Source organism: Apium graveolens, chromosome 5 (assembly GCF_009905375.1).
Source record: "Apium graveolens cultivar Ventura chromosome 5, ASM990537v1, whole genome shotgun sequence".
NCBI classification, from domain to species: domain Eukaryota; kingdom Viridiplantae; phylum Streptophyta; class Magnoliopsida; order Apiales; family Apiaceae; genus Apium; species Apium graveolens.
In genome coordinates, this window is record NC_133651.1 from 40698930 (window position 1) to 40816004 (window position 117075).

General features: G+C 36.3%; 1 protein-coding gene and 1 non-coding gene across 4 annotated transcripts; both read left to right on the plus strand.

Moving 5' to 3' along the window:
• The first annotated feature begins 50820 nt into the window (after nt 1-50820).
• LOC141662967 (small nucleolar RNA R71) lies at nt 50821-50927 on the plus strand. The gene has a single exon (XR_012551064.1). It is a non-coding gene; the product is annotated as a small nucleolar RNA R71 (small nucleolar RNA).
• Nucleotides 50928-73305: 22378 nt separating this feature from the next.
• LOC141723881 (putative CoA ligase CCL8) lies at nt 73306-81826 on the plus strand. Of its 3 annotated transcripts, none has more exons than XM_074525819.1 (17): nt 73306-73540; nt 74685-74860; nt 75363-75527; nt 75955-76147; nt 76246-76334; nt 76434-76503; nt 76604-76656; nt 76739-76846; nt 77187-77285; nt 77928-78020; nt 78136-78213; nt 79807-79911; nt 80353-80443; nt 80635-80708; nt 80893-81072; nt 81315-81368; nt 81469-81826. In XM_074525819.1, the coding sequence occupies exons 1-17, from the start codon at nt 73381-73383 to the stop codon at nt 81514-81516; spliced, it is 1836 nt and encodes a 611-aa protein (XP_074381920.1). In that variant the 5' UTR covers nt 73306-73380; the 3' UTR covers nt 81517-81826. The 3 variants fall into 3 exon arrangements, with proteins under 3 accessions (XP_074381920.1, XP_074381921.1, XP_074381922.1); XM_074525820.1 differs by having other exon boundaries at nt 73449-73578; XM_074525821.1 differs by lacking the exon at nt 73306-73540 and adding an exon at nt 73578-73695.
• The last annotated feature ends 35249 nt before the right edge of the window (nt 81827-117075 follow it).

The following is a 117075-nucleotide window of genomic DNA, read 5'->3' on the forward strand; positions in this document are numbered from 1 at the left end:
CGAAAAGTAGCAAAGCTTAAGACTGTTAGATTTTATATTTGTTCAGTCTTTTTGACTTTGTAATCTTGGTATTATATAAACCAAGAGAGTAGCAAATAGAAAAATAACTGAGATAGCTGAGAAACACAAAAACAGAGAAATCTTTGTAAGCAGAATCATTAGCATTTCCTGTATTCTCAGTAGTTCAATTTGTAAGCAGCTGTGAGCATTCCTGCACACAGAGTCCTCTCGATATATTATATATATATATATCTGGTGGAATTGTTTAAATCCACCAGAAAGTTTTTAAAGACTCTTGTTTTTAATTACTTATGTTTTGATTCAATTAAGTTTACATTCCGCATTGTGCTAATCAAAACAAATATATCTATAATCGAGTTGAACATTTTTATTTCAAGAAAAAGGTTCAAGAATTCCATTCAACCCCCCTTCTGTAATTCTTGCTATATTGTTAAGGGACTAACAATTGGTATCAAAGCAAGCTCTTAATCTACAAAGAGTTTAAAGATCAAAACAATTCAGCAAGATGAACAAGAAAGATGTTGGAGTCAAGATTCCTTTTCTTGTTAAAGATAATTACCATCATTGGAAGGTAAAGATGCATCTTCATATGCTTTCTCAAGATGAGGCCTATGTGGACTGCATAGAAAGAGGCCCTCATGTTCCAATGAAAGCTGCAACAGGAAACGAGCCATCTGTTCTAAAGCCAAGGCATGAATGGTCTGATCCTGACATTGAACAAGTCAGGAAAGATAAAAAGGCCATGAACATTCTGTTCAATGGTGTTGATGCAGACATGTTTGATAACATCATCAACTGCAAAACTGCCAAGGAAGTTTGTGACACAATACAGATAATTTGTGATGGCACTGAGCAAGTAAGAGAAAATAAAATGCAGCTCCTGATTCAGCAATATGAGCATTTTCACAATGAAGAAAGTGAGTCACTCACTGACATTTTTAGTAGATTCCAAAAACTACTAAATGCTCTTAAGTTGCATGGAAGAGTCTATCAGACTAAAGACTCCAATATGAAATTTCTCAGATCTCTTCCAAAAGAATGGAAACCAATGATAGTCTCATTGAGAAACTCACAAGATTATAAGGAGTTTACTTTGGAGAGATTGTATGGCATTCTGAAGACCTATGAGCTTGAGATAGAGCAGGATGAAAGAATGGAGAGAGGAAAGAAGAAAGGAGGATCCATTGCACTAGTTGCTGATCTGGAAAAGGAGAAGGAAGTGAAGATGGAAGCTGTAAAATCAACTTCAAAGGTTTGTGAGAATAAGGGTAAGGGGCTAGCTGCAGAAAGTGAAGATTCATTGAGCAAAGATGACATGGAGGACATTGATGAGCACCTAGCATTTCTTTCAAGAAGATTTGCCAAGCTCAAGTTCAAGAAGAACTTTGGAGCAGCCAAGCCAAATAGAAACATGGTGGATAAGTCAAAATTCAAATGTTTCAAATGTGGCTTGGCAGGGCATTTTACAAATGAGTGTAGAAAGTCAGATTCCAGTAAGAAAAGATTTGAGTCTGTGGATTATAAGAAAAAATACTTTGATCTACTCAAACAAAAGGAAAGGGCTTTTATTACACAAGAAAATGACTGGGCAACTGATAGTTTGGATGAAGATGAAGATGTCAGCTATGTCAATCTAGCCCTAATGGCCAAGTCTGATGAAACAGAGACAAGTTCCTCAAGCAATCAGGTAATCACTACAAACCTTGCATATTTATCTAAAGCTGAGTGTAATGATACAATAAATGACATGTCTACAGAATTGTATCATTTGCGTGTTACACTTAAGTCTCTCACTAAAGAAAATGCTAAAATCAAAGAAAACAACTTGTTTTTAAGTGAGAGGAATAATGTGCTTGAGTCTCAGTTTGTCAAGTTTGAGAAACTAAAAATTGAGTGTAAGATTGCCAAGGAGGAATTAACTGAGTCCTTAAAAAGGAAGAAATTTTGAAGAAGCAGCTCGAGCGTGAACAAGAGGTGATTAAAGCATGGAAAACATCCAGGGATGGTCATGCTCAAATCACCAAAGTTCAAGGAATTGAGTCTTTTTATGATGAAGCCTGGAAAAAGAATAAAGAGAAACTAGAACCTATTTTGGTATATGGGTTGCTGACATATGTAGACTCGACGGATGATGAGGACTATCCGTCGGATAACAAAAAGTGTTATCCGTCGAATGATAAAAATCCTCATCCGTCGGCTGTAAGCAAACCCATTAGCAAAACCAAATTAATCAAGCTAAATGATAAGTATGGGTCTGTTTCCAAGAACTTTGTTTCAGGAGAGTCAAGTCAAGCTAAGAAAGGGAAAAAGGCTAATGTTGGTCACATGACTGTCAAACAGTTAAGTGACAGACTTGAGAAAATAGAGGTAAAAACAGAGACTAAAAAGAAAAATAATAGGAATGGTAAAGTAGGGATTAATAAACACAATAACTACACACCTGATAAATATGCTCCTAGAAAAATCTGTGTCAAGTGTGGTAGTGTAAATCATTTGTCTGTTAATTGCAAATATGCCATGCCTACTCCCATGTCTGTTCAGCCTCAATTTCCTAACATGAATGTCGTGCCTCCCATGCCTGTTAATGCTATGCCTACACAGAATATAAATGCACAGTTTGCTAATATGCCATTTGCACCTAATCGATATTATGCTGCATACAATATGCCTCAAATGCCATTTAGCATGCCTTACTAGAATAACATGTTTGCACCAAACATGCCATTTCCTGTTAACCATAACATGCATGACAATTCTGCTGCATTTAGTAGTTTCAAAGGTACAACCCAATTGACTAAGGAAGAATATGAAATTCCTAAGTCAAATGAGACAAAACCTAAGAAACAGAAGAAGAAAGCTAACAAGGCAGGACCCAAGGAAACTTGGGTACCAAAATCAACTTGATTTGATTTTGATGTGTGCAGGGAAACAGAAAGAATCTTTGGTACTTGGATAGTGGCTGTTCAAGACACATGACTGGTGATTCTACCCTGCTCACAGAGTTTAAGGAGAGAGCTGGCCCAAGTATTACTTTTAGAGATGACAGCAAAGGTTATACTGTGGGATATGGCTTGATTTTAAAGGACAATGTCATCATTGAAGAGGTTGCCTTAGTGGATGGTCTCAAACACAATCTGTTGAGTATCAGCCAGCTTTGTAACAAAGGCAACTCAGTAACCTTCAATAAAGAAGCCTGTGTTGTGACTAACAATCAAAACAACAAAGTGGTTCTCACTGGTGTGAGAAGAGGAAATGTGTACCTAGCTGACTTCAACTCAACTAAAGCAGAATCTGTAACTTGTCTTCTCAGTAAAGCAAGTCAAGATGAAAGTTGGCTATGGCACAAGAAGCTATCCCATTTAAACTTCAAGACCATGGAGTAGTGGAAAGAAAGAACAGATCTCTTATTGAAGCTGCAAGGACAATGCTTGAAGAATCAAAATTACCAACATATTTCTGGGCTGAAGCTGTAAACACTGCATGCTACACTCAGAACATCTCTCTGATTAATCAAGCAAGATGCATGACTCCTTATCAATTGTTCAAGAACAAGAAGCCAACTCTAAACTTTCTTCATGTCTTTGGCTGTAAATGCTATATTCTGAGAAATCAAACTGATCAAAATGGGAAATTTGATGCTAAAGCAGATGAAGGAATTTTTGTTGGATATGCTATTGATAAAGCATATAGAGTTTACAATCTAAGAACCAACATTGTTGTGGAATCTATACATGTTGTGTTTGATGATAAAAAGATTGAAGGACTGAAAGATGTAGATTACCATGAGAGCCTCAAATTCGACAATGTTGAGATGGTCAGTGATGGAAGTGATGATGAGAGTGATCAAGAAACAGTGTCTAAGGATAATGCAGACAAATCTACCACCAATGAAGCACAAAACTCAACATCCGTCGAGTTGCAAAATGCTTCATCCGTCAGAAGGCAATCTGTGTTATCCGTCGGTAGACAACCTGCCTCATCTGTCGGTACTCAAAATTCACCATCCGTCGGGTTATCAAAAGGAGCAGGAAGTCAAGGAAGATCACCCATAGAAAGTACCCCTTTCTCAAATCAAAGATCCACAAACTCAGGGGGAGTTTCTAGCAATCAAAACTCAATCACACATCAAGACAACATTGAGGTCTCTTCATCTAGAGCTAATCTACCTCAACCAAGGAAATGGACAAAAGATCACCCCCTTTGAACTGATTATTGGTGATGTTTCTTCTAGAGTTCAAACAAGAAGAGCAACTCAGGAAGAATGTCTATACAGCAGCTTTCTGTCAAAGGAAGAACCAAAGAAGGTAGAAGAAGCTTTGTTAGATCCTGATTGGATTTTAGCTATGCAGGAGGAGCTAAACCAATTTGAAAGGAATAAAGTATGGAAGCTGGTACCCAAGCCTAAAGGAAAGAATCCAATAGACACCAAATGGGTATTCAGAAACAAGATGGATGAAAATGCCATAGTAGTAAGGAACAAAGCCAGATTGGTTGCTAAAGGCTATTGCCAGCAAGAAGGAATAGATTTTGATGAAACATTTGCTCCTGTTGTAAGACTTGAAGCCATCAGAATCTTCTTAGCCTATGCAGCCCATGCCAATTTCAAGGTCTATCAAATGGATGTCAAAAGTGTCTTTCTGAATGGAGATTTGGAGGAAGAAGTGTATGTTAGTCAACCTCCTGGCTTTGAAGATCCAAATTTTCCAGAGTATGTCTATTATCTACTAAAAGCACTTTATGGACTGAAGCAAGCACCTAAAGCCTGGTATGACACTTTATCAAAGTTCCTTTTGGAAAATCACTTCACAAGAGGTACTGTAGATAAAACTTTATTTTTCAGAAATGTTAATGGCTCTAGCATACTTGTTCAAATTTATGTAGATGATATTATTTTTGGCTCTACAGATGAGAAACTTTGTAAAAAGTTTGCCAAACTGATGCAAAGTAAGTATGATGGGAGAACTAACTTACTTTCTTGGTTTACAAGTTAAGCAAGTTAGTGATGGAATACTCATTAGTCAAACTAAATATATTTTTGATCTTTTAAAGAAGTTTGATCTAATGAATTGCACATCTGCAAAAACTCCCATGGCCACTGCAACTAAGCTTGAACTAAACACTACTGAAAAGTCTGTGGATATTTCAAGCTATAGAGGCATGGTTGGCTCACTTTTGTACTTAACAGCTAGTAGGCCAGATATAATGTTTGCTACATGTTTATGTGCTAGATTTCAGGCTGATCCTAGAGAGTCTCACTTGATAGCCATTAAGAGAATTTTCAGATATCTCAAGGGAACACCAAAACTTGGCATTTGGTATCCTAGAGATTCTGGTTTTGATCTAACTGGTTATTCAGATACAGATTATGCAGGTTGCAGAATTGACAGAAAAAGCACAACAGGAACTTGTCAATTTCTAGGAAACAAGCTTGTGTCCTAGTTCAGTAAAAAGCAAAATTCAGTTTCTACTTCTACAGCTGAAGCTGAATATATTGCTGCTGGCAGTTGCTGTGCACAGATTTTATGGATGAAAAATCAATTGTTAGACTATGGTTTGCAAGTTGAGAGGATTCCTATTTTCTGTGATAACACAAGTGCAATTGCCATCACTGAAAATCCAGTACAATATTCAAGGACAAAGCACATAGACATCAAGTACCATTTCATAAGGGAACATGTAATGAATGGTACTGTAGAGTTACATTTTGTTCCAAGTGAGAAGCAACTTGTAGATATCTTTACCAAGCCACTGGATGAATCCACCTTTTCTAGGTTGGTAAGTGAGTTAGGTATGCTTAATTACTCTTGAATATATCTGAGTTATTTTGCAAGCTGAAATGTAGCCAGAAATTTAGCTGATTTTTAGTCATGGATGAAATTTTGGCTAAGTCAAAATTTGCATCTCGACGGATGACCATTATCCATCGAGTTGAGTCATCCGTCGATATACTATTTGCAAATAAAAATCAATTACTTTTCTGGAATCTTTTAAAACTCGACGGATAACAGTTTATTCTCATTCGTCGAAGTGTCTAAATCTTAACTGTTAATTCCCTGAACATTATCCATCGAGTATACTTACAGTTTGTAAGCATTACACGACGGATAATGGGTGGAATTTTTACAGTTTATTTTTAAAAAATGGCTATTTTAGGCAATTTCTATTGGTTAATTTACTCTTCTTTATTATTTTTATCCGTTGTTTTTGAGAGAGTATAAAAGCTTATTTCATTTCAATTATTTTCTTTTATCATTCTCAAATTCAACTGCTTTTATTTCATTCTCTCTCAAGCAAATATTCTCTTTCTCTTCAAGCTTTCATTCTCTAACAATGGCACCTGTAGTAAAGATTATGTCTCAGACTGGGTTCATTTATGAGAAGAACAACTTCACTGCTTTGGTTAATAAGGGTATTCAGCAATCAGAAGACTATCACAAGATGATGGACTTCGTGAAGAACTGCAAGTTAAGTTATGCCATTCTTGAATCACCCACAATTTTCTGTGAAGTTGTTGAAGAAATGTGGACCACTGCAATCTACAACTCTACTGACAAAACCATCACTCTAACTATCAAAGGTAATGAGTTCTGTATCAATAGTGATGTGATAAAAGCATGTTTCAAAATTCCTGATGATAATGTAACTTCACCACACAATGATACTGATATTATCAATATGCTTAACTCCATGCATTATGCACTTCCTACTACCAAGCTAAGTGATATTAGAAGATTAGGTCTTAGGAAGGAATGGAGTTTCATGTGTGATGTTGTGACTAAATTTTTCTCTGGAAAAATCAGTAATTTTGATTCTGTGAACATTTCCATGCTTAACATGCTATACCTGCTAGTTACAGATAAATTTTACAATTTCAGTGACCTTGTCTTGTATGAGTTAGGTTTTAAACTAGGTGAGTTAGCCAAAAGGGGAAAGAATGTATATTATGCTAGATTTTTTATGCTATTGGATAACCATCTTTGTCAAGAGATTGTACTTGAGAACCCAAACAACAAATTAGCTTGTTGGGTTCAAGAGAGAAGAATCATTGCAGATTTGAACAGAGCCAACCATCATAGGGATGTGCCAATGTTCTACTTTCCTGTAATGCAGACACCTCAGGTAAGTGAGGTAAGTTCATCCATACCCTCAACTATTCCAATCTCCTCAATTTCTTTGAGTTCAGGAGTAGCTATGGCAACTATGACAATGACCAAATAGTTGCCTACCAAAGCTGCCAAAATAACTGTAATTTCCAAATCCAAGTCAAAGAAAACCCCCTCTGGTATCTCTCAAAAGGTACCAGTTGAAAAATCTACCAAAGCCAAAGAGGGGAGTGTGAAGGAGGGTCAGTTAGGTGAGGGAAGGGGTGAACATCAAAGAAACCCCAAGGATAAGGTTGGAGAGTTGAGTGAATCCCAGCCTAGCCACACTGCAGTTTCCCAACAAACTGCAGTGCTTAAAAAGGACAAAAGCTCACTTCTAGTTGCATCCTCCCAAAAGGATGTGGCTATGGAACAAAGCTCTCAGCCAAGAGCACAGGCCAAAAGGGTTAGGGACACAAGCTCACCCCAAACTTACACAAGAAAGAAGAAATTCAAAACAACTGGGGATGAACAGGGCACACACACAGTGCAAACTGGTGCTAAAGACACAGTCCCTGCACTTTCTCAAATTCAGATTGATGTGGCTCCAATAAATGTGGAGTCACAGCCAAAATCTCTTATAATAGAAGCCTCTGAAACACCATACTCACCAACAAACTCTCTGGAAGTGGATATGATAAACACTTCAATTCCTGATTCCCCTTCTTTAACCTTGTTGGGAAAGCCAAAATCTAGTGCAAGTGAGCATCATCTTTTAGATGATTTGTTGGCTCACTTGCCAATTCTTTCAGATACTATTGTGACATATGTGCCTCAAATAACTTCAATCAACACAGAGTCAACAATAGTTTCTCTTCCCACCTCATTCATTTCTACTCTCTCGATGGATATTGCTCATCCATCGAGTAGTGATTGTATCCCGACGGATAAGCTTAACAGCAGTTATCCGTCGGATAGCTTTACCACTCACCCGATGGATATCACTTATCCGTCGAGTGTCTCTGCACAACTTCAAACTTCAATTATTTCTAGTGCAGAAGATTTAGTGGTAATACAGTCACTCTTATGACTGAGAGAGGAGAGTGCATTGAGTGAGAGGCTGGGTTGCTCCCAGGCAAAAGGAGAGGAAAAGAGTGAATCTCAGCAATCCATTTATTCAGGATTGGCAAAAGTGAGTAAGAGGAGTCCCACCTTAGTAGGTGAAGGTGAGGGTGTGAGGGTGGGGAGCCAGGGTGAGACCCTGATGCAACAAAAGAGAGATTATGAGAGAAAGGCAGGTACAGGAGAAATAAGGGTGGATCCAGCCATTGCTGGTGAGTCAATGATTGTGGATGATGCGGAAAAGGGAAGACAATTTCAGTAACATTACAAAGCTGAAATTGATAACATTTCCTTGGATGCTGACACTTTTACTCATCCTGTATCAGCCTATCAATTATTGGCTGCTCAGGGCAATGTGGAGGCAGAACAGACTTTGAATTTAGTACACACCTCAGAATCTCTTCAAAGAGATAAAGCTGCTGTCAATAGGATGCCTTCTCAAGCTGGTGAGCCATCTGAAGAATTTGGAGTAAATTCTAATGATGATGACTCTGTTTCTTTGGATGGAGGCATGAACTTAGGGGGAGATGAAGGCCCAAGTTCTGTTTTAAATTTACCTGGATGGGCATGGACAAAGGAATTTACACCAAGACAATTTGATGTGTCTTTGGTCAAGCAAGTGATGGCTATTCAAAAGGCCCTTCAGGAAACTTCAGATGCTGGTACCAAGGCTATTCTTCAAGCTCACCTAGACTCTCTACATTTCATAAAGATCTAGCACTTAAGACAGAATATGAGTGTTGATGAACTAAAAAGAGATATAGCTGACTTGAAGACATACAATTCTAAGAAGCTGGATTCAGTAATGCCATATGGTACCATGCAAGATCTATTACTAAGATTGAAGAGAGAATCAGATTCTGAAAAGAAGCTAGCCAAGCTGGAAAACAGAGTTCAAGTTATTGAGAATTCAGTGGCTATCCTTCTTCAAAATCAACAGACTCAGACAAATCTTCTCATGCAACTAGCTAAAGCACAAGGCCTAACTCCTCAACTTGATGATAACAAAAAGGGAGAGAGAGAATCAAGTAAGGGGGAGAAAGGACCAACTGAAGGGGAGAAACTTCAAGTACAAATCAGCAAAGTAATTGTACCTTCAATTACAGTCTCCAAGCCAACAGTTGCAGATGGTATAGATCTAATTAAAGCAGCAGCAGCAAATTTGAAAGTTGCTGAAAAAGGAAGGTTGAGTTTGATCAATTGGAATAAGATTGATGAGGAGATACAGAAAAAATTTGAACTAGTTAAGGAGCCAGTTCAGTCAGCCATCCATCACTCTCATGTCAAGCCAATCAGTGTGAATGAGATGAGCATGAACTGTCTGGAAAAAGGACAATCTTCCTGTATCAAGTCTACAAAGGCTGAAACAATTCTTAAACCAAGGGCAAATTATCCAAAATCATCTTGGAAGAACCATATGGACACTATGTATGAGACACCCAAGCCTGATGAAAAGAAGCTTCTGTCAAGATCTATTGTCTTCTATAAAGATCCAGCTGATTCAGCTTCAAAAAGGAGAATTGCTAAGATATTCAGAAATGGAAAGGAAATTTGTGTGGTAGCTGGACATCCACAATTTGCTCAAGCAAAGAAAGAAGAAAAATCCAGATTAAAGCAGGAAAAGAGGCAAGCTGCTCTAGATGCAAAGAAGTCTAAACAAAAGAAAGAACAGATTGCTATATTGGCCAAGCTACAGGCTATAAACTCTTCTCAACAAATTCCCTCTCAACCATCTGAAGCTGCTGAATCAAAGAAGAAAATTGAAGAACGGAAGAAATCCCCAAGGAAGAAAGAATTGGCTAGAAGAACAAAAAAGAAACTGGATGTTGTTGACAAGGAATTGGAAGATCAATTTCCTAAGGAATCCACTCCAGCTACAACTCAAGCATCAAAGCCCTCTGTGGTATTTGAAGACATAAGGGTGGTGGATCCCTATAGGAACATACATGGTGAACCTATTGTGCCAAAGGATGAGCTAATAGAGTGGGATAAAATACCAATTCCTGACTTCAACTTACCAATCCTTAGCAAGCCAAAAAGGACAAAGTCAAGGGCAGTGAAGAAAGTGAAGTTATCACCTCTCAAATCCAAGTCAGTAGTTAAAGCTCAACCCAAGGTTAACAGGGGAGACTACTTGTACTTGTGTGACATCAAAGAATTTTCAGATCTAAATCTTTATCTGGATGAAGTAAGGGCAATTGATGCATACAGAAACCTACCTGAAAGGTTGGTGTTCAAGTACAAAGGAGGAAGGGAGATTCAGTGGCCACTTCACAGGATTCTTCAAGAAAGCCAAGCTGTGTTGATTAAAGTCTATTCATCCTTCAAGAAAAACTTTGGGTTCAATGTAACTGCAAGAAGACTAGTATTGAAGAAGATTGAAGAGCTGAGGAGTGTTAGAGCTAAAGATGCACTCCCAAAGACTCTAATCATCCCATACACAGGGATAAGAGTGCATCTAAGGCCCTACTGGCTGATGGAATTCATGGATGACAAGGGTGTAAGAAGATTCTTCAGATTAGAAGACCAATTGAGTATCTCTAGCAATGAGACTCTCTTGGAAATGCAAGAAAAGCTAGATCTCTCAGAATCTGATGAACTAGAATTCCACAGGCAGCTCCAGAATCAAATTAAAGAAAATAACAGAAAGCTTGGAAGAAGGTCCAGACCTTCAAGGAACTAGAAAAATCTGATCAGGCTAGAGGAGCATCTTGAATTGACTGTGAGCCAAATCTTGCTCATTTTAATTATTTGAAGCACTTTCAGTTTTATCTACTTATCTTTAAAGATATATGTTCAGGATGTTTTGTTATCATCAAGTATCTCTTAATTTATGGTTACAATTCCAGTAGACATAAATTCGGGGAGATTGTTGTGCATATGTTGTGTACTTGATGATTTCATAAACAAAATATCTAAGTAGATTTTACTTAGTGAAATTATGTAGCACTCGACGGATAAGAATTATAGTCCCGACGGATAACTCATTATAGTCCCGACGGATGATTAACCTATTATCCATCGAGTGAGTAGCTTATGTAATAATAAGTTTGTAGCACAGTTATGTATGCACCTTTGTATAGAATCTGTAGTAGCATATAAGTCATGTTGACTTTAACTAGATATGCAGAATAGGTTGATTAATTGTACATAAATTGTAATAACTCCAATTTTTTGAATTTTTGAAACCCTTATGAATAGTGTTTTGCTGATTATGCTGAATAAGAAAACTTTTCATGCCACACTATGTAGGGGTTCTTTTATTGATCTTCTGGGATATTATTAGTACTCTATGTGATATATAAGTGTATGTAAAGATCGTCAGAATCCAAATCCGAACACTTTGATTTTTCCCGAAAATCTACCAGATACATAAAGAATTGAGTATAAGGTAACAGAATAAAAAGGATTTAAATTCAAGGATTATAAGAGAGGATCATAAAAGGAATATAATGTATTGAGAAAGGTTAAGGAAACCTAAGTAATAAGATCCCGGGTATGATCCCTCAAACGATAAACGAAAACGAAAGTTAAGCGAACCGTATAACAGATCAGCGGTCATTAGCCAAGTAATTAGAAGCTAATCAAAGAGGTTAGTGAGGATGATGTCATCAAACCAATAAGAGGAGGACAAGTGGGGAAGGATGACATAATCAAGATGACCTAAGCATGACCTAGTAGATATTTTGAATTGGTGGAATATTAGCCAAGTGTTTTTAACCATGGTAAATTCTAAATATGGTTAATTAAAATAAAAAAAAAGAAGCAACCAAGTAATTCACCACACAAATACCTAGGCAACCAAGCAAGAAGCATTTTCTCCCCATTTTCATCTTTGCTCTCGGCTTTCAAGGAAAAAGCAAGGAAGAAAAATCCAAAGTCCAAGCTCCACTCAAGCATAAATTCCATGGTTTGTTTTTATGGATTCTACATTTCATAACTTAGCTTGGGTATGATTTTAATCTCTTGATTCAAATGGATTAATAGCTAATTAATTCACCAAAGATTAGGGTGAATAGTGTTTTCAAATTTTAACTTTGTGTTTCTTGATTTCATTTGCAAGATCAAGGTTATATAAGGATAGATCAAGGTTCTTTGAGGCTCCCTAGTAACTTTCCACCCTCCAAGAAAGGTATAAATCTTCACACCCTTTAGTAATAAGTTTGAATGTTGAAGTTTGGAGATGGTTTGGATGGATGAGTAGTAATTTGAATGATAAGCATGATTCGAGCTTAATTGTTAAGTAGTTTAGTTGAATTTGGAGGTGTTATAATATATGATTGGATTGAGATCCTTGAGCTTATTATGACTGAAATCAGTAGCATTGATGTGTATCTTGAGTTGTTGTTGATTGGTAGTTGGATTGATATGATTTGGAATGGTAAAAATTTGGGAAATCGCGTAAACATAGTCGTCGTAATGTCCGATTTACTTTAGACTGTTTTTGCTCTTAACATCAGGACCCGAGAACTCACTGCTAGGTTTTGACCATTGCCATTATTAGATAGTTCATGTTACAAGCTTCGTTTTGATATGTTGTTCGTTTGATTCCGATGTACGGTTTAGGAGAAACGACCATTTTAAGTAACGTCATTTCGCGAACGAACCATTACCCCTTGCCTTACTTTGAAACATAGGTTAAAGACCTAAAAGGACTAATTGGAGTATGAAACATTTATGTAAAGTGTATTAGGCAGTTGGTAAGACACTCGCGAAAGAATCGCCTTAAAACTCTTAATGATTAATTTATTAAAAATGGTGGAGCCGAGGGTACTCGAGCGACTTAAGAGAATCAGTAAGCGCAAAGCGAGCGTTAGAGTCTAAATTGGTTAAAGTATAGATTTATAAGTGACTTTGGTTTAATTACAACTTATATGTTGTTTATAGGTTACCAGACTCGTCCCAAGCCATTTATAACCCCCAGTCGCTCAGGCAAGTTTTCTACCCGTTATATTGTTGTTGTGATGTATACATATGTATATGCATTATCTTGAGATAGATGCATGATGGTTAAATTAGCAAATTCTTGCGATATATTGTAGCATGTGATATATATATTATATGCATGCCTGTTTCGTATTCTTGATACATATATCTGTTTATTCAGTTGATAATACCTATGCTAGAGATAAGCGGTAATTTGCATATACCCTTAGTATAGGGGACCCAAAGCTGAACATTTTCTAAAACCGGGAGTCGATGCTCTCAAGTATAATATATATATATATGAATAGTTTTTAAAATTATGAATCGAATAAGGTTTATTCGATAACTTAATTTTTATTAATGAATATTCATTCCAGGACTTATGACTCCGATTATTTACTAATTATTATTCTTAATTTTATTAAAGAATAATGTGTCGATAATCAAACTCACTTTTGATTATTCAAATAAAGATAGTACTTTCGTATAAGTATATCATTGGTTATTTAATATTCATTGCAAGTATAAGTTTTAAAACTTCTACTTCAATTATTTTTATAAAGATTATTCTTTATGGGAATATTATTTAAATAATAATATTCAGATATTTTCTAATATATTGGGACTGATTTATTTTATTAAATCAGCATCACTCCAAACATTCTTAAAAAAAATGTTTTCGAGTCTTCAAAATGATTTTAAAGGTTAGGGCGGATCCCAAAACTTATTTTTATATTTAAGATCCTCCTTTCGAAGGGGATTTAAATACTCGCTCAAAACCTGAGGGATCCGGCTTTGTGGTGTGTTTTATATTCGCAACAAGGTTGCTATTTTGATAAAAGAGTTTTTGATTACTTACCCAACACTCGGGAAGTAAAATTCTTGGAACAAGTTAATCCATTAACAGGCATCGCCTGGGAAATATCGGTGAGTTTTCCTTTCCAACTAGATACGACTTCTTGGTGGAGCCGTATCAACAAGTTTCTACTTGGGGAAAGGGGGACGAGCTTTACGTTTCAGAGTCATGGATTTCATCTGAACTAGGAGTGGCGTAAGTGGTCGAGTAGCGCCGGCCCAGCCTTATTATATTGGCCCAAATGGCCCGAAAGTTCTGCTAAGACGGTCCATTCCTTAGGAGTCCAGTGTTTGGTTGACAAGTAAATCCGACAGGTTCTCCTCTACATGTAGAAAATGGTGGGGTTGTACTACTACGACTGATCATCGTAAGTGGTCTTCCTGGCGCGGCAAACTCCCGTAATGAGTTCATCATCCAATTGGATATTTCTGCAACACTACCCAGAGCACTTCGATAGAAAGGCTACGGTTGGGCGATTGTTGAGTGTTGGCAGGGTCAAGTTTTCAAAATGATGTTTGCATCAAATGAAGTATCTCGTAACTTCATTTTATTTTGATGATATTTTAAAGATTGATTCTATACAAGTTTTGTCTTGTAGCTTAATCTATGGGATGAACTATTTATACATTGAACGGTGGTAGTTCAAGTAGTATTCGGAAAAGATATAAGTATATTGGAGTATCTTGTAACTTCATCTTTTAAACTTATATCTAGTTAATGATTGTCTTATGAATGGCAAAGGTTTCAGAAAAATGTTGAGACAAGGTTAGATATATGAGATCACCTTGCAACAATATTTTTATAAAGTTATAAACTGGAACTCTGTGGATGTTATACATGTCAGAGGATTTCAAATATTGTGAAAAGTGTATATATATATATATATACTGAATATTTTGCGACTTGGTCGCGTTAACATATCAAACTTGGTTCATTTCTTCTTGACCAAGACTTTCTTGAGTACTATGAGAATGCTCATATATTGTTAATCATTATACACATTATTTTGGTGGGCTTGTTGCTCACCCTTGCTTTCTTCTTTCATCACACAACAACAGATAGAAAAGATGTACAAGACCAAGCTTCCAATTCGCAAGCGGTTAGAAAACGTTCCGCAGTTTTCTGGAAGCATTGATGCCGCCGTAGCTGAGGTAGGAGCTACCAATAGGCTAGGTTTTCAACTATTGATGAACCAGACTTATGTATAGTATGAATTGTAATAATGGCAAAGAAATGTAAATTTAGCCAGAAACCCTTTTGAGGTGTAATGGCTTATAATTGTGGAATAAAATGACTTGTGTTATTTTTGGTAGTCATCTCTGAGACTATAACTTGTGGTGTGTGTGTATATATTGTGGGGTCACAATACTCAGTAGTTGGTTGACTATTAAGATTAAGTATTGATAAGGGAAATGGAACTCGTGACAACCCGAATCCCCGACCCCGGATTTGGGGGTGTTACAGAAATGGTATCAGAGCTAAGCGTTATATACCTCAGAGATGATGTGGCGTTATGATAATAAGTTCACTCAGATAATAAGAACTCTTGCCAAGTTCATAGTCGGGCTACCTAACGTAGTACTGACAGTTAAAACCCTTACGGGAACCCTTATAAATATTATGATAGTAATATAGTTCATTCTCGTATAGGGCAGCGGGGCACCAAACCCTGAGGTTCAGGAGCATCAGCATGAGGATGTTTTATTACGTGTTGGAGATTAAATTGTGAATCCGATAGAGTACCCTAACGAGGGACCGGATGAGATTCATATTGAGAATGTTACGGTTGAGGATGTTATCCCAGAAGGGATTGTTGCTGAGGAGGATCTCGTGGAGGATCCTGGCGAGAATGAAGAGAGGACCGCTGAGGAATTGATGACCGTAGTCAGGGCGACTACCAGAGCAAGAATGGCCGCGGGGGTGGCACTAGAGGATGAAGAGTTACCAAGGGCACAAAGGTTAATGAGGGCAGGAGGAGTGGGGCCTTCCACGGCACCAATTACACCAGTATCAGACCCTCTTCCAGAGGTTTCTGAAGACATCAATGAGGTTCCACCAATTCCTGTTCCCTTCCCTGTACAGAGCCCAGCACCTACTGAGGAAATGCCACCTTTATCTCCTGCACCATTGTCACCTGATACCGTGCTTGGTTATCCATTTGGATCCTCTGGGCCTGCACCACCTGCACCCCATGGACTGCTAGATGCTACCACTCAGGCTTCTCTTATCACCAATTATTATATGACTTTGGGTGGCCTGTCTGAGGCCCGTAATGTTAGGAGTGATCTGTTGGATCGACTTACTGCACCGAGGATTGAGGGTGGGGTACTTCCGGCAGGATTAGCTTATAGCATGGAAAGGATTGAGGCTACCACCCGTGTTACAGCTAGAGGCCATCTTGAGGGTCAGATTGATCCAGCTCTACTTGCAACTATCCTAGACCTCATCACCGCTTTAATGGAGCAGGTTAGGGATATCGTGTGTGCCCGCATTTCTTGATCCATAATAGTGTACAGAGTCTGAGCAATCTGACAAGAATTTCATGTAGCACCGCTTTTGGAGGATTAGCCTAAGTTATGAATGATTAGTTTTAATGACTAGGTGATTATCTATGGTAGTACTTTTGGGGATAGATGCGATCAGATCAAATGATGTAATTCTTTTTAATGTGTTCAGTTGTTGTACCCTCGAACAAATGGTTATGTATATATTCGTTAATTTCAGTTCAGATCAGTTTGTTTGTGATAAGTTCATATTGTTAATTGCACTATAAACACTTAAGAGAGTGTCATGAAGTTTATAGAACTTGAGAATTCATAAATTGCAATCATGCAAGGACAGAACGAGGGAAAGACTTAAGCAAAGTAAGTAAGACAAATATCCAGAGATTCTCAAAAATTTTCCAAGCATATGCCCCAATGAGGAATAAGATTAGGGGCAAACCTTGAATGTGATGATCAGGGAGGTCGTAATTAAGATATAAGGAACCCAGAATATAATGAAGTGGAAAATGAGGATTTTAAATTAAAAGATGACCCCAATTATGGGGAGTAGGAAGAAATATTTAGACTGAGAAAACGGAAGTCGAGCAAGGTAGGAAGAACCAGGATGGTACTCCTATTGGGCAATCCATGGACCTGCCTAAAACAAAACTTATACTTTTACCCCTAACCACCACCTTGAGGAAATAATGTGGTGTGAAATTCTTTCAGGACCTTTAAGTCGCTAAGCTCTCAGAATTCCCAGGAACAAGCGAACCCAGTAGAGGCGAGAGCCTGGCTAAAGGAAATATAGGAATCATTTGAGATTCTAAATGAATGATGAAGCACAAAAGACTGTTTTTGTCACTTACCCTCCTAAGAGAGAGACCACCCGCTGGTGAAAGGCCAAGGAGGGCACGGAGTAAGAGATTATAATAAACTAATTTAAGTTCAGTCAATTGTTTTGAGGAAAGTACTTCCCAAGGTTATGGAGATAGTGTAAAAGCTTTAGAACCAGAACAAAGGCAGACGAGTATGATGAATTATGAATCTAAGTTGTAAAAGTTGTCAAGATTCGTTCTGAGGACACGAATCCAGAATGATGGGATGTTTAAAATCAATGCTTATGTTGTGTTGGTTCATGAAATAATGATAAGAGAAAGGAAAATAAAAAGAAACTGAAGTGGAAAGGAATATAAAGGCAATAGAGTTTGAGGAATGATAAGGGAGTTGGGTATGAGGAAACCCTAAAGACTCGTAGCAATAGAAATAGAAAAGTATGTAATCATCAGGATGAAGGTGATTCACCACGAGTTAAAGATGATGATTGAAGGAATAAGAGATACATATATTTTATCCCCTGTAAGTTGGGAGGATTCAAGGAAACCTTGAGATAGTTCGAAGGATAAATTATGAGACGCGGATAGACTGAGGAGGCAAGAAAGTAAGAAATTAGGAAAATTGGATGAAGGAAGTGACCTTCAAGAATGTGAAGTGTAAGACCGGTGGCATGATACCCAGAAAGGGAGACGCCAGATATGAAAGATATCCCAACATTGAGATGACTGTTGAGATAAACAACAAAAGAAAATGAGGATTTATTTAGAAGATGTTCACGTTGAACACGACCAATATCTTCCAGAACATCCATGTTATCATTACCAAATCAGGAACGAAAAGCGGATGACCATTGTTATCTTTTGGAGGCCATATGGATTGACCTCAATTTGAATAAGGATGCTATTATCAAATTAGGTATAGACTATCGAGGTGGGAATGATGAATAAGATAATCTATCAAGGATATATGACTTGATTTATCCATGGAAGGATGCAAGTACCTTTTTAAAGGTGGGATTACGGATATAACTTCGGTAACTTGAGATGAATCCTAGGGGAATGCATAAAGGTTGGCATTTCACCCTTAATAGGGACGGCATGAGTTTTGACAGTATGAATTGGAAAGGATCAAGGTAGCAACAACCTTTAAAGATCAGTAAAGAAATTTTTCAGAAGTATATAGACAATGATTCTGGTATTAATAAATGGTATCTTGATATGCCCTGTATCTAGGGAATACAGGAGGAACGATTCAAGGATAACCTTAGAGGTTTTACAAGGAGAAAGGTAATATTCAAAATTCTCAAGAGTAAAAATGTTGATAAAGGAAATATGACGTAATTATAATGATGCCAAGTGGGGCACGTGTTAAACCACGAGAAAGTATGGATCGAACCAGTAAAGGTCGAAATTGTTCAGGGCAATTAGGGCCTAAGATAAAAGATGTTCTAAGTATGATTGAGAGTCAGTCGTGATAGTGATTAACCTCTAAAGACTGAGGCAATAACTTATGGAAAAATGGTGATATTTTTTTTTTCTCATCAGATTTTAAGGAAAACATCTTCACACAAGTAGTGATTGAAGTGAGGTAGAAAATTTAGTTGGAGGTGGTTAAAAGGACATTGATTGTAAGGAAATTTTACTATCAGGAAAGGCCAAAGAGGTGGCCAACACTTTAAGTGTAAGAGGACAATTATCGGCGCTCGTGCTAGAGGAATACAGTAATAATGGTTAAAGCCGTGAAGGTTGTATTATGGTTTTGAAGATTGACATTCCTTCTGATGACTGTGCAATACCCAACCGTAATAGTAGTTTGGTAAAGGTTTAATTCGTAAAATCGCCATGAGCGGGCTATCTATCTTAGAAGGAACTATCCTGAGAATAATCCAGGACCATGTTTCAAAAAGGACTAGACGAACCTTTGAGTTAAGTCTTCTATTATTTAAGGCATATGATTAAGAATGGTATTAACCTGCTATCGTTGCTTTGATTGAAACTCTTCTGCAATTTTATCTGCTTCATGTCATGAAAGTATGTCAGAATTTGGAGTGTTCTTCATGAATTATGATTGGTGATTATGTTAACTCCTTAGAAGAATTCTATACGACATGTATGGACTCCGTATGGTTAGATATTAAGATTTTATGGAAAGTGAATAACGACAGTAGGTCAGTGGTAGACCATAGTAATGCAGCAATGATTCTGCGAGTAATGAGCTGATTACAACCATGAGAGTTGTATTGGAATGGATATTGAGATTGAGTATCACTAATCGGGTCGTGTTGACGTATAAGTTATCTTTGATAGAAAAAAAACTAGGTCGATTATTTACCTATTGAATATTTATTCCTTCTTATCAATAGAGAGTCGTATTACTATACGAGGAAGGTTGCGATGCAAGCATAGAATTCTAGTAACGATGATGTCTAGAATGAGACCCCAGATTCGATTTTCGATGATGAGGGAGTTTCAAAGGTGATTGAGTATAAGCTCGAGGAAGAGCATGGGTCCATAGAATGATGGACGGAATAGCAAAATATTTAGGCATGTGAAATACGATGCTATAATACTTGATGTTGATATAAATACATATATGTTTTGTTCTCCTATAACAAACCTCTATAGTTCAGAGGTAGATTCCAAGCCAGATATTTTATGGCAATAAATTTTTTTTTACGTATATACAATTCTCTTCAGTTCATTCTTTTCTCTTCTTTTCATTTCATATAAGCTGAAAAGAACAACCCTTCCAGAAGGGGAGGTATTGCCGAATGACTATCTATCTGTGTGATAGAAGCCTAGTAGGATACCACATGTTGTTTAATTGTTTGTCAAGTACTAAAGGCTGGCCACCTTCTGTACTAACTATGCAATAGAACAAGTGTTCATGATCATAGTAATCTCTTAACACATTCCTTTACTTCTATATGATTGATCAAATTTTGGAAAATAGAAACAGCTGAAAAAGGAATAGTAAAGTTATGGTGGTATTCGGAATGGAAACACATTCGTGATACTAAGGTTGACGTGGTTATTAAAAGGTTATAGAACGCTATCGAGCAAAAGTATAACCAGTATAATATTAGGAACGGAAGGTAGTAGCGATTACGAACTGGAAAAGAATGGGTATTGAGAAGCAAAAGCTCTAATGCTAAAAGCTATAATGAGAGTCTGTGCAATAGACTTGAAAGAATTTGGAATGATCACTTAACGCGGATTGAGTTTTCTCACGACAATAGATCATATGTCATTATCGAGATGTCGCCTTATGAGATCCTTGAGGGAAGACAATGTCGATCTCCCTTATGTTAGGATGAAGTTGTAGAGCGCAAGATGCTCGGACCCGCAGTAGTCCAAGGGGCCTGGGATGTATTTGATCTAATCAGAGGATGGCTGGTAGTAACCCAAGATGGACATAAGAGGTATGTTGATTTGACTCGAAAGGACAAAGAGTATGAAATAGGGGACCTAGTAATGTTTTAGTTATCCCTTGAAAAGGATTGATGAGGTTCGGAAAGAAAGGAAAGCTAAGTCCACAAATTGTTGGACCCTTGGATATATTAAGACGTATTGGGAAGTTAGCATATAAGCTAGCCCTACCCACGAACATGTAGTAAAATCATAACGTGTTCCACGTATCAATGTTAAGGAAGTGTAATTCGGATGCCAGATAAATAGGGGCATATGAGCGCATAGACATGCAACCAGAAGTAACCTATATAGAGCAACCAGGAAGGGTTATAGTTTAAAAAAGGAACAAGTGCTTAGGAGAAGGGTTATCAAGCTATTCACAGTTTGATGGAAGAACCACAATGTGGGAAAATTTACTTGAGAGTTAGAAAGTGCAATGCTAAGAAAGTATCCCTATTCATTTTCTATCTGATTCCGGGACGGAATCCTTTTAAGGAGGGGAGACTGTAATAACCCCAATTTTTGGAATTTTTGAAACCCTTATGAATAGTGTTTTGCTGATTATGCTGAATAAGAAAACTTTTCATGCCACACTATGTAGGGGTTCTTTTATTGATCTTCTGGGATATTATTAGTACTCTATGTGATATATAAGTGTATGTAAAGATCGTCAGAATCCAAATCCGAACACTTTGATTTTTCCCGGAAATCTACCAGATACAGAAAGAATTGAGTATAAGGTAACAGAATAAAAAGGATTTAAATTCAAGGATTATAAGAGAGGATCATAAAAGGAATATAATGTATTGAGAAAGGTTAAGGAAACCTAAGTAATAAGATCCCGGGTATGATCCCTCAAACGATAAACGAAAACGAAAGTTAAGCGAACCGTATAACAGATCAGCGGTCATTAGCCTAGTAATTAGAAGCTAATCAAAGAGGTTAGTGTGGATGATGTCATCAAACCAATAAGAGGAGGACAAGTGGGGAAGGATGACACAATCAAGATGACCTAAGCATGACCTAGTAGATATTTTGAATTGGTGGAATATTAGCCAAGTGTTTTTAACCATGGTAAATTCTAAATATGGTTAATTAAAATAAAAAAAAAAAAGAAGAAACCAAGTAATTCACCACACAAATACCTAGGCAACCAAGCAAGAAACATTTTCTCCCCATTTTCATCTTTGCTCTCGGCTTTCAAGGAAAAAGCAAGGAAGAAAAATCCAAAGTCCAAGCTCCACTCAAGCATAAATTCCATGGTTTGTTTTTATGGATTCTACATTTCATAACTTAGCTTGGGTATGATTTTAACCTCTTGATTCAAATGGATTCATAGCTAATTAATTCACCAAAGATTAGGGTGAATAGTGTTTTCAAATTTTAACTTTGTGTTTCTTGATTTCATTTGCAAGATCAAGGTTATATAAGGATAGATCAAGGTTCTTTTAGGCTCCCTAGTAACTTTCCACCCTCCAAGAAAGGTATAAATCTTCACACCCTTTAGTAATAAGTTTGAATGTTGAAGTTTGGAGATGGTTTGGATGGATGAGTAGTAATTTGAATGATAAGCATGATTCGAGCTTAATTGTTAAGTAGTTTAGTTGAATTTGGAGGTGTTATAATATATGATTGGATTGAGATCCTTGAGCTTATTATGACTGAAATCAGTAGCATTGATGTGTATCTTGAGTTGTTGTTGATTGGTAGTTGGATTGATATGATTTGGAATGGTAAAAATTTGGGAAATCGCGTAAACATAGCCGTCGTAATGTCCGATTTACTTTAGACTGTTTTTGCTCTTAACATCAGGACCCGAGAACTCACTGCTAGATTTTGACCATTGCCATGATTAGATAGTTCATGTTACGAGCTTCGTTTTGATATGTGGTTTGTTTGATTCCGATGTACGGTTTAGGAGAAACGACCGTTTTAAGTAACGTCATTTCGCGAACGAACCATTACCTCTCGCCTTACTTTGAAACATAGGTTAAAGACCTAAAAGGACTAATTGGAGTATGAAACATTTATGTAAAGTGTATTAGGCAGTTGGTAAGACACTCGCGAAAGAATCGACTTAAAACTCTTAATGATTAATTTATTAAAACTGGTGGAGCCGAGGGTACTCGAGCGACTTAAGAGAATCAGTAAGCGCAAAGCGAGCGTTAGAGTCTAAATTGGTTAAAGTATAGATTTATAAGTGACTTTGGTTTAATTACAACTTATATGTTGTTTATAGGTTACCAGACTCGTCCCAAGCCATTTATAACCCCCAGTCGCTCAGGCAAGTTTTCTACCCGTTATACTGTTATTGTGATGTATACATATGTATATGCATTATCTTGAGATAGATGCATGATGGTTAAATTAGCAAATTCTTGCGATATATTGTAGCATGTGATATATATATTATATGCATGCCTGTTTCGTATTCTTGATACATATATCTGTTGATTCAGTTGATAATACCTATGCTAGAGATAAGCGGTAATTTGCATATACCCTTAGTATAGGGGACCCAAAGCTGAACATTTTCTAAAACCGGGAGTCGATGCTCCCAAGTATAATATATATATATATATATATATATATATATATATATATTTATATATATATATGAATAGTTTTTAAAACTATGAATCGAATAAGGTTTATTCGATAACTTTATTTTTATTAATGAATATTATTTTGAATATTCATTCGAGGACTTCTGACTCCGATTATTTACTAATTATTATTCTTAATTTTATTAAAGAATAATGTGTCGATAATCAAACTCACTTTTGATTATTCAAATAAAGATAGTACTTTCGTATAAGTATATCTTTGGTTATTTAATATTCATTGCAAGTATAAGTTTTAAAACTTCTACTTCAATTATTTTTATAAAGATTATTCTTTATGGGAATATTATTTAAATAATAATATTCAGATATTTTCTAATATATTGGGACTGATTTATTTTATTAAATCAGCATCACTCCAAACATTCTTAAAAAAAATGTTTTCGAGTCTTTAAAATGATTTTAAAGGTTAGGGTGGATCCCAAAACTCATTTTTATATTTAAGATCCTCCTTTCGAAGGGGATTTAAATACTCGCTCAAAACCTGAGGGATCCGGCTCTGTGGTGTGTTTCATATTCGCAACAAGGTTGCTATTTTGATAAAAGAGTTTTTGATTACTTGCCCAACACTCGGGAAGTAAAATTCTTAGAACAAGTTAATCCATTAACAGGCATCGCCTGGGAAATATCGGTGAGTTTTCCTTTCCAACTAGATACGACTTCTTGGTGGAGCCGTATCAACAAGTTTCTACTTGGGGAAAGGGGGGACGAGCTTTACGTTTCAGAGTCATGGATTTCATCTGAACTAGGAGTAGCGTAAGTGGTCGAGTAGCGCCGGCCCAACCTTATTATATTGGCCCAAATGGCCCGGAAGTTCCGCTAAGACGGTCCATTCCTTAGGAGTCCAGTGTTCGGTTGACAAGTAAATCCGACAGGTTCTCCTCTACATGTAGAAAATGGTGGGGTTGTACTACTACGACTGATCATCGTAAGTGGTCTTCCTGGCGCGGCAAACTCCCGTAATGAGTTCATCATCCAATTGGATATTTCTGCAACACTACCCAGAGCACTTCGATAGAAAGGCTATGGTTGGGCGATAGTTGAGTGTTGGCAGGGTCAAGTTTTCAAAATGATGTTCGCATCAAATGAAGTATCTCGTAACTTCATTTTATTTTGATGATATTTTAAAGATTGATTCCATACAAGTTTTGTCTTGTAGCTTAATCTATGGGATGAACTATTTATACATTGAACGGTGGTAGTTCAAGTAGTATTCGGAAAAGATATAAGTATATTGGAGTATCTTGTAACTTCATCTTTTAAACTTATATCTAGTTAATGACTGTCTTATGAATGTCAAAGGTTTCAGAAAAATGTTGAGACAAGGTTAGATATGTGAGATCACCTTGCAACAATATTTTTATAAAGTTATAAACTGGAACTCTGTGGATGTTATACATGTCAGAGGATTTCAAATATTGTGAAAAGTATATATATATATACTGAATATTTTGCGACTTGGTCGCGTTAAGATAGCAAACTTGGTTCATTTCTTCTTGACCAAGACTTTCTTGAGTACTATGAGAATGCTCATATATTGTTAATCATTATACACATTATTTTGGTGGGCTTGTTGCTCACCCTTGCTTTCTTCTTTCATCACACAACAATAGATAGAAAAGATGAACAAGACCAATTTTCCAATTCGCAAGCGGTTAGAAAACGTTCCGCAGTTTTCTGGAAGCATTGATGCCGCCGTAGGTGAGGTAGGAGCTACCAATAGGCTAGGTTTTCAACTATTGATGAACCAGACTATGTATAGTATGAATTGTAATAATGGCAAAGAAATGTAAATTTATTCAGAAACCCTTTTGAGGTGTAATGGCTTATAATTGTGGACTAAAATGACTTGTGTTATTTTTGGTAGTCATCTCTGAGACTATAACTTGTGGTGTGTGTGTGTATATTGTGGGGTCACAGTACTCAGTAGTTGGTTGACTGTTAAGATTAAGTATTGATAAGGGAAATGGAACTCGTGACAACCCGAATCCCCGACCCCGGATTTCGGGGTGTTACATAAATGATGTCTTGTAATTCTGCATAAGTGATATAGGGTCAAGTGCCAAAATAGCTACCGACGGATGATTAACAAAGCCATCGACGGGTGATCAAATGACTATCAACGGATGTTTAGTATAGCAGTCGACGGATGATAAATTAAATCATCAACGGATGTTCTAAAAGTCGACGGATGATCATATGAAGAATTCAAACATCAGTTGAACAGTGAAAGCTGACACACAGCCGTCGAGATGTATACAAACACACTGTGGAAGCCCATTAACTGGGTAATAGAGGACGAAAAGCAGCAAAACTTAAGACTGTTAGATTTTATATTTGTTCAGTCTTTTTGACTTTGTAATCTTGGTATTATATAAACCAAGAGAGTAGCAAATAGAAAAATAACTGAGATAGCTGAGAAACACAAAAACAGAGAAATCTTTGTAAGCAGAATCATTAGCATTTCCTGTATTCTCAGTAGTTCAATTTGTAAGCAGCTGTGAGCATTCCTGCACACAGAGTCCTCTCGATATATTATATATATATCTCTGGTGGAATTGTTTAAATCCACCAGAAAGTTTTTAAAGACTCTTGTTTTTAATTACTTATGTTTTGATTCAATTAAGTTTACATTCTGCATTGTGCTAATCAAAACAAATATATCTATAATCGAGTTGAACATTTTTATTTCAAGAAAAAGGTTCAAGAATTCCATTCAACCCCCCTTCTGTAATTCTTGCTATATTGTTAAGGGACTAACACATCAGCATATATATATACAATCAACAGGAACAAATTGAGGCTAGTAACCGGAACTAAATGGCCGGAACACACAGGAAAACGGGAGAAAAACGGAAGAACGGGGTGGGGGAAAAGATAGGGAAGAAAGAGGGAGGCGAGAGATTGAGAGAGAAAACGAGAGAGGGAGAGATGAGTGTAGAGAGAGATGACCGAGAGATTGGGGAGAGAGATTTTAGAAATTAAATCGAGAGAGAAGAGAGACCGAAAGATGCTGTCGCGGCCCCAAATGAGAAAAAGGGGATAAAGAAATAAGAAAACAATACTCTTGCCACGTATCAATCAAATAACTGGAATTAAACACGTGTCTACTCCTCCTGACAGACTGCTTTTATCCTGAATTTTATATTTTAATGAAACAAGGTGCGATTAAAAATAAATCGAAATAAATCCAAATTAGTTTACAATGCCAGAAATATCCCGGATTACATAAAAACGTAAATTTTAAATTTTTAAAATAATTTTTAAAATGCAATTATATACCCGCCTTTAACGAAACAACGCGCGGGTGAAATTAATCCTGAAAATTTCCAAAATAATTTTATAATTCTCAGAATATTATGAACTTCGTAAAATATAAGTTTCGTGATTTTTGAAGAATTCTGGATTTAAATATTGATTTTACCATTAAATGAAATCAGAAAATAATTTAAAGAGAAATAATCAATAAAATGTTGATTTCTAATTTTTTTATAAATTCTTAAAAATAATAAATAAAATTATAAAACACAGAAATAATTTTTGAAACAATTTTAGCATTTATGAGAATAAATATTCAATAAAATCATTTTAAAATGAGTTAAATTCATACAGCTCAATAATTAATTATAAAATTAACCTTAGCGTCCAACAATTCACAACCAATTGATAATACAGCAACACACAGCCGACAGATCCACCACATATTTTATTTGTTTAATAATTCGATAATTACATTTACAGATCGGTTCCGAAAATAGGTTACTTAACTAAAAAGATGATATGATTTTAATATCAGAATTGAAAAATTATCAAAACAAACCCTCCTATAAAATACTTTATACGAAATTAAGGTAATAATGTCTCGCCTTTTGAGAATATGGGTTCTTATCGATATATAAAATGGTTTGCGTATCGAAAATTTCACACCGGGACTGGTACAGGTCAAACCGTACCCCGGATCGAAAAAGTCAAAACATGAAAAGTGTTTAGAATTATCAGATTAGGCTAGGAAGGAGTTTTCGGAAGAGTTTCGGGTTGTAAAAACGCAAAAACGATTAAAGTGGGACAATTTCTGATTCTAAACAATAATTTCATAATTATGTAAAAATAATCATTGTTAATTCTATAAATCCTTATAAAATCATATGATTATCCAAAAATTACCAGAAAAATACCAAAATTTTCTAGATTTAATTCCGGATAATTGAAAATTAAAATATCTCAATTTTATCAGAAATAAACATTCAAATATTATTATCCATCATCAAATAATTCACCAAAATTCACACAAAACTCACATAATAATTATTTGTTAATAAAAATAATTACATAATATTTCTCAGGCGTTACAAACCCTATTATTATTTCTAGAGAAAATCTTATTGCTTTATAGAGAATTGGTGTAAATGATGATGGTGGTGAAAATGGTACTCCAAGTTTCATTTTTTAGCGCAATGTAGAAACCAAGTTGTAACACCTCAAACAATCAGATAAGCTCTTCATCTACCTTCTCATCAATCTTAAACTACCTTCATTGGTGATGCTGAAATGAGGAGATTTTTCACATATATCAGATATGACAAGGAACTGAAAAATATGGTGCAATTAAAAAGACCCGGGCTTCGAAAAGAATGAAATTTCTACTTCGATTGCATCACTAAGGCTTTCAATAACAAGTGCACAAACTTTTATGCATTCCCTATCATGTCACAATAGATTGGGTACTCGAATCATAACTATAATTATGACTTCGAAAGAGTGGTTTTATATTTTATAGGAGATAGATTAAAAGTTGATGCCAACATAATATATTATGCTATATTTTATCAGCTTTAATTTAATCATTATTTTCTTGATACCCCAATCCCTACTAATCAAATAATATTAGTGTTTAAGCTAATCGAAAAAGATTTCTCTGATTTAATTTCTAAAAATAAGGAGAGGACTTCTCTTACACCTTTAAGGATTTCAATCTCTGTCAGGGACTTGTGCTAATTGCAAGGATTCATGAGACTTATGTACAACAAAATGTGCAAAGAGCTAAGCTATAAGAAATTACTGTTGGGAACCCCCTGCAGCTAACCCTAACTCTATAACCCAAATATAAACCCAAAAACAAGCCCCCTCAGGTGTCTCTTAGAAGAGATTTATTGTAACAACAAATAAGGTAGCAAAGTATGACGCCCCACAAGGATCAGGACTTCAGCCTTCTCAAAAAACACACTAAAAAATTACTGAGAAGAAAGGTGGAAAACAACCTCAAATCTCTCAATTTCTTAAACCTTCTTCTATTGCTAAAAAGACGTTTTGTAGCTTCCATATCAGACTCTAATGAAGAATACATTGTTCCTCTTTCAGCAAAATTTAAAAGTCTAAAGTCTGAAAAAGTAACAGTTGGCCAGGGTTCCTCTAAGAAGGTCCAGCTGACAAATATTGATGAACAGGGCACATTTGCATTTTAAAAATAGCCTAGGAGTCATAAGGTTGAAACAAAAGCCGATGCTCCTGTTACAATCTCTGATTCCCATGTCAAGCTCAAAAGAAAATTAAGAGAAGTTACTCATGAGCAGGTGGAAAGGTTTTTTAGAAGATTGAAGAAGAAAACCCATGTATGTTAGGGCAAGAACATGCGCTAATATTCATGCAAGTATACGCGATCACAAGTAATATAGAATAAATTCTAGTTAATTCCCACAGGGATAGGTTTAAGTTAATTTCAATCAATGTATTTATGCAACATTAGTATGGTTATTATCCAATACTAAGACGAATAACAATTTGAGGTTGTTTATACTAAGATTAACTAAGAGATTATACTAAAGAACATAAACTAAGAGATTTAAGAGAATTGAATAATATATGACACAAATATGGGATTCTAACTTTATTAAATGCTTCATTCAATAGCCTTTTCATTCTCAACCTTAGCATGTAATGGTGATGATACTAATCAGATAACACGAAATTGATAAACGCCAACTTTCGTTGTACGAATATCATACTACCAGACATCCACAAAAGAGATAGAAGCTGAATAGACACCAAATATATTGAGACCCTATATGTCTATAGAATTTGACAACATAATGGTTTAACACACAAGTTATCTATCGTGATTATATAGGGCAAGTAAGATGGTAAAAATTACCTACGAATCATGCGTATCACATACATGAACCTATGATAGCATGGCAAGTTCTAAACCTTTAAATTCACTTTCGCTTCATTAAAGATTAACACACTATATTATAAGTTCACGACGCTCATAAGATGAATAAGCACAACCAATACTAGGTTATCATACAATCACCACACACTAAGGCATCAAAACGAATTAACTAAAGAAATCCATAAATAAATCCGTTAGAACCCCACGATAACGATTAGCCCATAATCAGACTCATCATCAACGTGAGTTCTGATGAAAATATGGTATAATAAATGTAGTCTTTATACTTAATAAAACCAAGTATGAAACAAGAGTAAAGGTTCACGAATAATAAAACTAGCATCCAAATTTACAACTTAAAACAAAGAATCACAAGAATAAACTAGATCTTCTTCGCTTTGGGTTAATTATGCTCTACGGTCTTCTTACGCCTTCTCCTTAAGCTCTGGTACGTCTCCTTTTTGAAAAACGAACATAAGTTATATACATATAGAAGCCCATGAAGCAGCGCGCGGCCATGCCAGGTCGGGAATTAAAATCCCGTTTCTTATGGAATTTTGATCCGTTGGACTCTACTCTGCACGCCAACCACCACACACAACTTCATCATAATGGACGCATAGGGTATCGAACCCGTAGTACTCCCTCGCAAGAACCTCAGAATACCCTGATGGATCACCATCCTAAGATCCACATAATCCCCCTGTAGAATACCCCACAACAACCGTGCATGCTCCACAGTAATCTCATGCATATGAGAAGATGGCATGATATTAGCACAAATAAAATAATTCCATGCCCCTGCAAACCTGTTCATGCACGAAGCAGGGAACGTGGTATACTCATTCGTGCCCTTCTTAAACTTTCAATGCGTCCCAGGCATGCACAAGGTAGCAAGAATTAAATCCAAGTTAAACTCCTTTGGAGTCTTCACCTTCCAGTTCTCCTGCTCCTCCTTCTTCTCGGGCTGCTCAATCACCCTACGAATCGCCTCAACACTGTAGTCCATCGTCATCCCACTCACCACAGTGAACCCATTTTTATCCACCTTAGCATTAGCATAAAACTCACACATCACACGCATGGGCACAAAAGCGGGTGTCTCGTAAAAAACAACCCAGCCCATCTCCAAGATCTTCTCCAACAACTTACCATCCTTCCCCGATGACAGAAAACCACGCTTCTTGGCTATAGGCTTCGATAGCAGCCTCACATACTCCACCTCAGCCTCGGGAGTTAAAAGTCTAGGCCTCACACCACCTGCACTCGAAGAATCGGTGGTGCTGCTGCTTACTTAAGTTCGTAGTCTTTTTGGTGCCATTGAGATTGAAAGAGTTCGAGAGAATAAAATTTTGTAAGAGAGATTGTGTGTTTGAGAGTTTTGAAAAGTGACGGAGAAGTTAGTGTATAAGTGTATGTATAAATAGGAGACTGGGAGAGAATTAGTTATGGAAAAGGAGTGGGAATTGATAATAGGAATAATGGGTTTGATTTGGAGAGGGAAATTTGGGATGTGGAAGAGTAAAAATCGGGTGAGAATTGTTTTTGTATTATACCCCGATTTTCTCTTCAAAAACTGACTTATATATTTTTTTCAGAAATAGGGACCCAGCGCGGCCGCACGCCAGATCGGCGCGGGCGCGCTTAGTTTATGTCAATTCAGCGCGACCGCGCTACAGATCAGCGCGGGCGCGCCCAGTTACTGGAAAAACAGCGCAGGCGCGCCGTGCTACTTTAGTTGGCCCTGGATTTTTTTGTTTTTCTGATTTTTTTTGTATTTTTCTCTTTTCTTTCTGCTTCCTCTATCTACTAATGTACAACAAACTTGGGTTGCCTCCCAAGAAGCGCTTGGTTTACGTCATTAGCTGGACGTAGTATCTCGAGATCAAGTAGTCAATAAAACGGCACTAACCACCTCACGGTTTGCCGTATCCCCATAGTAGTGCTTGAACCTCTTACCATTTACCTTAAATGCTTGGCCTGTATCATTTCTCAAAAATCTCCACAGCTCCATGCGGAAACACAGGTTTGATTATGAAAGGCCCGGACCATATAGACTTCAATTTTCTAGGAAAAAGACGGAGACGAGAGTTAAATAACAGAACTTGTTGTCTCGACACAAATGACTTGCGCACTAAACCCCTATCATGCCACCTCTTGACTTTCTTTTTATACATTTTTTTATTTTCATAAGCTTGAAGCCGAAATTCGTCGAGTTCAATTAATTGAAGCACTCTCTTCTTATCAGCTGCATCCAAATCAAGGTTCAACTTCTTCAAAGCCCAATACGCTTTATGCTCGAGCTCCACAGGAAAATGACACCCCTTACCATAAACCAACTGAAATGGCGACATTCCCAATGGAGTCTTATATGCTATTCTATATGCCCAAATAACTTCATCAAGCTTCAAAGACGAATCCTTCCTTGATGGACACATAACTTTCTCTAGAATATGTTTGATCTCCCTATTTGACACCTCAGCTTGACCATTTGTCTGAGGATGGTAGGCTGTTGCAATGCGATGATTCACATTATACCTTTGCATCATGGCAGAGAACTTGCGATTGCAAAAATGTGATCCCTCGTTAATGATTATGACTCTTGGAGTCCCAAATCGTGTGAATATCTGTTTATGAAGAAAATTAAGCACTACCTTCACATCATTTATCGGAAAAGCCTTGACTTCAACCCATTTCGACACATAATTGACCACTAACACGATAAATTGATTATTGCAAGATGAGACGAACAACCCCATGAAGTCGATTCCCCAAACATCGAAGACTTAAACATCGAGAAGTACATTAAGAGGCATCTCATCCCTCTTGGACATATTACCCACATGCTGGCATCGATCACACTTCAAAATAAAGTGATGCGCATCCTTAAACAATGTAGGCCAGAAGAATCACGCTTGAAGGACACGAGTTGTTGTCTTCTCTCCACCATAGTGGCCTCCATAAACAGTCGAATGATAGTCTCGCAAAATCCTCCCCATTTCGCTGTACATAATACATCTCCTAATGATTTGGTCAGCTCCTTGCCTAAACAGATATGGTTCATCCCACATGTACCACTTCACATAATGAAGAAACTTCTTCCTTGGAGCATACGACAAGTCTGAAGGCATGCTATTACTTACAAGGTAGTTCACAATGTCTGCGAACCACGGTTCTTTCTCTTGCACTCCAAACAGTTGTTCATCGGGAAAAGACTCATTTATCAATGTCTTATCCTATGAAGTTACATTTGGATCTTCCAAACAAGATAGATGATCAGCGACTTGATTCTCGGTACCTTTTTTGTCCTTGATCTCTAATTCAAACTCCTGAAGCAACAGGACCCATCTGATTAATCTAGGCTTCGAGTCCTTGTTCGAGACGAGATATCGAATTGCAGCTTGATCAGTGAAAACTGTCACCTTCGTCCCAAGCAAATAAGATCGAAACTTCTCAAAACCGCAGATAATAGCTAGAAGTTCCTTCTCAGTAATAGTATAATTCAATTGAGCACCATTTAGGGTCGTACTAGCATAGTAGACCACATAAAATATGTTGTTCTTTCTCTACCCAAGAACTGCTCCAACTGCATAGTCACTTGCATCGTACATCATCTCAAAAGGTTCATTCCAGTCAGGTGCAGTTATGACAGGTGCTGTGATTAAACTCTTCTTTAAGAACTCAAAAGCAGTTAGGCACTCGTTATCAAACTTGAACGGGACATCCTTCTCCAAAAGATTGCACAAAGGTTTAGAATTTTTTACAAAAGTCCTTGATGAACCGCCTATAGAAATCCGCATGACCAAAGCTACGAACTCCCTTAATAGAAATTGGTGGAGGTAGATTTTCAATGACCCCCACCTTGGCCTTGTCGACCTCAAGACCCTTACTAGAGACCTTGTGACCAAGAATAATGCACTGTCGTACCATAAAGTGACATTTCTCCCAGTAAAGAACCAAGTTGGTATTAACACACCTTTTAAGAACGTCGCCAAGATTTTACAAGCACTCATCAAATGAATCGCCAAACACAGAGAAATCGTCCATAAACACCTCCACATTCTGACAAATCATGTCAGAGAAGATAGCCATCATGCATCTCTGAAATGTGGCAGGTGCTCCACATAAACCAAAAAAAACTCTTCTAAAGGCGAAAGTTCCAAATGGACAAGTGAAAGTAGTCTTTTCCTGATCTTCTGGAGGAATGCAAATCTGATTATAGCCCGAATAGCCATCCAGAAGAAAATAGTACTCATGCCTAGCCAATATGTCAAGCATCTGATCAATAAAAGGCAGAGGGAAGTGATCCTTTTCTCGTGGCCTTGTTCAGCTTCCTGTAATCCATGCAAACTCTCTACCCCATGACTATTCGAGTAGGAATGAGCTCATTCTTTTCATTAGCAACAACGGTGATACCTCCTTTCTTTGGTACATACTGAACTGGACTCACCCAAGAACTGTCAGAAATGGGATCGATTGATCCATGCGTCCAGCCATTTAAGAATTTCTTTCTTCACAACTTCTTGCATGATCGGATTTAGCCTTCTTTGTTGCTTAACAGTAGGCTTGCTACCTTCCTCTAGCAGAATTTTATGCATACAATAAGAAGGGCTGATCCCCTTAATATCTGCTATCGTCCATCCAATTGCCGATTTGAACTCTCTCAGAATTCTTAAGAGTTTTTTCATATCACTACCTGAAAGGTCAGATGCAATAATAACAGGCAAAGTACATGCATCACCATAAAATCATACCTTAAGTGTTCAGGTAATGGTTTAAGCTCAAGTGTAGGAGCTTCCTTAATAGATGGCTTGAGGCGCTTGGGAGATTTGTTCAGCTCCTCCATTCCAAGAGATTCAAAAGGCATTTCCATCTTCCTTTTCCAGGGAGAAGCATTCAAATATTGCAATTGCTCATCACGTTCGCCATCTTCACTATCAGAATTCCCCAACAAGGCCTTTTCTAAGGCATCAGACCTTAGCAATTGTTCAAGTTCGGAAATAACCACATAATCGACCAACTCCACTTTTAAGCACTCCTCATTTTCAGTCGGGAACTTCATGACATTGAACACATTAAAAGTTACATCCTGATCCAGCACTCGCATGGTGAGCTTAGGGATGGCAATCGGGTCGGATCAGGTCGGGTATTGCAGAATCCATATCCAAACCCAAAAAATTTATCCATACCCGAACCCGACCCGAACCTGAAAAATACCTGAAAATGAATACCCGAACCCGATCCATCGGATTTCAGATCGGATTCGGGTATACCCGAAACCCGATTTTTTTTAATTGAATATTCATACCCGAAACCCGAACCCGAAACCAAAATCTGAAATTTTATATAATTATTAATATTGCAAGTGCTTGGGATCGAACACGCGACTTGTAGAGAAAGAGTTTTAATGTGTTATCTTCAACCACTCCACCACATCATTAATTGTGTTATCATATGTATAGCTAATATTTAAAAAATCAACTCAATTGATGCCTAATATTTTATATTTATTACTAAAAGATATTTTGTTAACCTTATAAACCTTATCACCCGTTTAAATGATCGAATAACTATATTTCATTAAACTTTATAATTAGTTAATTTTTAACATAAATATAAAAAATATATGTTCTAAAAATTATATAATAATATATAATGTATATTATAATATATATTACATAATATTATAATATGTAATATATAAAATTCTAATATTATAATATACATAAATAAATAAATATATATATAAATTCGGTTTTATTCAGATTTCGGGTTCAGATCGGGTTCTGATAGAGTTTCGGATTTCAGATCGGTATACCTAATATCTATATCCAAAAAATTTCGGGTTTAAAAATTAAATCCATATCCAAATTCAAATTCAAAAAATCGGGTTCGGTAAATCCAAAATTTCAGATTTCTGATCGGGTATCCGTCGGATCGGATTATTTTCCCATCCTTAGGTGAGCTCACCCTTCTGCACATCTATCAAGGTTCGGCCGGTAGCCAAGAACGGTCTTCCCAAGATTATGGGAATCTTTTTATCCTCCTCGAAATCCAGAATCACAAAATCAGCAGGAAAGATGAGTTTATCCACCTTGACCAAAACATCTTCAACAATGCCTCGCGGATATGTAATAGAACGATCAGCCAGCTGCAGAGTCATATAAGTAGGGTTTGGATTAGGTAAGTCCAACTTCTTGAAGATTGAAACAGGCATCAGATTGATGCTAGCTCCCAAGTCACATAAGCATTTGTCAAACGACAAATTTCTAATAGTGCAAGGAATAGTGAAGCTTCCAGGATCTCTAAGCTTCAGAGGCAACTTCTGATGCAGCACAGCACTGCACTCCTCTGTGAAAGCAACTGTCTTTAAGTCATCAAGCTTCACTTTTCGAGAAAGTATACCTTTCATAAACTTCGCATAACTAGGCATTTGTTCAAGAGCTTCAGCGAAAGGTATGTTTATGTGAAGTTTCTTGAACACCTCCAGAAACTTCTCAAACTTCTTATCCAGCTTTTTCTTCTGTAGCCTCTTAGGAATGAGAGGTGGAGGATAGATCTGTTTATCCCTTGTATTACCCTCAGGAGGAGTGTGTTCAACATTAGTCTTCCTTGGCTCTCTTTCAGCTTCCTTCTGCACTTCTTCCTCAGCTACAGCTTCTTCATCCGAAACTTGAGAGTGTTCAGGATTTACAACCTTCCCAGACCTTAATCTAATTGCCTTTACATGCTCCTAAGCTTCCCTCTTTCCTGGAACTTCAGTGTCACTAGGGAGTGTACCAGGTTGGCAATTTAACAAGGTATTGGCAATTCGTCCGATTTGATTTTCCAAGGTCTTGATATAAACCGCTTGGCTCTTGCACATGAGCCTCAACTCCTCCAATTCAGATTTTTCATTAGACTGTTGCAGTTGGAGTTCTTGCCCTGGTGCATATTACGGTTGCTGAAAACCAGGGGGTTGTACTGCTTTGCTAGATACTGCTGATAAGGTTGTTGAACCGCATTCTGAGTGTTGCTCTAGCTAAAGTTAGGATGATTGCGGTTGTTAGGATGATAGGTGGCTGGTACAGGTTGATGCGACCTCTGAAAGTTGCTCACGAACTGAGCTGATTCACTAGAAATGACACACTGATCAGTCTTATGGGCACCACCACAAAGCTCACAAACACTAGTGATTTGATTAACTCCATAATTAGACAAAAAATCCACCTTCATCGTCAAAGCCTTAAGTTGAGCAGCTATAGCAGTAGCTGCATCCAACTCCCGAATTCATGCTACCTTTGTAATAACCCCAATTTTTGAGAAATTTTGAAACCCTTATGAATAGTGTTTTTGCTGAACGAGAAAACTTTTCATGCCACGTTATGTAGGGGTTCTGTTATTGATCTTATGGGATATTATTAGTACTCTATGAAGTATATAAGTGTATGTAAAGATCGTCAGAATCCAATTCCGAACACTTTGGTTTTTCCCGGAAATCCACAAGATACGGAGAGAATTGAGTATAAGGTAACAGGATAAAAAGGATTTAAATTAAAGGATTATAATAGAGGATCATAAAAAGGAATATAATGTATTGAGAAAGGTTAAGGGAACCTAAGTAATAAGATCCCGGGTATGATCCTTCAAACGATAAACGAGAACGAAAGTTAAGCGAACCGTATAACAGATCAGCGGTCATTAGGCAAACGATTAGGAAGATAATCAAAGGGATTAGTGGGAATGATGTCATCCAACCAATAGAAAGAGGACAAGGAAGGGAGGATGACATCATGAGGATGACATAAGCATGACATGGGAAGGAAGGAGGTGGGGTTGAATGAGAACCACACAAATTCAAGGGCAAGAAGGTAATTGACTAAAGCAAGCACAAAAACCAATCAACCAAGCCAAGTAAAATCATTTTCATCAAAAATAAAAAGCAACCAAGGCCTTGTTCTTGAAGCTCTCGGCTTTTTACTATTCATTAGGCAAGAATTTTCAAAAATTCAAGATCCAAGCTTCCTAAATTGGTGAGTAAATTCCCTAATCATCTTCATGCATAGTTAGGGCTATACCATGAGTTTAAGCCATCAATTCCTTCTCAATCTTCTTCATTTAATCAAAGAAGAAGACAATGAATAGTGTTTTCAAGTTTTTAACTTGAACTTTTTCTTGTTTTTCTTGAAGATCCAAGCATTCTTAAGACTTCTCAAAGCTTCTTAAGGCTTCCTAGCTCCACCCACCACTTCAAGGAAGGTATACCATCTCCAAACCCTAGATTCCTATATATTATAAGATGATTTTTATTAGTGGGTTGATATTGTAGTTTGTTGTTATGATTTAGAGTTTGGGATTTGGAATGGTAGTGAAATGGAATGGTAATTGTTGTGGTTTTGATTTAAAGGAACTTAAGTATGATTAAAGTTAAGTTTAAGCATAAGTATGAATGATTAAATTGAATTGGTTGGGGTTGTTATGATGTGATAAGGATGGATGTTTGTTGTGTGTTGGATTTGAGGTTGGTTTGTGGTTGGTTTTGTATGGTTTAAAATTGGGAAATCGCGTAAACATAGCCGTCGTAACGTCCGATTTTCTTTGGACTGTTTTTGTGCATAGCATTAGGACCCGAGAACCCCCTGCTAGAATATGACCACTGCCATGTTTAGATAGCTCATGTTACGAGCTTCGTTTTGATATGTAGTTCGTTCGATTCCGATGCACGGTTTAGGAGAAACGACCGTTTCAAGTAACGGCGTTTCGCGAACGAAACTTTTTCCCTCGCCTTACTTTGAAATGTAGGTTAAAGACCAAAAAGGGTTAATTAATGTATGAAACATTTATGGTAAGTGTGTTAGGCAGTTGGTAAGACATTCGCGAAGGAATCGCTTTAAAACTCGTAAAGGTTAAATTATTAAAAATGGTGGAGCCGAGGGTACCCGAGTGACTTAAGCAAATCAGTGAGCGCAAAACAAGCGTTAGAGTCTAAGTTAGTTAAAGTATAGATTTACAAGTGATTTTGGTTTAATTCCAACTTACTTGTTGTTTATAGGTTATCAGACTCGTCCCGAGCCTTTCTCACCCCCAAGTCGCTCAGGCAAGTATTCTATCCGTTATACTGTTGTTGTGATGAATATATGTATTTGCATTATCTTGCGATAGATGCATGTTGGATAATTAGCAAATGATGCGATATATTGTAGCATGTGATATGGTATATATGCATGCCTGTTTCATATTCTTGGAATATATATCTGTTGGTTCAGTTGATAATACCTATGCTAGAGGATAGCGGTAACTTGCATATACCCTTAGTATAGGGACCTAAAGGTGAAAATATTTTCTAAAACCGGGAGTCGAGGATCCCGAGTAATTTTGTATATATGGATATGGATATATATATATATATATGGTTATAGTTTCCAAACTATTAATCGAATAAGGTTTATTCGATAACTTTATTTTATTAATGAATATTATCTTGAATATTCATTCGAGGACTTATGACTCCTTTATATTATTTATTGAATATTACTTGGATATTCATTTGAGGATGTATGACTCCTTTATTTTATTTAATGAATATTATTTATAATATTCATTCGAGGTATTATGACTCGGCTTATTATTTAATGAATATTATTTCGAATATTCATTTGAGGGCTTATTACTCAGCTTATTTTATTTATTGAATATTATTTGAATATTCATTTGAGGATCTATGACTCCGAGTATTTGCTGAGGTATATTCTTTATTTTATTAAAGAATAAGGTGTCAATAATCAAACTTATTTTCGATTATTCAACTAAAGATAATACTTTCATATAAGTATATCTTTGATTATTTAGTACTCGTTTCAAGTATAAGTTTTAATACTTCTACTTCAATTATTTTTATAAAGATAATTCTTTATGGGAATATTATTTAAATAATAATATTCAGACATTTTCTAAATATACTGGGGACTGATTTACTTCATCAAATCAGTTTTACTCCAAACACTCTTTAAAGTGTTTTCGAGTCTTTAAAATGATTTTCAAAAGTTAGAGCGGATCCCAAAACTATTTTTATATTTAAGATCTTCCTTTTAAAAAGGGGATTTAAATACTCGCTCAAAACCTGGGGGATCCGGCTCGGTGGTGTGTTTTATATTCGCAACAAGGTTGCTGTCTTGGTAAAAGAGTTTTTGATTACTTACCCAATATTCGGGAAGTAAAATTCTTGGAACAAGTTAATCCATTAACAGGCATCGCCTGGGAAATATCGGTGAGTTTTCCTTTCCAACTAGATACGACTTCTTGGTGGAGCCGTATCAACAAGTTTCTACTTGGGGAAAGGGGGAAACGAGCTTTACGTTTCAGAGTCATGGATTTCATCTGAACTAGGAGTGGCGTAAGTGGTCGAGTAGCGCCGGCCCAGCCTTATTATATTGGCCCAAATGGCCTGGAAGTTCCGCTAAGGCGGTCCATTCCCTAGGAGTTCAGTGTTCGGTTGACAAGTAAATCCGACAGGTTCTCCTCTACATGTAGAAAATGGTGGGGTTGTACTACTACGACTGATCATCGTAAGTGGTCTTCCTGGCGCGGTAAACTCCCGTAATGAGTTCATCATCCATTTGGATAATTCTGCAACACTACCCGTAGCATTTCGATTGAAAGGCTACTAATGGGTGGTTGCCGAAGCATTGACAGGGTCAAACATTTTTATTGGTGTATCCATTGAATGAAGTATCTCGTAACTTCATTTCTTTTCAAAATATTTCAAAGATCAAACATTTTTAAGTTTTACTTGTGGTCTCATCTATGGGATGACCCCGTGAATTTTATTATACTTTGAACAGTGGTAGTTCAAGTAGCTTTATAAATGATATAAGTATAGTGAAGTATTTGGTAACTTCATCCCTTGTTTTTACTTATATCTAGTAAGTAATTATCTTACTCATGATAAAAGATTCTAGTAAGTATCCATTTAGATACTTATATTATTGTTATCACTATATATTATCTTGCGAGCTGTAAGGCTCACTCTTGCTTTATTTCTTCATCACACAACAACAGTTAGGAAAGATGGCCAGACTCCAGCAGACCCATCGCAAGCGCGTGGGAAGCGTCCCTCGTCTTCCCGATGATGTTGTGGCTGCTATAGCTGCAGAGGTAGATCCATTGGTAGATCAGGCATTCTATTTTGAGAATCAAATTATGTATAATTATAACTTGTGGCAGATAATGGCAATTAACTGTAAATTTATCAAGTAATTATTTTGGGTTGTAATAACTTTTAAATTATGGATTCAAAGACTTGTACTTATTTAAATTTCATCTCTGAGACTATAACGGGTTGTGGTGTGTGTTAGTGTGGGGTCACAGCATAAGGTTATTATTATTAATTAAGTGAAGTGATATTGTGGAGAGAAAGACCGTGACGACCCGGATCCCCGACCCCGGATCTGGGGGTGTTACAGAAATGGTATCAGAGCTAAGCGTTATAAACCTCAGAGATGATGGGACGTTAAGATAATAAGTTCACAAAGATAATAAGAACTCTTGCCAAGTTCATAGTCGGGCTACCTAACGTAGTACTGACAGTTAAAACCCTTATGGGAACCCTTATAAATATCGTGATAGGAGCGTAGTTCGTTATCGTATATGGTAACGGGACTCCGAACCCTGATGTTGAGGAGCAACATCGCGATAATATTTTATTACTAATTGGAGATCGGATTGTGGATCCGATAGAGTGTCCTAATGCAGGACCGGATGATGTTGATATTGAGGATTTAGCGGTTGAGGATGTTGTCCTAGAAGGGATAGTTGTTGAGGAGGATCCCATGGAGGATCCTGACAGGATTGGATAAAGGACCACTGATGAATTGATGACCATGGTTTGGTCGACTACCAGAGGTAGGATTGGCCGGTCACTACCGGAGGTTCGTTCAAGTTGTAAAGATAGTAGCCCCTTTAACGCGGCTTACTCGTAAGACTGAGAAGTTTGAATGGACAGAGAAATGCGAGAACAGCTTTCAAGAACTGAAGCAAAGATTGGTGATGGCCCCTATGCTGGCGTTGCCGGATGGAAAAGGAGATTTTGTGAAGTATAGTGACGCTTCGCACTAGGGCTTAGGGTGCGTGCTTATGCAGCACGGTAAGGTAATCGCGTACATGTCAAGACAATTAAGGTAATATGAAATTCGATATCCCCGCCCATGAGCTTATGCTCGTGGCAATAGTTTTGCCCTAAAGGTTTGAGGCACTACTTGTATGGAGAGAAGTATGAGATTCACAAACCATAAGTACTCTAGTACATTTTCCCATAGAGAGAGCTCAACATATGCCAGAGGAGGCGGTTAGAGCTAATCAAGAATTATGATTGGGAGATTCTTTATCATTCGGGGAAAGCCAATGTGGTGGCTGATGCCCTTAGTAAGAAGGAGAGACTCAAGAGGTTAATGTCTTTGGGAAAGTTGATAAGAGAATTTGAAAAAAAAAAAATGGAAATAGATATGAAGGTAACCGGAGCCGGTACCGAAAAGCTGTTTGAGATTGCAATACAGTCCGAATTATCGGAAAAGAGCATATTGTGCCAGAGAAAGGTGATGAATGAAGGCAGAGAGCCAACAAATAAATATGAGATTAATACCGAGAAAGAGGATAAGGGAATAATGAGGTATTCCTATAGAATTTGGGTTTCGAAAGTTCAAGAGCGTAAGGATGAGAACTTAGATGAGAGCCATAGTTTGAGGAATAAGATTTAGAGCAAACCCTGAACGTGATAGTCAGGGAGGTCGCTATCAGGATAGAAGGAACCCATGACATAATGGAGAGGAAAATGAGGATTTTAAATTAAAAGATGACCCCAATTATGGGGAGTAGGATGAAACATTTCATACTAAGGAAACAGAAAGTCGAGTAAGGAAAGGAGAACCGAGACGGTACTCCTATACGGCAATTCATGGACCTATCTAGACAGAACTTAGACTATTATCCCCAACCACCACCCTGAGGGGACAATGCGGCAGGAAATTCTTTCATGACCTTTAAATCGTTAAGCTCTCAGAGTTCCAAGGAACAGGTTGACCTAGTCGAGGCAAGAGCCTGGCTAAAGGAAATATAGGAATCATTTGAGATTCTGAATGATTGACGAATCACAAAAGACTGTTTTTATCACTCACCCTCCTAAGAGAGAGACCACCTGCTGGTGAAAGGCCAAGGAAGGCACGGAGCAAGAGATTATAATAAACTGATTTAAGTCCAGTCAATTGTTTTCGGGAAAGTAATTCCCAAAGATAAGGAGATAGTGTAAAGCTTTAGAGTCAGAACAAAGGCAGACGAGTATGATAAATTATGAATCTAAGTTGTAAAAGTTGTCAAGATTCGTTCTGAGGACACGAATCCAGAATGACGGGATGTTTGAAATCAATGCTTATGTTGTGTTAGTTCATGAAATAATGATAAGGGAGTTGGGTATGAGGAAACCCTAAAGACTCGTAGCAATAGAAATAGAAAAGTATGTAATCGTCAGGATGAGGGTGATTCACCATGAGTTAAAATTGATGGTTAAGGGCATAAGAGATACATATATTTTATCCCTTGTAAGTTGGGAAGATTCGAGGAAACCTTGAGATAATTCGAAGGATAAATAATGAGACGCGGATAGACTGAGGAGACAAGAAAGTAAGAAATTAAGAAAATTGGATGAAGGAAGTGACCTTCAAGAAGGTGAAGTGTAAGATCGGTGGCATGATACCCAGAAAGGGAGACGCCAGATATGAAAGATATCCCAACATTGAGGTGACTGTTGAGATAAACAACAAAAGTAAATAAGGAATTATTAAGAAGGAGTTCACGTTGAACATGACCAATATCTTCCAGGTCATCCTTGTTATCGTTACCAAATTAGGCAAGAAAAGCAGATAACCATTTTTATCTTTTGGAGGCCATGTGGATTGACCTTAACTTGAATAAGGATGCTATTGTGAAATTCGGTATAGACTATCGAGGTGGAAATGATTGAATAAGATACCCTTATCAGGGATATATGACTTTATTTATCCATGGAAGGATGCTTGTACCTTTTTAAAGGTGGAATTAAGGATAGAACATCGGTAACTTAAAACGAATCCTAGGGGAATGCATAAAGGTTGGCATTTCACCCTTAATAGGGATAGTATGAGTTTTGACAGTATGAATTGGAAAGGATTAAGGTAATAATAACCTTTAAGGATCAGTGGAGAAATTTTTCAGAAGTATATAGACAATGGTTCTAGTATCAGTAAATGGTATTTTGATATGCCCTGTATATAGGGAATACAGGAGGAACGATTGAAGGATAACCTTAGAGGTTTTACAAGGAGAAAGGAAATATTCGAAATTATCAAGAATAAAAATGTTGATAAAGGAAATATGACATAATTATAATGATGCCAAGTGGGGCACGTGTTAACCCACGAGAAAGTATGGATCGAACCAGTAAAGGTCGAAATTATTCAGGGCAATTAAGACTTAAGATAAAAGATGTTCTAAGTATGATTGAGAGTCAGTCGTGACAGTGATTAACCTCTAAAGACTGAGGCAATAACTTATGGAAAAATGGTGATATTTTTTTTTACTCATCAGATTTTAAGGAATACATCTTCACAAAAGCAGTGATTGAAATAAGGTAGAAAATTTATTTGGAGGTGGTTAAAATGACATTGACAATAAGGAAATTTTAATATCAGGAAAGGCCAAAGAGGTGGTCGACACTTTAAAGGTAAGAGGATAATTGTAGGCGCTTGTGCCAAAGAATACAGTGATGATGGTTAAAGCTGTGAAGGTTGTATTATGGTTTAGAAGATTGACATTCCTTCTGATGACTGTGCAATACCCAACCGTAATAGTAGTTGGTAAAAGTTTAATTCGTGTAATCGCCATGAACGGGCTATCTATCTTAGGAGGTCCTATCTTGGGATAAGCCAGGACCATGTTTCCAAAAGGACTAGACGAACCTTTGAGTTAAGTCTTCTATTTAAGGCATATGATTAAGAATGGTATTAACCTGCTATCGTTGCTTTGATTGAAACTCTTCTGCAATTTTATCTGCTTCATGTCATGAAAGTACGTCAGAGTTTGGAGTGTTCTTCATGAATTGTGATTGGTGGTTATGTTAACTCCTTAGGAGAATTAGATACGAGATGTATGGACTCCGTATGGTTAGCTATTAAGACTTCATGGAAAATGAATGACTACAGTAGGTCAGTGGTGGACCATAGTAAGGCAGCAATGATTCTACGAGTAATGAGCTGATTATAACCGTGAGAGTTGTATTGGAATGGATGTTGAGATTGAATACCACTAATCGGGTAGTGGTAGTGTATAAGTTATCATTGATAGACTAATTAAGTAGAGTATCTACCTATTGAATATTTATTATTTCTTATCAATAGAGAGCCGTATTATTATACGAGGAAGGTTGCGATGCGAGCATAGAATCCTAGTAACGGTGATACATAGAATGAGATCCCAGATTCGATTTTCGATGTCGAGGGAGTTTCAAAGGTGATTGTGTATAAGCTCGAGGAAGAGCATGGGTCCATAGAATGATGGACGGGATAGAGAAAATATTTAGGCACGTGAAATGCGATGCTATAATACTTGATGTTGATATAAATACATATATGTTTTGTTCTCCTATGACAAACCTCTATAGTTCAGAGGTAGGTTCCAAGCCAGATATTTTGTGGCTGTATATTTTTTTCATATATACAATTCTCTTCAATTCGTTCTTTTCTCTTCTTTTCATTTCATGTAAGCTGAGAAGAACAACCCTTCCAGAAGGGGAGGTATTGCCGAATGACTATCTATCTTTGTGATAGAAGCCTAGTAGGATACCATCTATTGTTTAGTTGCTTGTCAAGTACTAAAGGCTGGCCACCTTCTGTACTAACTATGCGATATAACAAGTGTTCATGATCATAGTGATCTCTCAACAAATTCCTTTACTTCTATTTGATTGATCAAATTTTGGAAAATAGAAACAACTGAAAAAGGAGTAATAAAGTGGTGGTAGTATGCGGAATGGAAACACATTCGTGATACTAAGGTTGACGTGGTTATTAAAAGGTTATAGAATGCTAACGAGCAAAAGTATAACCAGTATAATATTAGGAACCGAAGGTGATAGCGATAACGAACTGGAAAAGAATGGGTATTAAGAAGCAAAAGCTATAATGCTAGAAGCTATAATGAGAGTTTGTGCAATAGACTTGAAAGAAATTGGAATGATCACATAACGCGGATTGAGTTATCTTACGACAATAGATCATATGTCATTATCGAGATGTCGCCTTATGAGATCCTTGAGGGAAGACAATGTCGATCTCCCTTATGTTAGGATGAAGTTGTAGAGCGCAAGATGCTCGGACCCGCAGTAGTCCAAAGGACCAAGGATATGATAGATCTAATCAGAGGACGGCTGGTAGTAGCCCAAGATGGACATGATAAGTATGTTGATTTGACACGAAAGGATAAAGAGTATGAAATAGGGGACCTAGTAATGATATAGGTATCCCTTGGAAAGGATTGATGAGGTTCGGAAAGAAAGGAAAGCTAAGTCTACAATTCGTTGGACCCTTGGATATATTAAGACGTTTGGGAAGTTAGCATATGAGCTAGCCCTAACCCCGAACATGTAGCAGGTCGTAACGTGTTTCACGTATCAATGTTAAGGAAGTGTAATTCAGATGCCAGATAAATAGAGGCATATGAGCGCATAGATATGCAACCCGACATAACCTATATGGAGCAACCAGGAAGGGTTATAGAGTAAAAAGGAACAAGTGCTTAGGAGAAGGATTATCAAACTAGGCAGAGTTTGGTGGTAGAACCACAATGTGGGAAAATTGACTCGAGAGTTAGAAAGTGTAATGCTAAGAAAGTATCCCCATTTGTTTTCTATCTGATTCCGGGACGGAATCCTTTTAAGGAGGGGAGACTGTAATAACCCCAATTTTTGAGAAATTTTGAAACCCTTATGAATAGTGTTTTTGCTGAACGAGAAAACTTTTCATGCCACGTTATGTAGGGGTTCTGTTATTGATCTTATGGGATATTATTAGTACTCTATGAAGTATATAAGTGTATGTAAAGATCGTTAGAATCCAATTCCGAACACTTTGGTTTTTCCCGGAAATCCACAAGATACGGAGAGAATTGAGTATAAGGTAACAGGATAAAAAGGATTTAAATTAAAGGATTATAATAGAGGATCATAAAAAGGAATATAATGTATTGAGAAAGGTTAAGGGAACCTAAGTAATAAGATCCCGGGTATGATCCTTCAAACGATAAACGAGAACGAAAGTTAAGCGAATCGTATAACAGATCAGCGGTCATTAGGCAAACGATTAGGAAGATAATCAAAGGGATTAGTGGGAATGATGTCATCCAACCAATAGAAAGAGGACAAGGAAGGGAGGATGACATCATGAGGATGACATAAGCATGACATGGGAAGGAAGGAGGTGGGGTTGAATGAGAACCACACAAATTCAAGGGCAAGAAGGTAATTGACTAAAGCAAGCACAAAAAACCAATCAACCAAGCCAAGTAAAATCATTTTCATCAAAAATAAAAAGCAACCAAGGCCTTGTTCTTGAAGCTCTCGGCTTTTTACTATTCATTAGGCAAGAATTTTCAAAAATTCAAGATCCAAGCTTCCTAAATTGGTGAGTAAATTCCCTAATCATCTTCATGCATAGTTCGGGCTATACCATGAGTTTAAGCCATCAATTCCTTCTCAATCTTCTTCATTTAATCAAAGAAGAAGACAATGAATAGTGTTTTCAAGTTTTTAACTTGAACTTTTTCTTGTTTTTCTTGAAGATCCAAGCATTCTTAAGACTTCTCAAAGCTTCTTAAGGCTTCCTAGCTCCACCCACCACTTCAAGGAAGGTATACCATCTCCAAACCCTAGATTCCTATATATTATAAGATGATTTTTATTAGTGGGTTGATATTGTAGTTTGTTGTTATGATTTAGAGTTTGGGATTTGGAATGGTAGTGAAATGGAATGGTAATTGTTGTGGTTTTGATTTAAAGGAACTTAAGTATGATTAAAGTTAAGTTTAAGCATAAGTATGAATGATTAAATTGAATTGGTTGGGGTTGTTATGATGTGATAAGGATGGATGTTTGTTGTGTGTTGGATTTGAGGTTGGTTTGTGGTTGGTTTTGTATGGTTTAAAATTGGGAAATCGCGTAAACATAGCCGTCGTAACGTCCGATTTTCTTTGGACTGTTTTTGTGCATAGCATTAGGACCCGAGAACCCCCTGCTAGAATATGACCACTGCCATGTTTAGATAGCTCATGTTACGAGCTTCGTTTTGATATGTAGTTCGTTCGATTCCGATGCACGGTTTAGGAGAAACGACCGTTTCAAGTAACGGCGTTTCGCGAACGAAACTTTTTCCCTCGCCTTACTTTGAAATGTAGGTTAAAGACCAAAAAGGGTTAATTAATGTATGAAACATTTATGGTAAGTGTGTTAGGCAGTTGGTAAGACATTCGCGAAGGAATCGCTTTAAAACTCGTAAAGGTTAAATTATTAAAAATGGTGGAGCCGAGGGTACCCGAGTGACTTAAGCAAATCAGTGAGCGCAAAACAAGCGTTAGAGTCTAAGTTAGTTAAAGTATAGATTTACAAGTGATTTTGGTTTAATTCCAACTTACTTGTTGTTTATAGGTTATCAGACTCGTCCCGAGCCTTTCTCACCCCCAAGTCGCTCAGGCAAGTATTCTATCCGTTATACTGTTGTTGTGATGAATATATGTATTTGCATTATCTTGCGATAGATGCATGTTGGATAATTAGCAAATGATGCGATATATTGTAGCATGTGATATGGTATATATGCATGCCTGTTTCATATTCTTGGAATATATATCTGTTGGTTCAGTTGATAATACCTATGCTAGAGGATAGCGGTAACTTGCATATACCCTTAGTATAGGGACCTAAAGGTGAAAATATTTTCTAAAACCGGGAGTCGAGGATCCCGAGTAATTTTGTATATATGGATATGGATATATATATATATATGGTTATAGTTTCCAAACTATTAATCGAATAAGGTTTATTCGATAACTTTATTTTATTAATGAATATTATCTTGAATATTCATTCGAGGACTTATGACTCCTTTATATTATTTATTGAATATTACTTGGATATTCATTTGAGGATGTATGACTCCTTTATTTTATTTAATGAATATTATTTATAATATTCATTCGAGGTATTATGACTCGGCTTATTATTTAATGAATATTATTTCGAATATTCATTTGAGGGCTTATTACTCAGCTTATTTTATTTATTGAATATTATTTGAATATTCATTTGAGGATCTATGACTCCGAGTATTTGCTGAGGTATATTCTTTATTTTATTAAAGAATAAGGTGTCAATAATCAAACTTATTTTCGATTATTCAACTAAAGATAATACTTTCATATAAGTATATCTTTGATTATTTAGTACTCGTTTCAAGTATAAGTTTTAATACTTCTACTTCAATTATTTTTATAAAGATAATTCTTTATGGGAATATTATTTAAATAATAATATTCAGACATTTTCTAAATATACTGGGGACTGATTTACTTCATCAAATCAGTTTTACTCCAAACACTCTTTAAAGTGTTTTCGAGTCTTTAAAATGATTTTCAAAAGTTAGAGCGGATCCCAAAACTATTTTTATATTTAAGATCTTCCTTTTAAAAAGGGGATTTAAATACTCGCTCAAAACCTGGGGGATCCGGCTCGGTGGTGTGTTTTATATTCGCAACAAGGTTGCTGTCTTGGTAAAAGAGTTTTTGATTACTTACCCAATATTCGGGAAGTAAAATTCTTGGAACAAGTTAATCCATTAACAGGCATCGCCTGGGAAATATCGGTGAGTTTTCCTTTCCAACTAGATACGACTTCTTGGTGGAGCCGTATCAACAAGTTTCTACTTGGGGAAAGGGGGAAACGAGCTTTACGTTTCAGAGTCATGGATTTCATCTGAACTAGGAGTGGCGTAAGTGGTCGAGTAGCGCCGGCCCAGCCTTATTATATTGGCCCAAATGGCCTGGAAGTTCCGCTAAGGCGGTCCATTCCCTAGGAGTTCAGTGTTCGGTTGACAAGTAAATCCGACAGGTTCTCCTCTACATGTAGAAAATGGTGGGGTTGTACTACTACGACTGATCATCGTAAGTGGTCTTCCTGGCGCGGTAAACTCCCGTAATGAGTTCATCATCCATTTGGATAATTCTGCAACACTACCCATAGCATTTCGATTGAAAGGCTACTAATGGGTGGTTGCCGAAGCATTGACAGGGTCAAACATTTTTATTGGTGTATCCATTGAATGAAGTATCTCGTAACTTCATTTCTTTTCAAAATATTTCAAAGATCAAATATTTTTAAGTTTTACTTGTGGTCTCATCTATGGGATGACCCCGTGAATTTTATTATACTTTGAACAGTGGTAGTTCAAGTAGCTTTATAAATGATATAAGTATAGTGAAGTATTTGGTAACTTCATCCCTTGTTTTTACTTATATCTAGTAAGTAATTATCTTACTCATGATAAAAGATTCTAGTAAGTATCCATTTAGATACTTATATTATTGTTATCACTATATATTATCTTGCGAGCTGTAAGGCTCACTCTTGCTTTATTTCTTCATCACACAACAACAGTTAGGAAAGATGGCCAGACTCCAGCAGACCCATCGCAAGCGCGTGGGAAGCGTCCCTCGTCTTCCCGATGATGTTGTGGCTGCTATAGCTGCAGAGGTAGATCCATTGGTAGATCAGGCATTCTATTTTGAGAATCAAATTATGTATAATTATAACTTGTGGCAGATAATGGCAATTAACTGTAAATTTATCAAGTAATCATTTTGGCTTGTAATAACTTTTAAATTGTGGATTCAAAGACTTGTACTTATTTAAATTTCATCTCTGAGACTATAACGGGTTGTGGTGTGTGTTAGTGTGGGGTCACAGCATAAGGTTATTATTATTAATTAAGTGAAGTGATATTGTGGAGAGAAAGACCGTGACGACCCGGATCCCCGACCCCGGATCTGGGGGTGTTACAACCTTGCCCCGAGTTAGTCTCTGAGTAGGATTCTGGTATTCATTAGCAGTCATCAGTTCAATTAATTCATAAGCTTCATCGTAGCTTTTAGCCCACAAGGCACCTCCTGATGCTGCATCAAGCATGGGTCTAGAAGTAGCACCAAAACCATTATAGAAACAGTTAATGATTATTCATTCAGGCATCCCATAATGAGGACATTTCCTAAGCATCTCCTTATAACGATCCCAAGCCACGCATAAAGATTTTCCTAATTGCTAAGAAAATTGAGTAAGTGCGTTTCTGATTGCAGCAGTCTTCACCATAGAAAAGAATTTGGTTAAGAACTTCTGAGAAAGATCCTTCCATTTGGTGATAGACCCTGGTGGTAGAGAATGTAACCAGCACTTAGCTTTATCTCGAAGAGAGAATGGGAAAAGCCTCAACTTAATAGCATCTTCAAAAAATCCATTGAACTTGAAAGTGTCACAGATCTCGATGAAATCTCTGATGTGCATGTTGGGGTCTTCTGTCGGAGAACCCTCAAACTGAACTGAGTTCTATATCATCTGAATCGTTCTCGACTTGATCTCAATGGTATTAATCGCGATGGGTGATCGAACAATGCTAGACTGAATATCATTGATCTTCGGTTGAGAGTAGTCCATCAAAACCTTTGGATTCGCTTTTGGTTCTCCCATTGCAATAAGAACTTCTTCTTCTTTCTCAACTAAGATCTCTTATTCAACTTTTTCCTCGACTGCAACTTCTTCCTCAGCTTGATCCAGTGTCCTCTTACGAGACCGAGAACGTGTATGCATACACGCCTGAAACACGACAAGGAATTAAGTAAGTAACAATGTCCGAGTCACTGAACTTTAACAACCAATGATGACAAACACATAAACTAAAAATTAACATTGATATCCCCGGCAGCGGTGCTAAAAACTTGTTAGGGCTAGAACACGCGCTAATATTCACGCAAGTATACGCGATAGCAAGTAATATAGTATAAATTCTAGTTCGTTCCCACAGGGATAGGTTTAGGTTAATTTCAATCAATGTAATTATGCAACACCGGTATGGTTATTATCCAATGCTAAGACGAATACCAATTTGAGGTTGTTTATACTAAGATTAACTAAGAGATTATACAAAAGAACATAAACTAAAAGATTTAAGAGAATTGAATAATATATAACACAAATATGGGATTCTAACTTCATTAAATGCTTCATTCAATAGCATTTTTATTCTCAACCTTAGCATGTAATGGTGATGATACTAATCAGATAACACAAAACTGATAAACGCCAACTGTCGTTGTACAAATATCATACTACCAGACATCCACAAAAGAGATAGAAGCCGAATAGACACCAATTATATTGAGACCCTATATGTCTATAGAATTTGACAACATAACGGTTTAATGCACAAGTTATCTATCGTGATTACATAGGGCAAGTAAGATGGTTAAAATTACCTACGAATCATGCATATCACATACATGAACCTATGCTAGCATGGTAAGTTCTAAACCCTTAAATTCACTTTCGCTTCATTAAAGATTAACACATTATCTTATAAGTTCGCGACGCTCATAAGATGAATAAGCACAACCAATACTAGGTTATCATACAATCACCACACACTAAGGCATCGAAATGAATTAACTAAAGAAATCCATAAATAAATTTATTAGAACCCCACGATAACGATTAGCCAATAATCAGACTCATCATCAATGTGGGTTCTGATGAAAACATGGTATAATAAACATAGTCTTTATACTTAATAAAACCAAGTACGAAACAAGAGTAAAGGTTCACGAATAAGAAAACTAGCATCCAAAGTTACAACTTAAAACAAAGAATCACAAGTATAAACTAGATCTTCTTCGCCTTGGTTAAATTATGCTCTATGGTCTTCTTACGCCTTCTCCTTAAGCTCTGGTACATCTCTTTTTTGAAAAATAAACATAAGTTATGTATATATAGCAGTCCATGCAGAGTAGAAGTCCAATGAATCAAAATTCCATGAGAAACAGGATTTTAATTCCCGACCTGGCGCGGGCGCGCGCTACTTCAGCGCGAGCGCGCTGACATTCTGCCTTCCTGGCGCGGCCGCGCGCTTCTTCAGCGCGGGCGCGCCGTCTCTCTGGAGAAAATTCTGACTTCTTTCTTTTCTTGTTGATTTGAGCTAGTCTTTTCACGAGCTTTTATTGTAGACACCATCCAACACCATATTAGCATCCAAACAATGCCAATTCACCTGTATTACTGATAAATGCCTGAAATGCAAAAACACTACAAAAATACGTTAAAAACACTAACTCAAGTACAAAATATCAATTCAAAGCTTTACGGAGCATTATAAAGTGTCACAAATGCCACTCAATAATGTATTAGCAAATGAGAGAATTGATGAGTCTCTCTTTGGACCAAGCACACAAGAACCCGCATCTCAGAGTGATACAATCGCAACTGAAGGTCCAGTCCCACAAGAACCTTCAACTCAAAGGGTTGAAGAAGACTTAGATGCTGATCATGGTACTAATGAAGGTCTGTTTGTAGATGGTGTGATCCAGTAAAGTCTGATGATGCACAAAAATCACCATTTACAGCACATGAGGACTTTATAACTATTCCTGAAGATGTTTCAGCAAAGAGCCCACAAGAACTTACTACAACAACTCAAGCTTCATCTGTAGTAACAACTCTTGTTATTTCCCCAAAGATTCACAACATCAAGCCTCTCAGAAGTGTAGCTTTTAATGCTGATACAATCAGAGTGGAAATGTTGGTTGATGAAGCTGGAAAAATTCACAGTACAACATATACTGATGTTATTCTTGAAGTCGAGCATATCCCTTCCATGCCAATGGATGCTCAGTCTCCAATTACACGAGATATAGATTCCGATCCTTCATTATCAACATTTACTTTAAATACTGATACTATATCAGAGTTTAATGTTACCTTAAAGTCTGATGGGATGACCATGAATGGTCCTTTATCTAAGGATATCCCTGTTCATGTGACCATGTCATACTCTTCTCAACAACCTCTTATTTCTCTAAGACAAATTTTTCTGAGCCTTTCATGTGAGATTGAGAGATTTTTTTTAGAGAAAAACAGAAATTTAGAGAGGCGGGATCCTTACCTAGAAAAAGGCGAGGTAGTTGAGGGAAATGATTTAGTTAATACTAGTGAGCTAAACTTGGCTCTCAAAAGTCATGATATGAGTGGTGTGAGGAGTAGTGAGACTACTATAAGAGAACATAGAGATTTAATTGGTTATTGTTTCATTTTACAGATGCTCAGAGTGTACCAGAAACATGTGTCGTTTTGCTGCCTGTAGACCCTCTGAAAAACTCTGTTGCATCTGCTGCAAGTGCTGATATTTTCCCTGCAGGTATAAATATTGACTTTGTCCTGCAGTCCACTCCTATATATACACCATCAATTGTTTCCATCCCTGTTGTGACTGAGGTAGTACAACAGTTCATTAATACTTCTATTTTATCCTCAACTTTTCCTGTTACTGCTCAAGCTGAAGTTGCAGAATAGTCTACTCTTTTATCACCTGCACATTCAACTGGGACTGAGATATTAGATCTAAATGATGATGCTCCAGTTCTAATGGCCACCATATATGATGATGTTGAACTAGACATAAATGATGATGCTTTGGAAGTTTCTGAAGTTGTTGGTTCTCACACTGCTCCATTGCTAAATTTAAATATCTGATGTTGAAGATGAAGTAGCTCAAAAGTTAAAAGAACCAGTAGCTGATGATGAAACTGATAATGATGAAGATGATTCTAAATGATGATGTCTTAGAAGTTTCTGAACCAGTATCTAGATTATGATGAAGATCTTGATAAGATCACATTTCCTGAAGGCATGCCAGAGAAGGAAAGGCAAAGGTTGTTGGCTGCAAGAAATATTGAAGTCACAAATGCTTATGAAGCCGAAGAATGGAATTTAAAATGGAAGGATTATATATATCATGTTTCTTTTCATAATGCTTCTCAACACTTGCAGACAATTGAATCTCAAATCAAAAATCCTTATTTGCTTGCTAATCTAAAGGCAACTACACTAATGGTCAAGTCTGTTCACTCTACATAGGCTAAGGATCAAACTTAAATGGATGCTCTTAAGGATGCTTTCTATGAAGCAAAGTAAAAAGTGAGTTTGAGATCCAAAAGCAAATAAAGATTCTATTGGCCAGGCAAGAAAAACTGGAAGCCAATCAGTCAAGGTTGGAAGCTACTCAAGCCAAAATGTCTGCTCAACTGGATGAGGTTCAAGAGTCTCTAGAGCTGATAGTCTCTCTTTTGCTTGGTGATTATGCCAAAAAGGGGGAGATTATATCAAAGTCTAAATGCAAGTACCTCAAAAAGTCAAATACTAATGATAGAGATGATGTTCCTGATGGAGGAAATAAGGGAGGTAAAACACCAAGGAGTACATGTGGAGATCTAATTGGATCTAGTGGTGTTTTTAAGACCACTAGCCAATCTAGAAAAGGTGGAGGTAGAGGAAATGAAAGAAGAAGAAGTGGAAAATAAATAGTGTCAAAGATTGTGCTCACAAAGGAGCTGACTACAATCGTGAGTACAACTAAGCAAGCTATGACAGTTACAAATGCTGATGAAGACCATGCTAGTCTAGAGTCAGAAGCTGGTGCTGATGCTAGTCACTTTCAACAAACACTGAAATTTAAAGGAAGAAAGACAACTCTATATTACAGAGATCCAAAACTTCTAGCTTTTGATGCTGAAGTAGCTAGAAGGATGTTTGAAGGAGAGTGTCCAGATGTTGATATTGAGCAGATCAGACAACTAGAAGAAAATTTCGAACTGCTGAAAGTTGATACCACAAACTTTGATGTCGTCTGAAGACAAAGACCAACAAAAGGAATTGTAATCAAAGAAGTCAGTTAAACTGCAGATATTGAAAGACCCGTTCTAAGGTCCCGAGCCATTCTAAATGCTGACAAGAGATATAAGTGGAAAAAAGTTAGTGAAACTTCAAAGCCTACACTGGAAATATCAAACTCTGATTCTGATATCTCAACCCCTGATAAAGCTCATGTTATAGAGATTCCAGTCAAAGCTGATGAAAGTGCAAAATTAACCTCTGATATTGCTCAAGTTAAAGAAACAGAAATTCAACCAGTCACAACCTCTGATGCTACTCATGTTGATGACAGTACTGCTCAAGACATAAAATCTTATCACACTATTCTTGAAGGAGACTCAAACTCTGATATAAAAGGATCAAAAGCTGATAAGACAGAGCTTACTTTTGAAAAGAAGAAAAAGCTATTACGGGGAAGTAAGACACCAACACCAAAGAGAGATTCTTTTGAGACCATTAACAAAATCTACAGTGATAAAATCTATAATGACTGACATAGGAGGTGGCTTGGATATTTCAAATGCTGATAATTACATAGGAAATGTTTTAATTCTAAGAGAGTCAGGGAATATGACAGGAGTAGGTGAAAATGTAAAGCTTGAAGAGCTATAGAAGATTATATCAGTTCAAATTGTGCTTGATTTGTATGACACAAATATGCCAATAGAACAAATGTTGTATTTTCTTGAGTCAGGGAAGAGGTTGAAGATTTTACAGAAATAGATGAGAGATAAACTATGGCAGGAGTTGGAATATAACACTACTTTACTGAAGGTAATCAACCCTACAACAGCTAGATGGTCTGCTTATCTGAAAGACTTGGTATCCAGAAAGCAGAAAGGAATGATCATCAAATCCAAGTACATTCCAAAATATATTGGTGAAAATGGTCACACTGCTGATATGCCTACAGGAAAAGTTAGGGTAACTACCTCTATTGGGATAAGAGTTCTCACTTTTAATCCAAATGGTAAGAAAGTTGAGATTCTGGAGTTAGATGACTTGTCACTTGGCAGATCCAACATTTATGATCTCAGAGCAGCTATCTATCAAAATAATGAATGTACTGAAGAGTTGAAGGATATTAAACAGAGAATGGAAATGTATTTGAATGTTCCTGAAGAAAATCTACTCAATAAATTCTTTGATGATGTTACTAGTTTTGCCAAAGTTCAAGATTGAAGGTAAGGTCTGATACACTGATTGTGAGACTATACAGTTGTTAATAATTATGTATTTAGATAGTTTTGACATCATTAATTAGGAACTTGTACATAATTTATTTAATGCATAATTTGCGGGAGATTGTTGGAAATAATTGATGATATCATAGTTTATGATCACAATTTACTAGCTGGAAGACCAGAGTTTATGAAGACTATCAGTATTTGACAGATCAGAGTTTAAATATCAGCATTTGTGCATCAGGATCTGTTAAGATTGATTTCCAGGAAGTAATTAATTCTATCTAGAAGACTTTAATTTGCAGAGATATGTCAATATAAGACTTTACTTATTGTAGCAATCAATAGTTGGATATGTATTAGGATTTCTTATTCACTTGTAACATATCTTTTAGTTTGATTGTGTAGCTGTGCAGTATATAAGCAGGTTAACACTATAAGAGTCGTACATTGCTCTATCATTCATATAACCTAGCAGCTCTCAAGGATATCTGTTCATCTTATGAGAAAGTATTGTAATAAGTTTTTATTCAATAATATAAAAACTGTTCTTATTTATTGAGTTCTTTATTTTTAATTTGATTGTTTAATTGTATTCACCCCCTCTACATTTGATTTAAGGCCTAAAAGTTAGGCTAATTGGACTTGAATGATGTGCACCGATGAGAAATAACAACAATAATTGGTGAAGAAACTTTTTGGATATCCTCATATTTTAGTATTAATTCCTGATTAAGTAGATTTTCATACAACTCTTTATACGATATAGAAGTTTCACAAGCACGGATGATACCTGCGATACTGACTTAGTCAGGACCAAGCCTACTGAGAATTTTCACAATAAGCTCAGCAGTGGAGATGGGACAACCAGCTATAACAAGTTTATAAACTATGGATTGAACTTCTTGTAAATACCCATATATTGTTTTAGTTTTTTTAGAGACTTTGTTGAGACAATCTCGAAGACTAAAGATCCAGGTTTGGGATTTGTTAACGAATGTAGTATGTAGGGAGGCCACATAATTTGTGATGAAGACACAATAATTACAATGAAGGCTAATGTGGGATCAACAGAAGTTAATAAGGCATTTTGGATAAGTTTGTCTTGACGAAACCAGAGACGATAAGCTGAATTTGGGATAATTTTCTCGTGCTTTGAAATTGTTTGTAATGGGGCTGGTATGGTGCCATCGAGATGGCCATATAGATCATGGCCATGGAGTAACATTTCAAATTGAGCTTTCCACGGGGAAAAATTACAGCTCTCGTAAAGTTTAATTGGCAATTGTGAAACAGGATTAAATTGGATAAGTTGGTTAGTTACAACAATAACAGGAGTATCGGGGGTTTGATAGGGTCATGATGAGAAGGAAGAAAAAAATTGATTTGACTTTAAGTCGTGAAAGCTCTGACACCAGAAAACAGTATGAAGAATATGTATTTTCTGTATTTGATGTAGGTGATTTATTGTTATTCCCAAGGAACTAACAATGAGATTTACAGAAGGGGGGTTGAATGTAAATCTCAAAATTTTCTCAAGTTTTGAGCAGTTTCAAAGGCTAAGTATTTTGATGAACAGTTGTGTGTGAATTGCTTTGAGCAGGTACAGACAGATATATATTCAAGACACAAATGTAAAGAACACAAAGGCTTCAAAAACATTTCTGATGGATTTGTTGTTCCACCAGAGATGTGTATTTCAGAAAATCTGTGATTCAAAGAATTGATCACAGTTGCGTCCTAGTACAAACTAGATGATTTTCTCTCTGGATTTTTCTAAACAGCTCTGGAAAAATTCACACTCTAATTACTAGCTGCAACTTGGTTTATATATCACCAAGTTTACAAGTGAAGACAAAAGTACAAATACAATTAAAAAGGTTCTTCACATATTTCTTCTTCATTTCTCTATCCAATGCAATCTAGGATAATCTGTGAATCTTTGAATACTTCCTTGTTTGCACCAGAATGGAAATGCTGCATTTTCTTGATTCCTCCAAGAGGCTACCACATTCCAATTATCTCTGTCAACCCATGTGCCTCTGTGAGCTTATAAATTGTCACTGTCAACTGCGATTGAACTGAGCATCTGTTGAAGCTTTCATCCATTGATGCACTCATCCGTTGATGCTTTATAAGTTGAAGCTTTATCAGTTGATGCATTAGCAGTTGAAGCTTTATCCGTTGATGCATTAGCAGTTGAAGCTTTATCCGTTGATGCACTCATCCGTTGATGGATGTTATCCATTGAAGCTTTAGAGACATCCGTTGAAGCTTCGTTTCCCATCCGTTGAAGGCCTTTAATTTATCAGTTGATACTACTTCATTTATACAAAATTACAAGGCATGAAATATTTACAATTAGCCCTCCTATTTGTATATCCACTAGTAGTCAACATGACTTATAATTTCCCACAACATCTAAGAATTATAACTTAAATACAGAAACTGAAATGTGCTACAATACTAAACTTATTTCTAAGTAAAGCTACTCCATCAACGGATAGCCAGAATGGTCTTATCTGTTGAGGCTACAAACACTAGATTTATACTTAAGTGTTTTGTTTAACTTATCATCAAACTAATACACATATTCCTAACAATCTCCCCCTATTTATGTCTACTAGAATTGTAGGCATAAATTTGGGTTTAACTTGATGATAACAAAACACTTAACAAATATATGAACTGAAATCAAGTAGAAATTCAAAAGTGCTGCAAAAGTGTATGTACTGAGATAGAATTAAAGAATTACATTGTTTCCAAGGATGCTCCATAAGGCTGAGCAAATTATTTTCTTTTCCTTTGATCCCTTATTTTCTTCCCTAGTCTCCTGTCATTTTCCTCTACTTGGAGTTGAAGTTGTCTGTAGAATTCAGCTTCATCTTCTTCACTGATGTCCAACTTAGATTGCATGCCCTTGAGAGTTTCATTACTGGCAATTTTAAGCTGGTCTTCAAGTCTGAAAAATCATCTGACTCCTTTATTGTCTCTGAACTCCATCAACCAATGAGGTGATTTATGAATTGTAATTCCATGCTCAGGTATGAGTAATGTTCGAGGCAAGGAATTAGACTCCCACCAAGTTTTCCTTATGCTGGCAATCTTGTTGAGAATCTCAGTTTTGGCAGTCCTGGTAAAGCCAGAATCCCTTTTGATAGCTGAGTAGACTCTAACCAAGGTAGAATAGCCTTCATTCAGAATTCTTTGAAGAGGCCAAGTCCTTTCCTCACTTCCTTTATACTTGAACACTAGCCTTTCTGGGAGCTGTTTGTATGCACTTATTCCCCTTACTTCCTCCAGCTCATCCAGATAGAGTTCAATATCTGTAAACTCTTTTATGTCACAAATGTGAACATAATCATCCTTTGAGGCTTGTGGCTTAGGCTTAGGTTTATATTTCTGAGTGAATTTACTTGAAATTGGGGGAGGTGTTGATTTGGATTTTCTTTTCAGTCTTTGGTGGTGGAGAGGTAGTTAGGAAGGTAGGCAAGTTGATGGTGTCCCAATCAATAGGTTCCTCTTTAGGGATGATTGGTTCACCATGGACATTTATACTAGGATCAGCAAAAAAGGTTCAGGAATGGAAGGTAGTGGTTTAGATTTTGATTGGGTTTCTACAGTGTCATCTCCACTCTTCCTTTTTGCATTTGCCTTCTTTCTGCTCCCTTTCTGCCATTCCTTTCTTTCCTCCACACTCTCACCAACCACATTCCCCATATCCACATTTCTGCTTTCAATCTTGTCTTCTTCACTCTTGTCTTCAATTTTCTTCTTTTCTTCAGTCTGACTTGACTTTAGATATTTTTCAAGATTTTCTTGTGCTCTTTTGTCAGCCTTCAGCTTTTTAGCTTCTTCCTTTAACCTCATGGTTTCTTCCCTCTTGGCTTTTGAGAATTTGGGATGTCCTTGTATCACACAGATACTCTTTCCCTCTCTATAAAGATAGCCATATTCATTCTTTCCACTACATCATTGTTCTCTTTGTGCTTTATGATGCTACCACCCAAAACTTTGTCTTCATCAGGTTTTGGAAGAGGAAAATCCACTTCTTTTGGTTGACCAAAGTTTAGAAGGTTCTTTGTAGAGTCCCTGTTGAATCTAGTGGATGCCTTGAGTACCATGGGTTTCAAATTCCTGAAAGAAGTTTCTCCAACCTTATTCCTCCTTACTGGCTTGTGCTCCATAATGATTGGCTCAACCTTTGTGCTATGTTTCACAGATAATGATTTTGAAGTTGTAGAGCCAAACACCTGTTGCATCCTTTCATCATTTTTTCTCCTTTGCTCCTTCACCTTCATCTCAGCTGCTGCTAGCTGGATTAGATCAATTCCATCAAGCTTTCCTTTGTTTTGAAGTGTTGGAGAAGTAGTGATGGTAGGAACTAGCACTTTAAATATTTGTATGTTTGTAGATGGCTCCCCTTCCCCTTCCACTTTATTCTCCCCCTTTTTGTTATCATCAAGAAGAGGAGTCAAGCCTTGTGCTTGAGCCAGTTGCATTAGAAGACTTGTTTGAGACTGTTGATTTTGAAGAATGGTGACCACAGAGTTTTCAATGACTTAAACTCTGTCCTCCAACTTGGCCATCCGCTTGTCAGCATCTGATTCTCTTCTCAGTCTCAGTAACAAGTCCTGCATGGTACCATAGGGCATGACTGAATCCAGCTTCTCAGAATTGTAGGACTTCAAGTCAGCTTGAGTTCATCCACACTCAGATTTTATCTTAATTGTTGTAGCTTCATGAGATATAGAGAATCTAGGTGGGCTTGAAGAAGAGCCTTGGTACCAGCATTGGAGGTGTTCTGAATGGCTTTTTGGATATACATGATTTGTTTGACTAAGGATACATTGAATTATCCTGGTGTTGACTCCTTTGTCAATGCCCATTCAGGTAAATCTGGAATAGAACTTGGGCCTTCATCTCCCCCTAATTTCATGCTTTCATCAAATAAAACAGAGTCATCATCATTAGAATTTACTCCAAATTCTTCAGATGGCTCACCAGCTGTAGAAGGCATCAAGTTGACAGCGGTTTTATCCCTTTGTAGAGATTCTGAAGTATGTACTAGATTTAAAGTCTTTTCTGCCTTCTCATTGCCCTGAGTAGCCAACAATTGATAGGCTGACACAGGATGAGTAAAAGTGTCAACATCCAAGGAAATGTTATCAATTACAGCTTTGTAATGTTGCTGAAATTGTCTTTCCTTTTCAGCATCATCCACAATCATTGACTCATTAGCAATGGCCGGATCCACCCTTATACCATCTGTACCTGCTTTTCTCTCAATTTCTCTCTTTTCTTGCATCAGGGGCTCCCCCTGGCTCACACTCCTCACACCCTCACCTTCACCTACTAAGGTGGCACTCCTCTCACTTTCTTTTGCCATGCTGGAAGAAATAGCATGCATATTTAGACTCTCAAGCTCTCCTTTTGCTTGGGAGCAACCCAGCATCTGACTCAAATTTTCACTCCCTTCCCTCAATCCTAGAAGTGATTGTACAGTAACCATGTCTTCTACACTTGGAATTGATTCAGTTATTTGTGTAGAGACTATCAACGGATAGGGAGTATCCGTTGAAGTAGGAACTGATGGTACCAACAGATAACTGCTGTTAAGCTTATCCGTTGAAGAACAACCACTTATCAACGGATGAGGAATATCCGTTGAAGAAGGAAAAGAAGTAAAAATTGAAAGTGACATAATTGTTGAATCTGTGTGGATTGATTTTAATTTAGGTGACACAGATTCTTCAACTAAGTCTAAAAGAATTGGCTGATGATCCAACAAATCATCTAAAAGATGATGATCACCAGTATTTGAGTGGGGCTCCTCCCTGAGTTGTAAAGAGGGAGAATCAGGAATTGATGTGAATATCATGTCCACATCCAGAGATGGTGATGGAGAATCTGGTGATTGATGTGTGTCAATTTTGAGAGAATGGGGTTGTGACTCCACATTTGTTGGAGTCACATCAAGCTGAATTGGAGAAGGCATAGATACAGGTGGGTGTATCTGTGCAGTGTGTGCACCCTGTGTGGAAACTAAGCTTTTGACCCTCTTTCTTCTTGTAAAGGCTTTTAGAGGTGAGTGTGTGGCTTCAGTGTCCCTCCCTCTTTTGTTCCGTGTCCCTGGTTGGGGACTATTTTCAATAGCTGCACCCTTTTGGGAGGATGCAACTAGGGATAAGTTTGAATCCTTTTCAACCACCATAGTCTTTTGAGAAACTATGGCTTGGCTAGCTGGGGTACCATTCACCTCTTCTACCTTATCCTGGGGGGTTTCTTGATGTTCACCCCTCCCCTCACCACTCACACCCTGTTCACTCCCCTCAGGGTTTATGGTAGTTGTTACCACTATTGTCTTTTGAGAAACAACAGAGGTGGCTTTCTTTGACTTTGGTTTTGAAACTTTAGGTTTGGTGGCCTTGGTAGGAATCTGTTGGGACAAGGACACAGATTCCATGGCCACACTTGAAGGCAAATAAATAATGGGGTTGGAAGTAGTGGGAGTTGAAGAAGTATTTATCTTACTTACCTGAGGTGCATTCATTATTGGTAAATATACCAATGGCACCTAATTGTTGAAGTTAATTCTCAAAAGGTCTGCAAGGACCCTTTTCTCTTGTGCCCAGCACTTGAGTTTATTACTCTCATTGGTTATGACCAAACCTTCAGCAACATGGTTAGCCAATAACATAAAGAATCTAGCATAGTAGATGTTATGAGGTCTATTAACTTTGTTACCTAAAGGCATATAGTTGCTAAAATAGTTGCTAAAATTCTAACATAACATAGTTGCTAAAATTAAAATACCTATCAAAAACTAGCATCTAGAGCATATTAACAAGAGATGAAGTTATTGCATCAAAATTACTAATTTTCCCAGAGAAACCCTTGATAAAGGCATCACCAAGAAAACTTCATTCTTTCCTAAAGCCTTTTCTTCTAATACTCCCTAAACTAGCAGAATCAAAAGAATAGCCTATGGAATCTAACATGCTAGATACATCATTATCAGTGTGTGGTGTCATGGCATTGTTCTCGGGTAGTTTGAAACAGGACTGTATATCATCACAGTTAATACAGTAATCTTTACCTTTGAGAGAGAAAGTGATGGTCATATTAGTGGGGTTAAACTCTGTAGTTGTCCAAATCTCCTCAATTACCTCACAGTAAATAGTTGGGGCTTCCAGCATTGCATAGCTTAGTTTGCAGTTTTTGATGAAGTCCATCATCTTGTGATAATCTGAGTGGGCTTCATTCTTTTCCACCAAAGCTACGAAATTGTTTTTCTCATAGACAAAACCATACTGGGACATTATCTTTACTACTGGTGCCATTGTAGTGGGTAGAGGTTGGAGAGTTTTGGGAGAGAAAGAGAGTAAAAGCTTTTGAAAAATTGCAAGAAAGCGTAAAGTGAAAATAAGAATTCAAAGGGCTTTTATACTTTCTCAAATTAAAACATAAGGAGAATGATTAAACAATATTTTTAAGTAAATTACAGCCGTTTGAGAATAAAGAAAACTGTATGAATTCTAAAAACTGCCTTTAATACAAATACATACAACTGTGTATATATATATGTATCAACGGTTAAGTAAAAGAATCAACGGCTGTGACTTACTTAAAACAACTGATGTGACACTTCAACGGATGAGGTAAACAATTATCCGTTGAATATTAACACAGTTTTATCTGTTGAAGGATAAAATTACCACAAAAGTATTTGTCTTTCAATGGATAATGAACATCCGTTGATAGAACAATTTTGGCTTTCAACGGATAGGGAATATCCATTAATCGGATAATCTTTACTTAAAGCCAACTTTGTTCTTGCAATAAATTTATTTCGGGCTGCAAAACAAATTATAATAAGGACATAAATTTATGAATAATTAAACATACCTAGCTCACTTACTAATCTTGTGAATGTTATTTCATCAAGTGGCTTGGTAAATATGTCTACAATCTGCTTTTCACTTGGAACAAAATGAAGTTCCACTGTACCATTCATCACATGTTCCCTTATGAAGTGGTACTTGATGTCAATGTGCTTGGTTCTTGAGTGCTGTACTGGATTTTCAGTAATGGCAATGGCACTTGTGTTGTCACAGAATATTGGAATTTTGTCAACATTTAGCCCATAGTCAAATAGTTGATTCCTCATCCACAGTATATGTGCACAGCAACTACCAGCAGCAATGTACTCAGCTTCAACTGTTGATGTAGAAACAGAATTTTGCTTCTTGCTGAACCATGACACAAGTTTATTCCCTAAAAATTGACAGGTGTCAGTTGTACTTTTCCTGTCTATTTTGCAACCTGCATAATCTGCATCTGAGTAGCCAATTAGATCAAAACCAGACTCTCTAGGGTACCAAATTCCTAGATTTGGAGTCCCTTTGAGATATCTGAAAATTCTTTTAATAGCCACTAAGTGAGATTCTTTAGGGTCAGCTTGAAATCTAGCACAGAGACATGTAGAAAACATTATATCAGGTCTACTAGCAGTTAAATATAGAAGTGAGCCAACCATGCCTCTATAACTTGTAATGTCCACAGACTTTTCAGCCTTGTTTAATTCAAGCTTGGTGGCAGTGGCCATGGGAGTTTTTGCAGATGAACAATCCATTAAGTCAAACTTTTTTAAAAGATCATAAATATATTTAGTTTGACTAATGAAAATTCCACCACTAACTTGTTTGACTTGTAAACCAAGAAAATAAGTTAACTCTCCCATCATGCTCATTTCATATTTACTTTGCATTAACTTAGCAAACTTTTTGCAAAGCTTATCATCTGTAGAACCAAATATAATATCATCTACATAGATTTGAACAAGTATTGTTGAGCCATTAACATTTCTAAAGAAAAGAGTTTTGTCAACAGTACCTCTTGTGAAGTAATTATCTAGAAGAAATTTTGACAAAGTCTCATATCAGGCTCTAGGTGCTTGCTTTAGTCCATAGAGTGCTTTCAACAGATAATACACATAGTCTGGAAAGTTTGGATCTTCAAATCCTGGAGGTTGGCTTACATAAACTTCTTCCTCCAATTCTCCATTCAAAAATGCACTCTTAACATCCATTTGATAGACTTTGAAATTGGCATGGGCTGCATAGGCTAGAAAGATTCTGATGGCTTCAAGTCTTGCAACTGGAGCAAATATCTCATCAAAATTTATTCCCTCTTGTTGAGAATAGCCCTTGGCAACCAATCTAGCTTTATTCCTTATGCCAATGCCATTTTCATCCATCTTGTTTCTGAATACCCATTTTGTGTCAATAGAGCTCTTGTTCTTTGGCTTGGGTACCAGCTTCCATACCTTGTTCCTCTCAAATTGGTTTAGCTCCTCTTGCATTGCTGAAATCCAATCTGGATCCAATAGAGCTTCTTCCACTCTCTTAGGTTCCTCCTGTAATAGAAAACTACTGTATAGACATTCATCTTGAGTAGCCCTTCTAGTCTGCACCTTAGATGTTGCATCACCAATGATCAATTCAAAAGGATGATTATTGGTCCATTTCCTTTGAGGTGGTAGACTGGCTCTAGATGAGGTTGCCTCAGTATTGTTATGATGTGAGATAGAGTGTTGATTGGTTGAAACTCCTCCTGAGTTACTGATCCTTTGAAAAGAACTAGGAGTTCTACCAACTGATGAAGTAAATTGATTATCCGTTGATAGACTATGATCAACGGATGCTTCATTATGTACTTCAACGGATGATGCACTTTGTCTTTCAACGGATGCTGCATTACTTCTATCAACGGATGCTGAATTATGACTTTCAACTGATGCAGCATTTTGTGCATTATCCAAAGGCAGATTTTGAATCCTTTTCGAGGTGCCTTCTTCATCATTCTCATCTTCACTATCATCACAATATATCTCAATGTTGTCAAATTTGAGCCCTTCATGATGTCCCTCATCTGTTAGTCCATCAATCTTTTTATCATCAAACGCAACATGCACAGATTCCATAAAAATGTTGGTTCTTAGATTGCAAACCCTATATGATTTTCCAGCTGAATAACCAACAAATATCCCTTCATCAGCCTTTGCATCAAACTTCCCTTTGTGATCAGGTTGATTCCTTAGAATGTAGCATTTGCAACCAAAGACATGAAGAAAGTTTAAGGTTGGTTTTCTTCTCTTGAACAATTGATAGGGAGTCATGCCTTTTGCCTGATTGATTAGAGAAATATTCCGAGTGTAACATGCACAGTTAACAGCCTCAGCCCAAAAATATGTTGGGAGTTTTGACTCTTCAAGCATTGTTCTTGCAGCTTCAATTAGTGATCTGTTCTTCCTTTCCACCACACCATTCTGTTATGGAGTCCTTGGAGCTGAGAACTCATGCATGATCCCATTTTCTCCATAGAACAACCTCATGATAGAATTCCTGAACTCAGTTCTATTGTCACTCCTGATATTCCTTACTTTGAAATCTGGATGATTGTTGACTTGCTTGATGTGATTGATAATGATTTCACTAGCTTCATCCTTTGATCCAAGAATGTAGGTCCATAAAAACTTTAACAAATCATCTATAATCACTAGGCAATATCTTTTCCTTGAAATTGACAATACATTGACTGGACCAAAAAGATCCATGTGTAGCAGTTGTAATGGTTCATCAATTGCTGATTCAAGCTTCTTATTGAATGATGCTCTCTTTTGCTTTCCTTTCTAACAAGCATCACACAGTCCATCCATTGAGAATTTCACTAGAGGTATTCCTCCAACTAAGTCCTTTTTGACTAGATCATTCATTGTCTTGAAATTCAAATGGGACAGCTTCTTGTGCCATAGCCAACTTTCATCTGGACTTGCTTTGCTGAAAAGACAAGTAATTGATTCTGCATCTGTAGAGTTGAAGTCAGCCAAGTACACAATCCCTTTTCTAACTCCAGTTAGAACCACTTTGTTGTCCTTCTTACTGGTGACAACACAGGCTACAGAATTGAAGGAAACAGTATTCCCTCTGTCACATAGTTGACTGATGCTCAATTAGTTGTGTTTGAGACCATCAACTAATGCAACTTCATCAATGATGACATTTTCTTTTAAAATCAAGCCAGATCACATAGTGAACCCTTTGCTGTCATCTCCAAAGGTTATGCTAGGGCCAGCTCTCTCCTTAAACTCTGTGAGCAGGGTAAAGTCTCCTGTCATGTGCCTTGAACAACCACTGTCCAAGTACCATAGATTCCTTCTTTTTCCCTGCACACAACAAAATCAAATCAAGTTGATTTTGGTACCCAAGTTTCCTTGGGTCCAGCCTTGTTAGTCTTTTTCCTAGACCTCATACTTCCTGCATCTTTTGACTTAGGTAACTTTGGGTCAACCTTGGTCTCTGATGTAGTTGGTTGAAGTGTAGGGTTAGTCACAGAATCATTTAGCACATTTGGTTGAATTTGATAAGGCATAGATTGTGCAAACATATTATTCCACATAGGCATGTTGTATGGCATTTGAGGCATACTGAATGCAGCAAAATAAGGATTATTAACATATGACATGTTTGCAAAATGTTCTTGAGGATTCTGTTGAGACATAACAGGCATAGCATGCAGAGGTGGCATAGACATGTTAGGCATGGAAGGAGTTAAAGGCATGGGAGCATTCTTAACAGACTTGCAGTTAGCAGATAGATGATTAACACTTTTACAATGCACACAACTTTTTCTAGGAGCATACTTATCAGGTGTGTAATTGTTGTGTTTGTTAATCCCTACCTTCCCATTTCTATTAGATTTCCTTTTGGTTTCCTTTTTATCCTCAACCAACTTAAGCCTATTTTTCAACTGATCTAAAGTCATATGTCCTATATTCACCTTACTGGCATCTTTGGATGTGCTAGCTTCTTCTTTGACAAAGTTCTTGGAAGTTGAACCAAACATCTTATTGAGATTTTTCAAATTGTTCTTTTTAGAATCACTTGCCTGTTTTAATTGATGAGCCTTTAACGGATGCTCATTTTCTTCCTTCAACGGATAACTTTCATCATCCGTTGATTCCACATCCGTTGACAATCCGTCAATTAATTCTACTTCCTTTTCGTTTTTCTTCCAGGCATTCTCACAGAGTGATTCAATTCCCTGAACCTTGACAATCTGAGCACTAACATCCCTAGATGTTTTCCAGGCCTTGATCACATCTTGCTCACGTTCTAATTGTTTAGAAAGAATTTCTACTTTCTTAACAGATTCTTCTAGTTCACTCTCAACAGATAAGCATTTGATTTTAATCTTTTCAAGCTCAATTATCTTACCCTCTAACACAGCATTCCTATCACTTAAAAACAAATTATTCTCTTTAATTCTTGTATTTTCTTTAGCTAGTGATTTAAGGGAAACACGCAAATGATATAATTCATTGGACATATCATTTATAGCTTCATTGCATTCAATTTTAGAAAGCTGAGAGAGGTCAGTAGTGATTACCTGGTTGCTTGATGAACTAGTTTCATTTTCATCAGAATTAGCCATCAGGGCTAGGTTGACATATTCCATATCATCGTCTTCATTGGCTCCATCAGCTGCCCAGTCATCCTGAGTCAGAAAAGCTCTTTCCTTTTGTTTGAGCAAATCAAAATATTTCTTTTTGTAATCCACTTGCTCAAATTTCTTCTTCTCAGAAGTTGGATTTCTGCACTCATTTGCAAAGTGTCCACTTATGCCACAGTTATAACATTTGAACTAAGATTTGTCCACCATGTTCTTGTTTGACTTAGTGAATCTAGCATTTTTCTTGAATTTCATCTTTGTAAACCTTCAGGACAGAAAAGCCAGATGTTCATCAACATCATCAGAGTCATCTTGCTGGAACTATCTTCAACCTCAGCTACTTGCTCCTTTCCCTTGCTTAATTCTGATTTGCTTGTGCCAATTTTGAGACTTGGCATTGTCTTTTCTTCATTCCTGACTTCAGTCTTCTCATTGTCAGCTACAAGTGTAACTGATCCACCTTTTCTCTTTCCCTTTTCCAACAGCTCATCTTGCTCCATCTCAAGTTCATAGGTCTTCAAAATTCCATATAATCTTTCAAGTGTGAAGTCCTTATAATCCTGAGAATTCCTTAGTGAAACAGTCATAGGCTTCCATTCCTTTGGTAGAGACCTCAGAAATTTTAAGTTGGAATCCTTGACTTGGTACGTTCTGCCATACAACTTCAATCCATTCAACAGTTTCTGAAATCTATTGAAGGTATCATTCAGTGATTCTCCTTCTTCAAAATGAAAGTATTCATACTGTTGAATGAGAAGCTGCATTTTGTTTTCTCTAACTTATTCAGTACCTTCACAGATAAGTTGCACAGTATCCCAAATTTTTTTAGCAATTTGGCTATTAATGACATTATCAAACATATTTTGATCTAGGCCATTAAACAGAATGTTCATGGCTTTCTTGTCCTTGTGAACCTTTTCAATATCTTCATCATTCCATTCTGCTTTTGGCTTGGGAATAGACTGTCCAACAGCAACTGTGGCAGTTGCAGCTGTGGCCACATTGTGAGGGATGTGAGGACCATTTTCAATGCAGTTGATGTAGCTTTCATCTTGAGAGAGAAGATGTAGATGTATCTTCACTTTCCAGTGATGATAATTATCTCTTTACAGGATTGGAATCTTTACACCAATATCCTTCTTACTCATGATGTTAGTAGAATAGATCTTTAAACTCTTTGTAAGTTAAGAGCTTGCTCTGATACCAATTGTTATTCTCAAGGAACTAACAATGAGATTTACAGAAGGGGGGTTGAATATAAATTTCAAAACTTTCTCAAGTTTTGAGCAGTTTCAAAGGCTAAGTGTTTTGATGAACATTTGTGTGTGAATTGCTTTGAGCAGGTGCAGACAGATATATATTCAAGACACAAATGTAAAGAACACAAAGGCTTTAAAAACTTTTCTGGTGGATTTGTTGTTCCACCAGAGATGTGTATTTCAGAAAATCTGTGATTCAAAGAATTGATCACAGCTGCGTCCTAGTACAAGCTAGATGATTTTCTCTCTGGATTTTTCTAAACAGCTCTGGAAAAATTCACACTCTAATTACTAGCTGCAACTTGGTTTATATATCACCAAGTTTACAAGTGAAGACAAAAGTACAAATATAATTAAAAAGGTTCTTCACATGTTTCTTCTTCATTTCTCTATCCAATGCAATCTAGGATAATCTGTGAATCTTTGAATACTTCCTTGTTTGCACCAGAATGGAAATGCTGCATTTTCTTGATTCCTCCAAGAGGCTACCACATTCCAATTGTCTCTGTCAACCCATGTGCCTCTGTCAGCTTATGAATTGTCACTGTCAACTGTTATTGAACTGAGCATTCGTTGAAGTTTTCATCCGTTGATGGCTTTATCCGTTGATGCACTCATCCGTTGATGCTTTATCAGTTGAAGCTTTATCCGTTGATGCATTAGCAGTTGAAGCTTTATCCTTTGATGCATTAGCAGTTGAAGTTTTATCCGTTGATGCACTCATCCGTTGATGGATGTTATCTGTTAAAACTTTAGAGACATCCGTTGAAGCTTTGTTTCTCATCCGTTAAAGGCCTTTAATTTATCAGTTGATACTACTTCATTTATACAAAATTACAAGGCATGAAATATTTACAATTAGCCCTCCTATTTGCATATCCACTAGTAGTCAACATGACTTATAATTTCCCACAACATCTAAGAATTATAACTTAAATACAGAAACTGAAATGTGCTACAATACTAAACTTACTTCTAAGTAAAGCTACTCCATCAACGGATAGCCAGAATGGTCTTATCCGTTGAGGCTACAAACACTAGATTTCTACTTAAGTGTTTTGTTTAACTTATCATCAAACTAATACACATATTCCTAACATTTACAACTATATTTATACAACTAAAGGAGTACGATGATTTGGTCTGAATATATATGACTCAACCCTTATTAATTGAGCCCCTTTGTTATAAAAAAATAAAAATATTAGTCATACATTTGGATAAAATAATAATACCCAAAATGCATTTAAGTCAAAAATAAATTATAGTAAGCAGTGTTATAAAAATTGCCGATTTCGACGATTAATCGGTAATCGGCAGGTCGCCAATTGAATTCATCGAAATCGGCCGGAAAAACGTTTTTTGAGAAGTCGGGTCAAACTCGGACATAAATCGGGTCAACAACGTAAAATCGGGTGGCATTTGGACAGATATATGAAGTTTTTTCATCATTTTATGCAATCAAATGATATATATATATATATGTGTGTGTGTGTGTGTATTATTTTATCTTGATTGCTATATTAATAACAGATCCAATAAATGATGGTCATGAATATCAAAGAGTTGTGAAATTGTTTAGCTTTGTGATATGACTTTGAATAAAGAGATGGTTTCGATCAGATCATGAAAAGGCGGCAGAAGAAAGATGAAGACGGCGGAAGAAAGACGAAGGCGGCGAAAAAAATTGATGGAGACTTTTAGGAATTAGGAGACTATGATGGTTATGATTGAGTTATAGGGCTACTAGGTATTGAAGTTATAAATGATTTGGGCCATTTAATTACAAGCTCATTATCATAGTTATCTATTATTTCTGGCCCAGTCCTTTCTAATTATTAGGTACTAAACCAAATGTCAAAACAAGTGGGCTTACTAATATATTTTATATTATTTATATATTTTTAAAAATTAAATACACAGCCGATGTTCACCCCGATTAATCCTTCCGATTAATCCCCGATTTACCGATTAATCCCTAATCGGTATCTTTACCGATTAATACCGATTTCCAATTTTACAACTATGATAGTAAGAGACAAAATAACTTGATATTAATGTTTTAAAGAGAAAATAAAAGATTTTAAAATATAATTTGCGAGTCCTGTAAGAAAAATGTGACAAGTTATTTTAAAATTGATATGGATTAAGTACGAAATATGTGAAATAATGAAATATAACTCGACTCGGCTTTAAATTCGGTTCTCGATTGTAAAAATTCGTAAATAGTTTGTCTTAAATATAACTTTTCGTTAATTTCAAAACTTGGCTTACCTATTTTTTTTTTAAAAAGGCTGAGCTTGACCGGACCGGACCAAAGTAGGCCGAGCCCGGTTCTTTGAGCTCGAATCACGTCCGTCCACTCCACCCATCAACCCTTCAATTATTAGTCGAGGCAAGAAAAGTTTAACTTAGATTGTGCAACTCGAATGTGAGGCCGAAAAAAAAGAAGGAACATAAACGTGAATGTTTGACACAATGAATGATGTCACAAATCCTTGGCCAGCAAAAAGTGAACTTAAATATTTATCAATCGATTAACTCTCGTTCTTACAAATTTACCCAGCGATCATAAGTTTGTAATTATATACAGTATTTCTTTTCTGTTGGAAATATATTTTGGAAGAGATGGTATTAATTTCAGCAATTGCACCACATCATATTATATCCTTCGCTCTTGTACATTGTAAAACTGTTAATTTACATAAATAACAAACCTAAAATTATTTACAGCTGGACAGGGACAGTAACTATTTGAACACGTCGTTTTCACCGTTTTGTCTGTCAAAATTATTTGTAAGGTGAAATTAACGTGTCCCCAACAGCTAACGGCAAAAGCCGGTGATTCGATCACCGTTGAATAAATTAAATTTTACCATGCGATCACTAATAAATGCCATAAATTTCAACTACTTTCGTTGCTCCGTTAAGCGTTGTATTGAATTTCCATTAAATTTTCATCTCCATTTAAATTTATCTTCTACACTCGCAACAAACAACACCTACTCTTTTTCTCGCACTCGCTGCTTCTCTTCTGGTATCTTATCCTCCTTTTACTTGTATCTACACGTGTAGGTATATATGAATTTAAGTGAATTGTGCTTTTTAGGAGGTGATTTTGTTGTTTGTTTGTTTTGAGCTCAAGGTGTTTGCGTAAATGTTAGACAGTGATTGCTATTTTTTTATCGAAAGGTGAATTTCGTATTGAGATGTTATAGTTTTCACTGAATTTTGTTGATAATTAGAGATGTTATAGTTTTTATTGAATTTTTATTGATATGCTTCTGCGGTGTCATTTAGTTATTTGTGGTGAATGTGGTTGATTGTGATTTTAGGATAATTGATACCCAGTCTCGTAGCTTGTTTAGGGAGGACTAGCAAGATTTACTACTGATCATTTGAAATCTCGTGCTTTTATGAGAGAATCCAAGTTAAATTGCTCCAAATTTTAATGAACTTTATAAAATCCGAATTGTATACCTAAGGTATTTTGAAATATAAAAATTAATTTTATATCCAGATTGAGTATTTAGATTTTAAAGTTTATTGTGGTGCATAACATTAATTGATATACCAATGATACGTCATGTAGATATTGGTTGTTTATATTGATATGGAATTTAGTCGTTTAGGTTTTATGGCATTGGATGTTACAGGTTATTTTTGTATGTAATTTTAATTGTATTATGTCATTTAGATATTACTGTTTTTGCAGAATTCTAATTGTTATAATTATGCCACGTCATTTAGATTTTAATATTTTTGCTAATTTGCAACCAATATATTCAACGGATATAGTTATGCTATGTCATATAGTTATTATTTGTTTGTTTCCCAAGGTAATATAGTCATTTAGATGCTAATGTTTTAGATTTTGTAACATTTAGAATTATAGGTTATGGTGTTTTCTCAAGTGCAATCAATATACTCATGTCACTTAGTTATCGGTTGTTTATATCGTTATATAATTTCTTCCTTGAAAATATTTTCTATATTGATATGCAATTTGTATACTGGAGGGAATGTTGTTTTATTGTGGGATCCGTATCGAGTAGTTTACGGTGGGTATATATCTTGATAATTTTCTGTTGAAATTAATCATCATAAGCTGTAGTTGATTTGCTTGCTTAAATTACAACATATCTGTTTGACTATAATTTCTTTCTCTGATGTTATTTTAGATACAGCTTCGGATCATAGTAAATTGATGGATGTCTTCAAAGCGGTTAGCAAACAGGGTCATACATCGGGTGACCGTGTTGCTATAAGAGCTGATAAGAAAAGCTACACTTACTTCCAGCTGGAGTCATCTGCTTGCAAGATATCTCAACTATTATTTACATCCTATGGAAAAACAGTGAGTTCCCTTTGAATTTTTGGTCCTTTAGAAAATGCATGTGGTTATTCTTAATTTAGATCCCCCAGACTGTAGGCCCTTGGTATGTCTCCTGGTTTCCTTGTGATATACTTTACAATTAAACAATGCTGTATTCATTTTATGTAGCAAAATTGGAAGCGTACTAGAGTCGGAGCCAAGTGTTCGTTTTATTAGTATTCAAACACTAATGAAGCAAGTATTCACTGGTTTTTAGCAGTCGGACATAATATTTTTTTTTCTGTTAATCATATAACGTCTAATGTAAGACCTATATACACAGATATACAAACACAAAAAAGTAAAATTACTTTAGATTTATTCTTGTACAATAGTGTCGAAGGGAAAAAAAATAAACACAAAATATTGTAGGTTATGAGGATGTCATGTCTATTGTCTTTGGTTAATGATTTGACGTGTAATTTCTCAAGTTCCTTATTTTTATTATATAAATAAGATATTCCAAATGAATATAACCTTGCAGGTTGATGGCACTGCGCATCTTGGTGGAGCTAGAGTAGGAATTGTGGCTAAACCTTCTGCTGAATTTGTTGCTGGAGTACTTGCCACTTGGTTCAGTGGCGGTGTTGCAGTCCCTCTTGCACTCAGCTACCCAGAAGCTGAGCTCTTACATGTCATGAATGATTCGGTCTGCCCTTGACCCCCTTTATTTTCAACACTTTAAAGGCGTGTACTTTTTCCTTAAAGGACATATTAGCTAGTCTGACAAAATTCAAAAAGCACATTACCAGCTTGTTAATATAATTCTGAAACTGATTCCTGCTGCTTGCATAAATTCTAAACTTGCATTATGATACAAATCGTTTTTGCGTAAATGTGTCAGCATCTTTTGAGCTTGAATAGTTTTGTTAGGAGTTATATGAAATAATAGCTCTGTGACATCTTTTTTATGTATAGAAAACCAGTAGTAGTGTACAGATTTCTTTTTCCTTTTGTTTATTCCCCCGCCTTATCATTAATATTATTAAAACCTTGTTATTTCTGGAGAAAGGTTTTGTAGCAGATTTTTTGGCTTTATGACTTCTCATTTATGGCCTTTTGGAATTTGATTGTAGGATATCTCCATGGTTTTGAGTACTGAAGATCATCAAGAGCTCATGAAGAATATTGCAGACAAAAAAGCTGCTCATTTTTCTCTCATTCCTTCTGTTCCCAGTTGTCAGACAACTGGGGATGATACATCACAAGTTGGAGAAATTGATGCCAGTGCAAATTCGCAGAAAATTGAAAACTCGGATAAGATAAAAGGTGGTCTTGCTAGGTCTTATATATTATTCTGTTTAATGGCTATTCTTACATTGAGTACATTTCAACATTACCACTTCATTGCTATACTTGCTATGCAGCGGAGGACCCAGCAATGATTTTGTACACTAGTGGTACAACAGGTAAACCAAAAGGAGTTGTCCATACACACAAAAGCATCCTAGCACAGGTATTGTTGGGGCGAGCTTGTAATTTTTGGTAATAACAAAAATTGAATATTTTATTTTCTCAATTACTCTGTTCTAAGGCCACTCTTGTATATCTGCAGGTCCAAATATTGTCAAAAGCTTGGGGATATACATCCAGCGATCAATTTCTAAACTGTCTACCATTACATCATATCCTAAAATTTTTGCACTAATACTTACCTCACGGTGCTGTAGCATTATTATAAAATAAAGAATTCATTTAGTTGCTGATCCTTAACTCACAGCTTAAATGTTCATGGCCTTTTCAATGCTCTATTTGCCCCTCTGTATGCTGGTTCTGCGGTAAGTTTAATCCTTTGCATCTTGTTAACGTTTGTTGTTTGCAAAGAATAAAATAACATAATGTCTGCCTTCTTTATTTAAGGTTGAGTTCATGCCAAAATTTAGTGTGAGGGGTATATGGCAGAGATGGCGTGAATCTTATCCAAAGGATGGGACTACGACCAACGATGCTATAACTGTGTTTACAGGAGTAAGTAACATATAATTCCAAGAAACAGTACTTAAAATTTAATTGCATTACATTTTTATCTTTTTTGCATTCACAGATTTAAGTTGAGGCACCATATATCAGAAGTCTGAGCACTGTAACTATCTTGGTGCATACTTTACATACTTTATAAGCAAAGTAATAGATTTCAGCTTTACAAATATGATCATTGTTAGATCTTTATGGCTTGAGGAAAGTTACATTATAATGATGGAACCATCACACTGTAGTGTATGGAAGGGCTAGATGTATACATCAAGAATTATTCTATAGTTCTAGCTTTATACCCTCACAACCAAATATTTTCCTTTTCTGTTTACAGGTTCCAACTATGTATTCTAGACTGATACAAGGTTATGAAAATATGGATCAAGAATCAAAAGTTGCATGTGCTTCAGCTGCAAGGCAATTGCGCCTAATGGTAATTGTTGAATTGAAGTATCTGACTTTACAATTAACATCTTTTTTACCGTAAAGCTGCAATTTTATATGCTCTCTGCTGTCCTTCACAAGCTAATCGCTCGTTTCGCTGCCAGAGTAGACACTCAAATTATGCGGATTGAAAATTTAGAAACGGAAAATTAAAGTGAAAATAACCAGGGACGTGATAAGAAGAGATGTATATGAGCTAATTGCAATATATTTACTAGCTTGCCATTGCTTAAGCACAGAAGAGATGACAAAATAATGATTGCAATCAACTGAGTATGCACGTGTTCTCTAAAAGATCAAAGTGATTTGATGCTAGCAGGTTGCAGTATATATAATGAACCCCATCTCTATGTGGGGTATAACTCTATACTAAATTACCAAATTTCTCTAACTAAATAACAATAATTCTTGCATAAATGAAGAGAAAATATCTATTATTACCTACAGAATTCATTTCATCATATGATTTCATGTTACCCATGATTTAGTTGTAATAGTAAACATGCCAGAATCACTCCATTTAATTTGACATGGTTAACCATATTTAGTTATTTAAATAATCCCATTTAATTTGACATGGTTAACCATATTTAGTTATTTAAATAATAACTGAACTTATATTTGTTTGTAGATGTCTGGCTCCTCTGCCCTTCCTCTACCCGTCATGCAACAATGGGAAACCATTACAGGGCATCGCCTGTTAGAAAGATATGGCATGACTGAGGTATTTGTACTAGTCATCTATGTAGTTTATATTGCTGAATGGATTTTTTTTTCCAGAGAAAATGGTGTCTTCTACTTCTATTTGTGATTGTGTCATTTATTCATTTTTTTTGTAGTTTGTCATGGGAATTTCTAATCCCCTAAAAGGCTTAAGGAAAGGTGGCACAGTTGGAAACCCACTTCCCGGTGTGCAGGTTGGTCAAATCAACTTTGCAATATCTATTGTACCAAATTTATTACTGTACTTGCAGGAGTAGCAGTAGAATTAGTCAAGGAAAATGATCAATAGAAAATTATATGTAACAGACTATACTTTAAAAGTAAAATACCTTTAACATACACATATTTCTACTTGAAGTTCAGATGGTATTTAAACAAGAATATAGTTGGATAGTAAATGTTTTCTTTAAAGAGTGGGGCAGAACACTTGGGGCTGTTTAGTTGTAGAAATTTTTTTCACTTTTCTATTTTCTTTTTTTAAAAATTTTCTGAAATTTTCATTTCTAATAAAACATTTGAAAATTGAGAGAATGTGTTCCAAATGCTAAAATAATATATGGTCAGTTTCCTGTTTTCTCAAAAACATTAAATAAATGACAAGATAATTTGAGTAAATATATAGAAGAGCAACTAGTAAAACAATTTTAACTTTTCACAATTTAATTGTTTATACATATTTTTTTAACATGTTTAAAATAACTTTTTAGATAAAATATAATTAAAGATGACAAATAAAGTAAACTTTCTAATTATATGACTCTAAATATATACGATTTTGTAGCTTTTATTAAATAATCCAATTAATAATTATATACAATTTTTTTTATAGAATCTTCTACGAAATAACTCATAACTAAGTTTTAGTCAGGAGTCTCTTCTTTATTTTTCTAACATATAAGTTATTAGTTATTAGTTATAAGCTCTCTCTTATAATACAATTATTACTATTAATCAAACTACCAAAATAATTGTTAAATTAAACTATTTTGAATTTTTTTATTACAAATATGTATTATACTTTTTAATTTAAAAATATGATATTATAGTGTTGAAAATTTATAAGGTCCATAAGTTAAGTGAGTAGTATATTGGTTGTTTACTCTGCTACTTTTTTTTTGTTAACTTTCTAAGAAAACTTACAAAATTGTTAATTGACCATTTAAAGTTTAAAATAATAAAAATATAAAAATGTTTGCGTCTGGTAGGGATCGAAGTGGGTTAGGTGTTTAACTAGCAGCCGTGTTTTTCACTTTTCTAGGTTTAGAAAACATCAAAATGTTGTTTTCCACACTTTTCATATATGTAGTTATAATTTGGAAAACACGGGAAAACTGTGTTTTCTATTTTTCCATGTTTTTGTTTTGAAAATTTTGCATTTGAACATGTTTTTAGTTTTTCCAATTTTCTTAGAAAAATTTTCTGGAAAACAGTTGAAGTAAATAGGCCCTTAACCATACTGATTTCTATTTTCTGACTTAACACTCCTCTAACGCTTTCCTACCTTCATTTGAGCATTGATTATACCTTGCATTTACCATAACATTCTCATTGCTACCTGATTTGTAACATCCATGTCAGGTAGCATTCTCGTCCCTGACTGTCTTGAGCTTTAACTTCATCTTGGACCAGATAAATAACAATAGGAGTCTGGCATAAAATATAATATACTTATTACTTAGCAGCTTATAATTTTTGTTTTGAACAAAAAAGGCTGATCTACTAAAGATGTACTCTAGAGATTATTATCGGAACATATGGTGTAGTAACTTGTTCTTATTTCATGGTAGACCAAAATTCTTGGAGAAGATGATGATGCTGGCAATCCAACTGGGGTTGGTGAGCTCTGCATCAAAAGTCCTTCTTTGTTTAAGGAATACTGGAATCTTCCTGAGGTACCTTTTGACTTACACTTCCAGTTATTGCTTCTTCTTTTTCCCTTCTGTTCCATTCTCTCTTAATAGTAAATTTTATTCTAGCTTTGTAACCAGCACTCACTTAAAAACTGATAATTCTCTTTATATTTTCTGGTTGATAGGATGATCTTCTATCTATTATGTTGATATCTGTATGATGTCATTAACATTTATTGCTAGAACATTCAAAAGCACTAATTATTTTTCATTGTTTTCCATATTGTGGTTTATCTGTTTGACGGAATCAAGGCACTGTTCCCAATTAGAGGCTAGGACTTCTGTTATTATAGAATTATATGATGTTCATTATGTTTTGGAGCTTTTCTATCACCTATCAGGCAATCAAAAAAGGCGGAAAAAATTGGAAATTTAATACGTGAAAACAAACTTTATACACCTACATTTTTTCTTATTTATTAGGTGACCAGATCATCTTTTACTGATGATCATTTTTTTAAGACCGGAGATGCTGTCACAGTTGATGAAGATGGATACTTCGTGATTTTGGGCCGTAAGTATATTAAAAATTTAACATGTCTCTTATTATTTCTCAAATACTGTAGGTAATATTATATTTTTCCCCCAATGCTTTATAAGTCGTATTAATTTAACCATCTGTATCACATAATTGACTTTATAAAGCAACTACCCAGCTTGTCCAAATCTTTATGTTATACTTATATCAAGCTTTTACTGAACTAGGTAATAGTGCTGATATTATGAAGGTCGGTGGATATAAGTTATCAGCATTAGAAATTGAAGCAACTCTGCTAGATGTAAGTTCTCGTTCGTCCAATGCAAACAACTGTACTTGGCATGGCACATACCATGGGCATGGTGATACATGCCTCTTGTATTTAGCATATTTTGTTCTTGTTGTATAGATTTTCACTTCTTTTTTATGAATATGTTATGAAGTGCAATGAACAATGATGTTATGTCAAAATTTGTATTTTACAGCATCCATCAGTCTCTGAGTGTTGTGTTCTGGGTTTAATGGACAAGACATATGGGGAAATTGTGTGCGCTATTATTGTTCCTGAAGCAGAGGTGAAAAGAAAGCGTGAGGAAAAAATGATGCCTGCTCTAAGCTTGGAAGAGCTTTCTACCTGGGCCAAAGAAAAACTTGCTCCGTACAAGGTATAACACATTACCAACTCCATACCTTTTCACCATTTATATCTGGAATGTCCAAGTCGTATCCGTCATGCAAACCTCATACCGGGTTATCACAAATAATGGCACTTCCTTATCAACTTGAACTGTTTCTTGTTTTGATCTCAACTTTAATATAGATACAGTTATTGAATGTTTGATATTTTTTACAATGCTTCATTCCCCAAGCTCAGAATTTTATCTTTCTTATTTTTCTTCAAATACAGATACCCACCCGACTCGTTCTTTGGGACTCAATTCCGCGAAATGCCATGGGAAAGGTGAATCAATGATTTCTTACCACCTCTGTTATTTTCATATTCTGTATCAATACAAGTTTAAATATGAGTTTAGCTCATTGGCCTTTTTTGTATGATTCAGGTGAACAAAAAAGAACTGAAGAAAATACTCGCTGACAAAGAAGATTAGAAAATGCTGCATGCTCAACCTTGTTCGTTGTCGCTATATAGAACTTAGAAGGGTCTCGCTAGCCAATTTCCTTTAATCCGAGTTCTAGTGTTATTTAAGCCAAGGGCCTAAGCTCACTCACAGGGTTCCAGCGCTGATTAAAACTGAAATAGCCTGTTCCAGTCATTGAAAGCAGAATGATTATCGTAGTATTATATGTCATCCTAAATAAATTGTAGCAAGAACCTAATGCAACTTAAGCTCAGTGACATTGTATAAATTTGTTTAAGAAACTTATTAAGACTAATATGACGAAGTATTTGTATGTATAGTCTTGTGTATTTGGGCTGCATGTTGTTTTATGTTTTTTTAAAGGATTTTAAGCCCTTACTCAGTGTAAACCTCATTTTTTTGGTAATCGTGGCCGGTAGGTCGGAGTAAATGGTCTCATTTTAAAGATGTGATACAATAATGATATGAAATGCAACAGAATAGCGCATTTTATGATGACATATCTAGGAGATGATAAATTAATCCAAATATTACTATCATAGTCTAATGTAACACTATCACCCAAGGTAATTACACACTTGGGTATATCTATAATATTTGAGATAATCGAGATTCATTAATGACTCGTTTGGAAAACTGAATTTCATTTCAAATTCTGGATTTGATCAAATAAAATGTTTGAAAATTTGGATTTGGATTTCATTTGAAATCCTATACATTCAAATATTAGTATAAAGATGAGAATTTGAAATGACAACTCAAATCCTGTCATTTGAAATGAAATGAAAGTTTCCAAACGCCCTCTAAGTAGATAGACCCATATTCTTCATTTAAATGGAACTTTTCAAGAAAGAAGCCGAAGAGAAGAATGAAGAAAAATGAATGAAACTATTCTTATTCATCTTTAATATTTGGTACTTCTGTTGAGGTTTTCACTTATTTGATTGGGGTATGTTCAACTCCATTCTCTTATGATCTGCTAAGAATTAAGTGTCATGCATTAGGGGGATGTAAATAATAAATCTTAAGCCCGGTGTTTGAATTCTAGTGCAAATAAAAGTATGCTGGTGAAATGAACCTTATTTAATTTAATAAAACTAGCTCCTAAACCCGGCACGGGCATTTCTTATATATTAATTTTTAAGTATTTTAATATTTATTAAATATATTTTACAAATATTTGTAGTTGACGAATATGGGTATATTTATAAAAAAAATTTGTAAGAACGTATAATATTAAGAGTGATTGTAGTATAAAGGAAAATAATATTTTAATTTTCTTTACCGAACATTTTGCTCTTTAAAATAATGATTTGAATTAACTACCCAATAAGAATTGATCCAAATCATTGAAGTGGAGCATGATTATTATTAATGATGGCAGTTAAATATTTCATACCGAGACGTTTTTAGTTTTTTAACAGTAATGAAAATTTTAAAATTATCGTGAAATGGACGATGGTCGTTATGTGTGTTGTTTTAAGAGTTTTTTATCTTCTCGCCATGTTCAAATATTATCGGTAGTAACTACTTCCCCCATGCAATTCATGGGCATACTCGATGTCTATGTGCTTACGGTGGTATAGATTGATTCTAAATTATTTATTCATAAATATGATTATGTTAATAATTTTTAACTAATTATTGATTCATAGGGAATGATCCTCTGCTCTTATTATAAGATCGTGAGTGGATATACATATATTTTGGTAAAGAGAATAATCTTCTTCTTTAAATCTTTTTGTCTCAAATCTATTTCTTTACTACATCATTCCATATATGACTAAAAAAAGCACCGAGTTATTTTTGTACCGGCCTATCCCCTTAACATTTTGCTCCTGTTGGGATAAACCTGACTATTTGATTGTGTTGTAATACATATATAATTTAAATACGTTAAGTTTAATGGTAAAAAAGTAATCAACCAAATTACCAAAGTAATGAAAATGAGAGGTAATCAAATGACTTGTGAATTATAGATGTGTTGAAAATTTGTGAAAGGTTTGGTACGGTCGGTGCGTATTTGGTTTTAAAAATATTAAAACCAAACTGCATCCATATTAACAGATCGGTTTTTATTCGGTTTGGTTATTAATTGGTTCAGTTTTTAATCATGTGGTTTGGTTCAGTTTTGGTTTCAGTTTCGGTTTTTAATTTCGGGTTTGCTCATCCCTAGAACAGTCACAAACATATACAATAAAATCTCGATGAATAATACATTTGGAAATGTTATTTTTTATCGAGATTATTCATTTATTTGATAAGTTTATTTATTTATCGAATGTTCGTCTATCGAAACCGTATATTTTATGCTCATGAATATTCTACATTATTCGTTTATAAAATTAGTATAAATAAGCTAGCATGGTTCAATGGTTATGGAGAAAAATATATTTTTAAAATTAGTATGATAAAAAATCATGCTTCCGTTCGTTGATTAGATAAAGTTGGCTATGTAACAGTAGAAATTTGGGTTTAAAACGAATTTTTTTATTAAAGTTGTATGTAAACTCTAAATTTAACTATAAATAAAAAGTTGTACAATTAAAAAATATATACTCTTGTCGTTTTGCCCAAGTATAAAGTTAGTATATAGAAATGAGTTATTTAATCAAGTCTCACATCATTATATTTTAGATATATTAAAATAAATATCAAATTAACTATAGAGTAAGACGCACTCTGTGTAAATAAGTAAGCTCTACCTCAACAATTGATGTTATCAAGACTTAAACAAATACGTCTCTAACTCAAGTGGTTGATATGGTAAATTTACAAATAGTTGACATGGGTTCGATTCCCATCCAAAACAACAATTTTATTATTTAATAAAATTCATGGGCAAAATAGTAATTACGAATAAAATATTTCCCCAAAAATTTGATGTTGCAGTATTATATATATATATATATAATAGATAATAGATGATGAGGTACTTGGCATTTACATATTGCAAAAGATGATGGCAGAATCTAGTAGGAGAAAGATCAGTTGTCCTAAGAAAGATAGAATCAGTGAGCTGCCTCAGAATGTACAACAAACTATCCTAGATTTTCTTCCGATACGAGATGCAGCGAGAATTAGTATTTTGTCAAGAGCGTGGGAGGATCAGTGGACTATGATTCTGCATCTAAACTTTGACATGGCATTTACTCGTAGCATGATGAAAAGATTTAGTCAATGTAAAGATGAAGATTTAATGACACAAAAACTTTTTAGTGTAATGAATAAAGTTCTCTTGCTCCACAATTGGCGATCCTCAAGTTTTCACTCATCATACCTGAAGATTGCCATCATGATGCTACTGATGAAATATTCCTTGGTATCAAGCAACTTATTCTAGACGGCTATGATTTTGGAGAAGTTGTAGCACACCGTTTCTTTTCTTTAGACTTGACTCATTTGAGGCTTTTAAGTGTCGGGTTTCAAGATTAACCTAAATTTGAAAGACTGTCCTGTCCTTCCATGATTGCTACTAACAAAGCCTTCGTCGATTATCCTGTCCTTGAGAAGTTGATTTTGGCATTATGTGAAGGACTCTTCCCTAACAACTTTTGTGCTCCTAAACTCAGATGTCTACATCAAGTATATTTTGGAATAACTTCAGAATATTCTCTCGCTGGGTTAGAAAACCTTAAAGAGTATTCTTTATTGTTGTTGGAAGTCGTGAATACTCAAGTCTTGATTTCGAAGAAGACAACATCCATCGTGGCCAAGATTATCGACGGGGTTCATAATATTTTGAGAAATTCTCTATAGCAGCTTTTTTAAACAAGGTGATATTCATATTCTCTTTACGCTGTCTACTTTAACTCTACGTTACTCATTAACGTTTAACTGTTTGTGCTCTTTGTTCGCAACACGTTTTAAAGTACTTGGCTGCAGGAGGTTCTCCCAATAGACTTTCTAATTTACTACCTCACCTAAAGAATCTAAATATCTCTGATTTTAATTTTAATGATTTGTCTGAGGTTTCTTGGTTATTTTATTGATTCGGAGTGCTCCCAACTTACGCATGCTAAATCGATCTCTCAGTGAGTCATGCTCTTTTAACTCATTCTCTATCACTTTAACTTAGCTACAACCTGACAATACCAGAATATTTTTGCTATTCATCAGGCCTACCCGTTACCCGAAGAAGAGGTTCTGAAGAATTATCGGATGAAAGATTCTCAAAATTATACTATTGGTCATCTTAAAATTGTCACCTTCAGTTATTTTGAAGGTCACGAAGCTGAGTTAGAGCTAGTCAAGTTTCTATTTGCGCACTCTCCATTGCTGGAAACAATGCGCATCCACTACAGGGTAGGGTATGCCTAAGAAGCAATGTGGCAGAAAAGATGTTACAGTATTCTTGATCTCCATGGAGAGCGGAAATTAGACGTTTAGAAAACCCAATTGATAGGATATAAGCAACCTGGTTAGGGCCCAACCTGGATCTAAGAGGTATCAGACTCAATTCATGGACCAAGACCCCTCTCACCCAGAGCAATCAAGTGGAGAAACTCAGGCTCAGGGCTAACCTAGGACCTGGATCATCTCCCAGCCAGGATCCAACCCAGGACCTGAATCATCTTCTATTCAGGGTCCAGCACATGACCTGGATCACCTGCCTACCAGGGTCCAGCCCATGACCTGGATCACCTGCCTACCAGGGTCCAGCCCATGACCTGGATCACCTGCCTACCTGGATCCAGCTTAGAACCAGAATCACCCTAAGGGGGGTCACAGCAAGCACATGCACATTTCACAACCCGCCAAGGAAGGGTACGTGGGCACGTGACGATGACAGCTATCAGGGTGCCGTTAGGATACCTTGAAGGTGGTCCTCCCCTAGACACGTGTATGCAATCCACCCAAGTCAGGTGTCCTCCGCCCCCAAGAACCAACGGCCCTGATCTAGAGGTACAAACCCCTAAACCCTACCTTTGGGCTATATATACCCCAAAGATGAAGGGTTTAGGGGTTAGACACAATTTATTACACACACTCTCATATACACAACATATACACACACAACCATCTTTTTCCTCTCTATCTTCATCCCCAACCAGGCTCTTATTCTCATACCGGAGGCGCCGTAGGGACAAAACCTCCCTCCGATGTTATTTTGCAAGCGCCCAACAACAGCTACACCTCATTCACACCTAGAAGGTCCAAGTACGGTGTCGAAAGGAGCCGCCCCGCTCACCGGAGCTATCACCAATTACAATTGATGAATTTGATTTTCAACTTTGGAGAGTGAATAGCTCATACTTCAATGCAGCTATGTAGTGAAGGGACGAATATGAAAACAATCATATATTAAAACCCTGGGCACAAATGCATCTTTGTAAGTTGGCTACACTCTACGTTTTGTGTCCGACAAGGAGGTGTTCAATGTGTTTGTGTGTCATCTCTCAACTTACTGAAAGTCTAAAAGTTTTATGTTTCATTACTACTATATGTTGGGTTTGTTTATTTTCGGTTTCTTTATGTCTATACTCAGCTCTTCTTAAGTTTTGTGTCCAAACTTGTGGAAATTTTCAGAGGAATGAACAATATGTACGCAACGTAGACGCACAATTATGAATGCTGCTGTCTTTCTCATATGATTGGCTGTTGTAAACACCAATCACGAGCGGGAAATTTATAAGTCACTTAAAACTACATTTTTAAATTATAAATCATATATACATAAGTAACTTACGCAGTTTTAATATTTGAGAACCATAATCGCATCAAATTGGTGCTCTTTGGTTCTAAATTGTTCAACTCCAATCGGCAAGTTTTAATTTCTGGAAACAATGAAAAACTTGCCTAATGAATCTGAATTAAGTTTAGCAAGGATTATACTCATATTATAGAGGTCTAATCGTGTATTCAATTCAGATTTCAGATAATATATAACAATCGATTGATTTTGAACGACTGTTACTAATTTTGGGTGATTTTAATTATAATGACTGTTACTGATTTTGGGTGATTTTAATTGTATTTAGCGGAGTTGTTGAATAAATTCCGTAGAGTATTGCTCATTTGAGCAATCATTTCTACACATTTATCAAAATCTTTTGCTAAGATTTCCAAAAACATAACTAGCAATTCCATCAAAATCTACAATTTTATAAAATACAAAAAAAACTGATAAACTTTTGAATTACATCAAAATTTAAAGGACTTTAATATATCCAAATTGAATGCCACCAATTTAAATGGACCTTTTAAAATTTAAATTGAATACCCAGATTTTAAAAGACTTTTTTCAATACTTATTTAAATACCATCGGATTTGAAATAATTTTTTAGAATCAAAATTGAGCAACATAAAATTTTCAAAATCTATTTTTTTTTTAAATCCTAATTAAATACAGCCCCCGAATAAGTTGGAGAATTAGAAAAAGCTAACAAATTATGAGCCAATTGTACGAGGATTACTCGTATGAAAGCAATCAAATATTTAGTTATTTTTTAATTGATATTCATTTCGTACTAAATTAGAATAAATTAATTTGAGATTTTCTGTAATCCGCCTTACAATTTTCCGTTAAACATATTTTTCTAATATTTTATTATATATAAATTTATCTTAATTTAAAGTTATTAGCTATATTATATATAATACGATTTTTACTGTTTTTAATGCATCAAAAATAATTTAAGTTGTTTTACACATAAAGGTAAAAACAAGTTGTTTAGATCGCAAACTACAAGTTTGCAAATATTTGTAGAAGTTAATAAAATCGAGAAAAAATTATCATATCAATATCAATATATTCTTAATGCACGCTAGTGAAGGTATGCAGTTTTTATATAGAAAGGGGTAGTATAGTAAATAACTAATTAAAAAAATAACCAACTCCAACCTGTTTAATGAAAATAATCAACAAAATAACCAAGTCCGACCCGTTTACCCGCTTTCATTTAGTGCAGTCTTATGTATCAAAAAATCAGAGATCCTAATTTCGTGGTATCAGCAATTAAAATATTCAAAATTGTAATCAAAGATCAATTATTATCTTATGTATCTATGATCCTAATTTTATGGTATCAACAATTTAAACATTCAAAATTGGTAATCAAAGATCAAAATATGTATATCAATCAGAGATCCTAATTTTATGGTATCAGCAATTTAAACAAAATAGTAATTAAATAACAATACAGTCTTATGTATACATCAATAAGAGACCCAAAATTCGTGGTATGAACAATTTTAAACAAAATCAAATATCAACACAAGACTCAATTAACATGGAAGTACATCAATTTTTTCATTATTGCCCCCTTTTTAAATTTTGATATATGATATGCATATACATTTATAGAAATCTGAAAATTCAAATTTGTGATTGATTAGTTGTATTTTGTATATTTAGATTTTAAATCTTCCAGTGTATATATATTTTCTATTTTCTCATTGTTTCATCTTCAGCCGCCTTCCTTTTTCTTCCTATAGTTATTTTTTTTTTGAAACAAAACGTACTTGCATTAAATTAACCCTCCTCAGAGGCAATATTACAAATGATAAAATCTGGAGCAGTAGATACCCACTCCTGAAGACCTGACATAGAATACGTAGCTTTTGCTAACAAGTGTGCTACCATATTCGAAGATCTAGGGACAAAAGTCACTAACACTTCATCAAAGTGTTTAATAATATCTTTACAATCATCCACAATCGTATGGAAATAGGATTGACCACCCTCACCATTAACAGCTTCCACCAAAGCCTTAGCATCACATTCAAAGATACACTTACTTCGTCTCCAATTCTTTGTCCACGATAAAGCTTCCCTTAAGCCTATTGCCTCAACTTCCCTTGGCTGCAGACATCCCTGCACCACCTGACTCCTAGCTTGCATAAAACGGCCACACTCATCTCTGATCACACACCCCACTCCCATCTGCCCAGTTCGCAACATACAAGCAGCGTCTACATTGATCTTAACCCACCCTTCAGGAGGTTTACTCCATGTTCGATTACTCGCTTGAGTCCGAGCTGTTTGTTTCTGCATATCTTCCCTGGCACGGTTCCATTCTGCTAGCATATTTACCGTCCTAGACTTTACTCCAAAACTTGAAGTGTTTATACGGTTCCAAACCCAGTTGTTTCTCCTGTACCACAGATTCCAGCATAACATTCCAACTAAACCATTTCGTTGATGTCCACCATTCTGAAATACGCGCTTTAAGATTGTCATAACAGTGTCACTCGGTGAAACAGTTACCAGCTCTGCAAGGCCAACTTTATCCCACAAATCCCTAGCAAAACAACATTGAAAAAGAATATCCATATCATCCTCCGCAGCCCTTTGACACCATGAGCACACTGTACTTACCTCTATGTGTTTTCTAGCCAAAGCAACAGCTGTAGGCAGTACCCCTCTGCAAGTGCGCCATAAAAGATTTGTAACCTTTCCTGGTAGTTTAAGACCCCATAGCTTTTTCCAGAACACCTTCTCTAGGCACTCCCGCTCTCCTCGAATATGTCTATAACATGACTTAACTGAAAATTCCCCTTTCTCATCAAAATACCAGAACCAAGAATCATTTTTCCTAATCCTTGGAATTGGAATCTTCTTTATCAGCTCACAATCTCGAGCATTACAAATATTTTGTAACACATCGTCATCCCATGCTCTCTTACTCTCATCCATCAAATTCTCCACCGTTATATCCTGCAATTCTTCAGGTATATCAGTTGTGAGATACCCGTTTAAAGAACAAGGTAACCATGGCACCTTCCAGATTTTTGTATCTATTCCGTCCCCAATACGACGTCTGCAACCTTGCCTTATCACACCTTGAGCCTCCATTAAACTCCGCCATACATAGCTAGGACTGCTCCCAAGCTTTGCATCCAGAAAGTTTGAGTTGGGAAAATACCGAGCACGGAGTAAATCTGTTAGTAATGGGTTTGCATTATTTATCACGCGCCAAGCCTGTTTTGCTAACATTTCCACGTTAAATTCCCTTAATCTCTTGAAGCCCAGACCACCATCTTCTTTAACCGTACATAGTCTCTCCCAAGATATCCATTTAATCCCTCTACCCGAATTTCCACTCCCCCACCAAAACGCATTCATACTCTTTTCAATTCTGTCAGACACCTCAAGTGGGATCAACAACATGCTCATCCAGAAATTTGGAACCACCTGAGCTGCTGTTTTTAGTAAGGTCACTTTACCTGCCTTAGATAAGGTCTGATTCTGCCAAAGCTGTAATTTTTGGTTAATCTTGTCAGATAGAAAAGAAAAAGTTGCAGCTTTTCTGTTAGGTCACACACACACTGTAGAGGGGGTGAATACAGTGTATAGTACACTCAAATCGAACTTAAAGAACTTGAGTAACAGAAAACAAACTTTATTGAAACAATAAACTCTGTTACAATATAGAACTGTTACCTCTCATTGATGAACAAATATCATGAGAGCTGCTAGGGTTATAAAGAATAATAACTTCGATAATGATAACACTTCTAGTGTAAACCCTATGCCTGTGTTTATATACTACAAAGTTACAAGATAATCGCTAATTGATATGGAATATAATTCTGCTTCCTAAAATATATCAATCAGATATCTTCTATTCCAAGTATTCCATTCTTCACGGAATTCCTTCTTCATGCATATCTGTTCTTATGTTTTATCTCTATCTTCTTTCCTTTAATCAGCTACTGTCCTTATCTGATTGTCCTTCAGCACTTAAGTTCTGATATCTATCTTCTGATGATTATCTCCTGATAATATAAGTACTGATATCCTTAAGTCCTGACTTCCAGTATAAGTACTGATCAACAGTTAAGTACTGATCTATCATGTTCACACAAGATCTGAAAGCTAAACATAAGACATATTAGCCATGACATTATCAAATATATCTAACAATCTCCCCCAACTTGTAAATTAACGAAATATACAAGTTAAACAGATATTTGATGATGTCAAAAACATTAAGTACAAATGCATGAGAAATAGACTAGATAACTACAACTTACAGTCCTTAAAGTTTTACCAATTTCAACTTCTGATAACAACTTCAATCTGCATAAATATCAGAATTTAAGCAGTTGTAGATCTTCGACTTGGCTTCATCATCTTCTGATCTCTCTGATGTCAGGAGTTGTTCTGAGATAGTTCTTCAACAAACATTTCTCAGCATATCTTAGTTCATCAATCATTCTCCTTTTAACACCTTTAAGCTCTGTAGTATCTTCACCAGTTTGAAAGATTGCAGCTCTGAGATCATTAATCTTTGCTTTCCTTAACTCCTGGTCTAGTCTTATGACATAAGCTTTGTCAGATTCAAGATTGAATTCAAGTCCCTTAATACCAAGATACGTTCTGATCTGTGCAGTATTAGGCTTCATATCAACAATATCCCCATTGTGATCTCTGTACTTTGGAACATATCTGCTGTCAGACTTAACAGAATAAAGCCTTTTCTGTCTCTGAATCTGTTCTTTTAAGTAGTTTGCAGCAGTCTCTGTTATTCTGTCATCCACTTGAAGTAAGAAAAGTACATGCTCCAATTCTTCAAAATACTTCAAAGGAATGGCATTTTGTCTTATATGATAAACCCTACCATCTGTCATGAAATACAATATGATGTATTCTTTCAAGTAGGTATGGCAAACCATCTGTACAGATTCTAGTTGATTCAATCTCTCAGGAGTTGCTTCAATACCTGGTTCACTCAAGGAAGTTGGATCATCGGTAGTGTTGTGTACTCTTCTTTCATCAGCACTTCCCAATCCAGTTTTATCTCTAGCTTCCTTTCCAGTAACTACTCTTGCTTCAAAACCACTTGGAGTAGTCTTCAAAGATTGAGTCTGTTTTGCTTTAGTGAATCCTGGTAGGAGTGTTTTAGATCTATTTTCTGATATCAAGTTAACTTGAGCACTGTCAGAGGTTACTTGCTTCTTCTGAATATCAGAACTTACAATTTCTTGACTCTGAACAACTTGAGCCATGTCAGAGGTTATTTTAAGAACTTTTCTTGAAGTCAGAGCAAGATCATCTTTTCCATCAGTAATTTCTTCTTCCTCAGGAGGTACATAAGGCTTGATAGGTTCACCAACCTTTTCTTTACCCTTGGATCTTGGATCTATCTGTGGTTGTGATCTAGCCAAAGTTTCTTCAGTATGTATCCTTTCTTTGATCACAATGCCTTTAGGTTTTGGAAGTAACTTTTTACCAGAAGCTTCAGATTTAGATGTGACTTTCTCTGATTTAAGTCTGGCTTCTTCTTCCTTTAAACTTTTCAAGTCCATCCCTGGATTTTCTTGAAGAAATAACTGTCTTGACATTTCCTCATCAAGATCTAGAAGTTCATCAGAACTTATCCTTTTACCAGCAGCAGAACTTATTCTTTTCCCAGTATCAGAACTTGTTCTGTGACTAGCTTGTCTTGATGTAAACCTTCTACCTTGACTATGACCACTACCCATTCCAGAGTTTCCTTGGTCATCTTTTCCATCATCCTTTCCTTGCAGTGTCTTGTTGGTTTTGCATTTGGACTTAATTACCTTCTCCCCCTTTTTGGCATCAGCAGGTAATAAAAGAGAGATAAGTAGTTCCACTGAGGTCTGGATTTCAGTAAGTTGCGATTGCTGAGAAGCTTGATTTGTCAGAATTTGATCAATCTGAGCTTGTTGCTTCTCTTGAGTTTTCTCAATGTAAGCAACCCTGTCAATGGTAGGTTGGAAGAACTTTTTCTTATCAATTTTCCAAACTTGTTCCTGTTTGATAAAGTTCTCCTGAATCTTGTGTAGCTCTGCATGAGTGTTGGAATGAAGACCTTGTAGATGTTTAGTACTCAATGCAGTGACTCTAAGTTGGGTTTTAAAATCATCAGAATGTAACATGTCATCAGCTTTAGTCAAGTTCTCAGCAAGATGTAAAGCATTTGGAATAAACTCCTTAGTCCACTCCTGACCTGCAGGAGTTTCACTCCAAGGTACTGGTGCATCCCTGATAACAAACTCCTTTACCAGTTCAGACTTAGGAAGAGTCAGTGGAGGAGTATGTCCTGAAGGACCTGCTTCATCAGCATCTACAGTTGTAGCAGCCTCACCAGTATCTCCAACATTTGCAGCATCAGAACTTAGAGAATCAGTATCTTCTGATAAGACAACAGTGTGAGTAGCAATGGAGGCTTCAGCATCCTCTAATTGCTGATCTGATACTAAGTTCTGATCAACAGCCATATCCTGATGCTCACCTAAAATCTGATCATCAGCATCTTGATGCAGAGAAGGTGTTAGTGATAAATATCAATTTCAGCACTTGTGTCTAGATCAACAAGAGACACAGAAGGTGAATTAGCCTTGTCAGATACAGGTTCCTGAGATGGAGTTGATGGAGAAGAAGTGACTGGAGCAAATTCCTTGTCTTGTGAGATCAGAGATTCCTGATCCCCTTCCTTAGCTGCTTCCTCCTCATCATCTGAAACTGGCCTTTGTGCCCTCTGTTTCTTGTACTTCCTTGTTGATTTGGATTCCTTGGGAGTTTCAGGAACCGTCATACGTCTAAGCCTCTTGAGAAGCCTAGAACCCCCAATTGCAGAATCCTTCTGAGAAGTTGCCTTCTCAGCTTCATTTACCACAGGTTCTGAAGAGGGAATCTGATCCTCAGAATCTGATTCATCTCTCAAAGTAATGCTTCTCCTCTTTTGAGGTGTTTGAAGAACAGTCTTTGTTCTCTTTGGCTTAGAGGATGTAGGCTTCACAGTAGGTGCTGAAGAAGAAGGTTGAGCAGTCTGTGAAGTGGAGAGATAGGATTTGAGATAAGTTCTGAGGGTAGGTTGAGTAGAATGAGAGGTAGGTACCGAGGTTGATGGATTTTGGTTATGCTGAGTTGGTTGAACATTTGAGTAAACAGATTTGTAAGTAGCAGGATCAGCATTTACCAGAATCTATTTCACAGACTGAGGAATCTGTAATTGTCTCACCATTGATTTCTTTGTGTCAGCATTTATCAGGTCGTTAAAGTACCTTTTTGCAACCTTAAAAGGTGGGGTTTGAGTGCTGACTAACTGGGGTTCAGCAGTACAATACGTATAAATAAGTTGACAGAATCTAGCAAAATAAACAACATCTCGATCCTCTGTCATCCTATCCCCAATAAAACCAATTATTCCAGTTGCAAAATCAAAATGAGTTTGATGGATAATAGCATACCCGATGTGTTGACTCAGAATTGGGATGGCATCAAAATTTGAACACTTGTTGCCAAAAGCCTTGGTGATGCAATCGAAGAAGAAACTCCATTCTCTTCTGATATTAGCCCGTTTCAACTGTCCAAGTTTCGTCAGACTCTTTTCATATCCCAAATCAGTCATTAACCCCCGAAGTTCTGATTCCTCTGGTATAGAGAAGGTACTATCTTCTGGAAGATGTAATGCTCTTCGTACTGTACCAGGAGTGACTACATAGGATGAATCACCCACTTGGAAGATAATACTGGGAGTTCCTCATTTACCACCATCATCAAAAACTCCAGTCCTCCAGAACCGCAGAACTTGTTGACTTGAAAATAATTCAGGCTGAGTTAAGGCGTACCCAACCTCACTATGTGCAAGAAGATCTTGCACAAAGTGCAATTCAGATGGAGCTTCAGCATGATCAAGAATTGCTGTAACACCCCCAAATCCGGGGTCGGGGATCCGGGTTGTCACGAGTTCCATTTCCCTTAATAACACCCAATCTTAATAATTACTCAACTACTCTGTACTGTGACCCCACAATAAACACACACACCATACGTTATAGTCTCAGAGATGAACATCCAAAAAAATAACCACAAGTCATTTTATTCCACAATTATCTGCCAATACACCTTAAAAGGTTTTCTGAATAAATTTACATTTCTTTGCCATTATTACAATGCATAATTATACATAAATCTGGTACATTAGAAGTTGAAAGCCTAGCCTATTGGTAGTTCCTACCTCAGCTACGGCGGCATCAATGCTTCTAGAAAACTGCGGAACGTCTCCTAATCGCTTACGAATCGGGAGCTTGGTCCTGTTCATCTTATCTATCTGATGTTGTGTGATGAAAGAAGAAAGCAAGGGTGAGCAGCAAGCCCACCAAAATAATATGTATAATGATTAACAATATATGAGCCTACTCATAATACTCATGAAAGTCTTGGTCAAAAGAAATGAACCAAGTTGATATCTTAATGCGATGAAGTCGCAAAATATTCAGTATATATATACATATATACTTTTCAAAATATTGGAAGTCCTCTTTCATGCATAATACACACAGAGTTCCAGTGTATAACCGTATAAAAATACCGTTGCAAGGTGATCTCATATATCTAACCTTGTCTCAACATTTTTCTGAAAATCTTTGTCATGCATAAGATAATCATTTACTAGATATAAGTTTAAAAGATGAAGTTACAAGATACTCCAATATACTTATATCTTTTCCAAATACTACTTGAACTACCACCGTTCAAGTTATAATTAGTTCAAAAGTTCATCACATAGATGAGACTACAAGATAATACTTGAATAGATTCAACCTTTATAATATCATCAAAATAAAATGAAGTTATGAGATACTTCATTTGATGCAAACATCATTTTGAAAACTTGACCCTGCCAACACTCAACAATCGCCCAACCGTAGTCTTTCTATCGAAGTGCTCTGGGTAGTGTTGCAGAAATATCCAATTGGATGATGAACTCATTACGGGAGTTTGCCGCGCCAGAAAGACCACTTACGATGATCAGTCGTAGTAGTGCAACCCCACCATTTTCTACATGTAGAGGAGAACCTGTCGGATTTACTTGTCAACCGAACACTGAACTCCTAAGGAATGGACCGCCTTAGCGGAACTTCCAGGCCATTTGGGCCAATATAATAAGGCTGGGCCGGTGCTACTCGGCCACTTACGCCACTCCTAGTTCAGATGAAATCCATGACTCTGAAACGTAAAGCTCGTCCCCACTTTCCCCAAGTAGAAACTTGTTGATACGGCTCCACCAAGAAGTCGTATCTATTTGGAAAGGAGAACTCACCGATATTTCCCAGGCGATGCCTGTTAATGGATTAACTTGTTCCAAGAATTTTACTTCCCGAGTGTTGGGTAAGTAATCAATTCATTTATCAAAACAGCAACCTTGTTGCGAATATAAAACCCACCACAGAGCCGGATCCCTCAGGTTTTGAGCGAGTATTTAAATCCCCTTCAAAAGGAGGATCTTAAATATAAAAATGAGTTTTGGGATCCGCTCTAACTTTTAAAAATCATTTTGAAGACTCGCAAAATATTTTTAAGAATGTTTGGAGTAATGCTGACTTAACAAAATAAATCAGTCCCAATATATTAGAAAATATCTGAATATTATTATTTAAATAATATTTCCATAAAGAATAATCTTTATAAAAATAATTGAAGTAGAAGTATTAAAACTTATACTTGAAATGGATATCAAATAACCAAAGATATACTTATATGAAAGTACTATCTTTATTTGAATAATCGAAAATAAGTTTGATTATTGACACCTTATTTTTTAATAAAATAAAGAATATATCTCAGCAAATAATCAGAGTCATAGATCCTCAAATGAATATTCAAATAATATTCATTAAATAATATAACTGAGTCATAATCCCTCGAATGAATATTTAAAATAATATTCATTAATATAAAGGAGTCATGCGCCTTCGAATAATATTCGAAATAATATTCAATAATAAAATAAAGCTAAAGTTATCGAATAAACCTTATTCGATTAATAGTTTTGAAAACTATGACCATATATATATATATATAAGTATATATATATTTATATCCATATATACAAAACCTACTCGGGATCCTCGACTCCCGGTTTTAGAAAATATTTTCACCTTTGGGTCCCTATACTAAGGGTATATGCAAATTACCGCTATCCTCTAGCATAGGTATTATGCAACTATAAGCATTTGAACCAACAGATATATAATCAAGAATATTAAACAGGCATGCATATATACCATATCACATGCTCCAATATATCGCAAGAATTTGCTAATAACAAATATGCATTTATCACAAGATAATGCATATACATATATTTACATCACAATAACAGTATAACGGGTAGAAAACTTACCTGAGTGACTGGGGGTTACGAATGGCTCGGGACGAGTCTGGTAACCTATAAACAACAAGTAAGTTAGAATTAAACCAAAGTCACTTGTAATTCTATACTTTAACTAACTAGACTCTAACGCTTGTTTTGCGCTTACTGATTCTCTTAAGTCACTCGAGTACCCTCGGCTCCACCATTTTTAATAATTTAACCTTTACGAGTTTTAAGGCGATTCCTTCGCGAGTGTCTTACCAACTGCCTAACACACTTACCATAAATGTTTCTTACCCCAATTAGTCATTTAAGGTCCTTAACCAAGGTTTCAAAGTAAGGCGAGGGGAAATGTTTCGTTCGCGAAACGCCGTTACTTAAAACGGTCGTTTCTCCTAAACTGTGCATCGGAATCGAACGAACTACATATCAAAACGAAGCTCGTAACATGAGCTATCTAAACATGGCAATGGTAATAATCTAGCAGGGGGTCTTAGGGTCCTAATGTTATGCACAAAAACAGTCTAAAGAAAATCGGACGTTACGACGGCTATGTTTACGCGATTTCCCAATTTTAAACCATTCAAAACCAACCCAAATTCAACCTCAAATCCAACATACAACCAACATCCATCCTTATCACATCATAACAACCCCAACCAATTCAATTTTATCATTCATACTTATGCCTAAGCTTACCTTTAACCATACTTAAGTTCTTTTAAACAAAACAACAACATTTACCATTCCATTTCAATACCAATTCAATCCCAAACTCTAAATCACCAATATCAAGCTACAATATCATCCTACTAATCAAAATCATCTTATAATACATAGGAATCTAGGGTTTGGAGATGATATACCTTCCTTGAAGTGGTGGGAGGAGCTAGGAAGCCTTAAGAAGCTTTGAGAAGTCTTAGGAATGCTTGGATCTTCAAGGAAAACAAGAAAAACTTCAAGTTAAAAACTTGAAAACACTATTCATAGTCTTCTTCTTTGATTAAATGAAGAAGATAAAGAAGGAATTGATGGCTTAAACTCATGATATAGCCCTAACTAAGCGTGAAGATGATTAGGGAATTAACTCACCAATTTAGGAAGCTTGGATCTTTGATTTTGAATTTCTTGCTCTTTTGAATAGTAAAAAGCCGAGAGCAAAGATGAACCATGCCTTGGTTGCTTTTTGATTTTGATGAAAAATGATTTTGCTTGGCTTGGTTGGCTTGTTTTTGTGTTTGATTTAGTTAATTACCTTGTTGCCCTTGAATTTGTGTGGTTCTCATTCAACCACACCTCCTTCCTTCCCATGTCATGCCTATGTCATGTTGTGATGTCATCTTTCCCTCTTTGTCCTCCTCTCATTGGTTGGGTGACATCACTCCCTCTAATCCCTTTGCTTAACTTCCTAATCGTTTGCCTAATGACCGCTGATCTGTTATACGGTTCGCTTAACTTTCGTTTTCGTTTATCGTTTGAAGGATCATACCCGGGATCTTATTACTTAGGTTCCCTTAACCTTTCTCAATACATTATATTCCTTTTTATGATCCTCTATTATAATCCTTTAATTTAAATCCGTTTTATCCTGTTACCTTATACTCAATCCTTTCTGTATCTAGTGGATTTCCGGGAAAAATCCAAGTGTTCGGAAATTGGATTCTGACGATCTTTACATACACTTATATACCACATAGAGTACTAATAATATCCCAGAAGATCAATAACAGAACCCCTACATAGTGTGGCAGGAAAAGTTTTCTCATTCAGCAAAAACACTATTCATAAGGGTTTCAAAAATTTCCCAAAAATTGGGGTTATTACAGTCTCTCCTCCTTAAAAGGATTCCGTCCCGGAATCAAATTAAAAATAAATAGGGATACTCTCTTAGCATTGCACTTTCTAACTCTCGAGTAAATTTTTCCACATTGTGGTCCTACCACCAAACTCCGCCTAGTTTGATAACCCTTCTCCTAAGCACTTGTTCCTTTTCACTCTATAACCCTTCTTGGTTGCTTCATATAGGTTACGTCGGGTTGCGTGTTTATGCACTCATATGCCCCTATTTGTCTGGCATCCGAATTACACTTCCTTAACATTGATATGTGGAACACGCTATGAACTTACTACATGTTCGGGGGTAGGGCTAGCTCATATGCTAACTTCCCAAAACGTCTTAATATATCCCAGGGTCCAACAATTCGTGGACTTAGCTTTCCTTTCTTTCCGAACCTCATCAATCCTTTTTCCAAGGGATATCCATAACATTACTAGGTCCCCTATTTCCCATTCCTTGTCCTTTCGTGTTAAATCAACATACTTCGTGTTCCCATCTTGGGCTACTACCAGCCATCCTCTGATTAGATTTATCATATCCTTGGTCCTTTGGACTACTGCGGGTCCGAGCATCTTGTGCTCTACAACTTCATCCTAAAATAAGGGAGATCGACATTGTCTTCCCTCAAGGATCTCATAAGGCGATACCTCAATACTGACATATGATCTATTGTCGTAAGAAAACTCAACCCGTGTTAAGTGATCATTCCAATTTCTTTCAAGTCTATTGCACAGACTCTCATTATAGCTTTTAGCATTAGAGCTTTTGCTTCTCACTACCCATCCTTTTCCAGTTCGTAGTCGCTACTACCTTCCGTTCCTAATATTATACTAGTTATACTTTTGCTCGTTAGCGTTCTATAACTTTTTAATAACCACGTCAACCTTAGTATCACGAATGTGTTTCCATTCCGCATACTACCACCACTTTATTACTCCTTTTTCAGTTGTTTCTATTTCCAAAATTTGATCAATCAAATAGAAGTAAAGGAATTTGTTGAGAGATCACTATGATCATGAACACTTGTTATATCGCATAGTTAGTACAGAAGGTGGCCAGCCTTTAGTACTTGACAAGCAATTAAACAACATGCGGTATCCTACTAGGCTTCTATCACAAAGATAGATAGTCATTCGGCAATACCTCCCCTTCTGGAAGGGTTGTTCTTCTCAGCTTACATGAAATGAAAAGAAGAGAAAAGAGCGAACTGAAGAGAATTGTATATATATGAAAAAAAATATTTCCATAAAATATTTGGCTTGGAATCTACCTCTGAACTATAGAGGTTTGTCATAGGAGAACAAAACATATATGTATTTATATCAACATCGAGTATTGTCGCATCGCATTTCACATGCTTAAATATTTTCGCTATCCCGTCCATTATTCTATGGACCCACACTCTTCCTCGAGCTTATACACAATCACCTTTGAAACTCCCTCGACATCGAAAATCGAATTTGGGATCTCATTCTATGCATCATCGTTACTAGAATTCTATGCTTGCACCGCAACCTTCCTCGTATAATAATACGACTCTCTATTGATAAGAAAGAATAATTATTCACTAGGTAGATACTCTACTTAATTAGTCTATCAATGATAACTTATACACTACCACGACCCGATTAGTGGTACTCAATCTCAACACCCATTCCAATACAACTCTCACGGTTGTATTCAGCTCAATACTCGCAGAATCATTGCTGCCTTACTATGGTCCACCACTGACCTACTGTAGTCATTCATTTTCCATGAAGTCTTAATATCTAACCATACGGAGTCCATACATGTCGTATCAAATCCTTCTAGGGAGGTAACATAATCACCATTTCTGATTCATGAAGAACACTCCTGATCCTGACATACATACATGACATGAAGCAGATAAAATTGCAGAAGAGTTTCAATCAAAGCAACGATAGCAGGTTAATACCATTCTAAATCATATGCCTTAAATAGAAGACTTACTCAAAGGTTCGTCTAGTCCTTTTTGAAACATGGTCCTGGCTTATCTCAAGATAGGACCTTCTAAGATAGATAGCCCGTTCATGGCGATTACACGAATTAAACCTTTACCAACTACTATTACGGTTGGGTATTGCACAGTCATCAAAAGGAATGTCAATCTTCCAAACCATAATATAACCTTCACAGTTTTAACCATCATCACTGTATTCTTTTGGCACAAGCGCCTATAATTATCCTCTTACCTTTAAAGTGTCGGCCACCTCTTTGGCCTTTCCTGATAGTAAAATTTCCTTACAGTTAATGTCACTTTAACCACCTCCAAATAAAATTTCTACCTTATTTCAATCACAGCTTATGTGAAAATGCTTTCCTTAAAATCTGATGAGTAAAAAAAAAATCACCATTTTTCCATAAGTTATTGCCTCAGTCTTTAGAGGTTAATCACTGTCACGACTGACTCTCAATCATACTTAGAACATCTTTTATCTTAGGCCCTAATTGCCCTGAACAATTTCGACCTTTACTAGTTCGATCCATACTTTCTCGTGGTTAAACACGTGCCCCACTTGGCATCATTATAATTACGTCATATTTCCTTTATCAACATTTCTATTCTTGAGAATTTTGAATATTACCTTTCTCATTGTAAAACCTCTAAGGTTATCCTTGAATCGTTCCTCCTGTATTCCCTAGATACAGGGCATATCAAAATACCATATACTAATACTAGAATCATTGTCTATATACTTTTGAAAAAAATTTCTCCACTGATTCTTTAAAGGTTGTTGTTACCTTAATCCTTTCCAATTCATTCTGTCAAAACTCATACTATCCCTATTAAGGGTGAAATGCCAACCTTTATGCATTCCCCTAGGATTCATTTTAAGTTACCGATGTTCTATCCTTAATTCCACCTTTAAAAAGGTACATGCATCCTTCCATGGATAAATCAAGTCATATATCCCTGATAAGGGTGTCTTATTCAATCATTCCCACCTCGATAGTATATGCCGAATTTCACAATAACATCTGCATTCAAAATGAGGTCAATCAATATGGCCTCCAAAAGATAACAATGGTTATCCGCTTTTATTGCCTAGATTGGGTAACGATAACAAGGATGTTCTGGAAGATATTGGTCGTGTTCAACGTGAACTTCTTCTTAATAATTCCTTATTTACTTTTGTTGTTTATCTCAACAGTCACCTCAATGTTGGGATATCTTTCATACCTGGCGTCTCCCTTTCTGGGTATCGAGCCACCGGTCTTACACTTCACATTCTTGAAGGTCACTTCCTTCATCCAATTTTCCTACTTTCTTACTTTCTTGTCTCCTTAGTCTATCCGCGTCTTATTATTTATCCTTCGAACTATCTAAAGGTTTCCTTGAATCCTCCCAACTTAAAGGGGATAAAATATATGTATCTCTTATGCCTTCAACCATCAATTTTAACTCATGGTAAATCACCCTCATCCTGACGATTACATACTTTTCTATTTCTATTGTTACGAGTCTTTAGGGTTTCCTCATACCCATCTTCCTTATCATTCCTCCAACTCTATCGCCTTTATATTCCTTTCCACTTCAGTTTCTTTTTATTTTTGTTTCCATTACAACCATTACATGAACCAACACTACATAAGCATTGATTTCAACCATCCCGTCATTCTGGATTCGTGTCCTCAGAACGAATCTTGCCAACTTTTACATCTTAGATTCATAATTCATCATACTCGTCTGTCTTTGTTCTGGCTCTAAAGCTTTTACACTATCTCCTTATCTCGCTCGACTTTTGCCTTCTTAGTCTAAATATTTCTTCCTACTCAATAATTGGAGTCATCTTTTAATTTAAAATCTTCATTTTCCACTTTATTATATTCCGGGTTCTTTATATCTTAATTGCGACCTCCCTGATTATCACATTCAAGGTTTGCCCTTAATCTTATTCCTTGTGGGGGCATATTACTTGGAAAATTTTGAGAATCTCCGGATATTTGTCTTACTTACTTTGCTTAAGTCTTCCCCTCATTTAGTCCTTGCACGATTGCAAATTATGAATTCTTAAGTTCGATAAACTTCATGACACTCTCTTAAGTGTTAATAGAGCAATTAACAATGTGATTTATCACAAACAAACTGATCTGAACTGAAATTAACGAATATATACATAACCATTTGTTCGAGGGTACAACAACTGAACATATTAAAGAGGATTACATCATATGAACTTATCGCTCCTATCCTAAAAGTACAACCATAGATAGTCATCTTGTCATTAAAACTAATCATTCATAACTTAGGCTAATCCTCCAAAAGCGGTGCTACATGAAACCCTTGTTTGATTGCTCTGGCTCTGCACACTACCATGGATTAAGAGATGCGAGCACGCACGACATCCCTAACCTGCTCCATCACAGAGGTGATGAGGTCTAAGATAGTCGCAAGTAGAGCTGGATCAACCTGACCCTCAAGATGGCCTCTAGCTGTAACACGGGTGGTAGCCTCAATCCTTTCCATGCTATACGCTAATCCTGCTGGAAGTATCCCACCCTCAATCCTTGGTGCAGTAAGTCGATCCAACAGATCACTCCTAACATTCCGGGCCTCTGACAGGCCACCCAAAGTCATATGATAATCAGCGATAAGAGAAGCCTGAGTGGTAGCATCTAGCAGTCCATGGGGTACAGGTGGTGCAGACCCAGGAGATCCAAATGGATAACCAAGCACGGTATCAGGTGACAATGGTTCAAGGGATAAAGGTGGCATTTCCTCAGTATGTGCTGGGCTCTGTACAGGGGAGGGAACAAGAATTGGTGGAACCTCATGGGTATCTACAGGAGCCTCTGGAAGAGGGTCTGATACTGGTATAATTGGGGTCGTGGAAGGCCCCACTCCTTCTGCCCTCATTAACCTTTGTGCCCTTGGTAACTCTTCATCCTCTAGTGCCACCCTCGCGGCCATTCTTGCTCTGGTAGTCGCCCTGACTACGGTCATCTGTTCCTCAACGGTCCTTTCTTCATTCTCATCAGGATCCTCCATGAGATCCTCCTCAGCCACAATCCTTTCCGAAATAACATCCTCAACCACAACATTCTCTAGCTGAACCTCATCCGGTCCCTCATTAGGGTACTCCATCGGATTCACAATTTGATCTCCAACTTGTAATAAAACATCCTCATGCTGATGCTCCTGAACCTCAAGGTTTGGTGCCCCGCTGCCCTATACGAGAACAAACTATGTTACTATCACGATACTTATAAGGGTTCCCGTAAGGGTTTTAACTGTCAGTGCTACATTAGGTAGCCCGACTATGAACTTGGCAAGAGTTCTTATTATCTTAGTGAACTTATTATCTTAACGTCACATCATCTCTGAGGTTTATAACGCTTAGCTCTGATACCATTTCTGTAACACCCCCAAATCCGGGGTCGGGGATCCGGGTTGTCACGAGTTCCATTTCTCTTAATAATACCCAATCTTAATAATTACTCAACTACTCTGTACTGTGACCCCACAATAAACACACACCATACGTTATAGTCTCAGAGATGAACATCCAAAAAAATAACCACAAGTCATTTTATTCCACAATTATCTGCCAATACACCTTAAAAGGTTTTCTGAATAAATTTACATTTCTTTGCCATTATTACAATGCATAATTATACATAAATCTGGTACATTAGAAGTTGAAAGCCTAGCCTATTGGTAGTTCCTACCTCAGCTACGGCGGCATCAATGCTTCTAGAAAACTGCGGAACGTCTCCTAATCGCTTGCGAATCGGGAGCTTGGTCCTGTTCATCTTATCTATCTGATGTTGTGTGATGAAAAAAGAAAGCAAGGGTGAGCAGCAAGCCCACCAAAATAATATGTATAATGATTAACAATATATGAGCCTACTCATAATACTCATGAAAGTCTTGGTCAAAAGAAATGAACCAAGTTGATATCTTAATGCGATGAAGTCGCAAAATATTCAGTATATATATACATATATACTTTTCAAAATATTGGAAGTCCTCTTCCATGCATAATACATACAGAGTTCCAGTGTATAACCGTATAAAAATACCGTTGCAAGGTGATCTCATATATCTAACCTTGTCTCAACGTTTTTCTGAAAATCTTTGTCATGCATAAGATAATCATTTACTAGATATAAGTTTAAAAGATGAAGTTACAAGATACTCCAATATACTTATATCTTTTCCAAATACTACTTGAACTACCACCGTTCAAGTTATAATTAGTTCAAAAGTTCATCACATAGATGAGACTACAAGATAATACTTGAATAGATTCAACCTTTATAATATCATCAAAATAAAATGAAGTTATGAGATACTTCATTTGATGCAAACATCATTTTGAAAACTTGACCCTGCCAACACTCAACAATCGCCCAACCGTAGCCTTTCTATCGAAGTGCTCTGGGTAGTGTTGCAGAAATATCCAATTGGATGATGAACTCATTACGGGAGTTTGCCGCGCCAGGAAGACCACTTACGATGATCAGTCGTAGTAGTGCAACCCCACCATTTTCTACATGTAGAGGAGAACCTGTCGGATTTACTTGTCAACCGAACACTGGACTCCTAAGGAATGGACCGCCTTAGCGGAACTTCCAGGCCATTTGGGCCAATATAATAAGGCTGGGCCGGCGCTACTCGGCCACTTACGCCACTCCTAGTTCAGATGAAATCCATGACTCTGAAACGTAAAGCTCGTCCCCACTTTCCCCAAGTAGAAACTTGTTGATACGGCTCCACCAAGAAGTCGTATCTATTTGGAAAGGAGAACTCACCAATATTTCCCAGGCGATGCCTGTTAATGGATTAACTTGTACCAAGAATTTTACTTCCCGAGTGTTGGGTAAGTAATCAATTCATTTATCAAAACAGCAACCTTGTTGCGAATATAAAACCCACCACAGAGCCGGATCCCTCAGGTTTTGAGCGAGTATTTAAATCCCCTTCGAAAGGAGGATCTTAAATATAAAAATGAGTTTTGGGATCCGCTCTAACTTTTAAAAATCATTTTGAAGACTCGCAAAACATTTTTAAGAATGTTTGGAGTAATGCTGACTTAACAAAATAAATCAGTCCCAATATATTAGAAAATATCTGAATATTATTATTTAAATAATATTTCCATAAAGAATAATCTTTATAAAAATAATTGAAGTAAAAGTATTAAAACTTATACTTGAAATGGATATCAAATAACCAAAGATATACTTATATGAAAGTACTATCTTTATTTGAATAATCGAAAATAAGTTTGATTATTGACACCTTATTTTTTAATAAAATAAAGAATATATCTCAGCAAATAATCAGAGTCATAGATCCTCAAATGAATATTCAAATAATATTCATTAAATAATATAACTGAGTCATAAGCCCTCGAATGAATATTTAAAATAATATTCATTTAATATAAAGGAGTCATACGCCTTCGAATAATATTCGAAATAATATTCAATAATAAAATAAAGCTAAAGTTATCGAATAAACCTTATTTGATTAATAGTTTTGAAAACTATGACCATATATATATATATAAGTATATATATATATATATTTATATCCATATATACAAAACCTACTCGGGATCCTCGACTCCCGGTTTTAGAAAATATTTTCACCTTTGGGTCCCTATACTAAGGGTATATGCAAATTACCGCTATCCTCTAGCATAGGTATTATGCAACTATAAGCATTTGAACCAACAGATATATAATCAAGAATATTAAACAGGCATGCATATATACCATATCACATGCTCCAATATATCGCAAAAATTTGCTAATAACAAATATGCATTTATCACAAGATAATGCATATACATATATTTACATCACAACAACAGTATAACGGGTAGAAAACTTGCCTGAGCGACTGAGGGTTACGAATGGCTCGGGACGAGTCTGGTAACCTATAAACAACAAGTAAGTTGGAATTAAACCAAAGTCACTTGTAATTCTATACTTTAACTAACTAGACTCTAACGCTTGTTTTGCGCTTACTGATTCTCTTAAGTCACTCGAGTACTCTCGGCTCCACCATTTTTAATAATTTAACCTTTACGAGTTTTAAGGCGATTCCTTTGCGAGTGTCTTACCAACTGCCTAACACACTTACCATAAATGTTTCTTACCCCAATTAGTCATTTAAGGTCCTTAACCAAGGTTTCAAAGTAAGGCGAGGGGAAATGTTTCGTTCGTGAAACGCCGTTACTTAAAACGGTCGTTTCTCCTAAACCGTGCATCGGAATCGAACGAACTACATATCAAAACGAAGCTCGTAACATGAGCTATCTAAACATGGCAGTGGTCATAATCTAGAAGGGGGTCCTCGGGTCCTAATGTTATGCACAGAAACAGTCTAAAGAAAATCGGACGTTACGACGGCTATGTTTACGCGATTTCCCAATTTTAAACCATTCAAAACCAACCCAAATTCAACCTCAAATCCAACATACAACCAACATCCATCCTTATCACATCATAACAACCCCAACCAATTCAATTTTAACATTCATACTTATGCCTAAGCTTACCTTTAACCATACTTAAGTTCTTTTAAACAAAACAACAACATTTACCATTCCATTTCAATACCAATTCAATCCCAAACTCTAAATCACCAATATCAAGCTACAATATCATCCTACTAATCAAAATCATCTTATAATACATAGGAATCTAGGGTTTGGAGATGATATACCTTCCTTGAAGTGGTGGGAGGAGCTAGGAAGCCTTAAGAAGCTTTGAGAAGTCTTAGGAATGCTTGGATCTTCAAGGAAAACAAGAAAAACTTCAAGTAATAGTAAAAAGCCGAGAGCAAAGATGAACCATGCCTTGGTTGCTTTTTGATTTTGATGAAAAATGATTTTGCTTGGCTTGGTTGGCTTGTTTTTGTGTTTGATTTAGTTAATTACCTTGTTGCCCTTGAATTTGTGTGGTTCTCATTCAACCACACCTCCTTCCTTCCCATGTCATGCCTATGTCATGTTGTGATGTCATCTTTCCCTCTTTGTCCTCCTCTCATTGGTTGGGTGACATCACTCCCTCTAATCCCTTTGCTTAACTTCCTAATCATTTGCCTAATGACCGCTGATCTGTTATACGGTTCGCTTAACTTTCGTTTTCGTTTATCGTTTGAAGGATCATACCCGGGATCTTATTACTTAGGTTCCCTTAACCTTTCTCAATACATTATATTCCTTTTTATGATCCTCTATTATAATCCTTTAATTTAAATCCATTTTATCCTGTTACCTTATACTCAATCCTTTCCGTATCTAGTGGATTTCCGGGAAAAATCCAAGTGTTCGGAAATTGGATTCTGACGATCTTTACATACACTTATATACCACATAGAGTACTAATAATATCCCAGAAGATCAATAACAGAACCCCTACATAGTATGGCAGGAAAAGTTTTCTCATTCAGCAAAAACACTATTTATAAGGGTTTCAAAAATTTCCCAAAAATTGGGGTTATTACAATTGCAGCATAGTTGTTTGGAACAAACTTTGCTCCATCAATGATTAAATCCTTTGGTGCCATGTGAAAAAATATTGAGATTCAAGTATGCCTGTTAGGTGTTTGAGATAATGTCTGTATGAAAAACCAACGTGAGAAAGAATGAGAAATAGAGTAAAAGTAAGAAGAGAGTTAAAGTATAAAGAAAATAAAAGATTAAAGAAATCTTCTCTCTGTTGTTCTTATACTCTGAAAAAAATGTTACCGTTGGACACCTGTCAGACATGCAGTAATAACGGATAGTTACTGGGCTCGAGAAAACAGGAATGATTACTTACCCAGTTGCCTTGTTTCAAGGAAAAACCGTTCCATTTATCAAGAGACACAGTTTTAATTCAAAATTTAAACCGTTAGCACTGATTGAATTATTTTTCACTACAACATTAATATTCTGAAAAGAATCATGTTAAAAATGACCGAGATAATTTCGATGAATAAGTGCTGACAGAGAATCAGAACTTAAATGAAGACAAAATTTAAATGGTCATCAGAATATCAAGCAGGATTTAACAACACAAGATAAAATAACTCAGAGACAAAATCTTGAAGTAAAAATAGTTTTCATTAATATATCAAGTCAATACATATATGAAATAGAAATTACATCAATACAAGATTTTCCCTAAGCTTCTAATCCTAACGTCAACAGCTTTAGTCCTAGCTAAGAAGCCTGACAAAGCTGAGGATGAAGAAGAACAGGAAGAAGACGAGATTAAGTCATCTTCCTCTTCCTATCTTCGACGAACAAGATGGCGAGTCGTATGATTCGCTCTTGCTGACGGATAGCTTCCCGCCTTTCCTCCTCCAGGCACTCCAGATGGCGATGATAATCCATCTCAAAGAATAGAAGGTGAACCAGCACCTCTTGTGGGACAGAGTCCCAGATCTCCTCAGGAATGGCTGTTATATGCCACTCCTGCTGCCAGTCGGCACAACTGAGCTCCATTGTGAAGGTTTGTGTGTTCAAAAACATGTTGTATCGAACCATTGTGTTTTTGACAGAAGAAGGAGGATAAGTGTGTGAGAAGAATGTGATGGAAAGACTGATGTGAAGTGGTTGTTTATATAGGCAAAAGAATGCCAAGAGACGCAAAGATATTTAATGCTGACAGGTAGAATTAATTTTACCTCGTCTCCCTAGACTTTGAAAAAGAATAACAGTCATTGGAAAGAGGAATCATGGTCTAGACCGCACAAGACACAAGAAACAGTGGACTGTTCAAGTACAAAACCATTAATCCTAATCATAGTGACTATTAATCTTCCACTTCAACATATGCGAGTACAAACTGAGACTGTTATTAAATTTCATTCAAAGATAAGCCAAGTAAAGGATTAGACTGAGAAATCAGAACTTAGACCTATACCAGAACTTAACAGTCATCAGAACTTAATTTCTTAACTCGAAAAAGGAATGCTCATCTTAGTAAATCCTCATACAAGTTCTTAGTTATGAACGTCAGAACTTAATCATCAGAACGTGTAACTAGAACTTGTCCTCAGAATTTGTGCAAAAATGACACAATGACTGTTTATCTAAAATAACATAGACCACCACAGAAATTTTCATCATTCAGATGGAGTGATTAGTGTGTGCATTAAGCTAAATAACAGACAAAGAGTAAAGTCTGATTCACTTCAGTACATCTTAGAAATAAGGCATAACTAAAATTTTGCTAAAGAGCTGTCATTATCCTGAAACCTACTGATGAATGAGTTCATGCTTGAGTCCACCTCAACTGTTTTGTGCTAATTTTATGCATCTTTTGAAATTCTATTTTACAGTGGCTTCTCAGTGTAAGTGAGTCACGACTGTTTATCAGAATTTATGCTATTATCAGAGTATTTCTCCAGTAATCATAGAGTGTGAAAAGTCACCAAGAAAATATTTTGCTTTTCTAATGCATATTTACTTAATACCAGCAATGCACTTGGGTCGTCCCTTTCACATTTTTACTCTAGATCTCAAAGGAGTACCTGATTTTATTCTTTAATCTTTTTGCTTTTTCTTTTGATAAGAGAGGTCTATCAGCACTTAGTGCACTCAGCAGTTTTACTAGTATCAGAACTTAACAGATGAGTAGCATTATTCTAATTTGTGACTTAGTAATAAGATATACAAAGTGAACTTCACTAAGCTCAATTATCAGAATTTGCTAGTGTCATAAGATTTCCACTGAAATAATTACTTCTTCCATGGAATCATTCGTTTATTGAAGACTACTAGGTCAGTATCTAGCACAGTTATCCTCATAGGATTGAATAGGTACTAGAACAAACATATCACTTATCAGAGTTTAGAAATATATATCAGACAACAGTCAGTACTTAAAGACATTTATCAATTAAGCACAGAATACACAATGAGATTAATTCTGTAAATACTGAGCATAAAGTCTGATAACACAGAACAAGTCTAAGCAGATTTAAAGAAAGAACCTGAAACCATTCCAAGTTCATTTACCAATCTTGTAAAAGTAGCTTCACATAATGGTTTTGTGAAGATATCTGCCAACTGTTGATCTGTGGGAACAAAATGCAATTCCACTGTACCTTCATCCACATGTTCCCTGATGAAGTGGTACCTGATGCTGATGTGCTTTGTCATTGAGTGTTGAACTGGATTACCTGTCATAGCAATAGCACTTTGATTATCACAGTAAATAGGGATTTTGAAATATGTTAACCCATAATCCAGTAACGGATTCTTCATCCAAAGAATCTGTGCACAACAGCTTCCTGTAGCAATATACTCTGCTTCTGCAGTTGATGTGGAAATTGACTTTTGTTTCTTGCTGTACCAAGAAACCAATCTGCCTCCAAGAAATTGGCAGCTTCCACTTGTGCTTTTCCTGTCAATTTTGCAACCTGCAAAATCTGCATCTGAGTAACCTATTAGTTTAAAATCTGATTCTCTAGGATACCATAATCCCAGAGCAGCTGTTCCTTTAAGATACTTAAAGATTCTTTTTACAGCTGTTAAGTGAGGTTCTCTTGGATCTGCTTGAAATCTTGCACAAAGACAGGTAACATACATGATATCAGGTCTACTAGCAGTTAGATAGAGTAGAGAGCCAATCATACCTCTGTAGTCAGTAATATCTACTGATTTACCGGTATCCTTATCCAGTTTTATTGCAGTGGCCATTGGAGTGGTTGCACTTGAACAATCTTGCATTCCAAATTTCTTTAGCAAGTTTCTGGTGTACTTGGTTTGACAAATAAAAGTGCCTTCCTCATTCTGCTTGACTTGAAGGCCCAGAAAATAGCTAAGTTCCCCCATCATACTCATCTGATATCTTGACTGCATTAGTTTGGCAAACTTCTTGTAAAGTTTGTCATTTGTAGATCCAAAAATGATATCATCAACATAAATCTGGACCAGAAGTAAGTCCTTTCCATGGTTGAGGTAGAACAGTGTTTTGTCTATTGTTCCTCTGTTGAATCTACTTTCCAGAAGAAACTGAGCTAAAGTCTCATACCATGCTCTAGGAGCTTGCTTAAGTCCATAAAGTGCTTTATCAAGCCTGTAGACATAATCTGAATGTTTGGTATCTACAAAACCTGGAGGTTGTTCAACATATACCTCTTCCTCCAATTCTCCATTGAGAAAAGCACTTTTCACATCCATTTGAAAGACAGTAAACTTTTTGTGAGCAGCATAAGCCAAAAATATCCTTATGGCTTCTAACCTAGAAACTGGTGCAAATGTTTCATCATAATCAATTCCCTCCTATTGAGAATATCCTTTTGCAACCAGCCTTGCCTTATTCCTTGTAATTATGCCATCACTGTCAATTTTGTTTCTGAATACCCACTTTGTACCAACAACAGATCTATTCTTTGGTCTTGGCACTAGGATCCAGACTTTGTTTCTTTCAAATTCATTCAACTCTTCCTGCATTGCTTGCACCCAATCAGCATCTTGAAGAGCTTCTTCTACTTTCTTTGGCCCAGTCTGAGAGAGAAAAGAATTGTATAGACACTCATTTGAAGTACCTGTTCTAGTTCTGACACCTGCATCAGGATTTCCAATTATCAAATCAGGTGTATGTGATTTTGTCCACTTCCTTGCAGATGAAATGTTTTCTCTAGAACTGGATGCTCCCCCATGATCCATGCTATCTTCATTTTCATTTTCTGATGCTCCCCCTGAAACTATGCTCTCTGAGTTGGATTCTTCAGTATTTAGATTTTCAGCACTATCAGAACTTGGCTTATCAGAACTTGACGAATCAGAACTTGAAGAGCCAGATGCATGTTCTGATGTTTCTTGAGATGTGGTAGGATCTTGAGTATGCTCCCCCTGTATAGGTGCATCTTCCTTTAACGTAGTCACCACAGTTTCAACAACATCAGAGTTTAATCCGTCAGAGTTTGTAGTATCAGGACTTAGACTGTCAGGTTTTTCAGTATCAGAATATGAGTCTTCATTTTCAAATCTCAGCTGATCATGGTCAACGAAATCTTTAAGACCAGTGATCTTCTTGTCATCAAAAGAGACATTGATAGATTCCATGACCACTTTTGTTCTCAAATTATAGACTCTGAAGGCTTTTGTGGAAAGTGGATATCCAACAAAGATTCTTTCATCAGCTTTTAGATCAAACTTTGATAGCTGTTCAGGATGAGTCTTGAGAACAAAACACTTGCATCCAAATACATGAAAATATTTCAGATTTGGCTTCTTTTTCTTCACCATCTCATATGGTGTTTTTCCATGCTTGTTAATGAGTGTTGCATTTTGAGTAAAACAAGCAGTCTGCACAGCTTCAGCCCAGAAATAGGTTAGAAGCTTTGCTTCTTCAAACATTGTACGTGTAGCTTCAATGAGAATTCTATTCTTCCTTTCAACAACTCCATTTTGCTGTGGAGTTCCAGGAGCAGAAAATTCCTGCTTTATTCCATGGCTTTTGCAGAACTCTTCCATTATCAAATTCTTGAACTCAGTGCCATTATCACTCCTTAAAATTTTCACAGAATCTTTGATCATTTTATCCAGCTGTTTGACATGATCAATCAAGATAGATGCAGTTTCACTTTTTGTGTGCAAGAAATACACCCATGTCTATCTGGTGAACTCATCCACTATGACCAACGCATACTTCTTCTTTGCAATAGACATGACATTTACTGGACCAAATAGATCAACATGTATAAGATGATAAGGCTCAAGAATTGATGATTCAGTCTTGCTCTTGAATGAAGATTTTCTTTGTTTGGCTTTCTGACATGAATCACAAAGACCATCAGGAGCAAATACTGTGTTTGGCAATCCTCTCACAAGATCTTTCTTGACCAGTTCATTTATATTGTTGAAATTTAAATGAGAGAGTTTCTTATGCCAATTCCAGCTTTCTTCAATTGATGCTCTACTTATCAGACAGATTGCAGAGCCATCAGTACTTGTTGAAAGCTTAGCTTCATAAATGTTACCATGTCTATATCCTTTCAGAACAACTTTGCATTTAGATTTACTCACAATTTCACAGTGTTCTTCAAAGAAATCAACATGATAACCTCTGTCACAGATTTGACTTATACTCAGAAGGTTGTGTTTAAGTCCTGAGACCAGAGCTACTTCTTTAATGATGACATTCCCAAAATTGATATTGCCATATCCCAATGTTTTTCCAATATTGCCATCTCCATAAGAAACACTTGGGCCAGCTTTCTCCACAAAGTCTGATAGCAGGGCCTTATTTCCAGTCATATGACCTGAACATCCACTGTCCAGAACTAGAATATTTTTCCTGTTGCCCTGCAATCATAAAGACCACTAATTATTAGTTTTAAGGACCCAGACTTGCTTGGATCCTTTGGTCTTATTAAGTTTGTTAACATTTGCAGCGGATTTAGCATCAGAGTTTATGTTAACATTTTTCTTATCAGAATTTACATTATCAGACTTTGAATCAGAATTTATACTAGAAGGAACAATGGAAACTTTCTTCAAAGAAGGTTTTATTTGATAATAATCATAGTACAGACTATGATATTCCTTACAAGTATAAATGGAATGCCATAAACTACCACAATAAAAACAAAGATTTTGTGGTTTGTATCTAACTGACTGACTCTTAACTCCTGATTTCGAAGGTAAGGAGTTAATATTCTTATTTTTCCTGCAAAAAGAAGCCAGATGGTTAGAACTTCCACAGTTATAACATGTTTTCCTAGGTGCATCAGGAACAGGTTTATAATCATTGCTTTTATTCACACCTTCCTTTCCATTCCTATTTTTCCTAGGTGATTTTACCTTGTTTGCATTCTTGACATCTTTCAGCTTATGCTTAAGCTGCTTCTTTGTCATTAAGCCTATGTTTACTTCAGCTGTCTTTTCCTGTTTTAGTTTGTCAGAAGTTAATTCCTCTTTAACTTCTGATTTCTCATTATCAGACTTTACAGTTACAAACTTAACAGGTTTTAACTTTGGCTTTTGCTTAACAACAGGCTTAATTTCTTCAGTTCCTTTATCATTCTTATTTTCTCCATAACCTAAGCCCTCTTTCCAATTTTCACTACTTAGCAAATTTTGAGTTGTTCTGCCAGAGTTAGTCCAAGTCCTGATTATCTCTCTTTCCTTTTCTAACTCAGTTTTTAGAGATTCATTCATTTTTAGCACTTCATCCCTAACATAAAAAGCATCATCTCTATCCTTCTGAGTTTGATGGAATATGACTAACTCTTTTTCTAAGAAATCATTTCTTTTCTTATATGCAAGATTTTCAGAAGTTAATCTTTCACATGTTAAAGTTTGATCTCTATAGCTAACAAACATGGTTTTAAGATATCTTCTCAACTCATTAATATCATCAGTATGAAAAGCATAAGTAGTCTGAGGTACCTTTGTTTCAGCAGCTTCAGAACTGCTCTCAGCACTTTCTTTATCAGCATTTGCCATTAATGCATAGTTCTCCTCACTTTCAGAGTCTGAGGTGTCTGTCCAGCTTTTCTGCTTTGTGACAAGAGCCTTGCCTTTGTCACCCTTTACCTTCTTGCAGTCAGGAGATATGTGGCCTTTCTCACCACAGTTATAGCATTTAACATTGATGTAATCTCCTCTGTCAGACTTTCCTCCTCTTCCTTCAGATCTTCTGAAATTCTTCTTATCAGAACTTATGCTTTTCCTGGGAAACTTCTTTCCCTTCCTGAACTTCCTGTATGCAATCTTTGTGATTCCTTTCACCATAAGAGCACACAGTTTCATCATCTCCTCATCAGCATCAGTCTCAGGCAAGCTTTCAGAATCTGAGTCATCATCACTCTCAGAACTTGATGACTCAGTATCAGACTTTATGAAAAGAGCTTTACCCTTGTCTTTCTTTGAGGAAGCTGCTTTGGGGAATTCTTCTTCAGCCTTAAGAGCAACTGTCCTTGACTTTCCTCCTTTCCTCTTGCTTCTTTGTTCCATCTCCAGCTCGTGTGTCTTGAGCATTCCATAGATTTCGTCAAGAGTTGTTTCATCAAGATTGTAGTTGTCTCTTATTGTCGTTGCCTTCAAATCCCAGCATTCAGGAAGAGCTAACAGGAACTTAAGGTTTGAATCTTCAAGATCATACTCTTTATCAACCAATGACAAATCATTCAAAAGTTTGACAAATCTATCATATAAATCATTCAATGACTCATTAGTCTTTGAGTCAAAGTGTTCATACTCTTGAGTGAGTATTGTCTTCCTGTTCTTCTTAATTGTGTCAGTTCCCTGACATCTTGTTTCCAGAGCATACCATATCTCCTTAGCAGTCTTGCAGTTGATTACCCTGTTTGACATTACATTATCAATGGCACTATGCAGTAAGTGTCGTACCTTAGCATCCTTAGCAATTGATGTTATGTCCTCAGCAGTATAATCACTCTTCTCCTTTGGTACGGTCGTTGCTGCTTCACCTGCAACTGCAACAGCGAGTTTGGTTGGTTTGTGAGGACCTTCCTTGATTCTATCCAGGTATTCTGGATCTGTTGCTTCCAGGAACATGGTCATCCTTACCTTCCATATGGGATATTCAGATGGTCTCAATATGGGGACTCTGATGATCTCATACCGACTCTGAATTTGTGTCTTTGGTGGTTCCTCGGTTGTGGTAGGCTTAGTTGGAGTTTCTGTATCCGACATGATTGTGTTTGGATCTTTAAC

What these genes read in the sequence shown, in the direction of transcription:
- LOC141723881 (XM_074525819.1), top strand. Translation starts at nt 73,381, where the DNA reads ATGCGATCACTAATAAATGCCATAAATTTCAACTACTTTCGTTGCTCC. An exon ending in CTATAACTGTGTTTACAGGA is followed by an intron (nt 76,847 to 77,186) that starts GTAAGTAACATA and finishes TTCTGTTTACAG; the next exon opens with GTTCCAACTATGTATTCTAG. An exon ending in ACCCACTTCCCGGTGTGCAG is followed by an intron (nt 78,214 to 79,806) that starts GTTGGTCAAATC and finishes ATTTCATGGTAG; the next exon opens with ACCAAAATTCTTGGAGAAGA.